The sequence below is a fragment of the Spea bombifrons genome, chromosome 2 (assembly GCF_027358695.1).
Source record: "Spea bombifrons isolate aSpeBom1 chromosome 2, aSpeBom1.2.pri, whole genome shotgun sequence".
NCBI lineage: Eukaryota > Metazoa > Chordata > Amphibia > Anura > Pelobatidae > Spea > Spea bombifrons.
In genome coordinates, this window is record NC_071088.1 from 131,994,070 (window position 1) to 132,116,857 (window position 122,788).

General features: G+C 41.7%; 4 protein-coding genes and 1 long non-coding RNA gene across 5 annotated transcripts; 1 reads left to right on the forward strand and 4 right to left on the reverse strand.

The window, feature by feature from the left end:
- Window positions 1-21,086: 21,086 nt before the first annotated feature.
- On the reverse strand, window positions 21,087-21,468 carry LOC128475391 (uncharacterized). The gene is made up of 2 exons (XR_008346496.1): window positions 21,370-21,468; window positions 21,087-21,257 (listed from the first exon to the last, which is right to left on the reverse strand). It is a non-coding gene; the product is annotated as an uncharacterized LOC128475391 (long non-coding RNA).
- Window positions 21,469-21,706: 238 nt separating this feature from the next.
- Window positions 21,707-25,716, reverse strand: LOC128473869 (zona pellucida sperm-binding protein 4-like). The gene is made up of 10 exons (XM_053456092.1): window positions 25,587-25,716; window positions 25,007-25,128; window positions 24,799-24,898; window positions 23,885-24,040; window positions 23,600-23,787; window positions 23,155-23,252; window positions 22,732-22,859; window positions 22,260-22,449; window positions 22,017-22,164; window positions 21,707-21,880 (listed from the first exon to the last, which is right to left on the reverse strand). The coding sequence occupies exons 1-10, from the start codon at window positions 25,714-25,716 to the stop codon at window positions 21,707-21,709; spliced, it is 1,434 nt and encodes a 477-aa protein (XP_053312067.1).
- A 685-nt stretch (window positions 25,717-26,401) lies between these two features.
- On the reverse strand, window positions 26,402-36,051 carry LOC128473870 (zona pellucida sperm-binding protein 4-like). The gene is made up of 13 exons (XM_053456094.1): window positions 35,886-36,051; window positions 32,895-33,016; window positions 31,708-31,801; window positions 31,382-31,528; window positions 30,607-30,794; window positions 30,037-30,134; window positions 29,672-29,799; window positions 29,309-29,498; window positions 28,930-29,077; window positions 28,781-28,856; window positions 28,382-28,486; window positions 28,163-28,290; window positions 26,402-26,497 (listed from the first exon to the last, which is right to left on the reverse strand). Exons 1-13 carry the CDS (start codon window positions 36,049-36,051, stop codon window positions 26,402-26,404), a joined length of 1,686 nt encoding a protein of 561 aa, XP_053312069.1.
- Window positions 36,052-38,086: 2,035 nt separating this feature from the next.
- Window positions 38,087-40,718, reverse strand: ANKRD49 (ankyrin repeat domain 49). Its single transcript, XM_053457890.1, has 3 exons — window positions 40,580-40,718; window positions 39,158-39,478; window positions 38,087-39,043 (listed from the first exon to the last, which is right to left on the reverse strand). The coding sequence occupies exons 2-3, from the start codon at window positions 39,476-39,478 to the stop codon at window positions 38,582-38,584; spliced, it is 783 nt and encodes a 260-aa protein (XP_053313865.1). The 5' UTR covers window positions 40,580-40,718; the 3' UTR covers window positions 38,087-38,581.
- Window positions 40,719-42,954: 2,236 nt separating this feature from the next.
- Window positions 42,955-100,205, forward strand: MRE11 (MRE11 homolog, double strand break repair nuclease). The gene is made up of 20 exons (XM_053456095.1): window positions 42,955-43,033; window positions 43,974-44,106; window positions 52,446-52,606; window positions 53,480-53,567; window positions 54,097-54,238; window positions 58,379-58,493; window positions 59,260-59,445; window positions 64,180-64,351; window positions 64,934-65,014; window positions 70,149-70,275; window positions 70,406-70,512; window positions 71,731-71,904; window positions 72,330-72,392; window positions 74,914-75,124; window positions 76,932-77,006; window positions 84,800-84,882; window positions 85,471-85,538; window positions 92,209-92,303; window positions 96,879-97,014; window positions 100,091-100,205. The coding sequence occupies exons 1-20, from the start codon at window positions 43,011-43,013 to the stop codon at window positions 100,203-100,205; spliced, it is 2,355 nt and encodes a 784-aa protein (XP_053312070.1). The 5' UTR covers window positions 42,955-43,010.
- Window positions 100,206-122,788: the final 22,583 nt, after the last annotated feature.

The window sequence follows — 122,788 nt, forward strand, 5'->3', positions numbered from 1 at the left end:
CTGTTCCTAGCCAGAACTGTTGGATTGAAAGGTCTCGTGGGCATGTTCCTGTCCGTTTGCCAAATATCCTTTAACACCACAGCTGGCAGACATAAGACATAAAGAAAATACAAGAGATTTGTTTCATCTCCATTCAATCAGTCGGATGTCAATGTTCTGTTTTTCTCTAGTTTTTTTTTTTAAATTAAAGATTAAAAATTTAGAGGAGGACAAACAGAATCCATCCGCAAAACTTGGGACTCTTCCACAGGAGAGTCTTCTGAGTTCAACTGGCCTAGGGTAGCAGGGCCGGTGCAAAAAAAGGGGTAGATCACCATTTTAGGCAATCAGAACTCTGGTGAGCAGCTGCTCAATGATCCACTTATAGTTTAATCTCCACAACTGGCCCATTTACACAGCGGAGCAGCCATTATAATCTGGACCCATATTTACCAACATTTATGTCCTGGATCCTGGAACAAAGGGGGTGTGGCCTAAAGAGGGCGGGGCCACACACCCTGCGTGACCCTGCAGCGCTGAGCTCTAGGCTACTCAGTACAGATACTGGGTCGTTTTGGGCTCATTTACAAGACATACACAGTTCAAACACAATTCTGCCTGCGCACGGTGTAACGCGCCGTACATACGCGGTGTTTTTATGCTGGGACAGACTGTACAGGACCCAAAAAACTGTTAATGTCTAGGGAAACTTGGGACTGTTGGCAGCTATTGTTGCACCTGGTGCTGCATATACTTTTGACCATTGAACCGGGATATCTGTCATCGATAGAATGGAAGCAACTGTGGAGTTGGGGGGGGGGGTGCATCTACCTAAAACTTGCGCTTCTTTTTTCAGCCCCTTTTTGTACGTTGGATAAAAGCCAGGTATGCTAAGCACGAGGCTTTACCTAGATTGTCGTATCATTTATTTTATTGTAATATATGCAAATCCAAGCCATGGCAGTCGGTAATCCGCTGCACACAATGGTTATATAACACACAGAGCGTCACACTGGCTCATCTCTCAGTCGTGAACTGTGTGCTTAATTATCATGTAACGTAACTGCAGCTAAGTGTCACTTTGGTTTGTGTGTCACGATGATCACCCACAGCTGACAGCAATAATACCTTTTAAAATCATTATAGCGAACTTGTCAGGCAGATACAATAGGTGCAGACTTCAAAGCGGATACCTATCCATCTGTATACCGTTCTATTGGAACTACCCCCTCCCTTCTTTATGAAGGGGGTCTCAGGTAGAAGGGGGTACTGTTACCATGAGTGAGACTAAGTAGCAGCGGAACAAGGTGGAAAACTGATTTCACCCCCTGGGCCTTGCATGCACCTCCCCATAACACTCACTCACTGTAACACACACACTCTCTCTTACACTAATGTATCCTGACTCCATCACACCCAGCTCCATCAATCAAACCTCACTCTATCACATATCATATCCGGAGCGTGCAGCCTCATTAACGTTGCCTTGCGTGACCCTGTCTGATCTATTCTGTTTTCTGAAGTTTGGCTGGAATAGCTAGTAATCACTTTTTTGTCTAGATCAAACCACTATCCTTTCTCCAATGCAACTTTTTAATAGGGTCCTGTGTTCTCTCAAAGTGTCCCCACCCAGGGCACTTATACGCCTTGACATCTCTGGACAGTCTGCCCTTTGACCCTGTAGGAAAGACACCCCAGACTGTCAGAGCATAGAAATCTAAAAGCTCGTAAAATTCTAACGGAATCAGATATTTGTAGGTCGTATGTGGACGGCACATGCATTTCTTCTCAATGTACCGGCAAACTGACTCCACAGCACCACAAGCTGGCCAGAAATGGAACTGCAACAGCAGCAAGCTTCATTTCACAGGCACTCGACTAAAAACAACATAAAACCAATATCTCTGCATGAACACGTTAACATAGTTTTACCTTATGGTATAAAAGACGTTTTGGTTATATCTTTACAGTGCTATGGAATTTGATGGCGCTATATAAAACAATAAATGATAATAATAATAAATAATAATCTTTGTACCATTACACCAAGCTACACCACTACCATGTAATGAAAATTGAAAAGAATAGAAAAGGCAATAAAAAAGAAATTGGGTCCTGGATATTTATTTTAGATTACACTAAATGGACAAAAGTATTGGGACACCTGGCCGTTACACCAACAGGAACTTGTATGACATCGCATTTTAAATATGAAGTTGGTCCCCCTTTTCAGCTACAAATACTTCCACTCAGGGGCGTACCTAGAGTATTTGGCACCCGGGGCGGATCCTGTAAGTGGCACCCCCCCCCAATGTAAAGACATCTACAAAATTATGTTGGCAAGAATATTTATTGCACCAATTTGTAAACTGTATGTCAACTGTATACAACAAGAAATCTGAAAAAATAAATTAATAACTTATAAGTAAAATAAATATGTTTAAATAACATTTACTGAACATATAATAGTGCTTTCTTTAATAACCCTAACAAATGAGTGACAAACATTACAAATTAAGTACTGGCTAAGCAGCTAAAGACACTATAAACTAAAAAAAATTCTGATATTATAATCAGGAGTCACCATAACATTGTTCTCTTTTTATTTAAGCATTTGCATATATAGTGGTGTCGACTCATGATTATATATACCATATGAACCAGACACTGACTGTGGTATAGCATGACACCTATCACTATATACTGAGCCAGGCAGTGACGGTGGTACAGCATAATGCCTATCACTCTATACTGAGACAGACATTGACGGTGGTGCAGCTTAAGTAATTTCATTATATATTGAGGCAAACATTACAGTGAAACAGCATAACTCCTATCACTATACACTGAGCCAGATACTACAGTGGAACAGCATAACACCTATCACTATAACTGAGCCAGATATTGATGGTGGTACAGCATAACCGCTATCTTTATATACTGAGCTAGACACTTATAGTAGTACAACATAACTATCATTATACACTGAGGCAGACATTGACAGTTGTGCAGCACAACTGCTATCATTAGATACTGAAACACGCGCTGACAGTAGTACAACATAACTGTTTCCATTATATACTGAGGCACGCGCTGACGGTGGTACAACATAACTGTTAATATATACTGAGGCCCACATTGCCGGTGATACAGGATAACACCTATCACTTTATACTGAGCACACATTGACGGTGGGGCAGCGTAATCCATATCACTATACATTGAGCCTGACATTTACAATAATGCAGCATAACCCATATCACTATATACAAAGCCATTGATGTGGTGTAGGCCTACCACTTCAGTGTCTGGCTTAGTATATAGTGGTAGGGGTTATGCTGCATTATTGTAAATGTCTAGATCGATGTATAGTGATAGGGATTATGTTGTACTGCCCTCAACTGCAGATCAGGGGAAGACTGTGAGAGTCAGTACAGCCTTCCCTTCTTCTGACTGCACCGTGACATTGGGAGGTCCTCTCCCCGTAATCATCCCCAAAGTCCATTTGTCCCCTACGTCACTAAACCACAACTCTCTTTTAATTACTCCCGTAGTTCAGGTATAGATCAAATAAACAACACATGGAAACAGCACGTGCAACTGAATAAGACATAAATATCCTGTATTTACAGGTATACATAAATAAGGTATGGAAACATAGCATTGCAGGTATAAATCAACAGAACACACAAACCCAGCATTGCAGGTATAGATCAACTGGAAATCACTCAGCACTGAAGGTATAGATCAAATAAACAACACATGGAAACAGCACCCCAGGTATTGATCAACTGAATAAGACATACAAATCCTGTAATTGCTGGTAAACATAAATAATGTATAGAAACATAGCATAGCAGATATAGACCAACACATTAACACACAAACCCAGCTTTTCAGGTATTGATCAATTGGAATTCACATAAAAACTCAGTATTAAAGTTATAGATAAAACACCCTAAATTACAGGCATAGATCACAGATTGCACACCCCAAAGCCAGCGTCCACATTGCCCACATAGAACCTGACCAGCACCCTGCGGTGGGGGTGCAAGGCCTCTGTCTCCCAGCTCTGCCACTGTACGGAACAGTATAGAGTGATGGGAGTTATGATGTACTTTAGAGCATAATTATAATGAAAAAGACATTGGAAACGGTACAGCATAACACCCATCACTCTCACACATTTACCAATCAACACTTACCAATCCACAGATTCCACACATACCAATCCACAGATTCCACACATACCAATCCAGATTCCACACATACCACACATACCAATCCAGATTCCACACATACCAATCCACAGATTCCACACATATACCAATCCACACATATACCAATCCACACATATACCAATCCACAGATTCCACACATACCATACCACAGATTCCACACATACCAATCCACAGATTCCACACATACTAATCCACACATATACCAATCCACACATATACCAATCCACAGATTCCACACATATACCAATCCACAGATTCCACACATATACCAATCCACAGATTCCACACATATACCAATCCACACATACCAATCCACACATTCCACACATACCAATCCACTCTCACTGTCACTCAGTCTTAATGAATGATTTCCTACCTTCTTTTCTACTTCTTTTCTTCTTACAGCAGTCTTTTCTTTTTACAGCAGTCTTCCTCTTCGCTCCTCTTCTACTGTCTTCTTCCGGGTCAGAGGGCACTGTGGGCGCGGCTTCAGTGCCGCCGGGGTTTGTTGTCAGATCCCGGCGGCACTGAAGCCGCGCCCACAGCGCCCTCTGCACAGCAGCAGTTGCCGCGCGGATCGCAAGGGAGCAGAATCGGAGGTCTTTAACAGACCTCCGGCTCCCTTGAGTGATTTTAAGCCGGTTCAGGGGAACCGGCTTAAAATCACTCAAGGGAGCAGAATCGGAGGTCTGTTAAAGACCTCCGATACCGCTCTCTTGCGAGCCTGCTCCTCCAGCGGCGGACATTACTGTCCGTCTCTGGAGGGGTGCCGGGTGCCGGCAAGTTGGCACCCCCCTGATGAGCGGCACCCGGTGCGGACCGCCCCCCCCGCCCCCCGCTAGGTACGCTACTGCTTCCACTTTTCTGGGAAGGCTTTCGGCAAGATTTTGGAGTGTTTCTGCCCGTTAATCCAGTAGAGCGTTTTTGAGGTCAGGCACTGATGTTGGACGAGATGCCCGGCTCACAATCTCTGTTTCATTTAATCCCAAAGCTGTTGGGTCCGGGCTCTGTGCTGCAGGTTAAGTTCTTCCACATCAAACTCATTCCACAACGTCTTTATGGCCTTTGCTTTGAGCGCTGGGTGCAGTCATGCTGGAATAGAAAAGGGTCTTCCCCAAACTGTTCCTGCAAAGTTGGAAGCAGAGCATTGTCCAAAATGTCTTGGTGCTGAAGCATTAAGATTCCCCTTCACTGGAAGTAAAGGGTCTAAACACTGAAAAAGAGCCCCAGACCATTATCCCTCCACCGAACAGTTGGCACAATGCAGTCAGGCAGGTAACTTTCTGGGATCCGCCAAACCCAGACTCGCCCATCAGACCGCCAAACAGAGAAGCGTCACTCCTCAGAACACGTTTCCACCGCTCCAGAGTGGCGGCGTTCTTTACACCACTAGATCCGCAGTTTGCATGCAGCTGCTCGGCCATAAAAACCCATTCCTTGAAGCTCTCGCCGCGCAGTTTTTCTGCTGGTATTAATGCCAGTGGAAGTTTGGCTGTCTTCTGAAATCAGCAGACAGGGCCAGCCCAAGACATAATGCCACCTGGGGCGAAGTTTAAAATGCCGCCCCCCCCATTATCTACCCTTCCTCTGCCGCCCCCCCCATTATCTACCCGTCCTCTCCCTCCCTATTATATACCCATACTCTCCCTCCCTATTACCTACCCTATCCACTCCCCCTTTGTACTTACCTTTCAGCAGTCCTGCGGTGAGTCTCCCTGCACGGTCTCAGTGTCGGCTTGTTATGCTGAGCGCCGGAAATTACGTCGTCTTCCGGCGCTCAACATTACAAGCCGGCACCGAGACCGAGCTAGAGGGCTCGCAGAGGAGGTAAGGGTAAGCGAAAACCACTCGGCGCCCCTCTCTCTCTTCCGATTTAAAAAAAAAAAAAAAGGACTTGGGGAGGCAAAGTGCCGCCCCTTCAAAAGTGCCGCCGCGAGCAATTGCCCCACTCTGCTCCATGGTAGGGCCGGCCCTGTCAGCAGAGCGTTGGTGCTTGTGACTTTACGTGGTCTTCCGCTTCCTGGCTGAGTTGCTGTTGCTCCTAAACACCTCCACTGTCCAATATACCAATTACAGTTGGCCGTGGAATATCTAGCAGGGATGAAATTCCACGAACTGGCTTATTGCAAAGGTGGCATCCTATCACAGTACCACGCTTCAATTCACCGAGCTCTTCAGAATGACCCATTTTTTCACAAATGTTTGTAAATGCAGACTGCATGGCCAGGCGCTTGATTTTATACACCTGTGGTAATGGGTCTGATTGAAACACCTGAATTCAATAATGAAGGTGTGTCCCAATACTTTTGTCCCTATAGTGTATTTATGATGCATAATTTCCATGTACCCGCTTCAGTCTCCAGATGTGTAGGAATTAGCTGCAGTACCATACATGCTTTATAAATCAATGCCAGCACCCAGATATCATACCTTTCCAGTTCGTGTATCGTGTGAAGAAATTAAGTGAATGTTGTTTCATGTGAGATTTTTAAATGAAGCCCATTGGCTGTAAAGCTGTTGGGTATGGAATTCATGTCGGAGACTTTGAACGTTTTGCAGGGTAAATTGGATATTGTATGCATGTTAATGTAAATAAGATGAAGAAATCCATTTCTCAGATATAGCAAAGCGAATGGCTGCCGAGATGCCTTGTTATTGTGCAATCATGTTCAATTTTTTATTTTATTCCAGAACCCAACAGTGCTGCAAAGTCTGCTCAATTTCATTGAATGGAGCTCTCGCAATTCAGTTTTGAGTCAATTTGTTGAAAATAGAAAAAGGTTGCCGGTGGCAAGAAAAAAAAAAAAAAATTGAAATGGAACTTGGAACTTTCATTTTTTCAAAGTTTCTCTATAAATGCAGAAGTTGCAGATTGGAACGGGAACTTACGGGGTTATTACTCTAGAAAGCGTGCACAAGTGTAAGCTTATGTCTCGGTTACACGCAGCAAAATCAGGGACCCTCGTCCCCGTTCAGATCTATAACATTTCACTGTATTTGGCTACCACTAGACTGACTTGAGGCATGTAGTTACTGTGGTAAGTGGCCCACAATGCTCAAAGGTGCCGTTCAACCTATGGTTCCTTTTAAAATATCGCCAGATAAGCGCTGCATCGTGTAGCGCTGCCGTTTTACTTTTCTCCTCAATGCTCCCTGTCACTTAAAAACTGCATTAAAGTGTTTATTGAGATACAGGTGATGCTTAGAAACAGAGACCTGCCATTCTTCCAAAGCCACATCACAGCAGTCTGACCTTCTCTTTAGACTAGAAGACCTTCAAACAAAGGTCCCATATGTAAAATGTCCAGGCAGCCGGAGCAGTGCAGAGGGAACATGTTTAAGGGGACACTACGGCCATCATATGCACTTTAATGCAAAATCCCCCCAAATGCATTTGCTGCTTTGCACCCCCTCAACTAAATGTTGTGCAGGAGATGGATGTGTGAAGTTCTCCCTATTATTTAAATGGGAACACTTTCCTGCCACTGATTGGCTGCTTAAAACTTAACAACTTTAAAAAATAAATAAAAATAAGGTAACATTTTATATATTTTAAAAAAACTCACTGGGGTAGGGAGGTATCGCATATGTGCAAGAAGTAGAAGCAAAAACATCAATAAAGTATATCTTTCCTGAAATTAGACGTTTTACTATAACTTTTAACTATTCAGAAAGGCCTGATGTGTGGGGATCAATCAACAATTTGACACACGGTACATACTCCAACAATTTGACACACGGTACATACTCCAACAATTTGACACACGATACATACACCAACAATTTGACACACGCTGTACTTATCTTACTGACCAACAATTGGACACAATGGGGGCTGTGTATAAACGATGACCATTTGAAAAGTGGTCTTATCACATAGCAACCAGCTAAATACCCCTGCTGATTGAACCATTCTATCAGTTGCTATAGTGAGAAAACCACTTTTCCGACTCGAGGGTCTGTGAGAGAGACACACACCGTAAAACAAGAAACACTCCCTGCTCACGCTGCAGACAGGAAGTGCACGGTGCCGAAGCGACCACACGAGGCAGCGGGGAGCTTGCTCTATTCTCCTCTAACGTTTAACCCATGCTGGCTCTTTAGGCAGAATGGGGGCAATGTCTGTTTTAAACAGTCATACTTTGGCCCTGGTATTTATTATACAAAGTATATATATATATATATATTTTATCACAGGGTTTGGAGCCATGCCACAGTGGGGGATACACTTTACCAGTTCTTATATATACTGCATATATTATGAAGTACTGCATGGGAACTGGAGAAGAAATTCTATAGCTTCTCACACTTTATATGCAGCCAAAACACAAAATTAGAACTTTTTTTTTATCTCCTAGCCATACTGGAGGAGAGCTTGTGCTACGAAATATTATTATTAAATACCATATACCGTATTGGCTCGGATATAGGCCGCCCCCGTATATAGGCCGCACCCTAAAAGTTTGGTGCTTTTTTAAAGAAAAAGTTTTTTTCTTTAAAAAAGCACCAAAAAAACATGCTGCCACTGTGTCCTCCCTGCCCGAGATATGCTGCCACTGTCCTCCCTCCCCGAGATATGCTGCCACTGTCCTCCCTCCCCGAGATATGCTACCACTGTCCTCCCTCCCCGATATACGCTACCACTGTCCTCCCTCCCCGATATACGCTACCACTGTCCTCCCTCCCCGAGATATGCTACCACTGTCCTCCCTCCCCGATATACGCTACCACTGTCCTCCCTCCCCGAGATATGCTACCACTGTCCTCCCTCCCCGATATACGCTACCACTGTCCTCCCTCCCCGAGATATGCTACCACTGTCCTCCCTCCCCGATATACGCTACCACTGTCCTCCCTCCCCGAGATATGCTACCACTGTCCTCCTCTGCCCCCCCCCCGACTTACCGGAGCAGACTCCCGGGTGTCTTGCGGGGCCGGCGGGGGACATCTACGCAATACGCGTATGCAACTTCCGGTCCCGGCACATCCAGTGCCGGCACCGGAAGTTGTATTGCGTAAATGTTCCCCGCTGGCCCCGCAAGACGCCCGGGAGTCTGCTCCGGTAAGTACGGGGGGGCAGAGGTAAAACGCATCGTGCGGACGATCCGCACAATGCGCTTAGATAACCTCCCGTGCCGGCAACCCCCCCGTGGGAAGTGCTGGCAGGGGAGGCTGTCTGAGCGTATCGGGGAGTAGGATGCAGGTCCCCTGCACCGCTGCGGGGGATCTGTATCCTAACCCCGCTGCCTGCCCGGCGCCCGGGACTGCATGTCCCGGGCGTCGGGCGCTAGACCCCGAATATAGGCCGCACCCCCACTTTAAAGACTTAAAGTGGGGGAAAAAAGTGCGGCCTATATTCGAGCCAATACGGTATTACATTTTTATAAAAAAAATATTTTGCATGACGGTGAAAAACACATAAAACGACAGTGAAGTCATTGCTTTTACCTGGTAAAGGTGTTACTTGGATCTCATCTTTCTGTAAGAACTGCTCTTCCTCTGTAATCTGCTGGATCCTTTTGGGGGTTCCTACATAGAAGATGTGCTTTCCTGTTTAAGAGAAGACATACCGGTACTTGAACAAAACAGCCGGGGATGAAAATAAGCTTTTCCCTGTTTCTTGGAAAATTGTTCTAGTTTTATATTTAAGAGGTTATAAAACACAGACATTGTAACATAAGGGCTGGATTTATATCCCCGAGGCAACTAATGCAAAAACAAAATGTGGAGCCCCCCCTCCTCCATTAAAAAATAAATGGGGAGGAGGAAGAAAGAAAGAAGCACTGATTATGGCCAATTTCAAAGGTGGCTCAGGTCTTATCTTCATAATCAGCTATGGAATGTTATGGCTGATTGGACCACTCCTGGTCTGGTGATAATGACCGCTTTTATTTTTTTTTAGTTATTTAGGGTTGTCATGGCAAACGGCTGTATGACTCCTTATGGTTTACAAACAATGGAGCATATGCTAATTTTTTAAAACTTTTACACATAGATGCCTAACCATCAAGGCCAGGCCAGATATGGCCATTACGAGCTGGACAAGATGGCCAAGAAGTCCACCTTGTTGGGAATGTTTTGTGTACCAAATGCATTTTTCAATCAGCAGGAACATTAGTTGCTATGGCGATTGCCCCATTTTGTCCCACTAGAATTGGCCTTTCCATATAACTCCCAATTACTTCTAATTAGTGAAACCAGGGGTTTTTAGGAGCACATATTTCGCTGCTCTAACCAATGGTCACCATGAATCACGAACCTGCCCTCCAGGTATTAAAACAGAAAAAGGTGTAGGAGCAAATGTGATGTCACTAAAATAATTTATAAAGCTTTAAGTGCGGGATTACAATTTTCTACACTTCATCCTATTAGGGTTAGCAAAATCAATTACCACCAAACACTCCATAATATCATACGTTTTAATTGTAATGATGTTTTTCTTAACAGGAAAATTTAGAGCAATTTGTCTTTCTGCTCTTCGCTTGTAACCGTAATGCTCGGCCCAGAAACAAATTGTTCCAGAAAAGGTTTTGAATGGAAGGGAATTAAAATGCTTTCTCGGCCACTGGAAAAATATTAGTTTAATTATAACACAAACTGCAACTAGGGAAATAATGTAGACAACTAGACGTGCGTGCGATGGACAGCGGAACGAGGCCGCGGGGCGAGACAAAGGAGGGCATCGGAATTAAAAAAAAGAAATAAAAGTAAAAGTGTTTATTTAATTACACTGTGAATGGTTGTGTGTACAGCGTTATAAACAGGCATTCCAAATGCGGAATTAAATATATTAATCTATGTGTAATTAACAACGGCAACTAGAAGGTCTACCAAATACGCCTACATGGTAACAAAATAATATAACTGTCTGCAAAACATTACAATGGCTGAAAAGAATCCCCCGTCATTTAATGGTAGGATGAGAATCTGGCTCTGATTAATGCGATGTTCCTGGGTTATTTTGTCATTATGGTCTTAAATTAATAAAACCTTTTTTTTTTGTTCCTTCAAGCATTTAAATGATGTGCTGGACCTGTCGCTGAGAAATGTGGCATTCTCCCTGCTTAATACACAATCGGATAGACTGAGATAAATATAGTCGAGATAATCGCCCTTGATGGGCACTCACACCGTGGTGACAACCTTTGAAGGGTTCTAATTAAAGGGCATCAGTGTCTATACCTGCAACAGAGCTAGAAAATCAAGTGTCAGACCCAGAGCCGGCCTTAAGTGTTCTGGCGCCCTGTGCGGACTACTCCTTTGGCACCCCCCTCTCACTAGCCCCCCTCTGCCCCTTCTCACTACCCCCCCATGCCCCTTCTCACTATAAAACAATGTTTTAATTTAAGGCCGGCCCTGGTCAGACCTTTACACCGGGCATCAGTGACAACCTCAAATCTTATATATATATTATTTCAGAAAATCAGCCTTACCTGGTTACAGAATGCCATTTTTTTTCTCAGAACTTGAATCAGTGACACGTTTTTATAATGGGTAAAAGGAACAATTATCAGGGAGCCGCCATCCCCTTGTAGACCGACAACAAGTCTAGAAATCCCAATATACTCTGCATTGCACAAAACGGAGAATGCCCTTGTTTCAAATGTTGGCAGATACAGTGACCATAGATAGACTCCAAATATATGGGTGCAATCATTTTACGATGCTTCTACCATAGGTTTATAAATGGAAAGCGAAATTGGCAGTGAGGGATCTGTATTTCTTTATTTATAGGTAATGTTTAAGAATACTGTCTCTTTAACCCCTTAAGGACAATGGGCGGCCCATTGAAAACAATGCATTTTGAGCCCGTACATGTACCGGCTTTGTCATTAAGGGGTTTAAATAGTGCTTTATTCAGTAAGTGAAAAATATGGTTTGTAATGTTTTTATAAAAACTAAAAAAAGTTGAAAAATCGGGTCAAAGTAGATCACTTACTTTGGGGCACGCTTCCAGCCGGAGAGGTAAATCCATCATCATCCCACCTGTTTTCCATCACTTCTTCATCTGAAGCCAGTCTCCACAGAGCCACATTGCACCCTCGCTCATTAGTCCGGGGCTGTCTCTTCATCCGACTACCAGACGTCTCCAAATTTCTGCTTAAAAGGAAAAACAATCCAAGAATATTTTTTTTTTCTATTTAAGGTTTTGCTGAAATTTGTTTTTAAAAAAACAACTACAATAACAGATTGCAACAAAAGGGATTTATATAGATGGGATAGATCACAATGATTTGCAATACGATAAATAAATCACATACCATAAATTATAAATGAAAACAAAATGGTATAATCAGTTTGGAATATACACGAGCAGATGTTGCTCTGGGGCTTTTTTTTGTGTATGATGATCATGTGACTTCTGTTACCCTTGGAGACCAACACTAAGTCAAGGATGTAGCAAGGCAGCCATTTTGAAGTTACATAATATTTGTTCCCCTAAGGAATAATTTATTTTCTTATTACAGTTTGGGATCTTAGGGGACTTCCAACGCCACATCTCCTTTTAGTTGATCTACCAGACAATGAAAAACACCATTCAATCAGGTTATTTCAAATGAACAGTGGGCCAGGAAATAAGAATTCTTTTAACAAATAAATCTATGGGATCCCATTGTACAGCGCTACGGAATTTGATGGCGCTATATAAAACAATAAATAATAATAATCAGCAGCATCATTTATAAAATACAAAGATGCTAACAAGAATTCCAAAAGGTCAATAGTAGAAAATGTCGGAGCGCTAGGGATCAGGAGATGTCCTATAAACTTTTGGCTCACTGGTATCGCCCCCCCGCCGTCATTTCTATGTATCGGGCAGATGTTCCTAACACGTGCTGGAGATGTGGGGCCACCCCGGGCTCCCTGCTCCACTTGTGGTGGCACTGCCCTTCCATCGCCTCTTATTGGAAAGCTATTCATTCCCAATTGCACCATTTTACTGATGAGATCCTCCCCTTCACCCCGGAATTCTTCCTACTCCATCACACATCCCACTCCATTAAGTGGTTTCGAAAGTCGGTGCTCCGTCATCTCCTGGTGGCGGCCAAAGCTCTGATCCCCCTACATTGGGGTGACCCGGCCCCCCCCACTCTTAGGGAGTGGATCCTTAGAGTTGAACAGATTCGTGTGCTGGACGAATTATGCCTCTCGGCTGACAAGGGAACTGACCGGTACTTATCTACGTGGTTCTATTGGCTTTCCTATGTGCAGGGCCCTCTTGTCCGCCCGCTGCTTGATTGAATTTCCTTTTGAATTTTTTTTTTTTTTTTTTTTTTTTCTTCTCTTCTTCTCTTTCTTTCCTTCTAACCCTCATTTGCTCTCCTCCCTCCCGTCCTCCTGAGTCGCCCCTCCTTCCCCCTTCTGCCCTTACCTCCTTTCCACAGCCTGTGTCTCCTGTGCCCTGATGAGCTCCTCACCTCAGGTTCTGCATGGTCGGGCCGGGCCCTTGTCGGGCTGTGCTCCCGTCACACAATTTTTTTGTACGACGTTGCTATATTATTATCTGTTATTTGTCCTCCCCCCCCTCTTTCCGAATCTGAAAATACTATTGAAGTCTGATTTACCCTACAAACGCAACATATACCTTGGATGAATCAGGCTGTGGACTTTTATTTAGTTTTACATCACATACAACTCACTTTCAATCATAATTTGGAATTTTATACATGATACATATCTAAACAGGATGCTCCGGCGCTTGGCACAAGCCCCAGACCACATCTTGACCACCACATCATCTCGCTGACCGCCCTCTAAGCCATCTGGCATACCTCAAATATCAGTTCGCGCCAACCGCCTCAAATGGTTCTAAAGATAAAAGGAAAAGAAACAAACTAAAAGGAAACATTTGAGGCCCCTTCCCACAAAGCCACGGCCTGTTTCACCATACATTGTATGTTAACATTAAAAATATTGCAACCATTCTCCGTATTTCTGTCTATCGGACATATGCCTGGTCCCGTGGTTCGTTTCTATATAACGTGTGTCATTACATGGGTTGCTCTCTTTCGTCGTTGCTCCCTTTATTGTTACCATTGCCTTTTGTTTCTTCTTTGCGCAATGATGTTTTGGGAGTTGCTGATGTACTTCACTGCACTGTTCCTTGATTCCCATCCCTCCCTTTTTTCCTTTCTGTATCCCTCCCCAAAACGTTTGGAAAAACAATAAAATTTGATTTACCCTAATAGTAGAAAATGAGAAATGTATAGCCGATAGCAACCATTTTTTGTTTGTCTTGTTGTCCTAAAATAAGGATGGAAAGTGTTGGCCCATTGAAGTCTGGAATTGGTAACTTGGTTAGTGAAGATCAGGAGAAGGCAGAATTTTACAGATAAGATTTTAAATATTTTACAAATAATATCATGCCAAATAAAGTTAAAATAGATAAAGTCCCAGGACCAGATGGTAGCCAGACAATTCCATTTGATCTCCAAGGATCTTCTCTTGTTTGGTTCGGCATTAAGCAAAAGTGGTATCAATATTCAAAAAGGGATCAACATTTCAACCTGTGAGACCTGTGAGTCTGACATCCGTGCTTGGGAACTAATTGGAAAGCCCCATATGCAACAAACTGCGATGCACTGTGTGTTCTGACCCCTTTCTATCAGAATCAGTATTACCCTTTTCAGCAAGTTGAGCTACAGTAGCTCGTCTGTTGGGTTTGACCATATGGGACAGCCTTCGCCCCCACGTGCATCAATGAGTCTTGGCCGCCCATGATGGTTTACCGCTTTTCCTTCATTGGAACCCTTTTGATAGGTACCGACCACTGCAGACTGCGAACACCCCCACAAGAGCTGCAGTTTTGGAGATGCTCTGACCCATTCGTCTCAGAGCATCTCCTTGTCAGATCCTTACATTGACCTATTTTTCCTGCTTCTAACACATCAACTTTGAGAGCGAAATCTTCACTTTCTGCTTAATATATCACACCCACAGGTGCCATGATAACAAGATGCGTTATTCACTTCATCTCTCGGTGGTCATAATGTTAATGCTGATCGGTGTATACATTAATAACTAATTGTCTTAATCAACTGAACCTGTCCCGCGGCTGCCAACAGTCCCATCCATTGCCTCAATTTATTGGGACTGCCGGCAGCTGTCCATGCTCAGTGCCCAGATGAAGTGGGGCTGGGCATGGAAATCAGAACTGGTTCATGGGCCAGTACTCCAGGTTTAATCTCTAGGTGGGGGCTGAATGATGTTTGGTTTCACACTTAGAACCCACTCCTATGAGGAGCAGGTGAGCAAATTCTCCTGGGGCCGCAGTTCTAGAAATGTATGCACAATTGGCTATAAAAAGTGCTCAAGTATGAAGTTCTAAACGTGGGGCAATCACTATTGAAACCAACAGACTGTTATGATTTATAAAACAATTTGCCCCCAACTATAGCCAGGTCCAGACTGCCCATCTTGCCCTCCGGGCAAAAATAAAAGCTGCAGTGGCAGATCGGGTGCAGCAGTGTGAGGCCACCTGCTGGGTATGCCTGGCTGCACCATATGTGAGGTTTCGCCCAGAGACTCAGGATGAAAAGCCTTTTCTTAGGTCCTCTAGGTCATGGGGCAACATTTAGGCATGTCCCACCCCCACACAAAGTTAAAGATCCTCACCCGCAATCATCACCAGACCCTCCCACAGCATCACCCTGAAAAGGGAGGGATCCAGGTAGCCTGAGCCTTGATCCCAGGTATGGACATTACGTATGTTTAGGTGGCCATTTATCAAATTGTCCCAATCATAGGCCATACTTTTGCGCACTATAATTGAGTTTAGATAATTCCAATGTCCCCCTACCTTATCCACAGGCAGCTCCGCTTTTTTCCCTTGTTTCTTCTTGTTCTTTCTTCCGTCTTCCACTTGTCCCCATGTGTTCAGTCTTCGATCCAGGAGCACTTCCGTGAAAGGGCAGAGCGCCAGAGCGCACCCACAATCGGGGGAACGGGTGCGCTAGGAAGCTGCACACTTTTGCAGAGGTGCACCGGGAGTGACGACTGAACACGAGACAAGCAGAAGACAGCGGATAAGGTAGGGAGACATTAAGAGAGAGAGCGTGAGAGAGCGAATGAGCTTTGAGAGAGTATGAGTGAGCGAGAGCGAGAAAATACTGTTTTAGCTTTCCAGTAATGTTTTTTATTACATTTTATTTAAATTAATATCAATCTTTAGGGGCGCGACCTATATTCCAGACAATACGGCACATCGTCTTCTGTGACCAGGATACATTCGGCAAACACATAAACGTCTTCGGGTTTAATGGGCAAAATAACAATAATTGCCGCTGGGGATACATCAAAAGAGAAATTCTGCCGCAAAGTTTAAAAATGGCGTTATCGCTATAGCAATCAATAGTCAATTCACATAAAAGACGACTAGTTTTAAAAGCAGAGAGTCTCTGCTAACGCTCATAAAACGGATTTATTTTATTAATAACGTGCAGTTTGTTCATCTAGTTTGAAAAATCCCATCTATGCTGGAGTCAGTAGGAATTTTTTAAAAAAATAGATGCGATGCTGAGTAAATTGAACCAGGACCGAGACACACTCTGGAAATAGCCACAGAATTGCGCCGAGACAGTGGTCATCACTCTTTGTGGGAAGTGAAGTTACACGAGACTTGTTCTCCTTTTGTACATGGTCCAGTTCGAGCTTTCCAATCCATTTCTGTTTTTTGCGGATGTAAAATGCTAAGCAACTCTTTCTCGGTAGCAATTTCTGGCAATTGGACTTCTGTTTTTCAGCGAGTGCTAAATTAAAAAGACAAGACCTCCCAGAAATAGCAGACTCCAGCAGAACGTGATACTTATTAACAGGTATATCAGTCTACCTAGGTTTTTTGTCGTATTGCAGTTGACACAAACAGCATCTTTTCTTTTTTTAAGTCTTGAAAGGTGACGGGAGCACAATTTGAAATATAGGAGGAATGCTTGAAAATTGGTGGAAGAGAGTAAAGGAGTGTAGTGTGGCTACTTTCTCACTCTTTCATCACCTTGGTGCTTTAGATATTTGCCTAGTCTGCCTTGTGTGGGATCAGACCCTAGAAAGGTTAAAAGAATGGAGGAGGAAAAAAGGATGAAGGAACGGAAGACGGGGGAGAAAGTGAATGAATGAGTAATGTGGATAATTCAATTGGCTGCATTAATCATGAACAAATATCGGGATTATGCATAAAAAGCAGTGGTACTAAGTTTAACAAAATAGCCGTATAACAGTAGCAACCAATTACATTTTCATGTTGCACCAGAGTATTTTTGTTTTATGAATGAGGGACAGCATTGGATCATTCATATAAATGGCCAGAACTAGACCTATGAGCATCAGCATTCACATAACTGCATTCACACTAAAGAGTGAATGAGAAAGGGCAGCTGCTCTTCAATGGTTAGTGCCAGCCAGGCAAGCCCCCTGCCAACGACCAATAGAGTCACTCTTATGGACTTTAAATCCTGGCGCCAAAGCGGGGTTTTTCGCTTAGAGATTCCCTGCCCTGATGAAGCCAAGGTGCATCCCGGTGAAACGAGTGTTGGGTTATTTTCTCACACTATTAGCTATTAGCTATTTCTCCCTTGTGGATTTCTGTACTAACCCCTGCTATACTACAGGAGACTTAAGATAGTCTAGAATACCGGCAGAGGACGAAGAGAAAAACAAATACGAAGAACGTATACAAATATTTGCCCGAAACGAACAAGTAGAATTCCTAGAAGACTTTACTCGCGCCCAAGCCTAGCGCTGACCACCTCTATCAAAACCAAAATACTTAACACGGACTACCCAAAAACTTGTTGCTTGCTCAATCTTATACAAATTCCCATAAGTATCTAGAAACTGTTAAAAACCCTAAACATGTATATAGTGTGAAACAAAGCACAGTTTATATAAAGCTCAAAGAAAAATCACATAACAGACAAGACGATGGCATTTAAAATAAAAACCTCTACAAAAGTAAAATAAATCATCCAGTTTAAGAAAAAGTAAAATCACGATCTGAATATCTAGACATAAAACCATTTCCAAGAAGTAATAAGCTTACGTAGCATACACATAAAATGGGATCATTTAGAGGTATGTCAGAGATTTAGTGTCATTTATCTTGAATTCTTCTTCTTACAGAGTTTTGCAGCATCCAGAAAAACAAAATTGCATTTGTGATCTTTTTTTCCATTGGAACGCCGCATTCTTCACTGCTTCCTGCCAGTTCTCACAGAAATTTTCTGACTTAAATTTCACCCATCGATCGAGGGGGGGGGGACGCAATACTTACAAAAAAAAAAAAAAAGATTCTAGCCTACCCAGCAGGGATGGTTCAGGACAACGACAGAACTATTTCAAGCCCTCCTGCCTCCAGTTTCATTTAAAACCAGGTGTGCCACCAGAAGACCACACCGGCAGCGTGCGCCTAGATGTCATGTCACTGTACAGACGCACACCATCACTGCACCGTGCAGCAGTGTCTGATCCCCACACAAGGCTAGCCTGAGCAGGAATAAGAGGACAAGCGAGTCAGTACTGTAGCAGGTAGAAGCTACTACAGCATCAACCGTGACCATCACTGTGCATTATGGTTGCCAAACCCCAATACTGAATATATGCTTATCCTCAATATAAGTTGTAGTTTTATGATTTTTTCTTTATTTTTTTGTCAGCACTAAACTTTTTTTTTAATTTATTTATTTATATACAGATGCTTTTAATTCAGTTGTAAAGTGTTGAAGTTCCTTCAGCACTGACAAGTTTATAATGGGGGGGGGAAGAAAGAAAGAAAAAAAAAAAAGGAAAAAGCTGCCGTTAAACGTTTGACCCAGACAAGAACGTCAGCTATACATTTGATAGATTTATGCTCCAGATAGTAGGAGAGTTAATCAAGCTTCACCTGGATTTATGAAAACTGCAACAAGTAGGCTGAATTATACATTACTGAAAATTAACTACTGCCGCTACAAAACAAACAAACAAAAAAACCCGACTAGCATCTTTCCAAAAACCCAGTGATAACTCAACCCCTCCATACGCAGCGCAAGAAGGAAAAACCTCCCCGAAAGTAGATGGGCAGCTTTTTATTGCTGACAGATTTCCTGCAATCGTATCATCAAATCACTTTTTAAAGTTGGTTCTGTCCTAAATTCAAATAAATGGTTACGGCTGAAACATGGGGCCGGAGCTGGATTGGATTAGATTGTAAGGCCGATAAGGCATCTTACGGGCAGGGTTCTTATCTCCCGACTTGTCTATTAGTGTATATTGGTTATGTATGCGTTAACTGCCCCGTTGTACAGCGCGGCGGAATTTGTTGGCACATAAAGATAATGGATACACAGCCTTGTGTTAAGGAAAAGCTTGCTGCCATCTGGTGGCAACCTTAACAAGTGCGCATCAGGTGACAAGAAAAAACTAGAATACCTGCAATGCTAAACAATAAAGTTAGCATTGCAGGTATTCTATGTACGCCAGCACCGGCTCTAACAGGATGCCGTCAACCAAGGGGGACAAGGCCATGGAAGTGGTCCACAATAAGCTTGTCAGTACCTGCATCAGGCATTTACCCAATGGGTGTCTAGACCACCACCATATGAAGGTTTATGCAACTGCATAGAACAAGGAGTGGAGTTTTGTTATTCCTCTAAATTTCAGCTACATGAACAGTGCTGCTTTTGTATCAACACTACATGGTGTGTATAGGGTGACCGCACGTCCCAGATCTCCCGGGACAGTTCCACAATTGGACTAAGTCCCGGGCAGCCTCAGTCCGGGACAATACATTATCCCAGAATCAAAACGCTGTCTTTTGATGGAGGAGAGATGACGTTTTCAGCAACCGCTCGGCGCCCCTCGACTCCAAGGGCTGGCATGTCATGCCGAGTACTGGCATTTGATGTCATACTCCGGCGCTCAGCAGTAAAGCAGTGCAAACCGTGGCAGAGCAGGGAGACAGAGGCCACGCATACCCACTACAAAAAAGGGGGGGGTGCCAGGGGTAGATAGTGAGAAAGATGGTAGTAAGAATATTGAAATAAATTAGAGCGAGAATGAGTGAAAGAATTGTCTGAATGTGGGAGAGAATTAATGAATTTGTAAGAAAATGCATTAGTGAATGTGTAAATAAAAGTGTAAGTTAGTGAGCAACCGTAAGAGTGTGCATCGGATGTATAATTGATTTGTGGAAAGGCAAAGATAGCACAAGCAGGGTGTTTGAGCTGGGGTGGGGGACCAATATGGCAAATCCTGTGTGTGTGATCTGGGTGCTGGTCAGGTTCCATGTGGGCAGTGTAGATGCCAGGGCTGGCTTTGGGGTGTGTAACCTGTGATCTATGCCTGTGATTTGGGGGGGGGGTATCTATACCTGTAATGTTCTTATGTGAATGCCAGTTAATCTATACTTGCAAAGCTGGGTTTGTGTGTAAATCTGTTATGCTACCATACATTATGTATACCTGCAGGTGTTTTTAGGTCTTATTCAGTTGATCAATACCTGCAATGCCATTGCCATGTGTTTTGATCTATACCCTCAGTGCTGAGTTTACATGCAATTTCCAGTTGATCTATACCTGCAATGCTGGGCTTGTGTGTTCTGTTGGTTTATACCTACAGTGCTATGTAGCTGTAGATTATTGTATACCTGCAGATACAGGATTTGTATGTCTGATTCTATGCACACAGCGTGTCCCTGAATGGCAGAAATACAATGGTCACCCTAATCCTACATTACATATACCCCAAGAAAGCCGGCAAGTTGCATGCATCATACCAGGTCCACCTACCTATAGATAACCAGATACTTTAAGCAACAACCTCAGGGACAATTGGCTCCTTACCCCAGAGTTTTGCATAATGAAGCATTCACATACATGGCCAAGAATTTGACAATTACTTGTTTACATTTTATTGTTTACATATTTACAGGAGTCACATCATGCGATCTTCGTGCAATGAATCGCCACAAGCCAACAACACCCGCAGCCACACAGATTACACTCAGGGCAGCAGCAAAGCCAACCCACTCAATCTTCTCAGTCAAGGCAGACGATTGTCTGGACTCTGAAGGGGAAAGGACACCAAAACACACATTTATGTAAAATTAGACACATCCTATACCATTAAAAGTCATTAAATTTCTGTAGGCTAGTAGACACCATACACTGAAATGTACCTCTTAAAAGGTGTTCTCCATTTTCCATTGAAATCTGGAAGTCAATAGGTCCATGTGATGACACCAGCCTCATGTTCTGTATAGGATGTGTCTCAGATCTTTTCCCTAGTAAAAGTCACAAAAAAATTTAGATGTTGACGACAAAACCCAATAAAGTGAGTCATAACTACAGTGTTAATTCCATCACATTTCTAGATTGTATGCATGGCCTTATTCAGGACCCCACGCAAATGTTATCTACGCATAAAATGTTTCACATGCAACAAGGGATAACCCATTATATCCTGTAGTTTATGATCACATTTATCCCCAGATTCTGGTACAGCGATGCCACAGACTAAACAAGTTGAAAGTCTATGTTCCATGAAAACATTTTTTTGTGCTGTTCAACCCACTCAGCTACCCCTAAATCCAGAGCCACGACATTATACTTACGCCTGGTTGGACAGTAAGCAAGGCACCGCTCTGTAGGAGATGGCACACAGACCGAAGCGCTGCAGTGTAAGTGCACCTGAGTGAGAAGACCACACCATAGATTAGTGAAGACCAATGTGCCAGGGACATACAGTGTCCATCATAACACCTGCATGGATTTTTTCCTATAGATTTTAAATATAAGAAGCCGACATCTCTATCAAGCCACTAACCTGACCATGCAAAGGCTGTTGTGATGTGGTATCCTCAAATGTGAACGTGCGGACAATGAATCTTTTGTAGTGAGAGGCAAAGTCTCTGTTGGCCAGATATTCAACCTCTACGTCTAATGTTTCATAGTTGTCGCCTCCAAATGGGCATCTAAAATTCACGTGGACATAACCATGAGGTTAGCCGAGCGGTGGCTCTATTAACGGCAGTTGTTATGGTCATCTTCATATTTAGCCATTACTCACCTTTCCAGCAGAAGTGGCCATTGAGTTTGCTGGTAAGGATCAGGTGTTGGGGTTGCCCAGCAATCCATAAGCACCAGTACAAGTTGAGGATCTACCCGCTGCAAGATACGGACCTCCACATACACAGGATCTCTCAAGAGCTTCACAACTGGGTATTCTCCATCAGTGTAGTACTGACTATATTTATTATCTAAGAGGAGCATTCAGATTTAAGAAGCAGCCACAAGACTATCCCAGTGTGCTGGTGTACCCGTAAACCACGTAGATAATCTATGCAGTTCTTACTGGTGTAAGCATACAAGTTGGGCACAGCAGTTACATTTAGAGCAGTTTATGGCTAGCAATTAAAGATTAGGCTTACAACAGCTGTCTGGATATTTGTGAATAACGAGACAGACAGTTTTTGTAGTTATTAGGAAGCCCTGTTAGTTGCCAAGGGGGGGGGCATTTTGATTGCCCATTTCCATCTCACCTTTGGCAAGTCTCATCTCCAGGTTTAATGGCCCATAACTGGTCAGACCCACATGTGGAGTCAGAGGCGACACCACAACATTTAGAGGGAGGAACGAGTCTGAAGACAGGGTGCAGCGGACAGTCAGCCTAATGGAGTGAAAAAAATAAAGTTTAGAAATTAACTTAGCAGTGTGACAGGTAACCACCACTACATCGAGCTGCCATGGTCGTTAAGGAGCCCACAGTGATAGTGCGCATCGGATGCTCATATTTACATTCTCAATGGCTTCATCCTTTCAGGAAGGATAGCTCTGATGCTAGCAGTAATGCAGAACAGGTTCTTATGGCCAGTTGGAATTCTACATACACGCCACCTCCAGGTTCGGTGTTAAAGCCATCAGATGTATGGCTAGTAGAAGTTTCATGTTAGACGACCACTTACCTGAGGGTACTATCCCTAGTAATAGAGGAGCCTTGCCAGGTTAGCACTCCTCTTTTTGATACCAGCTCATTTTCATATACCACCTGATTACCTACAGACTGAAAAAATCATTAAAAGTGAGGTTTAGTAGGTTACAATGGTCAAGCTTCCCACCCCAAGTAAACAGCATCAAGTGAATGGGTTGACCGACAATGGTGCGGTTAAGGCTGCGAGACCCTCTATAATTGCCACAGATCTATAAAACAGATAAAGTTCCATTTAGGATCCCCCCCCCACACGCTTATTCTCCAATAGGAACAATAGTTCAATGAGGTAATGAAGCATTGACCGGTTCAGGAGTTGAGGCCCATTTGCCATAATGTTAATGATAAACAGGATTTTTAGCTGCAACCAGGTCTCCATGGTAACCAGGAAGTTAAGAGGGCACTAGCAAGAAGTCACCCACCTTAAAGGTCGTCCCACAAGCAGAAAGCGGAAACTGGAAGAGAAGGAAGGCATTGTTGATGGTAACGGGGGTGCAGCTTCGATCAGAAGCCCTGGCTAGGGTTACCGACTCCAGATTGAGAGGTGGTAAGGTCACATACTTTGAGATGGCTACCGAGAAAATCCCATCACTGGTGCACTGTACAGTTACTGAAAGTCAAATACCATATGCATTATCTATGAGGGACTGAAAATACTGTATTTTTTGTTGAGATGCTGGATCTGAATTTATTAGCAAATCGCTTGCCTTTGTTTCCATAGTAACAGGTATTGATTCTATCGCTAGCATCATAACAGCATCCAAGGCTTTGGCAAAGATCACCGTTAACAGGTTCTTTGCCACAGAGAATCCGGTCCGATGGAATAACGGAAGTACATTGACTAGGGCTTGGAGCATCCATGGCTGGAAAATAAATCTTCATATTACAACAGAGTGGTAGATAAGCAAAACAGCCACCCAGTAGCAGAAGTAGCTCTCAATACAGCAAGGGAATTCAAACATGTATGGGATAAACACAAGAATACTAAATTTAAGACAAGAAACAGGAATAAATGAGATCCGAGTCATGACACCAGGAAAAATCCATCAGACTAGATAGGCTGAATGGGTCTGATCTGCCATTATGTTCCGAGTTTGTACTACAAGAGCTCCTTCCAGGAGGACCATAAGCATTGCAATTGGCAAGGAGCCAGAATACACATTGTGTTCTAATTGGGGATCACAAGTTTCAGTTTGGGACATGTAGAAGAAATGGTACTTAACACACAGGGATTCATCCCTAGGCAAGTGTCACCTATGACCCCTTTGCATGCTTACAATTGCTTGCTAATCCTAGCAGAGAACCCCATGGAGACACCCTCTACCAGTTTAACACCATAGGCAGCTGCTTGAGTAGTCTCGATGTTTTGTAGCCATTTGAGACAGTTCGTTGAATGCCCCCTTTGCCAGTTTTTCCCCAAAGCCACCTAGTGCATGCTAGCAGATTGAGTTTCTACTTCATTGATGATCAAGCCAGGCAGGCCACAAAGTATGTGACCTAGCCAAGAGCCCTCTGTTGGACAAGCCCCATTACCATTTGGCTCCAAGTTGCATAATTAAGACCCTCAATTTAAGATTGAGTCACAATCTTTAGATATACATTAACAGAGCTGGGGTCATACCTGGCCTGATTGGGCAACTCAGCTCCTTCTGCTCAGGGACCTTCCATTCCCCATAGTCATCTTTATAAGATACCATCAGAACCATCACATACGAGTCATTCTGTGGAGACAAAGTAACAATGACGGCAAGCTCCGCTTTTCACACCCCTTGCATCATTGGAGGAAGAGGGTAGTAAAAACAAATACTGTAGTTGTGTTTGCTACTTACCCTATGGCTAACAAAACATCCATCATAAGTGGCAGCGATTACTATGGACCCATCAGCTTTCTCAGTCAGGTTTGAGCCACAGACTGCATCTTCATGCAATATTTCCACCTTCCCCTTCTTGTCTGAAAAGAGAAACCCAATAAAAAGGTTGAGCGTTACTCGCACGGGTACATCATATTAGATGACTGCCAGGTTGTCTAATAAAAGCATTAAAGCATTCTTGTAGACACACTAAGCTGAAAACATCATGTATTAGCCTCGAAAAAAGAAAACACCCCACATGAAAGCCATGCATTTTAAATTAAGTTATCTGTATTTAAAAAAGGTGATTTAGCCTAGGTATACCCGTTAAAGTAGTAATTATGACGACAACGATCACTTGAATACAACTCCAAGCTGTGTACCCAAGGTCCTTCTCACTCAGTTTCAAACTCCTACAAGCTCTAATACATGTATTTTCATGTTCCTTGGACATGTAAATATTACTAGAGCATCAGCCTGGCTATCCAAAGTTTCACAAAATGTAGACAAAACAGCTGCGGGTAGAAGCTGAAAAGGTTGCGCATGTGAAATAACTCACCTAGAACAGTCAATTTGGGAACCGCATCTCCCATTTGGCTCTTGAGGATAGTATACAGCATACCATCTTCTGCACAAAGCAACCCAACCTCTTCTGGAGTATCTCCATTCAAACTACCAGCCCAGACCATGATTAAAGCCCAAGCCAGCCATGACACATGGCCCCTTACCCCAACCATCCTCACTGACCAACCCTAATGCATGCACCCAGAACTGCTTGGGAAGTGTTTTATATGTTAAGGCTGATCTATAGAACACTTGCAATCAATTATTGGTTAATTATTAATTAAGTGCTTGTAATATGGACAAGGCTTAATTTCAGCTGATTTCCTAGCAGCTTTCCGAGAAATGGAAAGAATACTGATCATCGCGCACCTTGATCCTGCTGAATAATATGTAATCAAATAAAAGTTTCGATACATGATTAATATTATCGCGAAAGCCTGGTTCATTTTCAACCCAGGACGTTCAGAGCTAATCGCCGCTGGGTAATGCGAAGGTTAATTACATAGCTGGTCCGAGGAAGGAATCCGCATCTAGATTCATCTAATTGTAGTCGTATAAAAGAATCTTAAGAACCTGGAGTGTTGAGGACTGAGAATGCATTCAGATGTCCCAGACGATAAGATATATTCTATCATTCAGACTTCTTTTTCCTTGCTTTTTAATTTCTTGTCCTGTCGATGAGGAAACTAAAGCAACATGAAACCAATACAGCCTACAGAATCCTAAGAAAAGAAACCCACAAAGTATCCATTATCCCCTTTGTTGCGTTGGCTTCGACTTGGTCTTGTTGGATTATTAAAGAATAAATCGTCATTGCTTCCACGACGAGCTGGATCTGGCCTGGATCTTAGCCTGTACCCAAATCCAGATGGACGGAAACAGGCCAGGAATTCTGGGTAGCCCTATCTGAAAACAAGTAGTTCAATTCATTTTTAATTGACGTGTCTCCACTAAAGCTGGGAAAATCCAAAGAACTGCGGCCTTGGAGGACCGGGCAGCCCAAGTGTTTGGCTTAATACACCGGATTCCACCATATGTTCCTGCACACTTCAAGGGCAAAGGGCCTTTGTAGTTTTTCCTATCAATCTCAGTGATCGGCGCTACTGTGAAGACAGGGTCATAACCTCCATGGGGCAAGAAGGGCAATTGTCCCATGCACCACAAGGCAGCAAAGCACTCGAGCCACCCGCCAGCTGGTGTCAGTGTTGCCCCCAGATGCCAAGAGCTCTTGTTGAGGCGCTATGAGTGGAATCTTTAAACCCAAGCCCCCCTCTTGGTATAAAAAGTGTGACCAAGAATTTTGAGCTTTGCTGATGAATGTGGGCATAAGTTTGCGAGCTTCGTCATCCATCGCCATAAATCAGGGATCACAGGGTGCATCTTAAGCTGGGGTGTAGGGTCTACCCGGTGAAGAGAAGAAAGGGTAGCAGCAGAGATTGTTCTGGAGTCACTAAAGGCTTAGGACCCTTGATGTACACGAAGTAGGGTGTGATATGTTTTCATAACACTTTTATAACTGACAAAAGCATGGGGTCCACACCAAGCCAATGAAAGAAGCAGGTTTTATGATCAAATGATGTAAATGTGTAAACGATCAAAACTACATACATACACACACAGATATATATATATATACATACATACACACACACACACACACACTAGAAATCTACTGTAGGTATATTCCACAGGAACAGCATGATTATTCCTCATTAAATTCTTACCCTTTGAAAGTGGTTTGCAAAGTCTTTGGACATGTGGAGTAGGGGAGAAGATGCCCAAAGCATCGGTGCTCTTTAAACTATTCTGACATTAGCACCCACTCTCCAAGCTTGGCAAGCAGATAAGGGTTTGAAGCCTCATAGACCTCACCGTGAGGGGAATATCCCTTAATTGGACCAAATATCAAAAAATGGAGGTAACCATCCCTAAAGGAACATTTATTGGGTATATTTACTGAACTAGGGGTTTGCATGTGAAATGGAGCATTTCATTTTCAAGATATCGCTATGCCTTTTGAAATTTCCACACCTAGTGAGCGTCTCATCTAAAGAACTAAGCTGGTCCTCCATAAGGCAATTAATGTTACCTTATGCTGTGTAATTCAGGCATAACTAAGATTATATTGTAAATACTTACTCCATTATAAGATATTTCCCCATGAGTAAACAGTGGTAAACAATTTGTGCAAGCACAAAACTTTAGCATTGACCGGGGGAGAATTTGAGTAACGAGAACAGACGTGGAGACTGGAAATTTAGTTTACCCAATGATCTGTGTTTGTATCATATACCAGCTAGGAAAGAGATCCTGAAACGATCCACCACTTCCAGTAAAACACAGAACCCTCTGCCACACTTCAAGGTACCAAGGAAAACCTGTTCTTCAAAGGCTTTCCTTAAAGGAACACCAGGAAAGGTGAAAACCTACAAAATGTAGGTGTTATTGTATTATATTAAATATATAATGTTTACAGTAGGCAATAAAAACTACAGCCTGGACAATGGTAATAAGCAACACGGTGTCCATGATTGGGTTAAAGTCACGTTATCAAATTTATTTGTTTATTACAAGAACGCTCGTCTTTCGTAGCCTGTATCTCATGCCCAAAGCCAGCACCAGAAGCATAATGATAACGCCTCCAACAGCGAGCGTGGCGTTCTGCAGCCATTCTTCTGACTGATCTTCAGCTGCAACACCTACAGGAAGAACGGGAGAACCTTAGAAGGAACCGAAGCATCATGGATTCTACATCAAACTCTCGTTCGAAGACCTTTTGAAGAGCCTCACCTTGCTGGTTATGGCTGCCAGTTCCCTGTACGTCGTGAAAGAATATGGGGCCTTCCGACGTTACCAGCTCTGTGCCGGATCCATCCAAGTCAAATGATCTTTTACCTAGGAAACAAATACATAAATTAATTTTAAAGTATCCAATTTCTTCTAAAGTTTTGTTAGATGGTCTTTAACCCTAAACTTGGTTGTGCAATACTATGTGCCCCATTTCTAAAGTAATGTCCTCACGCCTTCACCAACGACGTTAATGGAACACCACTGGCCAAGCCATCAATAGCTATAACCATAGCCAATCTAGCTATGGCAGAAGAACTGGTAATGTTGGCCCAACCCAACAGAACTATTTAAGGGAAACTGGATCCAAGGTTTAATGGATTCTAAATGAGGGGAACTCACTTCTTCCAGAACACGTTGTAGTGCAGGTCTCAGGCGGACTGGGGACACACACAGAGCCGCTGCAGTGTACATACACCTGGAATGACATATTAAAATATTACAAGTAATGGAAGCCAGTTCTTTGGATGTTTCTGCACAAAGCTCTTTACCTGGTTTCCCAGTACATTCTGAGTGATGACATCAACAAAAGTGAACATTTTTAGGTTGAAATGTGAATAATGAGAGGTGTATCTTCTCTCGGGACTTCCAGTGACAGGCAGCAGTTCCGATCGGTAGTTGTCACCGGTGAAAGGACATCTGCAAATAAACAGGGAGATCACAAAACAAACAGTCATGATTTAGAGTTGAAGCCTAGTTTTTTGGGGGGAGGGGGGGGAATTCACACATGCTAGGACTTCTGGTATCTGGTGGGTAAATCTGGCTTTGACTTAATTACCATTAGAGTGTGCCAGGAGGTAGTTAATATTGCATTCCCACCTTCGGTAGAGCTGGATAAACACTACTTAAATCTATTTGTAAAATGCCTACCCATCAACAAGTATTGGCCACTGTACTTCGTGTAAGGGGTCAGAAGTTGGGGTGGCCCAGCATTGGTGTAGCAAGAGGACTACATCTGGGTCAATTATGTGCAAAATCCGGACCTCTATGAACACCGGATCCCGCAACACTTTCACAATCGGATAATCACTGGCCGTGTAATATTGTCTATACGTAGAGTCTGAAGGAGGGAAGAAAACAGAATTACAGCAGCAAACACACAAGTTCCAGATACAGAACGTTTCATTGACGTTCAGGCAGACACACGGTTTCTATGCACATAGATGTCACCCTTTTAGCATTTTAAATTTCTATAACTTTACCAGATTAAGTGATTTTCGTAGAAGTACTTACCCAAAGAGATTCTCATTTCCAACATAAGTGGACCTTGGCTGGAAGCTGGTGGTGGGGGTGGAAGCGTGGCCACCTCAGCCTTCAGTGGGAGGAAGCCACTAACGGTGAAGTAACAGCGCACAAGTATCCTGAGGACATATAGGGACAGTTAATGTCTAGCATTCACAGCCATGTCAACACACGGACTCCCAAAGCATCCCCCATAGTGGCTGGAATTGGGATAGAAACCAGCCGCAACTGGTCAGCACCGTTAACAGCCTAGCTAGGTGACATCATGGCGTAAAACAGCCATTAAGGTAGTATGGCCACCAGTAAATTCTAGCTTAGGCCAACAGTCTTCATGAATATCACCGATTGTCTTTTACCTCATCGTGCTATCCCTGGTGATGGAAGCTCCTTTAAACGACCTCACATCTTCTTCCGCAATCACCTGATTCTCATACACTGCTTTGTCTCCAAGTACCTAAGAGAAATTACAGAGAGAACCTTGAACGCCTGTGGGTCACACCAACCCTGAAGATAGATCACAAGTCTTCCATTCTAAATACTTTTAGTACGTTCAGCGGTATCAGCGTACACATAGAAATACAAGCGGGGAGTGCGGCTGCATATCGGGGTCAAGTCGCCGCATTCAATGAGTTCTCAGACACGCCAGTCGCTAAGCATGGTATACAATTCCAAAGTGGAAAAGGTTAGTCTGATGCAGCGTTTAAGCTGCAGGAAAGTAGGACACATTGTAAGTTACATTTTAATTGAGGCCGCTGCTGCTGTACAAGAAACCAATTCAGAAGAAGTTGCATGAAGCCCAATACAGGTACACAGACCAGAACTGGGCATAGCAGACCAACGCCCAGTTGCCACACGGCACAACCCATGTAACCTTTATTGCCGGTTGTTGGCATTAATACATATATTTTATATATATATAAAAATACCTGGAAATTTGTTCCACAGCTTGAGATCGGGAAGCTGAAAACCCGGAATACGTTATTCTGATTTACGGAATCGCACTCCGGCCCGGTTGTTTTAGCCAGACGAATAGAACTCACGAGGAGGGAAGGCACAGTTACGCCCTTTGATACCGCAATCGAGAACTGTCCGTCTTGCGTGCAGAACGCGGTTACTGCGGAGGGGACAGAATTTTACGAACACGAACCATCATACGGCTTCAGAGGGGGTACGAAGTCACGTTACGTTTTATTTATACAGGCTCACAATCCATACAGCGACCGGATAAGACGGGCGATATATCACTTGCATGAGGAAGATTCCATTTTAGTGACGTCACAAGAAATATAGACTTCCATTGTAGATTCAGCGGACCAAGTGGGATGGGGATTAAACCCAAACCGGTTTGGTTATACAGTTAAATTCAGGTGCCATCAAGCGACAAACTAAAAGCTGTGAGTTGCCAAGTCCTCCAGCCAGCCACATGGCAAACGTATTACCCGGGCATCTTGGCCTGTAGCCCCACTAGACAAGCATTGGCCAGTGGGATAAAACAGATAAGTCTTACGTAGCCCTTCGCCCAACGCCAAAATCCCCTATTTTTAGACCAAAAAGCTCCATAGTTTTAGCACAAGCTACAGGCAGTTTTTATAAGCGCTTTCAGTTCTGATAAGCGCCGTTTACCCAACAGTTCCCATTCCGGGTTCTTTAGCCAGAACGGCGTTTTAAAGGATATTATACGACCACCCCAGAGCATCTTACCTGCACTGCCGAAGTAGCACGGAGTAGACCGGTCACTGGGATCATAGCAGCATCCGAGACTCGGACACAGGCTTTGGGAAGTCGAACAAAGGAGTCTGTCAGCTCTTGGGATAGCAGCACATTGGTCAGGGCTGGGAGAATCATTGACTATGGAGGACAGAAAACATCATCATCATCATCATCATCATCATCAATGCCACAACTTCATACCTTTTACTTAGAAAAGGTCATTGTGTACAGCAAGCCACCGATTTAACCAGAAATAAAAACTTCATATTTTAAGAATACTTTATATTATGTAGCAATTGAGAATACAAGCAGTTTACCTGCACCATCCGAGCACCTGATCTCTCGTTGCAAAGTATTTTTCTTTCCATTAATTTTCCTAGGAATTCCGATAGTCACAACATAGTCCGCACCCTAACAGCGTGTATAACAAATGAAGATACAACTTAATTTGTACATTTATTTTGTGGAATTTGCCTTAAACCCGAATACAATGGCTTTTTGCCCCCCAATTACATGCTAGACTCTACAGGGCAACCGCACCAGCTACACTGGTTGGCAGGATACAAGAAATGACTTGTTGGAGAGAAGGGATGCAATAAATCTCTATGTATTTAAATGTTTCTAACAAAGTAAAAGGAGGGGAGTTTATTTCAAAGAAAACAAAATGTTTGAACTAGAGGAACAGAGGCTTAGATGTAATTTAAGGTAGACTTATTTAACCGAGAGGGTGGTAAATATATGGAAGAGACTCTGGGCAGAAGTGATAGGGGGTTAATAAAGCGAGGGAATATTAACATGCATGGGATCTATTTATTCTGAATATTATGGTTTGAGTCTTTATATCAGCAAGAATGGGCAGAGTAGATGGTTCTTATTTGCCATTAAATTATATGTTCCAATCCATACTCTACCCCCCCATGATTTGAAAGTGTAGTTTTAGTTTTGGCCACAAGGTGTCAGTAAAGAATCACCTTTTGCATACAGGTACAGCTTCCATTATCTACAACTTCTAATTGGACTGAGACCTTGTTGCGGCCCCTGAATTATTGGATTTTCTTTTATCCGAAGACAGCGATTATTCGAGTTTGAGGAATTTTAATAATCGCGTTACATTCAGAGCAAATTGGGAAAAAATGAGCCCCCCCCCACCGCTTCAGGTATTTTAGACCGCAGGATACATTCGTATCTATGGCATTTACCGTCAGCCACCCCCGACACAGAGGATACTATTTCATAAACTAATATGTAGGTGCCCTAAGCGTTAATTATCTAATTCCTTACTATAAATCCACAGTCCCTCTTAAAGCTCCATATTATGCTTGCACCTTGCAGGATCAGCAAATCTAAAGTTGGTTTAGTACTACATTTCATTTTTGTATCGTTACGACCAGTGACAGAACTGTAGGGTAGCAAGTCAGTGTTCAGATGAAAAGCCCACCACGAGTTACCTTCTCCCACCGCCCCTCACTTATTATGATTGAGAGCCGTGCAAGGAGCTGCTTACCCTGTGATTTACAAAACAACCATCGTATCCACTACCGACAACCAGCGAGCCATCTGGCTTCAGGGTAACCCACGTGTTGCAGCGAGGGTCGCTTCGAAGAACCTCCATTTTTCCTTCTTTATCTGGAGGGAGACGGAGCGAAACATTAAAATAGCAAATTAAAGCATTAGATAGAAAACTAAAAAAAACCCAAGAAAAAGCATGGTTTTATGAACATAAGTATTCCAACAGGACAAGATATTCAACAGGACCGGCACCTGACCCCCTTGCTACGTTTCAAGCAGCTATAGCAGGACATAGTCCTTTAGGAGACTCGCGTAGATCAGAAGTGATTGTAGCACCCACGAGACCTACGTTCTGGTAGGAGAACCCACTGAACCGCTACTTTGTGTTAATTAGCCCACAGGCACATTACCGTCATCCAATCCATGAAGGCCAGACACTTTAACGTGTGGGTTTTGGCTCACATGGTTATCTGCAGATCTGGGGGCCACCGCCGTAGGCTGAGACAGTTACATAGGCTGAAAAGACATGCGTCCATCAAGTTCAGCCTTTCCTAAATCTGTTAATTTGTTGCTGTTGATCCAAAAGAAGGCAAAAAACCCAAGTTCGGCTCTTTCCAATTTTGCACTAACCAGGGAAAAAAATTCCTTCTTGACCCCAAAATATAAATAGATTCCAGAACTTGGACACCACACCGAGACACTACTTTATGGCAATGCTAATGAAGTCAATCTCCCTGCAGACTTCAATCAGACTCCTGGTCCCTCTGGATGATTAAGACTATGGTTTAGGAACTATTATAAGAACATAACGTGCTTGTCGAGTATATTGGGCCAAAATGACACAGCTAGAACACGGACTGATGGCCGCTACGCAGCAGACACAGTGTTTTGTGAAGGCTTAATTCAGAGAATGATGTCTTCAAAAGGTATTTTAAGGGACACTAGTACTTACAGGACAAAAAACACCATAATCATTTCTCTCTATAGCGGGAGGTCACTCTTTGATGAGCGTTGACTCCATAAGACAGTAACAGCCTTGAAGACCAAAAGGTTTAACGCAAGCATCAAAGGAAGCTTTTATTTAATGCCTTAACGTTACATCAACTCGGCATTTAGTACGGACGCCGCGTCGCAGCATCTCATTTCCCTAATGGAGCGTTATAATAAATTGAAACGTCCCATAAGGGTTAATGGACAGGAGCTTCTAAATGGCCTGGGCTCTCGGTAACGGCCGAATCAAAGGACGCTTTATGAGACACGGGCTCCACAGAAGCGTTTATAATCTCCCATTTCCCTTACGCATTCTCCAGCCTGTACATACGCGAGAGTTTCCTATTTGAATCCCCACCACGCATTATGAAGGGCTGACCTCAGGCTCTGGTAGAAGGACCACCAAGCACTAACCCCATAATACATAGTAAGCATTAGGACACAACAACAGCTCATAGGGTTATCCATGAACTAAATAAGCAGGAGGACCTTTACAGGACTGACCCATCATATAGCGCATGGCGAGCTAAAAAAATTAACCCTACAATGGCTCGATGCAGCATTAAATTCATCAGGTTGAGGGGCGACACAAGCATCAAGAACATCTAGCATCGCAATCTGTGACGCCACTTAAAAGTTAAGCACTTACTTAAAGCCTTGACCTTAAAATCCCCTTTTACTTGCTTTGGAACAATAAATTGCAGATTTTCCCTTCCGCAAATCAGACTCAGATCACCCACGGGTTCTAAATCACGGAAGCCATCGACTGGCCACCACGCCACGGCCAGCATAGCCCAATGAACCCAGTACCGCAGATACCCCATGGTGCTACTGAGAAGGGGACCGGCTGCTCCCCGCGTTAATATATACCATCACCTGCCCTTCATTTCAACTGATTGCCTCAATTAACCCTTTAATTGCCCTGTGTGATTGAGTCAATCCCAAAGCCTATAGAATTTCTCTACCTATTTAGGATCTAGATCTTATCTGCTGAACAAAATTATTATTTATTTCTCTTAATTATTATTATTATTTATTATTATTTCTAGAGCCAGAAGTAAACCAGTTATAGTTTTTTTTTTTTAGGATTTCACTAATCAACTGATGAATTCACTTTGTAGCTCTTGAAAATGGAATAGAAATGATGAGGACTGGAAACATTTCGGAGGCTTATGATACCCACTCCTAGAACCGTTGGTTGCTATTATAGATTATTCTAGCTAATTGTGGTTTATAGAAGACGGCTCTATTAAAACTTTTGCTGATATCTAAATGTAGCATACTGTCCTATCGCTATCTAGACAGTTTTTTTAAATAAAAAAAAATAAAAAATTGTCCCGAAAGCTGTCATAATGCCAGTCAGTACCTTTACTTTTCTTAACATAGAAAGTGACGGCAGATAAGAACCAGTAGGCCCATCCAGTCTGCCCAACCTCTGAGTACTTTCCTGTAGTACCTGCCCTTATCCTATATCCAGCTTGGCCTTATGCCTATCCCATGCTTGCTTCACTGTATTAACATCTACCACTTCTGCTGGAAGGCTATTCCATGCATCCACCACCCTTTCAGTAAAGTAATATTTGCTGACGTTACTTTTAAACCTTTGCTCCTCTAGCTTAAGACTATGTCCTCTTGTTGTGGTTGTACTTCTCCTTTGAAATAAGCTTTATTCCTTTATACTGGGCTCCCTTTAAGTATTTAAATGTTTCTATCATACCCCCCATCTGTCACGTCTTTCTTCCAGGCTATAATTACATTAAGATCCTTTAACCTGTCCTGTGATTTTCCTGTTATTTTCTCTGTCTGTAAATAATATTTTTTAGATATCGCAGAGACCTTTTTTCTCTATAAAAAGTGTGCTCTCCGTTTTGAAGTTGGTTCTGCGTGTGTCTGCGTGAAAGTGGGGTTTTTTTCCCAGGAGAAATTGTCGCCCATTCTTTAGAATAAGAACATGGCCGGGAGTACAGGGCGACATCTTCTGGAAATTTGGCTTTACCGACGAGGCCCTTGGTGGCCCTTTCAGGGTGGTCCCCTCCTTCAAACGTCTCCTTCGGAAGATGCAGCCCTCCGGCAGGCCTTGTGCTGCGGGCGTAAGGAAGGGGTCCAATAAGCCTTTGCTGAGTGCGGCCTCCAAGATGAAGATTGGGGGATTCCATTTTCATTGTGGCCCTACGATGGCATTTTTAACCGTTTCCACCCTTTTTAATTTGTCCAATGACCTCTGGGCTTAACTCATACCCCCCCCCCCCACCACCACCAATTGTGTTATTCTTGCAATGTTTGGTTATTCAGAGTAATATGTTCCGGACATCCACCAAACATATAACCAGGTCATCTTCTGCTAATTCTACTCCATTATCCCTCGTTACGATGGCGTCAGAATCCTTCTGTCCTTGACACCAGATTCTGTAAAGCCGTCATTGCACATATCTAAGGACAAGGTACTCCTTTCATATACGATCCAAGAAGAAGATAGCGGCTCCCACGTACAACACAGAAAAAAACCTTTTTATTTCAATACTTTAGTAAAAAAATAGAATGAAGTGCTTAGCGGTGTAATAAGTATGAATTACCTGGAACGTGACAGTCCCTTTTTAGATATTATCCCATATACTGACTGGAAATGTCTTCGTGTGACGGGGCCGCTTTAATAATCTGATTCAGTTAGTATGAAGGTGTACAGGGTCGCAGTTAAATGATACATGTATCTGGGACATCTTGCCCCACTTTACAGCTAGCTGGAGGCTGATCATTAAGCCCGAGGGAAGTTCTAACAGAGAGTGTCAGCATCTGGCTGTTGTAGCTGTCATAAGATATGAATCGCGTTTCTTTTTAAGGATAAAAATAATTTATCCACAGTCCTATTTTCATGTAAAACACACATTGGAGTATTTGTCACGTGGACGCCGAACACATTTACTGCATTCAAATGTTCATGCGGCATACACGATTTCCGGGGAAGCTCAGGTCCTGATGGCTTCATTGGGAATACTGCACAGCATGCGCAGAGGTGTACTTAAGTATGCTTCCTGTTTTCTCTTCCTGGTTTCAGTGGAGGTACCTGAAGGGGGCGGGGGCTAAGAAGTCTAAACCAAACAATACATACACCACTTGCATGCATACCTGGGAACTTCTGGGCTCCGGCTACCCGGACCCTTCCCTTGTGGGACGCGGCCAGGACTGCACACTGACATTTGTGGGCGGTCCCGCTGACATCGGAGGCAGTCCCACTGATGGCAGCGGGAAACACCCCCATTTAAAAGAAAAGTGGGCGGGGAGCAGGGCGTGTCACGACCCCGCTCCCGCGACCCGGAGGATTCGGGTCTTGACCCGGAGAACCAGTGCTCCCCCAGCAATCTCCGGCTCAGAGAGTTCCCAGGAATGCTTGCATGCTGCCAAACACATTAAAACATAAAAAATTACAACTTTGAGGACTAGACTGTTCCTCTATGGAAGGCTCGGTGGCCCACACCATTGTCTCGCTTAACTGCTTTGGAGCAACCAAAATGGTAAATGGTTCATTGGATAAAAATGATCAGGAAAGACTGAGGCATCTCAATATGTACGGCTTGGAGGAAAGAAGAAAGAGGTGAGATGCGATAGAAAGATTTTAATACATACAGGGATTTGTCAACGGATGTTTTATTTCAGGAGGAAAAATGTTAGAACTAGAGGTCATCGTCTAAAACTAGAGGTTCATAGAGGTGTAGAGTAAAGAAGTGTCACTTTAATAAGAGGGTGGTAGATAAATAGAACAGCCTCCCAGCAGAAATGGTAGAGGCTAATAGAGTGAGGGGATTTAAACCTACATGGGACAGGCATAAAGTTATCCTGAATCTTGAAGACAAGATCACAAACTCATTAAGGTCCTTATCACGAGGAATAGGCAAATTAAATACGCCAAATGGCTCCAATCTGCCATCAAAGTCGGAACACACGTTTTAATCCATCTCAGTGGTATTAAGAATTGGTATGTGTGGAATCTGAAAATATGAACCCCTGCTCGCTCTTTAAAAATAAATTAAGGCAAAAGATGTAAAAACAGTTTTCAGCTTTTTTTTTTTTTTTTTATAGATGTTTTTTTTGTCACGAGGAAAGAAATGCCTTTAACTTGATTGATGAAAGAACATCCAGATACTGGGTACGGTTAAAAGACAGACAAAAAAAAATATGCGGCGGGATAACAAGCACAAATACTATTATCGTTTCACGCTTTTATTCCACGGCCCCACAATCAACGCCTAGATACACAAAGCACGTTACCATGGTTACAGAAGATCTAAACGTTTAAAACCTTCCAACAATGGGTAAAGACGATGGCGGTGGTTCGGCCCGGACCGAGAGATTATGCTAACATTGTAGCGTCTCACATTGTAAAGGCGCAACAGTGTGCATGAAACACTGACAGTATACTGTACAGCTACAAATGCTCTATGTATAATATCCAACAGCAAAGCGCAATAAGGTCGTGGTACTTTATTCTGATGGATTATTGGGTCGCCCCCCCCTAAAATATACAATTTTTAATATGCTATATATGCTTCACACCTGGTATTATGTGCAAGAACTTTACCAGCCTGCCGGCCAAGCGCACACAACAGGCAAGGAGACATATTTCGAGAGGCAAGTCTACCCCTATTCCACTCCGATAATTTAACAGCCATTCCGTAGCAGTTCACTCGGATAACGAGTCTATGTTTCTGCTGAAGGTCCTATCCAATAATGAGCAATCTCAAAGAGGTAGTGGTACACATCAGTCCGCCTGGCAATATCGTAAGCCGTTTCCCCTGCTTTATTCTTTAGGCTTGGTTTGACGTATCGATTCATCAACAGGAGTTCCAGAAGCTGTCGGCTATCTCGGTTTCCGGCGGCGAGATGCAGCGGCGTCAGTAACCCCTTGGTTTGCGCGTTGACGTCCGCGCCGTGCTGGAGTAAGAACGAAGCCACCGGGGTGTTGTTCCATTTGCACGCGCTGTGTAAAGGGGTCCAGTCGTCCAAGGTCACGGCGTGCACGTCGGCTCCTCGTCCAATCAGTTCTCGCACCATGCCGAGGTGTCCGTTGTACGACGCTCTGTGGAGTGGTGTGTAGTGGTCCTCGTCGGTGGCATTCACCAGTTCTGGAGCGCTGGACAGTATACTTTGAACTGTACTGAGCTGAAACAATAAAAAAAATGACATCACAAAAAAACCCCTTTATTTCTGAACCCATTTCAAGCCTATTTCCCATATCTCGTGACGATGATCTGAAGATAAAAGGGCTTTGCTTACTCGGTTGTTTTCCGCTGCGAAAAGTATCAGCTCTGCGGGTTTAGGTTCTAGGGCCTTCTCTTGCATCTGGTACCACTCCTCAGGCTTTTCATCATCATCTTCATCAGACTGTTCAGGCCAATGGCTCTGGGTCCCGGTAGGAATTAGGTGGCCATGAGTCTCCAGTAACTCCAGCTGGTTAAAGTCCTCCGGGAATTCCGTGAGTTTATCCTGCGAGTCGCGCTCGGCGTTCTCATCCTTCCCGGTGGGATCGTCCTCATCACCCCGCGCGCCGCTGACAGCATCGAGTGCTGTGTTTGCCTTCTCAGGAACGCTTGTCATCTTTAAAACCAGAAATATAATAATATGTGTAAGAAGCATTTATTCTTATTCTTTTTTATATTCTATTAATAATGTGCAATGTCACGGAAAGTCACAATTAAAAAAAAAGGATGAGGAAGGGCCCTTAAGTCACTTTATAGAAGGTCTTTCATCATCACATCTTTTAAGATTACTAAATTCGTTTTGGAAATATTCAGTTTCAATGAAAAAAATATCAACTTAACAGGGAATTAATTATTAATAATAATTATTATGATCATCCAGCAATAACGACACAGACTCAGGGAGCGGGAGGGTAAGAAAGCGGCTCCTATTGCATACGTACAAGGTGAGTCCCAACATAATTACTTGAGTTTGCGAATTTATAGCGGGGGGGGGGGTGTGTGTGTGTGTGTGTGTGTGTGTGTGTGTGTGTGTGTGTGTGTGTGTGTGTGTGTGTGTGTGTGTGTGTGTGTGTGTGTGTGTGTGTGTGTGTGTGTGTGTGTGTGTGTGTGTGTGTGTGTGTGTGTGTGTGTGTGTCCGTCCGTCCGTCCGTCCGTCCGTCCGTCCGTCCGTCCGTCCAACCCCATGGTAACCAATGGATGTTCCACACAGAGCAACTGGAAATAAGACAGCGGACAGTGACTCGTAGCCCCCCGGTAGCCTTCAATATTCAGTATATATATATATATCTAAGTGCTAAGAATGGGGGAAACCGGAAAAATCTACACCCACATCTAGACACGCAACAATCACACTGTACAGCGCCAAGGAATATGTTGGCGCTATACAAATCAATAAACTGCTCTGCACTACAACTCTCAAAATGCCTGTGTGCTAAGGATGATGGGAGCTGCAGTGACAGAGATGGCTTATTTCCGCTCACACCACAAAATCATTTAATAAGGCAGAAGGAAACATACATTTTTTTGCCCAGGAATGCCAAACCTCACCAAATAATCCCTCTTTTTGTTTTTAAACAATTGCTCAGTAAATAAGGTGAAAAAGAATCAGGCATTAAAGCTCTGTAGCGTTATATGAAGCGCCGGAGGTTCTGTATTACACACGCAGGAAGGTAACTCATGTGCCAAGGTGGGCATTATTACACAGACCCGTCCTCACCTCTCAGGCTGCCCTGTGTCGCCCAGGCAGATCATCGAAACTACAACGTCCGGCACGCTTTGCGGCGAGCGTCGCGCTTCCGCCGGGCTATGTCGTGACGTCACGGTAATAAGCCAAACTTCCTTCTCTTCTCACTAACGTGGAAAGATAGAAACTTTTTCTGCTGTCATTCACATCCATTTAACTAAGGTGACGGTTACTATAAAGCGTTTGCATCGGTATTGGATGTATAATGCGGGTAATATGCAAAGCATGCTGGGAGTTGTAGGCTGTACAGTGACCCGGTACCCTGCAGCTGCACGCATGGTGTACACGGCTCGTTGTGTGTCTCGGGTGTATGTCGGTGAAGTATTGCGTGCAGAAAGCACTGTAGCTGCTATCGGTGACTTTGCTGTTTCCGTTTTATAAAGAGGGTAGATTTCCTGGCGGGCTCCTGCTGTAGTGAAAGCATTTGCCTTTTCCCCCCGCATAGGTGTTGTGCCCCTGTCACGTGGGTTACTTACCGCTAGGCAGCTCCAGCGCTTCCCCCTTTGCATTCACAGAAAGCCCGCCTGATGATTTCCATGGAAACATTTTCTTGCCGCTGATTGGCTGCTTCAAGCAATCAGAGGCACAAATCACCAGACCCCACAGGAGGCTTTCTTCTGCAGTTCTGGAGCTGCAACTTCTCTCTAAGGTATTTTGTTTAATTAAATGTTTCAAAGAATGCATATTAAATACTCACAAAGTACTTTAATAAGCGTTCGTCTCCTGCCTGGGACATTAAACTGCCCCGTATGAATTAATGTCATTAAACATATTATAATGCAAATCATTCAATTAGAATATGTTCTCATATGGAAAACCAAGTATTTATCTTCAGGCCCCACACCCAGCGCTGTGTATAGTACCACAGACCCCCTTAATATGCGTTGCCAATATGGTGATCGGTGGGCATCAAGGGCAGAAAAATAAAAAGAGCAAAGAAGGGCCCTGCTTGATCGAGTTCATTCGAAGACAGAACAGACGTGTCCTGTACACGGTATACAGCAGAAGCACGGAACACGGGGGCTGGCGGAGGAACTAAGCGCATGCAGGCAGTAATCAAATCTGTACACCGAACCAGCAAAAAAAATCCATTTATAAAATAATAAAATATATATATAAAAAAACCAGTTTATAAAATAATAAATAAAAAATCAATTTATAAAATAAATAAATATATATAAAAAATACATTTAGCACATTGACATAAAACCTTGTAGAAAGACTGCTCCATATATATCCCCAGGTATCTATGCGTATGTGTATATATATATATCTATATATATATATATAATGGTTTTCAAATCAGGGCACGTTAACTAATTTATATGTTCGTTTTTTTGGGTTTTTTTACACTTGGATTAGCTGTGGATAATTTTTGTACCTATAAAACTGAATAAATGTTCTGGGTTTTTTTTCTTTTTTTAATAAATGTTTTTCTCTTCATAAAAATGATATATGTTAAAAATAAATAATATGCTGTCTTACATGGATGAATATGATTGCCAAAAAAAAGCCCTATTTGGCCTAAAGAATATATAATTTGTGTGGGCCAATCAGTGGCAGGAAAGTCCTCCCATTGAAATGAGTGGGAGCACTTTCTGTGCATGAACAGACCCCCTGCCTGCAGCGTTCCCTGGGCCAGCACTGGAACTGGCTGAGCATATTGCCTGCAGGGAAGAAATCTCTGCTTTCTCGCCCCCTCTATTATTATTTTTATTATAAGACCCTGCTGTAAGAGGCATTTTTATATTATCTGTGTATATAATTATTTTATTGCTTTGTAAATTCCCCTTTAAGAATATTTTCTATACGTCCATTGGATTGCTGCTCTCTTCCCAGATGTATTGGTAGTTTGATTAGTTGCAGCATATAATAATGTATAATATCATTTCATGCTTTTATTTCTGAAATACTTTAAAATGCCTTGCAGTGCCACTAAGAACCAGAAGTACCCTTATCATTGTGATCTGTAATGAAGATGTCAGCGTCGGTATATCCGTGCCGGGAGCTATAAGAGTATGCGCCGGCTGATATCATCAATTCTTTTCTGGTTACAATCTATTCTCGTTCCTATATGTTTCTCAAGTGCCATCGAGTGGGTCGAACCCCCGATGCCGTCAATGTATCTTCATTTCCCGCGAACGTAATTCTCTTCCTTTCTAGATAATAGAACAATAGCAAGCTGTCCACGATATTCTGGATTAGAATTATGAAGTCTACACAATGCCTTGAGTAATATGGATCTATTTTTTTCGGTCTCATGATTAATAAGCATGTATATGTTGTATGTATTAGACGTTTAACATGATCTCTACTTTGTTTGTATTTTAGCTTGTAGACGACTCCAATTCCCTGCTTCGTCCGGGCTATTTGTGCCCCGCTCCGAGAAGCTCACACCGCGGATATGAGTTCTTCCAGCACTTCCCTGTAAGTAACTAGTATGTTAAATAAAATATATTTATATATGAGAAATATATAAATACACTAAATCATATCTGTGAGGTGTGCTTTAATGTAGAAACCCCTCTGTCGTTTGCTTTGTGATATAGCATCAGTAGTTTATGGTTAAATGAAGGCTCTGTATCCAATGCAAGAGTACAATGATCTCTTAAAGGCAGATGTGATTATATTATCGTTTTATTTATTAATAAAATTACGTTTTACTGTCCTTTAAAGCAAATGTTTTGTTCTTATACAGGATAACATTTCTATTAAAGGGACACCCCAGGCATCGTATGCACTTTATTGCATATGATAGCTGCGTGGCCCCTTTAGGATTTCATGATCTGCAGATTCCCCCCATTTGCCCCACCCGCAGCTACTTTCCATCCAGGAGACGTGTGCAGCCACACACTCCCTGCGTGTGATATACTCGGCTCTGTGATCACTGCGGGTGGAAAGTGCTCTTATTGAGCACAATGGGAGAGATTTCCTGCCACCGGTTGGCTGCTTCAAACGGCCAATCAGTGTCAAGAATTGTCAGACCACACAGGACTTCTGTTTTGGACGAATGTACATTAAAGTACCCACGGAGGGTTAAGAGTTACTCCCGGGGTACTTTAACATCCATTCCTCAGGAGGGCTGTCGGGGACGCTAAGATTTAATAGGATTTGTTTCTGGTATGACCGGGTCACTTTTTTTGCCCTCCTGATGTCAGGATGAGGGAAGCATTTTTGTAATGAATGAATTAAACACTACAAAGAATTCAGATGTAACTAATAACGCGAAGCAGATCACACTCACTTTCACATTTCCGTTAAAATGTCCTGAGTGACCTTTAATAACTCAACCGCCGCGCTCGTCAATGTGCCCGACGCGCAGACAAGTGGTAATCCCATTCGGAATACTTTTCCGTCTCGTTTCCAGGGACGATGAGGACACGTTTAAGATCTTGGTGGCCACCGACATTCACCTGGGTTACATGGAGAAAGATGCGGTGCGGGGTAATGACAGCTTCGTGACTTTCGATGAAATATTGCGTCTGGCCGAAGATAATGAGGTAAGTGCCGGGTAATTTGGGCTAATAGCCTCTAACACGAAAAGAAAGCTACTACCTCGTGTATTGTCAGAGCTTATTGCTCACCCTTTTGAAGATACTGTAATTGCGATGAAAGAGCTCCGCGTCCCGGGTGATAAAGCATATGGCTGGGGATAGGCTTCCGGTACTCGAATCCCATTATGGAGGACGAGCAGGCATCGCATTGACTTGTGTTCTGTATTGTGGCATTGTGTTGATAATGGCTCCCTGCTCCTTATTTGTGATACTGAAGTTCTCGGCTATCTATGCCTACGGGTTTAAGGAATTATTGTAGCTCCACAGATTAAAAGTACAAGAGGGAATTATATGTCTGTTTAGATATTTGTTGTCTCATCGACCAAAGATCAGACAAAATCACAGCTTCTGTGTGTTTTCAGGTTTAATTCTTATACAAATACATACAGCACTAAATGATGGTAGGAACGGGACTTGAGTGCAGCTTCGTGAAACGATGGAGGAGAAAGAGTAGGCAGGGAGGAGGATGGAGATGGAGGTAGTCTTTATACCCTTTTACAATATTAATTATAGAGCTCATGTACCCGCTACAACATACAAATTCCAGAGAGACCCTCTAGTACAGACCTGGGCAAAGCACGGCCCGCGGGCCACATCCGGCCCGCTGAATAGCTCGGACCGGCCCGCAAAGAGTGTCCTGGTGACTCACCAATGAGTCCGGTGTCCCCCCCCGCCCCGGTCACTTACCTTAAACTCCTGTGTTGGAAGCGTTTGTCTCGGGTGCCGGCGCTTTACGCTGGGCGCCGGCATATGACGTCAGACGCCGGCGATCAGCAGTGAAGCGCCGGCACCCGAGACAAACGCCTCACGCTTCCAACACAGGAGTTTAAGGTAAGTGACCGGGGCGGGGGGGGAGATCCTGAGAAGGGGGGGTTAGGGAGTTAGAGGGGAGATACTGAGAAGGGGGGGTTAGGGAGTTAGAGGGGAGATACTGAGAAGGGGGGTTAGGGAGGGAGGTCTTACTGTGTGTGTGTGTCTTACTGTGTTTGTGTGTGTGTGTCTTACTGTGTCTGTGTGTGTATCTTACTGTGTCTGTGTGTGTCTCACTGTGTCTGTGTGTGTCTCACTGTGTCTGTGTGTCTTACTGTGTCTGTGTGTGTCTTACTGTGTCTGTGTGTGTCTCACTGTCTGTGTGTGTCTTACTGTGTCTGTGTGTGTCTTACTGTGTCTGTGTGTGTCTCACTGTGTCTGTGTGTGTCTCACTGTGTCTGTGTGTGTCTTACTGTGTCTGTGTGTGTCTTACTGTGTCTGTGTGTGTCTCACTGTGTCTGTGTGTGTCTCACTGTGTCTGTGTGTGTCTCACTGTGTCTGTGTGTGTCTTACTGTGTCTGTGTGTGTCTTACTGTGTCTGTGTGTGTCTTACTGTGTCTGTGTGTGTCTCACTGTGTCTGTGTGTGTCTTACTGTGTCTGTGTGTGTCTTACTGCGTGTGTCTTACTGTGTTCATAGCTTATTCAGTTATTGTAATAAATATTTTAGCCCATTTTTTAGCTCAAAATATTTTTTCCTTTTTTTTCTCCTCTAAAATCTAGGTGCGTCTTATCAGCAGGTGCGTCTTATAGAGCGAAAAATACGGTATGCACTCCGAAGCCTTGTTCATTTTGTTCACTTCTGTGCTGTGCTAATAGTTATTCAGGCCTTACTTATTCAAGCACCTCTACCAATGACGTAGGCTTGAATAACTTTATTAAACAGCACATAAGTTAACAAAATGGACAAGGCTTCGGAGTTTGTAGTTTGTAGAGGTCTGGCCCTCTAAAACCATTCCAATTTCTCATGTGGCCCCATGGGAAAATTAATTGCCCACCCCTGCTCTAGTAGATCACCACTGACCCGTCCTGATACCAATGGTTATTGTTCAGTATGGTATATAAGAATAAACAAGTTTGAGCGCCCCCTTATGACTGTCCGCACAAGAAAAACTCGTGGTCAATCCACCTATTACAGGGGTGTCCAACTTGCGGCCCCCCAGCTGCTGCAGGACTACATCTCCCATACTCCTCAGCCGGCCTCTTAGCTGAAATAACATTATGGGAGATGTAGTCCTGCAGCAGCAGGAGTGCCACAGGTTGGACACCCCTGTTCTATTATCTCAGGAGCGTCGTCTTCCTCCTAACGTTGAGACTACAACTCTTCACATCCCCAAAACAAAGCTTCACCACAGGGGGCTTCTCCATTGACCACCACAGCTCCTACAACAAGCAGAGACGTACCTCGCCCCAATAGCCCAAGCAGTCATTCTACAAGGACCACCTTTTCAAAAATACCTCTTGGGTGTAATTTGTGCTGAAAAATAAAGTCTATTTTCTTACGGAGGGATATCAGGAGGGACCTGACCTCTATGTCTGGGCTACACATAGCCGTGTGGCTCAACATATCTGCCCGACCAACGTGTTACTTGTCTTGGAAAGCCCGTGAGCCAAGTTGTTCAATGATGCCACCCAAGGGTCGCTCCTCACAGGGTGTTCAAATAATCGTGATAACATCCGAAACACTTCCGACCAGATGCTCTGAATGTAAGGCCATGTCTACCAAACATGAATAAAGGTACCTCTGTCGTTTCCTTATACAATCGTGTTATGTTATGTATTACTCGTTATGTCCTGTCTACCCTTTGTACAGCGCTGCGGAATCTGATGGCACTATATAAAAAAAATAAAATAAAACATCCAGTAATCAGGATCGGCTTGATTGCGCCTACCCGTTAAGTTACATCTCCCTATTTTTAAGAAGAGAAGGAAGAGAATTTCCAGACAGGACACTATTTAGGCGACATTGGCCTTGCTGTGTTTTTGTACCTGCAAAATCTGCTGAATTTAACACTTTTATTAATAAATGCAGCTTTAGAAACATTATTCCTGGTGCTGATGAACGCCAGAACCCACAAATATTTAGTAAAGCGGGTAACATTTTAGCGCAAACGTGACGCAAAAACAGTTGCCGATTGGCTGTTACCATAGAAACTGAAAAAGCTTTCATGTGGTAACAGATCTGCCACGTTCTTACTGGATAGTCATGTCTTCAGGAGCCGTATGTCCCACGCATGTTTAAACTCCCCATTCTCACTGCATTAGCCTCTACTTCTGCTGGGAGGCTGTTCCACTTATCTACCACCCTTTCAGTAAAGCTTCCTTACATCACATCTGAGCCTGAGACCTGTGGTTTTAGATTAGGACCTCTTGTTCTAACATTTCTCCTTTTCCTTCTTTCCTCCAATATATATATATATATCTCCTGCAAACCAGTAATTAATTGCAATTAATGTTTTATAATTAAGGATTTGAGCAGAACAAAAAAAGGAAAGGAATGTGTAAAGAGCGGAATAAGAATTAGGACTGGGGATCCGTTCTGTAACTATGGGAACGTTACTCTGTCATTTTTGCTGTTTGGGTAAAATATGTCTAATAAAAAATAACCGTCAGAAAACCTTGTTGCCGCCCAAGAGTACGATTTTTATGTATTTTCTTGCGATGCGGAGATAAAATCTCTCAAAAACTCGCTTCGCGTATACCATGGAATCGGCTGTCTTCCCTTTTCCTAGGGCAGCTATGTTATTCCTCCCCATTAAGCTATTTCTCTCCTGCGGTTAAGTTCTCTCCGCACTTTGGAGGAAGCTAATTGGTCCTCACGGCTTTTGAAAGGACGAGGAGTTAAAGAGCTGGGATGTGTTGTGTGTCCCGAAAAGTCACGTATCCAATATGTGCTTATTGAATATTCAAATCGATGATCTATTTTGCTATACGTTTTCAAGACGTGTACCTGGAACAAAAGCCTTAAAGAAATATTTTAACCCCTTCAATACAACAGCTTGCCCATAAACCCATTAGTGACAATGCATTGGTGGAGGTTAATTTAGGGGCAGTTATGGTTGATGGGGTGTTCAGGGTTAATTGAGGGTCAGTTATGGTTGATGGGATCTTTAGGGTTAAATTAGGGGCAGTTATGGTTGATGGGGTCCTTTAGGGTTAATTTTTAGGGGCAGTTATGGTTGATGGGGTCTTTAGGGTTAATTTAATGCTGAGGACTGAGAAGTACTGGGGGTCAACTAAGGGGAATCTAAATCCTGGAGGCAGTGAAGATTAACCCTGTATTTATTTATAAAAGTATTGTGTCAGTGGGATGTGAATGGGTCTGTGAATTTATGAGGGCACTATGGGATACCTGAGGGGTATAAGGCATATCAGGGGGTATAAGGCATATGTGGGGAGGGTGGAGGGGCATATCTGGGGATATGTGGCATATCTGGGAGGCAGTGTGGCAAGCCTGGGTTTAGATGTGGAGGGGGGGGCAGGTTAGGAAATAAAAACAAGACATGCATTTTTATCAAAGTTTTTTTATTCTGCTGTTTGTTTTTAACATCCTGTTTGTTTATAAAATTATTTTAAATAAATGAAACATTTACATTAATTTTGTTTATCCGATTAATTGTTTTATCAAAAAATTCAGCCAACTAATCGATTATGAAAATAATAATAGTTGCAGCCCTAGTTAAGATATAGATTTAGGGTTTCCAGCTTGTTTCATGGTTCATTTCATGCTCCTTGTTACTTTTGAGTATTTCTGCAGTACAAAATGATAAAGGTCTTCTCTGTGGCGGCCAGAGAACCGTCGCGGAAGGAAGATGAAATGTTGCTCTAATGAGATGAAGCGGCACGTCGTACGCGTGTCTCCGGCCGGCCCGTCATTCTTTCGTTTCCAAATCTCCTGGCGCACATGAATTATATTTGTGGCGTTTACTGACCTTTTCTCGTGTTCCGTTCCTTTCCATAATCCATGCCCTTTATGACAACGAACGATATGTCATGTGGAAGAAAACCGGCTTCGTGTACATTCACAGCGGCAAGCTCTGGAGACGTTTATCCGCAGCATCCGCGGTCGGTATTGTGGAGCTGAACACACGCTTGGAGTTGGAATCTCCTATTTTTCATATAGTGAATTAGTAGCCAATGTTTGGAAGAGAAGCTGGGGGCAGGTCTTCATATATGATTTCTGGATATTTGAATCTGCATTGCTTCACAGATTTATCTCCAGACATTACTTTGGCCAGCGGGACTGAAGCTTTATCTCTCATCTTTGTACGGGGATGATTTCATTATTTTGTTTCCTGGGAACACGCGGTTTGGGAATCGCAAACTTAAGCATCTTTCATGGTATTTTACCCAAGCGTGGAGTCCCTTTTGAGCCCTGCTCTATTATATTCCAGATCAACAGGTACTTTAGCCCTGTTCTATTACATTCTGGATCAGAGTTTCTCTTAGCCCTGTTCTATTATATTCTGGATCAGCATCTCTCTTAGCCCTGGTTAAATTAGGGGTGTCCAACGTGTAGGCCGGCTGGCACACAGAGATGCTATTGACGGTGTGGCAGAGCCTGGCGTGTGTGTGTGTCTGTGTCTGTCTGTGTCAGGGTGTCGTTGTGGCAGAGCCGGTCCTGGTGTGTATATGGCATGGTGTCGGTGTGGCAGAGCCTGTCCTGGTGTGTGTGTTTGGGTATCGGTGTGGCAGAGCCTGTGCTGGTGTAGCAGAGCCTGTCATGGTGTGTATTTGGTTGTCTGTTTCCTGGCGCACGTACTGTAGGAATAAATTGAATTATTTAATTTTTATTTATCCAGAGAAAAAAACACCCTCCTGAATTTGTCACTTTAGGACAAAACTTTCTAGGCCCAGAATCAGTGAGAGGAAAACTAAAGGTTTTGTGTTATTTACTCTATTTCAATCTGCATATTTTATTAAAAAGGATTAGTGGCAGTAAATTGTTTCTTCAGGCTTCCCGTGTATGATTTTTTTTTTTGTGTATTGATTACTCCCAACCCCATCACATAAGATTCTATCTTGTATTATCTGCCGAGCACTGATGTCATCTTTATCCAGTATACATTGATGCCGAGGAGTTAAGATTCTATTTTATTTATTTCTATAAAATGGCCACCAAAATCCTCAGCACCAGGCCCGTGATGCTCTTAATCCGGCCCTGATCAACTCGGTGTGTGTCAGCCATCTTAAATCCAGTTTATACCCACAGTGTGCTCCAGCCTTGTGCAGTTTTATTTGGCTAAACTTGTTTTAAATGGTTTGTGGACTGACTTTGTTTTACTGTTTTAAGTCATTCAGTATTGATAGAATGACATAAAAGTTACTCAAAAAACTGTCCACTGCTTTTTTCATTATCGCCAAATGAACCCTGTATTAATATGCATTTATAAGGCTAAAAGGCCATATTTTCTCTCAGTGAAAAATGAGCGTGGCCCACGCACACATACATTTCTGATGAAGTGGCCCACTGCAGAAACAACTTGGCCACCCCTGGGTTAAATGATTAGTCGATGCTAGAACCCGATAAATTCATAGTTTGTGAGATTTCTGTGTCATCGAGTTGCTGTCCCTCCTGTCTCCTTGCATCTCTGTGACTTCGCTCTGTGTGTTCTCCATCTTGTCCTTTCATGGTTACATAACTAAAAAATAATACTTTCTGTAAGTCTTCCGTATGTGTTTCCTTAATGCCAGGGCTGCTTAACTCTGTATGTAGCATTTAAAAAATAATGTTTAAAGCTGCTGTTCCACCTACTCTGCTTTTATTTTTATCTTTTTTACACATTTATAACACACCTTTTACAGAATTCCCACTCGTTTTTCACCCTTTCCTTCATTTTCCCCATATGCTCGAATTGCCTGATTTGTGAATACATTTCATACATAGTCGTGCTGTGCTTTCATATATCACAGCATTAGCTCTGTGGGAGCTCTGTAAAGGGAGGGGGAACTGCCAAAACCTTAATGAATAAGTCACTAGGAAGCCATCATTCCTAGAGGTTTGCTGCTCGCTCCACTTATGCTGATCTGTATGGCTGCATCTTTTTTTTTTTTTTTTTTTTTTTTTTTCCCAGACTGGTCCAAAGCTTTCTTTAAAACATGGATTTTGTATAAAAGAATGAATAAAGATTCTAGAATCGTGGAGTGGGGTGTGCAGCTCCCTGGTTAGTTTCCCCTTAGTCTGTTCTTAGATGGAACGACAAGAAGAATGTTCGAGGAATTAGAATTTACTCTAGAACATTACATGGCGGATAGCCTTCAACTGCCAGTGAACGTAAAGGGTTAAGCGATTTTGTTTCTGATTGATTGAATCTATATTGTTTCGAAGGTTTAATCGTTTTTCATTTTGCGTCTCTCCTGCACTAAAATCATTGTATATTCCAATCCACTCGGACTCACATCAGATCACGGCGGGTTTGCTTACCTCCTGGAGTCATAGAACAAAAGTATCAGCGTTACAAATGCGATGAAATCGACGTTAAATCGATAAATACTATTTGCACTTTATTTTCTTTCTATATTCTAGCGATTCATTATTCATTGATCTGTGACCGTTATCTTGCTTGTAATAAAGGAGTAACAATGGCATCAGCATTCTCTAATGACAATGGACCTCACTGGACAATCAATAAGCGATTGCTTTACCGATCATAATCTTTTCCGTCCTGTGATATTTCTCAGTACTAAGCAAGCAAAAAAGATCAGCGAACTAGAGATACAATAAATACAAGCTGATTTTCAGACATCAGAAGTGCCAAGGATTTGGAAGTTGATACAGTCAGCGATTTGTATCCGTTCCTTCTTACTGCTTTCTACAAACCAAGTCTTAAACCTGGCCAACTGCACCCATTGTAGAAAAAGCTGAGTTATAAAATAACCGAGTAGAACGCCAGATGTGCCAAGGGGTCGTCATCCTTTTACTGCAAATCCACTAATGATCTGGTATCTGGCTTCGCGTCTGTCTTTCAGATACCCGAGCAGCTGCCCGTACCCTGCGTATGTTTTTAGAGAATGGTTCCACATGTTGGTTATCGCTATTTCTGATTATTGTAAGCAAGCGACCCTCCATATTAACAAGTCTGGAAGGTGAAATGATTCCTGTAGTAGTGCCAGTGCCAGTTCAGGGTTCACCAGGAGACTTACCCCAAATACCTCCTTCCAAAAGGTGGAATCCATGGGTGCTGCCACCGCACGTGGTACGTGATCCTGAAGAATAGTATATAGAAATTTGGAGGGTCTCTACTATCTGTTTTAACTTGTGATGTAATGGGGATCTATGTGGAAGCCCCTAATTTCCCTCAAAAGGAAGTGCCGTGTCTGAAGGTGCTTGACCCACTCTGGGTTGACTCTTAACCAAGAGTCCTAGATACGCGCTTAATGGGCTTATATAGGAAGAAAATATTTTATTTATTTATTATCTCTGAATATGGAGTGATAAGACTAATTGTATTTAAATAATGTCAAATCCCTTTCGTAGGTGGATTTTTTGTTGTTGGGAGGAGATCTTTTTCATGACAACAAACCATCCAGAAGAACATTGCACACGTGTATCGAGTTGCTGAGGAAATACTGTATGGGGGACCGTCCTATCCAGTTTGAGATCCTGAGCGACCAGTCGGTTAATTTTGGATATAGCAAGTAAGTGCTGCTTTGTTTGGTGCAAAAAACATTCTAGAAATGAACCTGGAAGTGAAGGTTCTATCTAGCTGTGAACTGCATTGTGAAGGTACTTTTGTTTAATGTATATGTCAATGGCACCTATAGCATGTAAAGGGCAATAACGATATTGTTCTGATGCAGATGCTTATTTTTCTGTTACTGTAAAGTAGAACCCAGTTAAATGACATAAAGGCTGAAAAGATTAATATTTTACCTGCAGTCTCTGCTTTGGTTCTTGGCTCCGTTGGGCGGTTATGCGGCCGTCAAATCTACAACCTTTATGGATATTCTGCTAAGCCTGAGGTTATCTTACCTGGGGGATCTTATCCTAGCTCATTGAATTCCCCTCTCTCCTCCCCTTCTCTTCTCTCTCCTCCCCTTCTCTTCTCTCTCCTCCCCTTCTCTTCTCTCTCCTCCCCTTCTCTTCTCTTTCGTTCCCTTCTCTTCTCTCCTCTCCCCTCCCCTCTCCTCACTTCTCCCCGTTCTTCTCTCAGTTCTCCCCCCTCCCCTCTTTTCTCTCCCCTCTTACCTCTCCTCTCCCCTCTTACCTCTCCTATACATACATACATACGTAATGTCCTTTGTCTGCTGTTAGAGCATTTGTTGATTACTTTGTTGACTCATGGCTCTGCGTAAATATCTGCTGCTTCTTGGGCTAAATGAACCAGATACAAAAAAAACCAAAACTACAGGTTGAAGAATGCATTTGGGTAGCAGTGGGCTGCATTTACACCTCCAAACGCCGCCTGGTTCTGATTTTGTACATGAATGTGAAGTTCTTTTGTGTACGATGCTTTCTTAGGGTGTTATTTTCCTCCTTTCGTTATAGAGGGTATTTTGTTCTTTGTGCAGGTTTCCTTGGGTGAATTACCAGGATAATAATCTAAACGTTTGTATTCCAGTCTTCAGTGTGCATGGAAACCACGATGATCCAACTGGGGTAATTATGGCAAAATAAGATTATATAGAAGAGAACAATTATTGCATTAGTTCCGCGCTGACAAATTTATTGGGCGAAAATGAAAACTAATAACGATAAATAAAAAATTGTGAGAATTTTCTTTTAGACTAGCGCTAATGGAAAAAACACAGATTGTTCTGGCTGAATTAGCGATGTTAATATGGTGGGAATGGTATATGTATAGCTATTGCCTTACCAGCAACATAGCCACAGGCCAAAATACACCATTTTCAAACAAAATGTAACAAAAGAATGATTCCGACCGTCGTCATTGTGTGCACTTGGGCTAAGTGCCAAGCGCAGAAAACTAACAGCCCGAGGAAGGTATCCAGTAAAGAAACCGAGCCAAGTTTGCTATCAGCAAATATAGCAGTGAAGACAGATTTAGTTAACTTATTTAACATTTAATATAATTTTACGGTTGTATCCACTGTACAGCACTGTGGAATATGATGGCTCTTTATGAATCAATAAATAATAATAACTTTGGTTATTCTTGTCTCTTCAGGCCGATTCCCTCTGCGCTCTGGATCTATTAAGTAGTGCCGGACTCGTCAACCACTTCGGACGTTCCACCTCTGTAGAGAAAATAGACATTAGCCCCGTGTTGTTACAAAAAGGCCGGTCAAAGATTGCCATGTACGGGTTGGGTAAGTGTTTCGTGGAAACCCATGTGCCAGTTTAGCATCATATTTAAACTTTTTGTGGATGTCGACAGGACTTTTTTCATACCGTCAAAAAATGTATCTTTATATAGGTTATATGGTAAAATCTTTTGGATCATAAAAACAATGAGCGTCTTTGACTTTGTGACCAGTAGCAGCGTTTTGTTTCATCTCTACTGTTATATTGACTGCCAAAAATGTATACTGTGCTGGGTGAATTTCTTAAAAGCCTTATTATTAAAAGAATAAGAGGAACCATATATACTTTCCTCTCTCACTGACCTCTACGCAAAGAAGACTCTTTTTATGGAATTTAGTGCGTTCAAATTCATATTTAGTCATATTTGTAAGGTACGTGAGGTCCAGGGTTTATAGATTCCCAGATAAAATCCTCTTTTATCAACGGGGGATAAAACTATGCTTCAACAGATAAACAACAATCAATATGATAATCAAAAAACAAAGCAAAACCTCCCATATATGCCTTATACCCCCTGTATGCCACTCCACCCCCCCAGATATGCCTTATAACCCCCTATATGCCGTTCTGCCCCCCAGACTTACCCCCTGGCAGAAGTGTCGGGTAGCAGAGGATCTGGGTCCCCTGCAGCGCTGCAGAGAATCTGGATCTTAGTGTTACTATCCAATTTATATTTGAGGTTGGATTATAAAAACTGAAAAAACCCTCATCTTATATTCGAGTCAATTCAACTAATCGTTAATGAAATTGGTTGGCAACGATTATCATTAACGATTATTATCGATTTTCTCAATTTATTTGTTGCACCCTAAACTTTTTAATTGTCGGTAATTAAACCATATGCTGTTTTGTACAAGTCATGGGCACTGTTGTATGCATTGCATTTATTTGTTCCTGAAAGTGTTTTCTAAGGCAAAAGCATGCACGTCAGATGAACGAGATGACATTTACTGTAAATACTCGTGAATGGCTAAATAATAAGAAATTGCAAACAAGGTCTCAAAAGCTGGAAGCGTTGTTGGAAATGGCCTTCACACGCCATCTCCTTTTATTTTCCCAAATTATGTTGATTTATTGTACATTTACTTGGCTGCGCTTTTTGTTATTGTTGAGCATGTACACTTTGGTAAGGCGGCTCAGGATATGTTTACATATTTTTTAGTGTAACTACCACAGAATTTGTTATTCTAGGGGTTTTTTTTTTGTATTGTTGTAACTTTCAACAGACAATTAGTAAAAATTAAAGCGAGCCTGTCAGCGGATTTTAAAGGCCCTACTCTGCTGAATTTAACCCCTTTATGACAAAGCATGATGCGTTGTTTTTAATGGCTTTAAGGACAACCCATTGGGGTTAACATAATTAATAGAAATGTTGAATGCTCATCCCTTTGCAGAAATAATTATTTTGTTTCTGTAATTTCTGTCAGGAACACCTCATTACCATGTGACAAAAGCGGCTGATGATTGGCACATTTTCCCCCCAAAAAAACAAAACCAAATAATGATAAAAAAAAAAGAAAAAAGCAACCATAAACACATACATTTTTATAAACATTCTTTTTAAAAAGAATTGGGCCAGTGGTGGTTTGTAAACTCCCGTCTATTGTAGTCTACAAATGGCTGGCATGCCATCAGTATTTCATGGGATTTAACTATTTCAAGAAGTAACTACAAACCTATAAATGCAGTGAATTTTTCAAATCTGGAGACGTGTTTTTATTGAGAAAAGGCTAACCAGTGCGAAGGGATTTAAAAATAAATATATATATATATATATATATATATATATATATATATATATATATATATATATATATATATATATATATATATATATATATATATATATATATGATGGTTAGTGGCCTAATGGCTACATGACAAATGTTCCTAGTCAGATACTTTCCTGAAATATATACTTTGTGAGTTATGTTTTTTGTTTTTATTTGTTCCTGATCACTAACCATAACCTCAAAAACGGCATTAAAATCTGCGGCTAATAACTTCTTAAATATACAAAACTTTCCTTCAAAGCAAACAAAGCCACAAGCAACTAAAACAAAGAAAACCTAAACCTTGGTAGTTTTGCAGAAGAAACTGCCCGCAGTTTTTTCCTTTTTTAAGGCAGTGATTTTTCAGCCCATTCCAATAAAATAAGAGGCTTAAGCAGAACGTTATCCGTAATAACAACCCGTAATAACAACAAAAAAACAACGATCCTGACAGCAACTCTTTTAAAGCAAAATGCTAAACTGAAACACAAAAAGAGCAAGTTTTGTTTCCAAGAGAACCGATCAATGCGGCCGTTTTCAGCATTTTAACGGATTCACTGATAATGATCCACTCCGCCGTATCCAAGACGAGCGCGGAGGATTTTGGGGGAGAATGCTAGAAGAATACGATGAAAGGGACCCCAAGGCTCAAAAGCTGAAGATTGTACCTCTTTGGTATAACAACTTCAACGATCATTCCGAACGTGATAAAGCCGGGTGTAATCTGTAAAGCCTTGTATGTAAAACAGTTAATACTTTTCAGCAAAGTGGTCTTATTGCCATAGTAACCAACAAAATTGCCCAGTGTACAAGAATATGAATATGTAATTAGTTGCCATGGCTATATATCCCGATAAGCACCGTTTCTCGACGCTGTCCTTTGGGCATAAAAGAATTCTGCTAAACAGTAATGATTGGGCACCAGAGCCAATGATTTAAGATATATATATATATATATATATATATATATATATATATATAATATGTGTGTGTGTGTGTGTATTTATTTCATTGTGTCATATTATCTAGTAGTTACAGAGGCTTAAAATGTAATATTCTATTTCATGCTGCGGTGTTAAAACCTCCATGTAAAATTAATCCGTTCCGACACATGCATGGATTTTCCTTCTATAGCAACTCAAGCAAAAAACATGTGTTTATCAGAAATGGATTAAATATAGTAGAATAAATACATCCCCCGCTATGGAAAATAAAGCTAAGGTTAGTTTTTTTCTCTCTCTCGCTCGAATATTTAACATGTTGAGGCAACATATAGGCACGGCTCTCATAAAGAGGCATGCTAGAAAGGTTATAGAAAGAACTGAAGTGATGCTCCGGGTGGGATATTGAACAAAGAATGATATGAAGTACTTTCTGAGTACTTTAATGTGCTTTCTTCAAACCCGGGGGTAAAAAGGTACTTATCCTCGAGAGAAGATATTGCTTGCCCACTTTCATCATGGTCCCACCTTCTCCCCCGTGGCTCAGTGACAGGAAAACAACTGCTTCCTGTGACGCTCCATAAAGCAGGGCTGCTTCGACAGGTCCGCTCCTTAATAATAATCTGAGTTGTAATTTTCCCCCCCAAAACTTTTACAATATCCCTCTCAGTATAGGTGTGTTCACCCGACTCCCCAGCCATTCCTGCACTCTCTCCTCTCTTCTTTTATGCCGCTCACGTTTTCCCCTTTTATCTTCTCGCTCTCTACCTCACTTAATTTCTTCTTTCTTTCCTTTCCTGCTACTTTGTCCTTCCATTCATGATTTACCCTAATGATCACCACAGAGGAACCCACAGGTCTAATGGATGAAGAAAAGCAATTACATCGTTTTACAGTATCCTCGTTCATTCCTAAATTTACCTTGTTCTTGTGGAGAAGCTATATATATGTGTGTATATACGGCGCATATATATATATATATATATATATATATATATAATATATATACTGAAGCAGTATAACTACTCTGTTTCTTGTTGCTGTGCTCGCTCTTGCCATGGTGTATGATTTTTGACTTTAAAATTTCTTCAGCAACCTCACCTTGTTGGTGAGTTTTTCTGTTCCTCACTCAGTTTTATTCCTCCTACACAACTCCTTCCGTTTAGGTTGATGATCGTGTTTCAACCAGCATATTAAATCGAGATCCATTAGCGCCCGCCTGGTATAATTGGTTCATCGTACACCTAACTATATGCCTACAAAATCCCTAACTTTGTACACCCGGAAGAATTGATGCTGTTCTGAAGACAAAGGGTGGTCAAACCAAATATTGATTTGTTTTTAGATTTTTTTTTTATACTGTTCGCTTACTTTGCATTTTGTATAAATATTGTACATCAAAATAATTTTGCCTTTGCTTGCTTTTTTCCAGGATCGATACCAGACGAAAGGCTGTATCGAATGTTTGTGAACAAGCAGGTGACGATGCTGCGCCCTCGTGAGGATGAGTCGGATTGGTTTAACCTGTTTGTTATACATCAGAACAGGTAAAGATAGTCGATGTTACCGATTTATTTTACCCTATGAGCAAGTTTAGACTATGTGACAGAAGATCAGTTTGTCGGGAACACAGGGGACAAGAATTATCTTGTTCTCTGCAAAGCATGGAACCTGGCAACCATGAGTGGTATGGCTAGCTACCATGCCTAAGTGTCCTCTTGATGCTTAATATACTGTCAAACTGATCATTTCGGGTAATGGACATAAGGCGTTACGTATGAAAAGTGATTGTGGAGCGGAATGTTTCTGCCGTTTGAACCATGACATTAGTTCCAGTCGTCATAGGACCCCTTTTAAAACCCTCATTGTTCATCAGTAAAACAAGTTCAACATGGTTGGAAATTATTAAATGGCACTATTTATATTTCTGTAACCACAATGTTTTTCCCCTTATTGTCCTGGGCCGTGGCCATTGACGTCCGCGGGAATAGCGGCAGCCAATCTCACGTGTACTAGCTGGACGTTGATTTTCAACTAGCATGCATCTGATTGGCTCCTGCTCATCGCAGTGATTTCAGTTGGAGCGTTTCAGAGTATTCTTCCAGATTACAATTCCTGATTTCGGTAGAGGCAGTCGGGGGGGATTAGACACAAATATGAACTGGGTAGCATTTTAAATGATTAAAGAAGTGCTTTAATATGCACTCTTCAAAAAAATAAAAAATAAAAAGTAATCTGGGATATTGTGTTTGAAGCATATGATTGCTGATGAGACCAAAACGTGTTTTTTTTTTTTTTTGAATTTAAAAACAGGAGCAAGCACGGAGCCACAAATTACATCCCCGAACAGTTTTTGGATGAGTTTTTGGACCTGGTCATTTGGGGCCACGAGCATGAGTGCAAGATTGCCCCGAGTCGGAACGAACAACAACTGTTCTACGTGTCCCAGCCGGGGAGCTCAATAGCCACTTCGCTATCACCAGGAGAGGCCATAAAGAAGTACGTCCCCGCTTTAAATACGTCCTTGAAATGTTTTCCAATGTTATGAAGTGCCATAAATCTAGCATGTACCGTGTGTCATGTACTAATTTCCCTCCTTGTCCTCTGGTCTAAAGAATGGGTCTGAGAATATTTTAACGCGTAATCAGTGGTTAGAGCAAAGAGGCTTCTTGTGGCACCAACGCTCCTACTGCACATTAGCTGCCTTTCATCTTAATGAGACGTAGCGTTTAAACACCTAACAGCCTTCCCCATGCGATTAATTTATAGTCCGCAACAGGGTTCCTGCACACAGTAGCTCGTAATTAAAATGATACAGTTCAGGAGCCACTAGAAACATATATGATTAGAATGTTTTACTTATGTAAAGACCCAAACTTTCTCTTTGTAATAGATCCAGAATAGCCGTATGTCTATCCCACCCACATTTAAATCCCCTTACTGTGTCAACCTCTACCATTTCTGCTGGGAGACTGTTCAACTTAGCTACCACCCACTAAAATAAAGTAAAACCTCCTTCCGGTGCACCCGACCCTCTTGTTTTAGATGGGCTCCTTGTTCTAACATCTCTCCTTGTTCTAAATGAAGGCATCTTGGTAACATCGCAGTGTGAATTCAGTATGCACTTATATTATAAAAAGTATATACCTCCCCCTGGTAATAATCAGCCCACCAAAGTATAAGAGCGGTGGGCCGTACTTGTAACAGAGCTTCCTCTTGTATCTGTTTTGCATGTGTTTATATCTTCTTATAAGTATATATAAAGTAAAGAATGCACATTATTATTATTATTATTGTTATTATTATTATTATTACGCATTTAAGGGGCAACAGGATTTATGATTTAATTTATGGTCAAATTTAAAAGAGGCGTTAAGTGGAAACAGATGGCGGTCCCAGAGCTTTACTGGATGGCAGGGGTTAATTATAATGCTCAGCTGTGCATGGAGAGACGTTTAAAACAATCAGAAGAGGGCCCGCATAATGTCAGAATCTCCGTACGATTCAAGGAGCGCCGAGCAGAGGACCCTTAAGCATGTAACAGCTGCACGGAGCTCATTCAGGACCTTGGAGAGCAGAAAGATGCCAATTAGAGATGTGCTCTCATATCCGAACAAAGCAGCGGCTTCTCATCTGTACAGAAACGGAACCGTCTGTAACCACCGTGCATCATCTGGCATGAAGTAAACTCTATATCACATGGAAAAAAAAAACCCTAATTCATCTACCGAGATTCCGCTGAACCGGGCAGATACGCTCGATGAATTAATGTATCGAGGCTCGTGCTTTGAAGAAAAGCTCTTAAAGCCAGTGAACTTTCCATCTTCCCAAATGTATGACGTAAATATGGGTGACATGCTGCTGGTAGAAGTTCATATAGAACACCAGAGCCGTTACATTCATTCGCTTTTTGTAATAGCTTGTAGATCGCTAGATAGTCTGTGACTCCTACGGAGGGCAGATACGGAATCCAGCTCGCTCCTTCTGGAATGAGTAGTGTGTGCTTTAGGATTCGTAAACCAAACCCAGCTGTTAGGAGTGTTTGCTGCCGTATGAGATGTTAGTACCAAAACATTTTCATCTACTCGGCACGTATGTTGAGTCTTTCACATTAAAGATCTCCAGTGCTTTAAACTCCTCTTCAGCGTGTAACATGGCGATGCAAGGAATTCTGTTTTATTCAGTAAGGTTGTCCCTGACTTCACTGTTTATTATGAAGGGCAAGAAAGGCAAAGCCGGTCCTGCAAAATATATAATGTAATGGTTGAGGGAACTGAAAAAATAATCTCGCTGATTGAACTGTACATTACACGGGGCTAGCCAAGCTTTTCCTGCATCAGATGCTTGCTAGGATTGACCTTTATGTCTACGAGGTGGAAAGTAACCATTTTTTAGGGCTTTAAAGAAAAGTAGGGAGTCCAAAACCTTATCTTGCTTGGAATGGGTCGGTCCAAATCCGACTGGCCCTGTTCGAAGAATTTTAGACATGGCCCAAGCATTCCTCCAGCCCCCCTCATAGTCCTTAGTCTTTTGGGATAGGACCTTAACAAATCCTCAACCATGTTAGTGCCAAATTCCATGTCTTTCTATAATTCTTGGAGGTGTCCATGCAAGGTTTCTTGCGATTATTCGTTCATATCTCTTTCAGAACACACTGTTTGGATTTAGAGTCTTAGTGTCTCTTGGTTTCCTGGATGGTGTCTCTAAGGCTAAAGACCGGTAGAGAAAGGTTATTTTCCACCCTGTATATTGAAGGGAAGAAGCTGAAACCCAACTCTCCTGCAAACTTCCCTGTCAACTCGTCATTTAGTGAATAGACCCTAATCATGTTACTTTACCAAGCAGCTATTTTTTTTACTACAAATCTTCAATAATCTTCATTAAATCTATCGAAAATTACACAAGTATCTTTTTTTGCTTTTACACTTTTTTCCAATTATAGCATAATTACAATATAATAGACCCCAATTAAAGACACCTCGGCCATTACATGCAGCGTAACTATGGATTATGCGGCTCTCACCGTTCAATCTGCCCACTCCATTAGTGCTAATGCATTCCAAATGGCACTCCCCGCCATTTAATAATATGCCTAGTGTTTCACATTCATAGCCCCCCTTAGCCATTTGTGATACCTTTTAGTGGTCTGAATGAATCAAAGAACAATATGTAGAATAACACAAAGCCTCGGAGTGCTCTTCTTTGTATCTACGCAGGAGACATCTGAGGTCTTGAACGTTTTTTTTATTTTTTTGGATGGCTCCATGTTTTGTTATTAGGTTTAAACGAACTCTACAATGAAATGTGAGCCTAAAAGGGATCCTGCAGGGAACGTGCCCGGGAAGTAGGTTACTCTCATGATCGCAAACTGCAGAGCGATATATCTTTTGCATGAACCACACAGCAGCTCTCATACGATACCCTTTAATTCTATATACATTGTATCTGGCACCCATAGCAATTTTAATTTAGGGCAGGGGCCGAAAAATTTGGTTTGGATATAGAAGCCCAACAAAAAAATTAGGAGCCAGCCCAGCTTTTTTTTTTCTTCCTTGATTTATGTTTTTATTTTGAGGTATTCCCTACTGGTCTGCAGTTAAAGGATACTTATTGGGTCAATACAGTACCCCGGTTAACCCATTCGTGGCAAATGGTGCTTTAAATAGACAACACTATTTAACTCTCTATTACAGCCCTCAAAGCCTGCAATACACTCCTCCATCTTCCCCACAACAACTGACTTTTTGCCCGCCCTCCCTGCCTCTCTCCCACCCACCCCAGTGTTGTCCTAATATATAGACAGTTAATTAACAGATCTATTTAAACATGCCAGTAGAGGGCACCAACTCTTTGGATCCTTTTAGTACCCACTTCTCCCCATTAAACTATTCCAAATCCCATCTCTCTGCCATCACAGCTATCCCAGTACCTCTACACTAACCTTTATATGTGACACCTGCCTGTGTTTGCTCTGCTACTTCTGTCCCCCACATATTCTTCCCTATTCCTATCACTCTCAACCACCAAACTTAACCAACATGCTCAACCTAACCAATTTTATTCCTATCATCTCCAACCATAAACTCCCGCCAGTCTTTAACTGTTCCCTAACAAAGGCTCTCCTCCTCACTTATCACCTCTTCCTTTTCCCGTCTACAAGATTTCACTCGAGCTGCCCCATATCTCTGGAATCTACTCCCAAGGAACCTTCAGCATTCACCCTCCCTCCCAACATTCAACAAAAACCCCAAAACCCACTTCTTCAGAGAAGCGTTCCACCTTAGCTGCTAGAACTTCCTTGTCATTGAGACAACCAGCACACTATCTCTCACCCTTTCTCTGCGCCTTATACCCCCCACACTACCTCTCACCCGTCACTGATACCCCCCACACTACCTCTCACCCGTCACTGATACCCCCCACACTACCTCTCACCCATCACCGATATCCCCCGCACCACCTCTCACCCTTTCTCTGTGCCTTATTTTTGTCACCCCATTCCCTCAAGATTGTAAGCTTGCGAGCCGGGCTCTCTCCACCAAATGTATCGGTTTGTCTTAGTCAGTCAATTCTCATCTTGTCATATCCCTTGAATTTATGTATTGTATTAAGCGCTGCGTAAATTGTTGGCGCTATATAAATAAAAGATAATAATAATAATAATAATAATACACCATAAAGACTCTAGCTTGTAAGTTTAACTATTATTGCTCACCCCCATGGCCTCAGTCTGTGTCCTTGCTGACTCTTACTTTCCAAACTCTTTGTAGCTCCTCGCTCATCTCTAAATACACTCCCACGCAGTCCTTCAACGCATCCCTCCAGACTCCCCCATGGTAAAAAAGCTAAACTTGAACTTTTATAATGGGAGAGCGCAGCGCCACGCAATTGGAAGACCTCTGAGCTCTGTAAAACAATCGCATTATCTTCAAAGTCCTTGTAAAGCTCCCTTGGCTGGATTGCAGCTCCGATATTAAATACAATTCCGATATAAGACTGAGTCATTGATGTATTTTTATATTGGATGTATACCAACTTTTAACCGGTTGAGCTAAAGTGATTAGTGCTGAAATTACTTCACAAGCCCATCCTCGGACATCTTGTATCAGGCGATGAACACTTGTGGTCCGTATGCCACAGACGCCCTGTGACACCGCGTCCCTCTTCCATGTGTACGAGCGCTGTTACCTTCCCAGCAATAAAGAGACTAAGCCTCCGCGTTTTCTGTTCCAGGCATGTCGGTTTGTTGAGAATAAAAGGAAAGAAAATGAACATGCAAAAGATCCCACTGCAGACCGTCCGTCCGTTCTTCATCGAAGATATTGTCTTAGCCGACTTCGAGGACCTATTCAACCCGGATAACCCGAAAGCGACGCAAGACATCGAGAACTTCTGCATCGAAAAGGTAGCCATTTATCTAAGAAAACAACGAAATGCATAATTTCCATGAGCCCAGGAATTATGTCGTTTTTTTGTTGTTTCATATAGATGTAGTGCTGATGATCATTTTGGCTTTTGGTTAGATCTGTCCAGCCTGTTCTAAACGCACAATAATACTCCATGTTTTTTGTTTTTTCCCTCTCTGGGTTGACTGAAGTAGCAATGCTGTGTGTTCACTCACACTCCCAATGCTTTCTCCACCAGACACAGGGTGTAGCAGCGAACCCTAGAAAACTCACAAAGCTTAAGATGCTTCCAGCAACGTGATCCAGCGGCTCAAGAGAGAGCTACAAACACTAAAGATATAAATGCGCTGTCAGTTTAGCCTCCTTTTGCACTTAAATTGCCAAGCCAGCTCTTATATATGTGAATGCACACCCTCCACATATACGTCTGATAAAAAAAAGTTTGGAAACGCTGAATTTGCTCACCTTACATGTGTTTAAATGCACTGGAATATCTGGAAAGAATGAGGACTGAAACCGTTCTTTGATCTGACCCAAGAAGCAGAATGTGTTCCATGAGCGGTTTCTTTCATTCTTCCTAGGTTGAAGCCATGCTCGATGTTGCAGAAAGAGAACGTCTGGGAAATCCTCGCCAGCCGGATAAGCCTTTGATACGACTGCGGGTAAGACCAAGCAAGGGCCGCGGTAGTAGCTTGTAACAAAATAATTATTGGGTCGTCGTTACAAGCAGCCATTGTCCCTACTCTTTTATTTTTATTGATAAAATGGATAGAAATAGAATGTGTACTCAACCATTTGATTGTTTAATTTCCTTGGTTATTCACGTTTGAATGATACTTGACTTCGATACAAGCTTTGGACCTGTCACAACTGGCATTCTCTGTCTGGAGCCATGACAGACTAAATGGCTAACCTTCCAAAGGAAATAGAATTAAGATAAAATGAGGAATCAATGTGTTGCTCTCATTAAGGGAAATGCTTGGGGACCCTGAGGTGAGTAAAGTCCGTCCTTAGTAGGTTTCTACTGGCAAAAAATTGTAGTCAACCATAGATTTCCTCCTTCCTCTAAGATATGTGTGCTTCTATTAATACTACTCTAATAAACCATGTCTAGACATAAAGACTCGTGCACGTTCTGCTAAAACGATGCAGGTAGAATCCAGGTATGTTACCAATTACCCGGGCTGATAATAGGATTGTAGTGTGGTCGGTAATGTGTCTTCATGAGCGATTAAAGAAAATGTAGATAAAATGCCCTGGCTATGGCCTTGTTGGTGGTTGGTGCGGACTGGAGATCTGAACAGGCAAACCTTAAATAACTAACACAATCGTATACACTGACATTCAAAAGTTTGGGGTCACTTAGCTATTTTAATGGAAAACAAGGAACATTTTCAAAAGGGGTTTCTAACCATCAATTTGGCCTTTTAAACGTAAAGCTAGATTAGCGAACACCCTGTGCCATTGGGATGCAGGAGTGATGGGAGTGATAAAGGGCCCTCTGTACGCCTATGAAGAGATTCCATTCAAAATCCGCCACTTCCAGCCACAAGTCATTTACAACATTAACTCCGTGTCCCCTGGATTTCTCTTCCATGTCACGTTATTTCAATGGATGATATAATTAACCTTTTCATTCAAATAAAGGAAATTTCTAAGTGGGCCCCAAACTTTTAAACAGTAGACACTCTTGGTTGGCTCTTAATTATTATGGCAGTGTGTGAAACATAGTAGAAAATGCCGACGCAGAGGTTACAATAGAGTTACCTTATCCTTATTTATTCCGTTCCGACCGCGCTTTCCGTTTCCAAGTTTGATACGCAGTCTGCCCCCACTAATGAGTTTTGTGAAGATAGCCGTGTCTGTGTGTCTCACGGTCCTGGGCACAGACTTATATATTATTCATGGGCAAATTATTGACAAAGAACTAACCGTATAATAGTTCAGCGTCCTCTAGGAGTATCAATGTGGGTTACATAGAGCATGCTATATTATCACTTCCTAGACCAAAGGAACTTATTTCTATTAATGCAATTCATAATTTTGGATAGTGTACACACATTGCGAATATTCACATTGCTTTGAAACTGGAAATATTTTATTCTGCGATAGTTAATAAAACATGATCCCTAGATAAAGTATGTTACAGGACAAGTCGGTACGTTTTTCTAAAACTTTATGAACACAATACATGGAAAGAATACAAAAGGTTCTTGTTAGCAACCCCTAGTCCAGATTTGTATGAACATATGTATCAACCCTAAAAATAATTAAGTAAACCATTTGAAATTGCCAACATTTATGTATAAATTTGTTTAAACATATGTTTAAATCTGTTTTTAACAAATAATTAGTTATTATTGTATTGTTCCTATTCATATTGAATACATAATTCACAGTGTTGGGACAAGTATGTGAACCCCTAGGTTGTACTTCAACAAAAGCTAATTGGAGTCGGGAGTTAGCAAACCTAGACTCCAATCAATGAAACAGGATTGGAGGTCCGTTGAATAAAACTGGAAAGGGTTACAAAGTTTACATATTCATGAGTACAGTTAGACAAATGTGTTTATAAATGGAGAAGATTTAGTACTGTGGCTATTCTCCCTAGAAGTGAGCGCCCAACCAAGATGACTCCAAGGGCACAACGCAGAACGCACAGTGAGATAAAAACACAAAACCCTACAGTAACCTTAAAAGCCTTAAAGCCTTAAGGGAACATCTCATGAGATGAGATTACCATACGCAAAACCTTGAACAGGCATGGAGTCTGCAGCAGGACACCACGGAGGAAGACGCTCCTCTGAAAACCCCCAAAAACAGCTGCTGCGCGCCTGAAGTTAAAGATATGACATGAAAGATTATCAGTGTTAGTGTGTTTACTAGTTAAAAACAGATTGTTCATTTATTGTAACCTAGATAAGCTCCGAAGGGCTTACTTACTTTTTCTTGGTGCTGTACGCCCAAGCATACAGAGGAAAGGGGGGACTCGGGTATTCAGGTCCCAAAGAGGAACTGACCCTCCTGAAGGAGGACTCTTGGGAGGAATGGTATTGTCTCCCTTAACCATTTGTGTTTACTCCAAAGCTCTCCTAATTTCCAAAGGCTCTCCTTCCAATGCTTCTCTGTCATATCACTTCATCACGCAATGGAATATAGTTGCTATGGTAATAAACCCACATTTTAAACTTTTGCTCCTCTTATTTAAGGGGACACTTGAGCCATCATACGTGCTTTAAAGCATATGATAGCTACAAGGTCCTTTCAGATTTTTGTGTTATCCCCCTTTTAAAGAACCCCCCCTATGCATTTGCTTCAAGCAGCCAATCGGTGGCAAGAATCGTCAGACCATGGAGGAGGATGGGAGCTGCAGCTTCCAGCTCGTGTTGTATTTTTTTTTTAAAGGAAAAAATTAGACCCTGAGCTTGCTTATATCTCATGATCCAAATATATTACATCTTAAATGTCAGCTGGTTGCAGTAATGCTTAAAAATGTTTGCGATGCAAACCTTCGACAGCAAATTTATATTAAGGGTAATAAATTACTTTTCTGCTCAATAACTTTTTACTTTTTTTTTCCCCCATTGTGGATTTTTGGGCATTAAAGGTGTATATTTTCAGATGCGACAGAAGGCCGGTTCCTGGCAAAGGTTACATATTTTTTAAGGTTGTGTAGGACGCTTTTTTTTTTTTTTTTTTTTTTGGTGACATTACTCATATCTGTGGTTGTTAATGTAGTTGAACACGAAGAGAAATAAAATGTTCTTGAAAGGCTTTAGCCGTGGAGCTCCCCGCAGGTTTGCCGTCGGAAAGCCATTTGTTCCGTTATGCATCCTGGATCTACTTTAAAAATCAATGGGTTTGGCTTCAATAGGCTGTCAAACTCAACAGAAGAATGATTCATATAGCATCGGAAGTCTTGAAAGAACTCTATTAAGTTACTCTATTAAGCTGCTATCCTGCATATTGGACGCTCCTTTTGTCTAAGAATGGAACTGAACACAGATAGCGCTTTATTCTGCTTCTGAATCCTCTACCCCGTTACATAATGTATATTATTTACACAAATTCATTTATACTACTATTTTATGTTTTTTGTTTCTTATAATTATACTCTGAAGTTTGTTTATTAAAGGGCTAGTTGACAAGATATACTTCACTATACATGATGAGGAACCAGACCCAGCATCTACTGCCAGAAGAGCTTGGTTGGTCTTCCATGCTGTATAGTTAAAATCTATGTGATTTGGTTTTTATCACCTCACCCGTTGAATTATGCATAATACAGGGCCTTGCTGAAGAAACGTGCCAGTGTTGGCCTTTAATAATGAATAGCAAAGTGAAGGAGTTGAAACTTTAACTCTGCTGCCAGCACTGCCTTTAGTGTCCCAGCATGACTCTGAGACATGGATTTGGCTCTCTAACTGGGGACACTGGGGGGGGGGTAGGGTGTTTAATTTCTGGCTCTATTACCAGTGGCCATGTAAAGAGACCTTAAAAGTCTTCTTAGTCATTGGAACACTAAATCACAGCCCAAATATGTTATATACATGCGTTATACATGCCCTCCGTCTATAATAAAATCCTTGGTTTTGTCACATAGAGTCACAGATCTCGGCTTCCCGGACTTCTCCAAACTATAGGTAGTTTTAATACTTTAATGTGGTTATTCTAGTAGCCGGTGAACAATCATATTAAGTTACTTTTTGGAGTGCCTCGTCTTAGAGGCTCTCTCACCAAAAATCCCACAGCAATAATAATTCTTTTTTCTGAACACCAGCCTATTTATGATAAATCCCAGATTAGGCGTACGAGGCAGCGCTCCGTAATCTGTTTTGCGATTGATAAAGCTTCTGCCGCTGTGCGATAAAATAAAGCGCCCGAAAGGAAAGCAAGAACGTATTGTTGCTGACATTAAGCAAGACAATAGAACTTTGCAAGAATGTGTTCGGTTTCTCCCCTTCGCTGTACATTGTTCTCCAAAGACCGTTTCTAGGGCGTCCCTCGCCGTGTACGTACTTCTTGTTCTATGCAGACCGTTACGTTTTTACATTGTTTAGCAGTGTGTGGGTGACAAGGCGTGTTAGCTCAAAATGGAAATGAATTTGTTCCTTATTTGTGTTATATTTATTATCGCATACTATAATTCACAAATATGTACACTATATGGACAAAAGTATTGGGACACCGAACTATTACATCAACAGGGACATGACATCGCATTCTAAATACATTAAGATGAAGTTGGTCCCCTGCTCTTCTGGGAAGGTTTCCACAAGATTTTGTAGTTTCTGTGGGATTTTTTGCCCAATCATCCAGTAGAGCATTTGTGAGGTCCGGCACTGATGTTGGATGAGACGCCCGGCTCACAATCTCCATTCCAGTTCATCCCAAAGGTGTTCAATGGGGTTGAGGTCAGGGCTGTGTGCAGCCGGTCAAGTTCCTCCACAACAACCTCATCCCAACCAAGTCTTTATGGATCTTTGTGCGCTGCGGCACAGTCATGCTGCAATAGAAAAGGGCCTTCCCCAAACTGTTCCCACAAAGTTGGAAGCAGAGCATTGTCCAAAATGTCTCAGGATACTGAAGGGGACTGCATATCAAGCAAAACAATTGTGTGTTTCGTATCAAAATGATCCTTCTGTAGTTTGCAAAAATACTCCAATGAAAAAAAACACTGTACAAAAAGAGATGGTTTTATTCTTCCAATCATTCAAAATCATTGGGTAGCAAACCTTAATAAGATGCTAAGATTTTTATTTAAGTAACTTCCCCCTTAATGGTATTTTTTTCCAGGTTGATTACACCGGTGGCTTTGAACCTTTCAACACTCTTCGATTCAGCCAGAAGTTTGTTGACCGGGCTGCCAATCCTAAAGATATAATACATTTCTTCAGACATAAAGAACAAAAGGATAAAAAAGGTTAGTGTGGGTATGGGTCACGGGACATTGGGGGTTTTGTTTTGTGCCACAAAATCTGGGTTTTACGCTAATACAGTATTATATTTTTACGCTCGGGAATAAATATATACAAACCTGTGTTTGCTTTCAGATTCTGTGAATATTGATTTTGCGAAGTTTGATAGGAAACCCGTTTCAGAAAGCATGACCCTGAGGGTGGAAGACCTGGTGAAGCAGTACTTCCAGACTGCCGAGAAGGTACTTGTCATAAATGTCCCATCTGTCGTGGAAATGTCAGCGTCGCCCCATTAAAGATAAAATAGGATACACCTTTCGGCTAATGCTCCACGTTCTCCTGAGCGTTAACGCAGTGAGGTCCACTTGTCTTATCTGTTCTGCTTAGACATTATACATCGTATTAATTGTGCTCTCTAGCATCTTAACAACCCTCGCTATGTACTATTACATCTCAAGTGTAAGGTCAGCCGCGAGTCTTCCCGGTTGGCTGCTATCGTCAGAGTGGGAAATACTATTGTCATGATGAACTAAAGCTGACACTCCTAACTAATATGTCGTCGTATTATTTCTTCGCACTGTTTAATCACACCAAAACAGGGCAGAAACATTTCAGCTTCTAGCACCAAAGCCTATCTATGCCTGATTTTGTGTCAAGGGTAAGCCTTTCCCCAACAAATTGTGAATGAAACTAAAATGTTTCAGTGTTAAATTCGGCACAGCAGGTGGAACTGCACCTTTAATGTTGTGAACATTGATTATAAAAGACTAAATGCACACTGCATGGTAACGAAGGCATGAAGAACACTTTATCCATTAGCTCCAGCACACCGAGAAGATAATACCGCGTTCCATTTAGGTCTCTGCATCAATCTTATATATTTTATTGAATGTGAAAGTGGAGTGAAGAGCTGCTGTATCTGGGGGGGGGGTCTCTTCAACCTATTTCCCCGCTATTTTTCATTAATACCAAATGTTCAGTGTAGTCTGCGTCGGTCGCCTGCGATGCTTTATTTTGTCATCTCCGTTGAACGAAACGATGTTTCATGCAGCTGACAGGTCTCGTAGATCTCTTTTTAACATTGATAAATCTATTAGTAATTCCTTGTGCCAAGGCATAGAAACCAAGAAACTAGTTTATCTGTCACTTGCCAATTTTTATTCTTCTGTATAGTATTTAAACATCTAAATGCTTTATCTAATTAATATATATATATATATATATATATATATATATATATATATATATATATATATACGTACATACAGTACCATGTGGGAAAAATGCAGTAAAGCAAGGATGCTTTCCAAAATAGACATACAAATAGTTTATTTTTATAAGTTAACGAAAGTTAAAGTGAGAGAACAGAAGAAAAATCTAAATGAAATCCCTACTTACTGTAATTACTGTTTCTGGCTGTCGTGAACCTCCTGTGTGCCTTTCTTGTGTCCGTCCGGCAGAACGTCCAGCTCTCTCTTCTGACCGAGAGGGGTATGGGAGAGGCCGTCCAGGAGTTCGTGGATAAGGAGGAGAAGGATGCCATCGAAGAGCTGGTGAAGTTTCAGTTAGAGAAGACGCAGCGGTTTCTCAAAGAGCGGAACATCGATGCCGAGGAGGAGAAGATTGACGAAGAGGTGAGGCATTTATGCAGTATTTTATGAATTATTATCACTTATATTATTTATATTAAATATTGGGACGCCAGTAGATATTTTTGCTTAGGACACGCACAAGTCTGACCACAAAAAATGTCATTCATTTAGTTTTTTTTTTTGTTATTTTTACTGTTGTGATAGGATGACAAAGTCTAAGGCCAGATATGTAGCTATTCCCCCATAGGGAAAGCTCCTTCTGTACCATTATGTCATAATAATAATATACCATAATTTTAGGTGCTGTTCCGCATGGATAAAACATTAGTTACACGCAGTAGTATATTTTTATTCTTTTCTTTTAATCATGCAAAAAAAAAAACTACACAGAAGTTTATTTGTTTTCCATAATTCCCCTTCATTTATTGTGAAAACAGATGAGAATTTTTATTCTTTTTTTTTTTTAGGTTCGGAAATTTAGGGAAACAAGAAAAACCAATACTAACGAGGAGGACGAAGAGGTTCGAGAAGTAAGTTCTTTTTCTTATAGTTTATTTTTAAAGCTGGTTCACAGAGGCAGTACATAAAGATTTAAACAGAATTGTTACTACTTTGGAAAAGGCTAAAGTTTTTTTTTTTTAAATGTGTAGGCAGGTAAACTAGGTAGGATACTTCTCAACCAGTTGCCTGCAAGAGAATAGGGCACAAGTGATTTTGTACCGTGGCTTTTTCAGTGGGAAATGTTTCTTCGTGTAAAAGAACTTCTCAGGGAGTATTGTCCTTCGCTGTCAGTCCAGCCGGTCTGAGAAAGCAGCTTGTAATTTAAAAAGTACCCGCTGCTTTCTGAAAATTCTAAGTGCGTCTTAAAAGCAGCTGGCTTTTAAGATATAAAAATACCCTTAAATCAATAGAGGCTTGTCTACTATTATTATTGTGCAGCGCTGTAGCGTATGATATATAATTTAGAACTCATGTAATCATAATAATAGATATGCCAATAAACATAATTTGGACTTACAGTAACAAAAGGTGAATACGGCCCTGTTCAAGTCAGCTTACAATACAATATACAACAGGATTGTTATATACCATCTTTTATTATATATACCATACCATATATATGGTATGGTATATATATACCAGCTTACAATACAATATACAACATGATTGTTATATACCATCTTAATATATATATATATTTATATAAAATACAATGTAAAAGCATATATATATATATATATATATATATTTTTTTTTTTTTTTTTATTATTATTTATTTATTTTGCTTTACTGATTTACCACTAATGATGATTAGTGAATCCCACGTCTAATTACCCGTGTAACCATAACAGCACTGTGCGGTATGAAATAAAACATTAAGGGCACGCTAGAAAGTAAAGTGCTGAGATGTAAAGGGATTTAAGACTCGTGACTCACATTCGTAGCTACTTGGGATTTAAACTAATTGTGTTGGGGGCTTTCTGACTGCCTTTCTAGAATGGCTGACAAAGTCTTTGCTTCATCCTGAGGTCCTGCGGGTGTCGTAGTATAATATCGATTGCTCCTTGTGCCCCTTTGGATTGCTTTATTTAACATTGTTCAGTGCGGTCTTATTTATGTCTTTTGAAGATGTTTTTAATGATCCAACTCCCTGGAAGCACTTTAGGTATACAGAAACACATAGAAAACATTGTATTTGATGGCAGATAAGAACCGCTAGTGCTTCTACTCTTCATATATCATGCTTATATAGTATTATAATTATTGCTTCTTTGGCAACCTATATACTCTCTTGTTATAAGAAGTGGTGGTGCCTGCTGGTACAATAGAGAAGCCACCTACTGATTCAGTAAGTAGAGCAAAACACTCTTTGCAGTGAGGGCAGTAAAGGTATGGAATTAACTACCTATAGAAATGTCACTACCAAACACATCAAGTCATGTATTCATGAAATCTCATAGACTATAATTGCGTGAACATTAATCTTTGAACTTCTTGTATAGCTCTGTTGGAGTTACAGTACATGAAAAGAATAATCTCGAGACAAAGATCTGAGCGGGGAGCAATCACCAGGAAAACTTAGGGCAAATTCCTCATCATAAATAATATCTTTTTATTAACTCCTGATAAGAATGTAGCTAGAAATTGTATTGGCTCCATGGCATTAGGATATTTAACTTTATTCTTCTGCCTCGACTGTAACACAGTAGTATTGGCAGAGTTATCTCACCTGAGTTTTTTAACCCCTTGACGACAAAGCACGTACATATACGGGCTCAAAATGCATTGTTTTCAATGGGTTTAGGGACCGCCCATTGTCCTTAAGGGGTTAAACCTTGTTGCCATTCCCAATGGACTCTTCATAGACGGCCTATGCAACACGTTGGGCATGCAGTTGTTGTTTAGGTTGTATTTTTTTTCTTCATTCATCAATTATTCATCAACATAAGGGAAAAGTAAAATTCAGTTCAAGATGGCGAACGCGTCGGTGATGTCTCTGCAGCCCTCGCTGGGAGTTCTCCAAATGTTGCTGCTGCAGGAGTAATGTGGGCTATCGTTAAAAAATATTAGTCTAATGTCTGGGAAACCAGTAGCAGCTACTTAACCCCCCTGGTGAAATCCGCAAAAGAGGTAAAAACGCGTGAATCACTTTAGATTGAATGACATATTCTGAAACACACAAATTTTATGCGACAGGCGCCAAGCCCCAAGATGGCTGCTTGATGTAGGCTAATGTAGGTAATAAACTAATGGGAATGACATTGGCAAAATAGTCAGAGTTGGCAATTTTGTATGTTTTCTTTCCTAATTCCCTTGCCCCATTTACTGTCCATTAGCCTTCTTTTAGTTTGTAAGCAACATATTTTTTTCTTGCTATTCCTGGGAGTAATAACTGCATTTTGCAGAGAACCAAACATTTCCAAAAGTTTTTAAATCATCTTTTGTAGAAGTACTTTTGGGAATTCTATCAGTGGAGGTCTTTCGTGTTTGAAGAATCGAAAAACACACATGGACAAAATTAAATTATTTTTTTTTTTTGTTCATATCTAGGCTATAAGTCGAGCAAAGCAGAGGTCACAGACGGATTATGTTGACATGAGTGACGATGATGGCGAGAAAGGACGAAAGACCTCTGACCCAACCCTAGATGATTCGGATGGTGCTGACGTGCCGGTGCCGGTTCGGGGAAGGGGTAGAGGCAGGGCAAGAGGAGGCAGAGGACAGAACACAACCACTAGAGGAACTTCGAGACGAGGCAGAGGTTCGTTACAAAGTATATCATATATTCTTTAAGGTAGACCTATCACGAAATACTAGACATGTATACTAGACGTCGATAGACGGAAAAATGCCTATATATTACATTCGTCGTATTTTAATATGAGAATTTTGAAGATATTTGAAATAAAGTATTTCAGCTTGGAGGGGATGCGTGTCATTATGTGCTGGACATATGAGATGATCAGCCAATCAATATGATGCATGCTGGGATACTTCAATGGTAAGGAGCCTAGAAAGGAGTTTTGGCAATAATGAGCTTGAACAGGGAACGTCTGCAGACACTTTGATGGGATGTTCTGCCTCTTGGCAGCGTCTTCTCTGTGATAGTAGTCTGGGTCTTGTAGATGGGGATGTGCAAGAGGAACAAGGCCATTGTCCCTTCAAAATCTTGTCTGCCTGTGATAAAGTAGATGTCCCTTCAATGCCAGGCAAACAGCATCAGCTTTCGGTCAACATCACTGTCTAAGTCAGCATTGTCTTTGGACCAACAGCTCCACAGATCAGCACAATTGGGAGTATACTCGTACCCCTAGAGGAAGGTGTGTCAGCAGCTGGAAACCCCTTATTATATATCCCATTTCCTTCAAGACTGACGGAATTCTTATTTGTGATACCAACTAGGTGCACAAGCCTAGCATCCATGGCAGTGTAGTCTCAAACAACAATTCCAGCAGACATGACAATTCTCGGTCGTGTGGCAGCCACCCTAAATCTTGATGGTATATTGCACATCTAACCCTTTCTGAGGCGTTTTTGAGGACATTGGAACAAAGACCACCAGGAATTCTCCCAGTTGCTCCTATTGTTACCCCAGGTACCCCGGGTGTCTGTCATATCTTCATCCCAGAGGTGGACCAATGGGAGGCTGGCTTCATCAATTGATGCTAGGTGGACCCAGGCAAATAGCCCCTCATTCTGGAAGTCTTTCAGTAGGTCTGGAGGTGATGGGGCGTTCCAGATATAGACTTCATGATCTCCTGACAAAACCACAATCTGCCTTTCCATAGTCAAAGGACCCAAGACTTAGTCATATTTTGCGGGTGCTTGTGCCACAACCTGTTTTCTTTCTGTTTTCTGAGTTTCTTTCTTGCATACGTCCTTCCATCTGTGAAGCTGCTGCCTCAGATGTTACCAAAGTTCAAAAGGGTTCAGACCTTCAACAATACCCCAAAATGGCCAGACTGATTCTGTTTTGCAGACCTGGCGGACATGACACTGGAATTCCGCTGGTGGGCCTCCTGTTTCATCCAGATCTGAAAGGAATGTCTTCGATGGTGTGACTCCATCTGCTCTTCATATGAATTCCTTCATTCCTTCATTTTTCTTTCATTCAGTGTGTAAGGTTTAGTTGGGCAGACTATTGTTTGCCTCCCCAGGGACCGATTTTGGTAGCACTGTTCTCCAGTTGCCAGTCACTCCTGAGCCTTAATACCCATGATTTGAAAGAGGCAGTTTTACGTCCCACATGTCATGTGCTGATTACAGAAAACATGTTTTTTACTGATGCTTTTTCCTGATTTGTTTGTTCTTTGGCGTTTGTTAGCCAGGCATGCGAGGTTGTCCTGCTTCCACAGTTAAGTGAATTGCTGACTACAGACTTAAAAGAATAATATTTAACATAAATAAAAAAAAAAATCACTTGTTATCGCAAACATCATAAAACCTTCTTTATGGTGTAATTAAAACAGAGTTTTTTTAATAATATACCCAATCGAATGAAAGATTTTTGGGACTGGTCCCCACTCCCCAGGCTTACGTCACATATATGTCTATAACTTGTCTTCTAGGAAGTGCAAGCTCTGATGTACCTTCCAGTGGGAGAACATCCAAGGCACCTTCCAAAAACATGTCCATCTTTGATGGTAAGTACTGAATTCTTAGGTGTTAATAATAACATTGTGCTTTTCCTGGGATCTGAGAATAATTCACTTAATCCAATCAGTTGTTGGGAAAGTACTTTGCACTCGCCTCCTAAATCTTTGTTTATCAGCTATAGGAACTGTCTATCATTTGTTTTAACATAATTTAAGGTATTTCCAACATATTCATTGGAATGTGTTTTTGCTGACTTTTAGATACATCGTTTGTGTCAATTTTGTGAATTACATGAAATTTGGTGTACTGAGCAGTAAAGTGACTCTTTGAGTCAGTGTGTGTCTCTGTATATACCGGTGCGTCTCCCTTTTTTAGTTTTTGGTGCTGTCTCTTTCTCTCTCTTCTTCTGTATCAAGCGCTCATACTCTCGCTGTTTTCTAAATCCTTTTTTGTACTCCACTCTTTTTTAATTTTTCTCACCTCGTTTGTGTCATTCTTCATTTTTTTTCCTTTTTTTTTTCTTTCAAAATATTATCTTCCTATTTTTTCAGGGAATGCTTAACTGTCATGTGAAAGAAAAGCAGGTGCTGGTAGGCTGTCTTCACAGAGGGGTTTAGCAGCCCCCTCCGGTCCCACAGGAGCCTCGTTAATGGCGTCCAGGGAAGGCTTTAAATTGCTTGAGAGTCTCTTTTGGGTTAAAATGCAGAGCAGTTGCACGGATTCAGCTCCTTGGTAAACAATATAGCCATGATGGGGCTTGCCAAACTTGGGGGGGGGGGGCATTTTCACATAGGGGTGGGCTGAGTGATATATGGCCTTGGCAGTATTTATGCCTTAAATAGGTGTTTTCTGAATGGCATTTGCCGGCTGTGAACTGAATTCTTGCTTTGTTTTATGTGATTAAAGCCCCAGAAGAAAGAACAAACGACAGATAAGATTTGTTTACTTGCACTCCCTCGCCTCTTAATGAAAGTCGCGCCTTTCATGCGCATGTACACTCAGGTTCAGGTCCCATTGAAGTGAACGGAAACTAAGTTTGGGACCCTTTAAGAATTCCATGGGCGTCTCTTGGTGAATAACGTGCCGATCATCACACAGCTTTCCCCTTCACGGAACACGGTGTTCTGTGAATAAACTGTCAGGAGATTCCATTAGTTAATTAGGGCTACATTTTGTTCCCGACGAGTACACAGAGTCTTATTAATCGTTATTAATTTCCTAATGGCGAGCATCACTCTAGTTCAGGAGGAATAATGTTCTAATACATATTCTTTGTCTGACGAGAGTATGACACCCTGTCATTCCTAACAAGGTTATGTATTGTGCTCTTTTTTTATTTGGCTCCAAGCCTTTGGAATTATTCTAATTATTTATTAGCATTACCCTCAGCCGGTGACGTTATTTGCTGCAGTAAGGGACAAAAGCAGTCCCGACTTGTTTCACTTGATTATTGTAAGTATTCAATAATCAAACATTAATCAGGCCCTTGTGACTGCGTAAAATAAGAAGGTCCATGAAACAAAATGTTTCTCTTTGAGCATAAACCCCAGCACTGTATACAGTAATGTCAATCGGCATTTACAAAAATCTGGTTTTATCTCTTTTTGTTCCAATAAACTTCCTTTATCTGCAGGTCTGGAGGCGGCCATTGTTGTCAGTCATGTGATATTTCTGTTGACTTTCTCTGGCTAATCACCACACTGAGCTGATGCTTTATGCTCCTCCATAGACTTTCATTAGTCAGAAGGTTTACCGGGCTATTAAGACTGAGCCATTCTATTGTTTCCCACAGGCAGTATGATAAATGAGTCAGGCTGATATACAGCTGCCTAATAAAAACATTATATTATACAAAACCTAAAGCTGAAAAAAAGAAAACATATTTTTGAAAACTTGTTTTTAATCTGATAATAATAAAAAGAAATGAGGAGCTCCTCTTTCAGAAACAAACCTGTCTTTTTCCCCAACATTTATGTTTTACAGTTCAGCATGACTGTGTAAAAAAAGAGAAAAGTGTAAATTTTCAGTCTGTAACTCCCCTGCTTTGATTATATTATTCCTCCCCTTTGGTTCTGGCAGTTCTTGTAATGTCTCAGCGCAGGGAGAGAGGACTTAAGAACAGAGCATTATTAGTCTGGTTTTGCAATCGCTCTCTGCTTCCCTGAGATAAAAACCAAATATCTACAAAATAATTCCGCTGATAAAATGGAAATTTATTCGTAGCTTCAATAAGTGGATTTCTTGATGAAAAGAGATCTCTAGGTGACAGTTCTGGGTGCCATAGATAGAAAAATGTAGAACGCAGCGTGATCCAAAATATGGAAAAATCCAGGCTACAGGAACACGTTGTGTGTCGGTAATCTGCAGGGTTTGGGTGTTAAAATTGTGGAATGGATAAGGCGATGGTTGAGTGACAGGAGGCAGAGGGTTATAGTTCTTGTTACTAGTGGGGCGCCCCAGAGATCGGTATTGGGACCCGTACTTTTTAATGTTTTTACTAATGCTTTGATATGTCTTTTTGTAGATCATACAAAGATCTGCAACGGGGTAGGAACAAATCAAATGGCCAAATGATTGAAGTAAATGAGAGGAATGGCTGAGCGCGTGGCAGCTGCAGTTTAACGTGGATAAATGTAAATGAACGCAATTGTGATAAAAGAATCCAAAGGCGAAATATAGTATTGGGGACACTGTTCTGTTGGAAGAGAGGGACTCGGGTGTAATTTAAATTGGGTTTAAAGATAGGCAGACATTAGCAGCAGAAAGAGGTAGTTTTCTGAAGACCCCATCTCCAGAAGGACATTGCGGAGAGAGAGTGCAGAGGAGGGCTACTAAAAATAATGGTTTGTAGGATAAAAATGATCAACAATGGCATGTATAGATTGGAGAAGAGAAAGAGAACATGTGATAAACATACTAAACATACAGGGGGAACTTTATTTCACAGGAGGAGAAATGCTAGAGGAGGAGACAGAGGTTTAGATGTAATCAAAGGAAGTTACACTTTACTGAGAGGGCGGTAGAAAAATGAGCGGCCTCCCATTAGAAGCGATAGAGGCTAATACAGCGAGGGAATTTAAACATGCACGGGGTAGACATGATGGTCCTAAATTTAAGACAATACTATGTAATGATTCAGGTTTGCGTATGTTTCTATGGCTCAAATAGAAAGGAATAAGCCCAAACTTCCCTGTTCCTCACTATAAGAACGATTCCCTCCTTGATTACCGAACCCTAAAAGACCAGGGGTGTGCTTCAAAAAAGCAATGCCATTTACTAGAAATAGAAATATGGTTAAGGAATATAGAATGGTGTAATTTCGTAGGGCTGGCTATGTAAAGGTAGTCATTCATACACACGTGTGTCTGGTACCCATATCATTAAATGCACTCTGGTTCATCCAATGTGCCCCCAAAAAGATAAAATGGTGAAGGGGTGTAGCTTTGTCTGTGTATTTAGAGATTAGATATACTGCTCTGATATCGCGAAGAGTACAATCGGAAGATGGTTAAAGAGTTGATTCCAGACTGCTATCCGTTTTATATAAGTCCATCACGGTATATTTATGCGGTGAAGCCGTTTCGTTATTTACATGTAAATGTGTTGTCTTAAGTGATGAAGAGTTTGTCTCATTAACCCTAAATATATAATCGATCGGCTCCTCAGCCTCTCCTTAATAGAACCACGGCTCTCGCAGCCTTGTCCTGTGTCTGGCTCATACGTTGCTGTATAATTTTCTCGCAGATAGAGACTAGTGAAGAATAAGCTGTCGACAACCCCCTCATCAGTTTGCATCTGAGCTTCATATTGTTTTTGGCCGCAGGACATCCAGGCTTTTAAACTCGGGCACCTCGTGCGCCAGCCTGCTTCACCGACATGCCGTTCCTTTATCTTGCGTGTATGGATATCACCGGTTTGGTCATGGGGAAGGTAGTCCAAGGTATCGGAATACCATTTAGTGGACTCGCTTCCGTAGAGTAAGATGTAGACTCACATGAGCTTTCAAGATCTCAAAGGACCCTTTTTGAGATTTAAGTGGGTCGTAGGTCGGGTTTGAGGGGTTCTTATTGCAACAGGGACTGGATCTGCATAATCCAGTGAAATTACATCTTTTGCAGCTCACCAGCACCTTGTAATTTACAAAATATGACGTATGTCTGCCGCAGACGTTATTATTATTCCATTCACTTCCACCACCTCGGCCGCGTGACTGTCCCCTGAATGCATCACTTTTTTCCTTGCACAGCCTCTGTACATTTGATTATGTTAGAGTACTTCTTTAATTTGCGCTTTGTACCCATACAAAGCTGCAACAAACACTGCTCCTCCGGTCTGGGCTTTTTGTACATAAGCTTTCAGGCAGAGGAATAAAGGGACGTCTCCAAAACGCGAGGCTTTTGTTATTTTACAGGCGTATTTCGCAATATCTAAACAGCAACCTCATAAGTACCCTGTGATCTGATCCATACAGGACAGAACGCCGGTTACATTGTACCCATATCTTTTAACTTGATTATTGATGGATGGAAGACTTCTTCTTTTTGTTGTCAAGCTACGGCCAGTCTGAGTTTATCCAGAATAAATCAAAACGTTCTGTCAGTTTGAATAGATTTATAAAAACAGACTTCATTTCTAAACGTTTTGATTAATGCTGAATGCCACGTAGATGTGAGCTCCGTGGTCCGGTTCTTTTGCTCACGTGCCGATTGTCGGCACTTTCGGCAGTGGACAGGGGTCAGCATGGGCACCCTGACTGGTCCGCGGCTACACTGACCAGCCTTCCCCACCCATGACCCTGTCGCCGGTTCACTGCTTTTGCTCCCTTGGATCGCTTCTGATAGATACTGACCACTGCAGACCGGGAAGACACCACAAGAGCTGCGCTTTTGGAGATGCTCTGAACCAGTTGTCCAGCCATCACATTTTGGCCATAGTCGCCCAGATACTTACACATTTTCCTGCGTCTAAGACATTTGAGGACGAAATGCCTAATGCCTAATACATCCCACCGTCTGACAGGTGCCACAATAACAATATTATCCGTGTTACTCCAGTCAGTGCTCATAATGTAATGCCTAATCGGCTAAAGTATACAAGTAATTATATCATTCCATTGGTTGCCATGGTTATAAGGACACTGTTAAAACTTTGCACCGGCTTCACTTTTTGTACCCCCGCCGTCACAATCGCAGGCACGTTGTGTAGATTTGCCGTGTTGATGAGTACATCTCTGCGCCAGAACAGTTTTATCAGATAATGCTTTGTTGACGTATTTAGTGATCACCAATATTTTATATTAATGGGAACAAAAAAGGAATAACGTGGCGGAAATGAAAGGTTCCGAGTACAACAGAATGATGCATTTCCTCCCTGCTGCAATATCCTTCTGCAGATCCCGTTTCTGATATCATTGTCTTTGGCTCTGTTTTTCAGTAAATCATTTTGTAGGATTTACTGAAATATTTGGGTTTAATACGGTCTGCTGTGTTTTAACCAAGTCGAAACTAACCAAAGACAGCCCAATAAGCCTTCGTCGCTAATCCCTGCAGACGCTACTAAAAGATGCGCCTTTAATTCATTGTTTGACCTTTCATTGTACAGAATATTTCTTATTAGATGTGGGCTAATTTACAGAGTCCATTATATACGCTTAAGAGATGATCTATTTACTTCTTCCGGAGACTCCAGTTATTGCCATCATATATATTTATATTATATATATATATATATATATATATATATATATATATATATATATATATATCACAATAAAGGAATCTAATGGCATTGCATTAGTAGAATGTTTAAAAGCTGCAGTCTCTACAACTGGATCAGTTCTGTTACTTCTTTCTTTAGAAACATACAATAAAAGTAATTGTTTTGGAGAACATTGTGTACTCTGAGACATTTGCCTCATGTATCTACCTAAGTTGACCTAGAAGACTTTCTATATATAATATAATATAACATGTACAAAAAATAACACACTCCCTGGTCTTATATAAACATTTTGAAGATCAACAATCCTCAATATTTGGTTTGACCCCACCATTTTGCCCTGATGACTGCTTTGACCTGTCTGGCATTGACTCTCCAAGCTTGGGCAGAGTTTTACAATCCACATTATTCCATGATTTCTTTGGAGCATCCCAGAGAGTGTCTAGTGACGTCACTGTGTGCTTCTTTCCCCTTTTTTTCAGATGTTCCCAAAAATGTTCAATTTGGTGTCCAGTGGTTGGTGTGGGAAAGCCTCATCTGGTGCCACTTTAATGTGCGTTTAGTATTGTTGTCCTGCCGATAAATGAATCTTCCAACTTTAAGAAGAAAGAATGGCATGTCTCCGCAGAGTGCTTCTCTTTGGTGAAAGTGTAGATGATCTTGTGCAAGTTACCATCTCTAGAATAGGCAAAGCATTCTCACACCTCGATACTTTGTGCACCGTATTTATTTTACACACTGTGGTGGAAGCCTCTGCTGCTAAACATTTAGACGTCCGTAATGATGTTGGCTTAACATATTGGTTTTTTGATGTTGGGGGTCACTTTAGGTGAAAACAGTTTGGTTTTAGAAGATCTCTCCAGTGTATCTATCGCTCACCTCTACTAACTTGTCTTCAAAGGGCTTCACTTAGCTCCTCTGACGTGATTACAAAAAAAGGTATTTCAACTGATGTCCTTCAACGTCCCTGCTGGAGCACTAATGGAAGCGTTAGGACCATACCAATAGAATTAATATCAGGTGTTAATGCAGCTCACATGCTAGCGTGGCACCCTTTGAATTATATATATAAGTGGCACAAGTTTTATTTATTTTTTATAGCTAAATTTTACATAAACATTTAACAAAATGTTAAATAATGTGTTCCTGAGTAATAAGTATCACAGATTTGTGCTACTTTTAATAAATGGTCAAATAAAACCAGTTGGTGACCTGTAGACCCCATTACGTTTGAGTGTGTAATATAACCATATTGCCGTCATTAAATTGTTTCCTCTGGAAAACCAGACATTAACATTTCACCTCTGGTCTACTCGCTATCCAAGTTGGCCCATCGTAAATAGTTTCCATCCGTCTTTCTGATAGTCTTCCTGTCAGCAGAAGCCAACATCGCTGGCTTCCCACCGACCGATCATATGTAATGGCACTCGCCGCAGTAGTTGCTGCAGCCGACGCCCACCCGAAGGTCGTCGGACGACAGGAGAGACTCGGCAGGGTCTGTCTAGACTTTGCTGGGTTCTTCGATTGCTACCTCTGGCTGGGATCATTGTTGATCATTAGCACCTAAAGTGTAGAAGAAATTTGAAGCAAAAAAAAAAAAATTATATATATATATTTATTTTAGTGTAGGTTTTTTTCATACTAGCACTCAAAGTAATTATTTTTTGTTTGTTTCTATGGTTTCAAACGAAAACTCAACGGATGTATAATTTGTGTGGGTACATCAAACGCGGAAAAAGGGGAATCTTAATGAAACCAACATATGGCAAAAAAAAAAGTACTGTACGTAGCGTACCGAAAAACCTACGGAAATATCAAGCCGATAGAAATTGATCAACGTAATTCTAGCTAAATGGGTTCTTGGTTGCCTTTGAGGTTTGCTTAGTTATTCTTAAATTAGTATTTTGTTTTCTACATAGAAACTGTAATTAGTTGAAATTGGTACCAAGTCATTCCGTAGAAATAGCAGGTAAAGGGAAAACACCATGGTGAGCGTTGTCATCAGTTTGCATCTTGTTTTTCCCCCTGGATAACAAAATCGATCTGAAGAGCATTCATCGTTGGTATGAAGATTGCATTATTCTGATTCTTACATTTTATATACATATGTTTCTTCTTCTAGCGTTTAAATCATCGTCATCATCATCATCAGCATCGTCAAGACAACCAACGGGAAGGAACGTCCCGGCCAAGAACTATTCCGAGGTAAGTTGCCAGCATCGGACTCTTAAAATAAGACTTTTTAGGATCATCTAGAAAACCAGGCAGATGTTTCACTTTTCCAGATCCTACATGATACAGTTTCATATACTGAATAAACGCGTGATGACATTTACCAATTAATATATATCAAAAGTGCGTCTTACTTCTACTTCTCGTCTATTTTATGGCTCTATACGCTAAATAAACCGGTGAAATTGTCTTTATACTTAAAGCAATTAATATGTACGCACTTGTATACCATTCATTTCCAGTTCCAGTAGACGTTAAGGTACCATCCCATGACACGTTCACATTTTTGTTCATCTCACCTAATCTACATCTTTTGTACAGTGGGACACATTTACAGAAATAGTGTTGAGAAATGAGCCACGCGAGTCTCCAAAGTACCAAATATTTCATTAAAGAATGAGAGAAAAGAGTAATTGTTTGAAACCTTGGAGACCACCACTGATGTTGTTGTCATCATCATTATCAACAAGGTCATATTAACCTAACATACTGTATTAACAATAAATAATATCTGACGATATTAAAGGTTTAAATATATATATATTTTTTTTCTTTCGCAAGGAAATTGTGGATGAGGATTCGGATATCGAGGAAGTCTCTTTTACTCCGTCATCTCATGCCGACAGAAAGTAAGTTTGTTTGCTATTCTTTGAAACCGTTACACCGGATCGACAATCCATAGCTAGTTTTAATGAATTAATTATTTACATTTTTATTTTTATTCTAAAAGCCGTGATGGGGACCGTTCCCTTTTAACTATTACTTCTTTGTACTAAAACCTTCAGTGGGGACCCAAGGGAATCGGTAGATCTGATGGATTTAAGTTACTGCCCCCCTTTGACTTCCCGTACCAAGAATCAAAGATGGAAGAGTCGAGACCTCTGAGACACCGAGAGCACGTGCAACTTTACATTTTCTCTAAAATAAGGCCATATCCACTTCTGTTACCAAAACAAGAATGAACTCGGACCGTTTCTTTCCATATACGTTTGGGAAATGAATATTTCATATAGGTTTTGAGAACGTGATGTAGCGCGAAGTGACAGGTGACAGTAATTATACGGTGGTTATTTGCAGTTGGACGCGTATACGAGGCTGTAGGAGCTACGATAGGGGATTTCACTCTTGTTCCTTGCGAGCATAATTATGTAATGGCTTCCGTGCAGTAATTACGTGCGATGCTTAATAGACGCGGCGATCCATATCCCGCTTTGAATACAGATGAGGCTGTGGATTCTTCGCTAGGGACTCCCTCCGTAAACGGCAAAGCTTTCTAAAACCCCTGGGCTCCGTCACCGAAATCGTTAGAAAGAGGGTAGGTTTGCAACTAGTAGTCAAGGCTTTTCAAGTAGCCCCGATCTTGCGGGAAAAGTGAAGGTTAAAAAAACGCCAAAAAAAAACAGTTTTTGGCCGTTAACACAATTCTCACCCGTTTACCGCCCCTGGAGATTTACATCTGTATTCCCGATAGTTTATATCCTTGGGATCTCTGGAATTGCCATTTGATCTGAGGACTGCAGTGGCAATTTGTCAAAAAGTTATAAAGTGTAGTGAGGAGGCAGCGATCTTATTACGTGGTCCCTGCTTGCACACCGGCATTATAAGTAGGACGGAGACCTGCAGGGATTATTCAGAGGCAAAGAAGTTGAACCCTGTGGCTCTGGGTCTGTCGGCGTGTGTTGTGAGATAGTAGCTATCGTCATTAATCCTTCTGCTTGGAAATATATATCCGTTCAGAGCGAGATACCGGAGCACGTCCCGCGCATGTATAATAATTTCTACTTTGCAGTGGCAGCTTTATTTCATGTAAATTAATTTAAAGGGTTAGAGGATCAGCCGTTTACGTATTTTACTGCAGGGATCAAATATAGATCTTTTTACACGGATGGTCCTTTAATGCCGGGTATTAATAATAGAAGCTATAAATCACAACCTTCCTAAACATGCCACCCCCCCAAAAAAAAAATACAACATGAAGGAAGGACATCCAAATCATTCAACCTAAGTTAGTGTATTCTTTATGCAGATCCGTGTATTAGAAGAATAAGCACAGCCTCGACATGTTTGGACGAGTAGAAGAGGTTGTGGTAGCTTTTAGTTGGACAAATGAGCTGAAGAGGCACATAAGCTTTAAGGGTCTCCTTTCTTCGCGTTACTCTCAAGGAGGCAAACGATTAAGGAGATTTAGTGAATAGAAAGGCAGCTGGTGTTGATTGGATGGACTGACGTAGAGCGCTAGCCCACAGGTATTAATCCGAGACGATGGAGCTCACCGTTACTGAACGGGAGAGCCTCCAGGCTGAGAAGATCAGAGCGTCGGAGTTATAGATGGCCGCATACACTGAGGCTCATAAAACTCCAGACTTTATTTAAGCTCTTTTTGTGTTTTTAGCTTTCAATTGAAAAAAAGAGTAGTGCAATATAAAATAATACTTCTTTTATCGGACTAACATTCCGTTTTAAGAACGCGCTTCCGAGAGCATCAACCCTCCCTTTATCACGTCAAAAGCAATACTCAAAGGCTTTCAACAAACAAACCAAACCGAACAAATAGAAATTAAGATTCCGTTCTCTAGATTTCTCTACGTGGCGCGTGGACTAGTAACGTTTCCCGCTGGCTCTCCAAGCTGTCACTTAAAGGAGTAAAAGTAATTGGCCGCGTGCCCATCAGACGTACGGATATTAAACATGAACCACATTAACTTTGTCGGGGTTGTTTTTATATGTAAGGACCTTCGGGTGACTCTCACTCAGCTGAGACCCACTCTGGACGGACTTCAATTCTAACATTACTCTGATGGTGTGTGATGGTCTGTTCTACCTCATAAATAAATATTTGTTCCTGTAAGGCGGTGGAACTGGCACAAATAGTGTTTTAGGCGTGAAAGCCTTTAATGGACGTCGTATAATCCAACTAAGCTGTCTTGCCTTTTAACCCCTTAAGGACACAGATACTTCTATACCTTAAGGACGCAATCCTTTTCTGCCCTTTAGCTTCGTTTCCACAGTTTCCCTCGTTCTCATTTATTAATCCACTTAAACTATATATTGTTTTCTTTCCTAGGAACGTGTGTATTTCGTTATTACTGAGAAACCCCCCCCCCCAAAAAACTCAAACTACGTGAATCATTTACTTGAGTATAGAGTCTGAAACCAATTCATATCCTTGGGATTTCCAACAAGGAATCCTCTGGGGATCTTTGAGGGCTCCTCAGATCTCTCTTGCAACTAAAGGGTATTAGTGACATCACTTTGCCTATTAAATATGTATTTATAGTTTTAGTCATTTTTATTTTGTTTTTCTAAGATTTTTTTTGCCTTTTAAGACGTGCGATTAGATCCTTTATCCTTTTGGGGTTAAATCTTACGATTTTCTTCGATTATCCTATTTACAGTAAATATACACTAGCATGAAAATTGCCCCCCACTTCCATTTCATTTATTAGATTTCTTTTTTTTAATATTTTCTTATATGAAAGATTAGTCTTTGATGAGGCAGCTGTGTCCTCTCAGGATTCCGTGGGCAGTCTGCAGGCGAGACCCTCGGTGGCTGCCGTTCGGAGAGTCTACACTTTGATGTGTCCGTGACTCCAAATTACAGCAAATGAAGTAGTGAGCTGATTCTTTTTGTTCCGGCCCCGGCTTCTATGTTCTTATGAGACTGAGAAGTGGTGTTAACAGAAGAGGGCTTGATGTGTTATATGTATTTTTTTTTTTGTGCAGAAAAAAAAAAAACACTTTGAAGTTCCAGCTGCGATTATTTTCCAGTTTCGCAAGAAACTGGGGGGGAATTACATGCGAGAGCGTACGAGTGTTTCTGTTCCAATGAATAGTTCCTTGTACAGGGTAATATAAGCTGCTTTTCTGCTAAAATTAGAGTGCCTATTGTTAATTTTTAGTTATTTTAATGCGTAGTACACCTAACATGGTCATCATGTTCCTCATAAAGCTCTCTGGAACGTTGGTTTCCTTGATAGTAGTCTAAAAAAAAAAAAAAAAGTCACTTTCAATCTCGAAATAGTTAATCTGAAATCTATGGGAAGTTGCCCATCGGTGACCTTTTAACCTTGTACACGTATGAACACATGTACACATATGAAACCCTTTCAGTGGAAGTAGCGTGATCTTCTTCAATGCGGTTTGTTTCCGATCTAGCAGCAACAGCAATAAAGTGAGGCTACTCAAAACAACCAGAAGCTGGGATAGGCGAAGTGTCCGAACAGCAACGGCTGCGTCCATGGCAAGATTGATGAAGGTCCATAAAACGTCATTAAATTGTCCACCACAGACCCCAGTAAATGTCCACCGTGGGTAATGTTGCCTATCCCTGACCAGGATTGAGTAGTCTCTACCATCCTGCCTACACAGACCAGACTCCTAATGCTCTCTCTGCTCTTAGCTTTATTTCAAAACAAATGGCTATAGGAATATCTCATGAGACTTTATAAGACCTTCTATCATTCCCGCAACGCTGGTCAGTTTCTTGGTCCTATATGCCACACTAAATATTATATGGGTAATATCACATGTTCCTTAAATACGTGTTCTATGGGAGGTTTCCTATATTTAGTTTCCAGTTCTTTGTTGATGAACTAAATAGTAAGGGGATTGGTTGTCTGTATTGGTTTCTTTTGATCGACTTCTGCTAGAGGATCTGTCTCTTCTTAAGGAAAGGAACAGTCCGTATGGTTAGTATACACCCGAACGATTTGCTGTCAAGCACAAACATAGACCAGGGTTCACAGCTATGCCTCTAGGCTCCTCCAGATTAATTGGAAGCTTCACAGCAGAACACTTCAAATGTAATTGGCCTTTATCACTGTTTTATCACATTAACCAACCTTTGCAAAACCTCAAAACAATGGGGGAAAAAAACCAAGGTATCTGCAATTTCTCCAACTCATTAATGGGATATTTTGTATCGCTGCAGGCTTTGGATTTTTGTTTCTGCGCCTGAGATAATCATTGATTTCCCAGCTTTAGTGTTTAATCGTATTATGGATGTCATTGTTTTATAACGCAATTTAGCATCCGAGTAAAGACATCCCGTGAAGCTTCCCGAAACCTTTTGATCAGATAAGATTGTGAAACGCCAGACACCGGCGGGCTGGGTTTTTAACTTTTTCAGAGTAAATCCACTTGAGCCGCAGTGAATTTTTGAACTTTAAAGTTTTATCGGCAAGAACATCGAAGTTAATTTTGTAAAGTCTGGATGAGCATTTAGTGGCGTCTTATGTTGCTGCAGTTTGTTGGTGCACCGGGCTAATGCCCGTTAGGCCGTTGGCCAATAGTGCCGCCGCTGGATATGTGGCTGCGCGTGTCCAGCCTGTACCGGTTCTGGCATATGACCGCTCTGCCATTCGTTTTAGACTAAGTAATATGAGAAAAAAGTTTAAATACCTGTTACTTTTCTTTAAAAAAAAATCAAAGCTGATTTCGGATTGTCTTGATCAGAAGATAATTAGTATTTTAACCATTTTCATGCAACCCTTATAAAGAGGGAGTCGACAGGTGCTAGTCCACAACCCCATGCGCGGGGTACCGTGCGATATACTACGTGGAAGGAATCTTAATAGATTGTAAGCTCTTTTCACCTGTTGTCTGTAAGCCAATTTGTTATGTCACATACTACTTGTTATGTCCTGCCTAGCCACTGTACAGCGCTACGGAATTTAATGGCGCTATATAAAACAATAAATAATAAATGTAGGTTTGCAAGAGGCAGAGCGTTCTTCTGACTGGTGCGTCCAGAACAATTGTTGAAGCTGGATTGTAGTATGGCCGTCCAAAATTTGGTGGGGAGTGTGTTGTTTCCACTGCCAGGCAGCTTCCTTTCAGTTCTTTTTTTTTTTTCTCCCAACAAAGATAAATATAATGTTCCCCCCCAGTCCCCCACCCCGGAAATTGCATCTAATGACAGATTGGCACACCATATCCGTAAAGCCAGCAATATTCATCGCATCCGCCCAGCACTTTCCATGGAGAACTAGCTGCGGAGTAACAGATAGTAGAGTCTTGATCATAACGGTAATTCACATTATACTCTGCAGTATTTACTCCAACAGAAAATAGCTGTCGATATTTAAAAAAGCTCAGAAAAGGAGAATTCAGAAGAGTTGGTATAAAAAAAAAAGTGCTGCTCACGTAAGCATTTAACAGCCACATTTGAAAGGTTATATTTTTTAACTTATTTAAGTAAATTGCGTAATAGAGATGGTAAAATAGATTTTTATTTTCTAAATACGATTTTACCAAAATAAAAAACTTTTTCACAATAATTTGGAGCGTTCTTTAAAATAAATTATCTCCTGTAACGAAAGTTCCGGATACAGTTTGTAGTTGGTTATTAGAGGGAATTGGTAAGGGGGTCTGAATATTTTTGCCAGACGCTGCATATGTTTGCTTATTTTACTTAAGGAACCCGATTTCGATGGGCAATCTTATTCAGCCATAAATCTAGCTCGGTATAACATTCATTGAATTGAAATGACATCATACCGTTGGTTTGAGTATTCAATGTACTTGCCATCATTCCAAACAGATTGGCATTCAGAAAACGTGGTGGATTTATTTTGGTGGATTTCCTCCAGAAACATATATTTTGTCCACCTGCATTAGCTAAGCCGGTCAATGGGATGTGTTGGCTCGTCAATCGCAGAGGAGTTAAGTGTTGTGACTCTTTGAAATCACCTGATATGCATTATTCAAGCCCTTCTTACAGGAAAATCTCACTAGGATTTGTCCTTTCATAAATGTTAAATGTTCGAGTCTTCTGCCAACTCCAGGGTCAGTAATTTCACAAGCGACCTGAGACCAGAATACAACTTAAAATGAATTAAGCACATAAAATCACAAACATGCTGTCCAGTATGTATATATATATATATATGTGTGTGTGTATATATATATATATATAGATATAGATATAGATATATATATAGATATATATATATATATATATATATAATATAAATATTTTTTTCATTCATATATGTATATATTTTAAAGTATTATTAAAGATGGAAATTTTGTAGGATTTCTTATGTTAAATATATAGCGGATCTCAAATGATTAGTTATTCCGTATTATTTATTTTTAATATGTAATTTAACGGTTCTCCGCGATTTAGCGGTTTTATTCTGTATCGCTGCCTGTCTGTGTCTTTAAAGCATTATATTTTTATTTATTTCCTTTTTTGTGTTTTGTATATGACTTCTAAAAATTCGTTGTTTTTTTTAAGATGTAAGAGTGTCTGTTTCTTGGCGATTTAACGCGCGTTATTTTCTTTTTCTTATGCAGACCTTCCAACACCTCGTCTTTATACAGCAGGAAAGGCTCTCAAAGCCAAGGGGCTTTAGGACCCTTCTTTGACGATGATGAGGAGGTCAGTCATAGTATGATTTATTTCATTCCAATGGGGTGTATATGTTTTTGAAAATGTCTTCCTTTTTCATACATGATACATATAATAATGAAATTCTTCAGCAGCAATCTATTTTTTACCAATCAAACCTGTGTGTCTGTATGAAGCCCGATTAATCTTCCCCTTGCTGCATTTTTCACATGATCCCATCTATTTATTGCTTTTAAATTAAAAAAAAAAATTAAAAAAAATATTTTAAAACAAGGATGATAATGGTTATACTACATCTGTAATCAATTTAAATGTATTAAAGAAGTGGAGCCTACTGTCTCGCTAGGATTTTAAGCTTATAAGACCAGGGCCCCTCTCTTCCTTCAGTAGCAGTATGTGTTAGCGTGTGTTACGTCATTTATTTTCACAGCCTCCTATATTAACAGCGCTACGGTATCTGCTGGTGCTATATTAATAAATGTCATTATTATTTTACGGGAATAGCGTAGCCAAGTACCCCAGCACTCGATTCTTTTACTGCTACGTCTGCATGGAATGAACGTCTTTCCTTTATATTGTGTCACCCCTTTAAATATTTAAATGTCTCTCTTCTCTCCTCCAAGCCGTACATCCTGAGATCCGTTATTATTATTTTCTGATTATTTTTTATCCCGCAGTTTTTAACCTCCGAAGGTTTGTTTGGTAGGATCCGTTCTTAATAAAAAAAAAAAACACTTGAGTTACACTAATAGTTTATTTTGCCTCCACAGTCTACCATTTCTTCCCGAATTACTCTTAAAACCTCATATGGCTTCATGGTGGGGGCTCTCGGTGTTATACGATGGCTTTCTATTTAAAGTTTTAATTGAAAAAATGATCTGATCACATGTAATAGTTTGTGTCTCATTAATTGGAAATAATTAGGAACAAATGCATCAAACCCTTCATTAACAATTTATAGGATCGACGATCATCAGAAATATTATACACCAAATAAATGATTCAAAAAAATATAATGTAAATGAACAAAAATCTTACTTGATTAGTAAATATAAATCACAGCAAAAATATCTGATCATTTGATACTTTTATTACAGGATAAAAATCTTTAAACATAAAATCCTGCACAATTCATGGTTACTAGACTTTTAGGGGTTTTATTATTATTATTGATACAAGACAATTTTAGTTCCTTTTCTGTAAAACAGATTTTTATTGCATTCAATCCCTTTTAGAGCTGACATTCATGCATATCCTCCTTCCCACCTGTCTCTTCACCTTACTGCACCTCCCCAGATCTTAAGAAAAACCTATTATAATCTTGTAAATGTAATGCTCGCCTCACACGTCGCATGACCATGCGCAGGATTCCTCTCTCTCATGCCAATTACAATGTCTCAGCAACACAATCACAATCTGCCATTGTTTCGAAAAAAATATAAACTTTAATTTATTGACCTATTTTCTAATTCATATATTCACAGTTCTAACACAGATATATATTTGTTTTATGTTCACATTTTCTAAAAAGAATGCATTTACAATAAGTTACTCAATTGATTTTGGTTGTTGCGCAATGAAGAAGCGAAGGAAACATGCCTTGGAAATAAAGTATGAGGATATAGGCTATAAAAATAAGTGTTGTGCCGTAAATTCATAGCTATTTTAGTGCGGTTTCTATATTCTAGGTGCGGATATTGGCATTTTGTCATTTTGTTATTCATATAGTTGGATACGATCCACCTTAATCTCTTGATTCTTATGCGTAACTTCACTTTATTTCATTTTGTTTATCAAGACAGAAGCCAAGGGTATTTCTTCCCGTTCCTTATTAAACCGTGCATTTCATTTTTTAGTATTTTTTTTTTTATGCTGCAAAAACTTGATAGAAATCTGGAGGTCGTTCTGTCCCCAGTTGCTGGAGCTCATTCCTAGCTAACAAAACAAACACACAAGCAGTGTCATAGAATTGCATAATGCCTTATTATACCTCCTAAGAGTGCCCATTATCAGGCACTGTCCCACCTTTACGGGCAGCAGGGGAGCATGAACCACTTTGTGTTGGGAATTCTTTCCCGTGGCAACTTTTGGCAGGTGTTGCAGAACAGACCTCCACTGCAGCTCCCCAGGGGCGTACCTAGAGTATTTGACACCTGGGGCAAATCCTGTATGTGGCAGACCCCCCACTGCATAGCTTCTATCGAGATATATATATATATATATATATATATATAGACTGGCACAGACGGTGGTACAGCATAACTGTTATTATATACTGAGCAGACATTGACGGCAGTACAGGATAACTGTTATCATTATATACTGAGGCAAACATTGACGGTGGTACAACGTAATCCCTATCACTATACATTGAGCCAGACATTGACAATAATGCAGCACAACCCCTATCACAATATGCTAAGCCAAACATTAATGTATTGTAGGCCTACCAAAATGAAAATTCTGTACGGAAACCGAAAATTCAGCATTTACTTGGCTGAAACTGATAATGACCCCCCCACACCTTTAAAAAACAAACAAACAAAAAATACTTTTATTAAAAGTAAGTAACGTACCAGAGTTGGGCAAAAAATCTAAATAACAATATTTTATATATATATATATATATATATATATATATATATAGATATAATTATTAACAGCAATCACAATCCTATCATGCCCAGGTATACCCAGATTCCAGCATGTACTGGCTGACTTGGCACTTGATAGGAGTGTGATTGCTGTTAGCAATCATATAATTATATACATATATTAATATTGTTATTGAATTTTTCTGTCCAATTTTGGTGTTACTTTTAGTAAAATAAATTAATTAAAAAAAATCAATAACAATATTATATATATATATAATTGCTAACAGCAATCACACTCCTATCATGCCCAGGTAGCCAGTATGATAGGAATGTGATTACAGCTATGCCATGCTACCCCCCAACACACACAAGTACACATCCATGCTATCACACTTTCTTTCACAAACATTCATTCACTCATTCATATACTCATATTCATGTAATGTCTGGCATAGTAAATAGTGATGGGAGTTATGATGTACTTTAGTGCATAACTCCCATAATTATATAATGAACAAGACATTGGCAATGGTACAGGCTACAGCATAACACCCATCACAATAGCCTGTACAGAAAAACAGCGCAGAAAAGGTTTATCCGCTAAACTATTGAAACTTGATCAACCCAGTTTGATCTTTAATATAACTATTTTTTAAAAAAAAGTTATCACCAATACAACATAGCAGAGTATGTCAGCACCCTAACGGTATCAAGAAAAACAATGAAGAATGTGATTTAAATTGGTCTGTTTATGATGTGTGTCTCCCACTTTACCCTGCAGCGTGGAGGTTCATGCTGGGGCAGGCTTGGCTTTTCTGTTAAAACTGTTGGATTTCTGCCTACTACTAATTTATCTGATTTAGTACCCAACTAAAGCCCTTTAGTGAACATTTGCCTAAATGGTCATATAGTCTGTGTTCTAGTAAAACATATCAAAGCCTGTAATTCTCCCAGTGTGATTTCTGTATTCTGGATAGGGACCTGTTACTATAGAAATGCTCTGTAAAATGGGCTACACGTAGCTCTTTATCATAATATGATAATCTGATCTCTCTAATGGGCGATATGGAATAATGAGAGAACATAGTGTAGACGTTGTTTTATTAAAATGTGAGGAGCTTTGAAATGCGTTAATCTGTAAGGGTATGCATTTAGCGGCAACCATAAAGAACGCGTGTCATGGAACCTTGAACGCTCATAGAACGTGTTTCTATTTACATTTGCCAGAGAGGCATACCGTTATTTTTTCATTATTTCGGGCATCATGCAATTGCTACTGATTTATTATTATTATTATTATTTTTGAACTTTCTATCTAGCGGAGCTTGTTTGTGGTCCTGCATTCCATTGGACCTGGAAGATTTTATTGGGATATTTTCCGCTATGGTGGTGGACTTGGGTTAGCCCTAGTCTTTACGAGCTCTGCTGGGCAAAGTTATAACCTGATTGTCAAATGGCAGGATTGGTGAGCGGTCACATTTTGTACGCAACTTGCATCTATCCTGGCCCTTGTCAGAAATCTGGGGCCAGTTTTTTTTCTCCTGTCTTTGGTGAAAGAAACGGGTGTACGTTGTCCCACGTCAACTGCATGCCAATTGAGCTGTTTACAAAGAACGCTTATTGTTCTTTTATAGAACCAAGCATACACAGCTGCTGAGCTAATGGGCATTTATATGAAAAACCCTGTTGGTTAACAGTAGACTAATTATTTTCAATTGGATTTCATGTAAATATAATGATTAGCAATCACTGTGAACAAGTTTTAATAGCTTCAGTGAGAATAATTATGCAAACAATGTCCTTGTTTTGTCACTACTTTGATAAAAATGTACTGTTTAACCGGAGCGGATAAATATGACGTTCAAACTTTTACTGGATTCCTTTTCCCATTGTCTGTTAATAACTGGCAAGATTTTGCCCTCACTCTGCCAGCTAGTGGACTTCCCCTTCTGCCTTGACCCGTATGGACCTACAAACCCGGCCGTACTGAATCCATAATGAAACTTTTTGTGCTGTAGGTACGATGGGCTTGGTATTTTTTAGGGGTCCTCTTATATTCAGTTCCTTGGGGAAGATGAGAGCATCTCTGGTGCTTTTGCTTGAACATAACATGACCTCACCAAAAGCACCAGAGATGCTCTCGTCTTCCCAAAGGTACTACAATGTCTTATGGCCCATGAAAGCCTTACATACATGAGAGATATCATGTAGCATGAGTTTTATACTGGGTAGGCTGAGATATGTTGTTGTTATTGTGTTTTTTTAACACTCTATTTATTAGTAGAACTTTTAATTTGGTGACAGATCTACTTTAATCCTCCAATAAACAATGGAAATGGATCAAATATATTAGATGTCATAAACCTCCGATTATATACATGATTATAACCCAGTCGTCATTCACATGAGAGCTGACCATGTTTAAAATAAATAAATAAAATAAAAATACCTTCCCCTAACTCCTAAGACCACTTAGCTCAAATACTTAGTTTTGTTGAAAACACAGATCTGTATCGTTCCGGAAGCTCCTGCTGCTAGTGACGTCGGCTGGCTGTAGACAATTAACCAAGTCGAAAGCATTCTGGAGGTGAACCTTTTTACCTGCCGTCCCCCGAGCCACTTCAATCCACTACAAGAAGAAGAAAAAACGATTCCTTTTATCTCAAAGTCCTTTGTAATCTTTTTGTTTTGAAGGATTGCGTGTTTTACTATTCTTGCAGCGGGATCTTATTATTTGTATGACCGTTACACTTTCCTGCTTCTGGAATGTGACATGATAAACAACAGAGGATACTCATAGATGCGTTTCAATTTAGGTTATTGATACAGTGTTGGAACGGCGCTCAGCGGGCTCTCCGAAGGCACCACAGTTTATCTTTCGTTTGGCTTTGGGAGGACTGATTTCTTAATAAAGTGTTTTTTTCTCTAACTCCGCTCCCTATATTAAACTGATAAAGATCTAGCGGTTTTTGACTGGCCCGATATATTTGTGACCTCACACAAAGCCGCGGAGATTTAATTAGTCTGTGTTCGCTCTGAAATATGACCTGCAGCGACCTGTCGCTTCGAAATAAACAGTTTTGTTTTTTTACCACCCTAGAGAATTGTAATTCCCAATTTCCAGCCATTTCATTCTTTTGTTTGTATTCTCTTGAAAAATAGGCAAAGATTAGAATAACATTTTCTTGTATTTTTATGCACTTCACTTTAATGTGGAATGTGGTGATAAATTAACTGTTTATTTAAAAATAATGGTACGACTCTGCCATTGGGTGAGTTACTTAATTGATTTTATTTATTAAGGGTTTATTGTTCATTAAGGGTTTATTGTTCCCTAAAGCCTGGAGCTTTTTGGCCATTTTAATTTGCAATTTATGTATCGTGTTGTAAGGCTTTCATTTTAGACGTAAAGTCAGAAGAACAATGCGTCGGATGGCTTGATACAGTGGTACACGTGTGTAAAAATTGCCCATTATTTCCCCATGTACACCACATGAAATAATAAAAACAAACTATTTATATGAATAGCCACATATGATATGTATGTAGTTGCATGAACCTGTAGATCGTGCTTCCAGCCAACATAGGTGACGGTGCTCAACATATTACAAGTAAGCATGCATAAGATAGGCTTTTAATGCCCTAAATATACTACAGGAAGAGAATCCCGGAGAACAAAATACATATTTCTGTAAGAATGCCTTTTGTTCATGATCTGCCTAGTACAATATATTTGTGTGTTTATTTTATTTATTTAGGAGGGAGAGGGTTTTTTAGTTGCGCGTGCCAATGTCCGATTCCTTGCGTGATGGCAGGGATCCATTTTTTTTTTCGTGCTGATTACAATATAGATCAGTTTCAACATGCAGACACTTTGAGGCTTTTTCTTAATTACGGACGGCATGGACTGCTTTCCGGGCCATTGTTTTCGTGACAGCATTGCACGTCGCGAAGGTCAGAAGAGATTGATAAGGTGGAGAGCCAGGGGGCATCGCCACGTTATTATCTTCGTACGATAAGAATGATGTAATGAATACAAGGCCCGGGAGGTACGGCCAGGTCTCCTTTTTGTTATAGTTATATTTTTCTGACAAATATGACAAGTCAAGCTGTCTAAAGAAAACTATGAATAGCATATAGCTGTACACGTGCAAAAAAAAAGTATAGAACGTTTTTTTTTTTACCATTTATTTCATTATATGGCAAACCAATTAATAAGAGGAATAACTAAATATTTCTCTGAAACGATCCTGCCTCCTTTGTAAATGTATCCGATCTATTTGGTTGCCGTTAAAATATTTTTATCACTAACTGATGGATTATTTAATGGAATAAAGAACACGGGGCAGGCGCCAGCTTCATATTGATTCTTTCCAGTCGGTCCAGCAGCCCAGGACTTTATCTTATACATTTCCCAGGGCCCTCTCTTTTTTTTTTTTTTGCAACTCACCTAAAACTACTGCTCTAGGTAACTCGATACATCAATGCTTTGGACTACAGTAATTAAAGTGCACCCTTAATAATAAAACAGATGATTAATAATTTATTTTGCTGTCTGGATTAGCTGCGTACAATTTATAATGGCTAAAACTGAATTTATTTATACCTTATTAAGGTAAACGCTTTAAAAAAAAAAGTCCTGAAGTACACAAAATGAGTAAATTAATGAGAAAAATGAGCAAGAAATAAAACGGTGAATTTACTGAAAACACCCTCATCCTCGAGTATAAAGAAAGCCCATATACTTACATTTTCAGCCATAACGCAACCTGGTTGGCTCCCCGACCTCCATCCTTCGGTTATATTAAATAGAAAGATTTGTCATACCGTTCCTGTATGCAGACCCGCAGTACCTACAATATAATAATCATACCAAAAAAAACTAATATTTTTGTCGATTCTGTGTATTTATAGTAATTGTGGCGTTGCAGACACCACCGTTTTTGCAGCGAGACAATTTGCATAAGCTTCCAATGCCTACATGCTGATTAAACGCGGTGGATGAATGTTTAACTTTGACGCGTTTGAATGGTGAGAAGGGATTACGTGGTTGTTGGAGTGACTGCAATAATAAATCAGTGGCCTTTTTTGACAGACCTACTTGAGCTCTTGTTTTCTAGGGAAAGCTGTGGTTACTTCAGGTATTCGCATACAAAAACAGAATGCTTTTCTAACCTGGGAAAAATGGAACTTTGTATCAATAACGTACTTTTTTTTTTTTCTGGTGTAGGATGAATTCGACCCTTTCAAGAACAGCGGCCCTTCCAGGAGGAATCGACGATAGAGTTCCTTGGTCGCTGACAATGGTCATGCCCGCAATGTCAAGGCTTGGGTTGGGGGTTTAACGGTAATGGTGACTCTCTGTTCTGGCCGCTGTGAAGTCCACTCACGGATCCCAATAATGATGGGTAAATATAATGAAGTTCCGATAGGCTTTAATTTTTTAAGGGTTTTGGCAACCTACTAAGTCTAATACACACCCCGTAACACTGATGATGTGTCGGCAGAAAATGTACCGGTAATGCATGATCCGGACCAGTCCCGGACACTGGCTGCCACATTAATAATAATATTACACAAGAAACTTTTTAGGATACCAGGAGAATCCTTTGAGTACTTGTAACATTAAAATACATTTACATTTAACCCTCCGAAAGGTTTAAAATGAAAGGCAGTATGTCCGATGTTGACGGTCAGTTTTTTTTTCTTGTTTGGGCTGTATGTGTCCACGTCTCAGAGCAATCATCCGTCTTGTGTCATCTTCCTTAATGTTCTGTTCCGTGTGGGTCTCTCTCATGTGACCTGCTGCTTCCTTTGGCTTTATAGCCTGCAGGTGGCAAGATAATGGTATCTCTATTTCTGCGATGTCTTCCCACTAAGTCATCTTCATTCTGCCGCTTGCACTCAGCCACCAAGAAGGAAAAACACCAATGCTTCCTTAAATATTAATACGTACTTTCGCTAAGGGTGCATTCTTCATTGTTCAGAATAGTATTTCTCGTTTAGTATATCACCAATATATTTTGCCGAGAGCACTCCTGTCTGTATACAAGAGCATACTGAGAATGTTGTGAATTCACGCACATTTCATCCTATATATGCCTGTAAGTGTAGGAATTAGGACATCTCCACGCCTATTTGTATGGTACAATTCAAGGCTGTCCTAATAATATTCAGCAGCCAGATTTGGCTTCCCATAGTTTTTAAATATTAACCTTTTTTTAAAATGTCTTGCACAAGATTTTAGAATCTAGATCTCCTCTAGAATGGAGCTATGAGAGTTTTTTTTTTGCCCTTGAGCTTCCACCAGTAGGGTTGGCTTCCAATTCTTTTCCACTTTTGGTCCTAAAAATATGTCAAATGCCACATTCCATCGCTAGAATATTGCAAATATCACAAAGATAATAAAAAGCACATCCATTCTAAACCTCTGTGGACCGTGAAAGAAAGAAAGAGAGCTTGGAATTCTATCTAAACAATTATAAAAAAAAAATAAAGAAGATGCTACGCCTTCAGCAGGCATCCATAATATCCAAATCTAGTCTATAATGAAATGTTTTATGTTTTTTCTCTGTTAATTACATGTAATATATTTGTTAACGTCCAGAGCTTTTTCAGTAACTCTATCACAAAAGACGATTGGAAGATAATAAATCTATCTCTGTCCTACCGTTCCTTAACCATTCTAAAACATTTCAACCATTTGCAACCTCTTTAGCAATATTGTTTAATGTATTCTCAGAGAAGTTAGGTGTTTTCAGCCCTATCGTAATACATTGTCCTCATTGTATGGGGTCTTATGAATGTTCAAAAATGTTTATTTCAAGAATTGAAGATGTGAGATGCTTGTTTACTTCAACTAATGTTTGATACCCTTCCAAAAAATGAATATGTTGGTTAAATCTATTTTTGCAATAAAGTTTTTTTTTTTTTTTTCCCCCCTACATTTGGTTTTCTGTAAGTCAATGTTTTACGAGACATCCATGCACAGCTAGAAAGACATGGCTGACTCGCATAGGAACATTGTGGGAGAATGGGGGATGTCAATATTCGGTTTAGAGGGCTCGAAAAAGGAAATAATTTACCGATTACACAAAATGTGTTTTTATTTTTGTTTTGTTTTTCAAGTTAAGAAGTTATGATCTGGTTCACAAAACTGGACAACATAAAAAAAAATTAAATTTAAGAAAAATATTTCTATTTCTTCAACAGCGTTAGAATCCTGAGCCAAATATATTCTGAGGGCAGTAAATGTCTATTTTGCATTACTGCACAAAAACAAACATCATCATTATGCCAAAGTAAATAGAGGTCTGTGCTGTGAATCAGAATTATGGGGCAATTTCAAGCTACGACAGATCTAGCGATTAGAGTTTGTTGCCATTTGCAACTTTTCATGTGCTGGAAACATTTTTGTAAAAAAGAGGCGTATAATTAGGGATTAATCTAGCCTTGGTGCAGTATTAATCTAAATTTTATTAAAGACAGGAGGCGAGTATTTTGCATTAAACCTTCTTTACTGTTAACCTCCAGCAGCAAAACAGTTAACAGAGAACAATAAAACAACCAATAGGAACACAGGAAACAGTCTATAAAAGTCTGCAGCTCAAGAAACTCCTCCTCTTTCTTTGCGAAGCTGAAAACGACAGCCACAACATCCCATCAGGAACAGAGTAGAAAACAGGAACACCATGGCACCAACACCTCACACCACCGGAGGATGACCTGGAAGACAGAGAACGTGACAGTACCATGCAACAGACCAGCAAATCATGACAACACATAGTCACAAAGCAACAATAGACAAAACCCCCGATAACCCCCCAAACATGCCACCATAGGAAGACAAAGAAGGGAGGGACAGAACAACGAGAAAGGGGGGGAAAATACTCGCCTCCTGTCTTTAATAAAATTTAGATTAATACTGCACCAAGGCTAGATTAATCCCTAATTTTATAGCAAGACAGGAGGCTTCGTATTTTGCAATTTTAACGCAGCTAAAGCAACGCCAAAGCCGCGTGAGTCGGGGTCCGGAAATAAAAGGTCCGGAAAGTTGATTCCCTGGACCAATCCGCCGCCGACAACAGGTCTGAAAGGGAACAGCCGGCCGACAAAGCCGCGGAGGCGGCCGCGCCACGAACCGAGCCAAAAGAAGAAGCCAACGGATCCACCTGGAAAGGGTAGGGACCGAGACCGGACGAAAGGGACGTACGTAAGAGATGAAGAGCGGACCCGAGAGGGACGACCGAAACGTAGCCGACCTGGTGAGGTAAGAATGGACACACCGGGCCACACAAAGGAGTGGCCGCTCAGGAAAGTAAGGGTAAGACACCGAGGAAGAGTTGGACTTCGTCCTACGAGACACGGAGACCGAGACACCCTCGGGAGTAAACGAAAAAGAGGACACATCAAAAGCCCGAATATCGGACACCCGGCGAAAGGAAACGAGACACAGGAGAAGAGCCGTCTTGGCGGAAAGCTGACGGAAAGACAGGCCATCGTTATCCGGCCAAGTTTCCAAAAAATTGAGAACCCGGGAGACATCCCAGAAGGACCGATAACGAGCCTGCGGGGGTCTAGAGAGCCTAACACCACGAAGGAGACGACAGACCGCCGGATCCTTACCGACACCCAAACCCTGTACCGGAACGTGAGCAGCCGAAATGGCCGAACGAAACAAATTAATGGTGCGGTAGGACCTGCCCAAGGAAAAAAGATGGGCCAAAAAATTAAGGACCGCCGTCACAGGTGCAGTAAGGGGATCAAGGTGTCGAACCAGACACCAGCGACTCCAGGCGTTCCAAGAGCAGGTTTCTAGCTGACTCCGATAAGCCCGGCACATGCCAGGATCCCCGGAAACCAACCAAGCCACCAGCGTCAGACGATCCTGGAGGATAAGAGGATGAGGGTTCCCCTCCGGATCCTGAAGCAGATCCCAGGTCGAGGGAAGGATCAGAGGATCTGCGCACGACAGTTCCAGAAGCAACAGGAACCACGGCTGAGTCCTCCATAGGGGTGCTATCAAAAGGATAGAGACACCCTGACGACTGACTGCATGCAGAGTCCGGAGGATCATGTTGAATGGGGGAAAGGCATATGCTCCCTGGAGAGGCCAAGACTGCAGGAAGGCATCCACCGCCGAGGACAGCGGATCTGGGAGCCAGCTGAAGAACGCCTCTGTCTGGCGATTCGACCGGGATGCGAAAAGGTCCAGATGGAGAGGACCCCGACAAAGGTGGAGAGAGTGGAACACGCTCGGTAGAAGGCGCCAATCGCTCACGTCCCTCCAATGTCGGGAAAACCAATCCGCTACAAGATTTTCCTTGCCAGGAAGGTACTCCGCCCGTATGGACAGATGATTGTCCAGGCAGAACTGGTAAAGATCCTTGGTGAGCTCTGTGAGGAGCCGGCATCTGGAGCCCCCCAGCCTGTTGATGTAGCGGACGGCGGAGACGTTGTCCATGCGCAGCACCAAGGAACAATGCGTGACTCCCTTCATGAAGCTGCGAACCGCGAACGAGCCAGCGATGAGCTCCAGGCAATTGATATGGAGATCGCGCTCCTCCGTGGTCCAAGGACCCCCGGTAGCAGTATCCCCGCAAACTGCTCCCCAACCAGACAGGCTGGCGTCGGAGTCCAAGACAAAATCTGGACTTGACCCGAAAATGGCACGGCCGTTCCACGCGTCCATGTGGACCAACCACCAGTGGAGTTCTAACCGGGCCTCGTCCGACAGGGAGATCATCGTGTCGTAGGAGGCCGACTGGCGAAGGTGCCTCGTCTTCAGGCGCTGAAGAGCCCGATAGTGGAGGGGGGCCGGGAATATGGCCTGAATGGATGCGGACAGCAGGCCAATAACCCTGGCGAGGTTCCTGAGCGAGACCAAGCCACCGCGCAGGAGCCTGCGGATCTCCTTCTTGATCACCAAGACCTTGTCGCGGGGAAGTCTGAGGACGGACGCCACCGAATCCACCGAGAACCCGAGGAACTGAACGATCTGTGTTGGGACTAAAACCGATTTGGCCTCGTTGATGACAAACCCCAAATCCTGAAGCAGGTGGACCGCCAGGTAAGTATCGCGACGCAGGGACTCTATATCCTGGGCCATGAGGAGGATATCGTCCAAATAAATTATGGAACGAATACCGCGGGCTCGAAGGAACTCCATGACCGGGTTCAACAGCTTGGTGAAGCACCACGGAGCGGAGCTGAGGCCGAAAGGGAGGCAGGTGAACTGCCAAAGGCGGCCGCGCCAGCGAAACCGCAGAAACCTCCGATCGTCCTGATGGACAGGGACGGTGAGGTAGGCGTCCTTGAGGTCGAGGCGAGAGAACCAATCGTTCTCCCTGAGAAGGTCGCGGAGGAGATGTATGCCCTCCATTTTGAAGTGACGGTACACTACGTGCCTGTTGAGGGCCCGGAGGTTGATGACCGGGCGGAACTCCCCTGATTTCTTGCGCACCAAGAAAATGTTGCTGATAAAGCCGGCAGGGGAATCTGCCATTTCGATGGCACCCTTCTCTAGGAGAGAGGAGAGCTCGGAGTGCACTAGGGACGCGGCGTCGCGAGACAGCCTGGGGAGAGGAGGGAGAGAAGCTTGCCGAGGGACAGAGAGAAACTCGAGATGGAAACCCATGACAGTCTGAAGGACCCAAGGATCGGACGTGAGGCGAGACCAAACATGGAAAAAACGGGCGAGCCGACCCCCGACAGGAATGTGAGGAAGAATAGGAAACAGTCTTACCTGATGCCGATCTTCCCCTGGAGGACGAAAAACCTCTGCCCTTGGAACCACCTCTGGAGAACGGAAGCCGGTAGTGGGAGCGGTAGGCGGTGGAGGCGTCCGGAAACCGGGGTCTTGAGCCAAACGAGGCCGTTCTGCTGGCGGCACGACCCCTCTGCCGGCCAGCTCTGGAGGAAAAACGACTCCCTGACTGGAATACACGCCTCATGTTGGTCTGGGCCTTGGTGAGGGAGGTGAACAAGTTCACGTGTTGGCTCAAATCTTTAATAAATTTCTCGCCAAAGAGTAGACCTTTAGCTTCAGCGCCCAGCTCCTTAGGGGCCAACTCGGCCAACTTGGCGTCCAGTTTAAATAACGCCGCCTTGCGTCGCTCAGAGGAGATGGCACAATTGGCGTTGCCCAGAAGACATAAGGCTCGCTGAGTCCAGTCGCGAACCAACTGGGGGTCCAGAGGAGTGCCATCAGTGATGGCTTCGTCAGCCATTTGGAAGACTTGCGTCAAAGGGCCCGAGACGTCCAAAAGTTTATCTTGGGCAGAGCGCAAACCCAGCTCAATGCCCTTACGAGGGTCTTTACCATTCTTGGTAAGGAAAGTCACGAAAGTCTGGTCGAACTCGGGAGTATTAAGGACTTTATCCTTGACCGTAGGACGAGGACACTCAGAGCGGAGTCGTTGACGTACTTCCTTGTCTAGAGGACGGCGGATCCAGAACCGCAAGAACTCGGCAATGTGCGCCGAAGGAGTCCACTCTGAAGAGCGTGGGTGGCGAAGGGCTCTGGGGTCAAACAACGGAGTGCCGAGGTCATCCGTAACCTCAAACGGTTGGTCAGGAGCGCTGGACGGGTTGAGCGGAATTTTGGGAGGATCTGGAGCGAAGTCTCGTTCCCGGGCAGGGGAGGCCAGTCCAGAAGAACCAGCGCAGTACTCATCCAAAACCTCATAGTCAGCGAGGTCCTCCGTTGGAGAGATCATGGGAAGGGCCGAACTGCGGGCCTTTTTTAGAGGGGTCTTTCCCTTAGCTGACGTTGAAGGTAGTTCGCTCCAGGTACGCTTCTGGGAAGCAGCAGTGCCCGCGGGGGAAGACGAACCACCCGCATCTGACTCCTCAACCCCAGTAGGGGAAACGCTAGGGGGCGCCGGGCGCGCAGATTGGAGCTCCTCGAGGGTGGCAGGTAGTGATGCAGCCAGTGCGGAGCGAAGCCAGGCCTGTACGGCCGCCGGGAGTTGGTTTTGCAAATCTTCGGCCATGGTACTCCAAGTGTGTCTGATGGGAACACAAAACAAGGAGTGAGTAGGGCAAAATCCAGGCACAGGCCAAATAACCGGGGTTCACCCGAACAGTAAAATGCAGCAAGGTAGGTGCCGTATCCCCAACAACGTGCCCAGAGGAGTGGGGTTCACCACGCCTGATAACTGCAGGGGGGCTACCCGAGCAGAGGTAAAAAGGGGTCACCCAGTGAGCCAAAATCCAGTAAGGGGGTCACCCCAGAGAACAGGCCTGAAAGGGGTTCATCCACAGATTCTTAAAGGTAAGGCCATAACAGTAATGGGCAGTGGGGGTTCACCCATGGGGAGGTCAGCAGGGGGTTACCCTGAAGTCAGATTCCATCCAGATGGTGTAGTACATGCAATGTTCTATTTGTCTTGTAAATGCCCTGGCGAATGTAAACCAATAAGGGTCTTCAAAACACCTAAAACGTAAAAAACCCTGAAAGAAAAACAAGCAAAGCGGCCAAGAAAGGCCCCAAAAGCTACAAACGGCCGAGCGCCGCGTGGTGAAGGCCGCCAGAGAGAAAGGCCGGGGCTACCACCACGCCGCGGACGACCCACAGCGAAAAACTAGCCGAGCGGTGAAAATATATGGGCCGCAACGCAGCCGCAACACGTGGGCGAGGGCCCGACCGTCGCGCGGGAAACGGGCCGAAGAAGACGCCGAGGGAGACCGCCGAACGGAAAGCAGCCGCGGCAGGAAAACAGCAGGTCGCCGCACATCAATGCGGCAAGCCGCCGCGCATCAACGCGGCGAACCGCCGCGCCTCAGAGCGACAAGCCGCCGCGCGGCAACGCGTGGAAGCCGCCGCGCGGCAACATGGGAAGCCGCCGCGCGGCAACATGGGAAGCCGCCGCGCACCTACACGCGGCAGGCGGGGGAACTACAAACACGCGGCCAAGCCGCCGCGTAAGGAAGAAAAAATAATAAAAGAGAAACGCCGAATGGCGGTCGAGGAAAAACCTAAAGAGCGGGAAACCACAAGGCCTGACAGACAAGCCGAACTGAGGTAAGAGAAACAAGAGAGGGCACCAAGATGCCCGCAGGGAAGGGAAAAAAAGCAGCAAATGGGAAATACAGAGAAAACCCAGCTGCACAGGTACCCAAAATAATATACAGATAATGTAAAGTAAATAAAATATAATATATAACAGTGCTCAGACACTAAGAAATATAATGGAATGTTCTCACCTGGAGGTTAAGCAGCAAAGAAAGAGGAGGAGTTTCTTGAGCTGCAGACTTTTATAGACTGTTTCCTGTGTTCCTATTGGTTGTTTTATTGTTCTCTGTTAACTGTTTTGCTGCTGGAGGTTAACAGTAAAGAAGGTTTAATGCAAAATACGAAGCCTCCTGTCTTGCTATAAAATTAGTTCACGTAAAGGCAGAATAGAATACTCCATAAGCCGCTACTATGTTACAATGTATAGAAAGTATAAAACAAAAACGGGGACTGAGATCGCAGAATATTGGCAGATAGCAATTAACCCCTTCGCGACCTTTGCCGGTTCAGGACCGTCATGACATGAAGGTCGCTAAATGACCTTTGACGGTCCTGAACCGTCATAAAATTAAATAAGCTTAGAAAGTGATCAACGATCACTTTCTTCGCTTAAACGGCGTTACTGTAATGCCTCGATGTCGAGGCATTCAGTAACGCCGAGATCGGCATCGAGGGCCATGTCTGGCCCCTCCCCGGAGCGTCAACAGCCGCCATACATTGTATGGCGGCGGACGCCCGTTTTAAAAGCGTTTAGGAGGCGATCGACGATCGCCTCCTAAACTTAAATGGTGTCGCTGGAATGCCTCGATCAGGAGGCATCCAGCGACACCAAACACTTACCTTTGGATGGGCTGTGACCGCTCCGGAGAGCGGTCACAGCCGCAGCTGCCGGTGATCTTCGCCATCAAGAAAGATGGCGGCGGCCCGGGAAAATAAACAATAAAGATGAGAGAGTTAGCTAGACGGTCTCCAGACCCTCTAGAGAACTCTGGCTCCACTTGCAGGTTGAATACAGGTACTGCATTCAACCATGCAAGTCAATGGAGCCCAGCTTTCTAATCACTATGTGATTAGTAAAATATTCAAAAAAAAAATAAAAAATGGAAAAAAAAAAAAAAAAAAAAAGTGCTAACATTTAAATGGAGAAAAAAAGCGCACTTCCCAAATGTGGCATTTTAAATCTCAAACAACCCGACAAACCCATGCATGTCGGGTATCACTGCACTCAGGAGATGTTCCTGAACACATATTGGGGGGTTGTTTGACAGTGGCATATACCAGAACCTGTATATCTATAACTAAAGTACAATTTGTGTTAAAAAAAAATAAAAAAAAAAATACTATTACAAAGTTTGACAAAGTGTAGTTCTATAATTGGTGCATGGAAAGGGTTAAAATAACAGCATTTGGAATACCCTGGGGTGTCTAGTTTTCAAAAATATATGGTTTGAATGGGTTAAATTGAATTAACCCGCTTCAAAGATATTCCAAAGAGGAGATGGAGGCAGAATGACCAAATGACCACCTGGATTACGCATGCCCCAAAAGTAGCCTTTTACCAGCCAAACAATCTGACAAACCCATGCATGTGGGGTATCGCTGTACTCAGGAGATGTTCCTGAACACATATTGGGGTTTTTTTGACAGTGACATATACCATAACCTGTATATCTATAACTAAAGTACAATTTGTGTGAAAAAAAAATAATAAAAAAATACTATTACAAAGTTTGACAAAGTGTAGTTCTATAATTGGTGCATGGAAAGGGTTAAAATAACAGCATTTGGAATACCCTGGGGTGTCTAGTTTTCAAAAATATATGGTTTGAATGGGTTAAATTGAATTAACCCGCTTCAAAGATATTCCAAAGAGGAGATGGAGGCAGAATGACCAAATGACCACCTGGATTACGCATGCCCCAAAAGTAGCCTTTTACCAGCCAAACAATCTGACAAACCCATGCATGTGGGGTATCGCTGTACTCAGGAGATGTTCCTGAACACATATTGGGGGGTTGTTTTACAGTGACATATATCAGGACCTGTATATCTATAACTAAAGTACAATTTGTGTGAAAAAAAAAATAAAAAAAATTACTATTACAAAGTTTGACAAAGTGTAGTTCTATAATTGGTGCATGGAAAGGGTTAAAATAACAGCATTTGGAATACCCTGGGGTGTCTAGTTTTCAAAAATATATGGTTTGAGGGGGTTAAATTGAGTTAACTGGCTTCAAAGATCTTCCAAAGAGGAGATGGAGGCAGACTGACCAGATTTGTTAAAAAAGATTTGGAAATCATAAAACGCTGCTTGTACTTATTGCCCTATAACTTACAAAAAACAGCAAAAAAACATAAAAACATTGGGTATTTCTAAACTCAGGACAAGTAGTAGAATCTATTTAGCTAGTTTTTTTACTTGCTTTTTTAGGTGAGTAAAAGATTTTTCAAATAAAAGTCATAAAATGTGTTTTTTTTCAATTTTTCACCATGTTTTTTTTATTTTTTTTTATAGTAAATAAGATGATACGATCAAAATAATAGTATCCGAAGAAAGCCCATCTTGTCCTGAAAAAAACAATATATAACTTATGTGGGTACACTAAATGGGTGAGGAAAAAATTACAGCTGAACACAAGCACCACAATAGTGTCAAAACAGCTGCGGTCCCACAGGGTACAAAACGAAAAATGAGCCCGGTCCTTAAGGGGTTAAAAGAATAACCCATCAAATGTTTAACATACCTTCATAGCAAATGATACAAGATCAACAGTGTTCATCATACAGCTGTAATATCTGCAAATGTCACGTTGCTTATTTACATTCGAGAGACCAAGCAGAAGTAAGGGGGGTCTAGAACTGAACTTTGAAGAAAAGATCAAGGTCTTCAAGGGTCAGGGCTGGCAAAATTGGATCGAGGGCAATACCGACTACGGTACGCAAGTAATCAGGAACACAATCCGGAATCACACAAGAGTGTTGAGAGAGCGTTATATAGTTTACATAGAGCACTGGCTAATAAATATTACACTTTTTAGGTTGTATTTTTTTTTCATGTACATTAGCTATAAATAGTTCTTATAGGTGAAATCTTATTTTTTTCTAAATGTTTTCTCACATTTTTTTAGAATTTTTTTCCCCTTATTAAATTATTTGCTCGATTATAAGACAAGGTTTTTTTCAGAGCAAACGCTATGAGAAATACCCCTAGTCTTCTAATCGAGGTCGTCTTCTAATCAGACCTCGGATAGGGCCAGGCTGCTTACCGGTGCGAGCAGCCTCTCTTGTACCGGCCAGGAGAACAGGAACCCAGAAGAGTCACATGCATGCTCCTAATTTAATATTCAGATTGGGGGGGGGGTCGTCACATCGAGCAAATACGGCCATCAAAAGCAAGCCATACTCGTCCTGTGAAAACAAAATGCGATATATAATTTGTGGGGATAAACTTAATGAGTTAATGGATGTTTAAGGAGCAGGGAGTGATAAAATAACAAAAATGCCGTGTAGAGCTGGTGAATGAGTGGAAACGGTCACTTTGGGGAATTCAGGGTTTCCACTCAGAAACAGGTGAGACGCGGAGAATGTAAAACCATATGGCTTTCTCTAACAGTGGAAAGTGTGTGACTCGGCCAGTTGTGTAATGCACTTTATCCAAGTGACCTTTGCTCAGTACAAGGGTCAGAAGTTTTGCTTTGGAGAGCACCACTGTTTATGCGGCGATGGGACTCCATTTTTTTCTGCATAAACTCCAGATACCCCTAAGAAAAATACAGAATCATGGTGGAGAATACCCAGATCACACTATGCAGCAAGACCCAGTGTTTGAGTGATTTATTAACTAAACTGGGATTTATGGGTACAGATAACACGTAACAGCACAAAGTTAGCTGCATTGCAAATGACACTTTGTTTCGGAAGCATCTCTCCGAGGTTGGCCGATTATTTTATATTTTTCTACAATGTACATTGATAACATTTGGCTTTTGGTTCATGTGATGACTTAAAATAAGAGATCACCAGAATGAGGAATCTGCACACACACCAAAGGAACTCAGGTGCTTAACTGTGCCAGGAAGGGCCAGCTCCCCAGTAGGTCAAAATAAATAAAGGTTCCAGGCACTCAAGGGTTCCAGCTCAGGCAGATTTATTGAAGGACGACAGCAACAAGGTTTCAACCTCAACTTGATAAAGACCTCATTGTGAGGTCGAAACCCTGGAGTGTCGAACCCTTGAGTGCCTGGAGCCTTTATTTATTTTAAAATAAGAGATGACTTTTCAGAGTCACAAAATATAAATTAATTTCTCCTTTATGTCCTCTCCAGGGTTCTGTGTTTCCAACCCAGTTCCGCATGTCCTCCTTCCTTCTTCATTTGTTTTCTCCTATAAAATTGACTTTGTGCATCTTATGTTTTGTCATGTGTATTTCAATCACCTCTCTCCTTGTGGAAAATGTTTCTATAAATTCCGTATCCTAATGCTTTCACGATTCAACAGATCCCCCCCCCCACACAACATCCTACATGTAATTTCTGTTATATGTTATCTTGCGGGATGAAACTCTTGTCTCTTGTCGATCTTTCTCTTTTTACATAGTTCTCACCGACTTGTGCAGTCGATGGCCCTTAAACCGTCGTCGGGTGACCGCTCATCATCATAATATATACGCACATTTGTCAATATCCTCTTTAGCGCTCTTCATCATCCTAACCCTTTAGCTCCCTGAGTCATAATAGAGCACCTTTTTATTTCTTGTCTTCCCTCTTCTTCCGATTTTATCTTGTCTACTCTTGCCAAAGAAATTTAACTGCCTTTTAGCCAATCCTCAATTTTTATCACATCCAAAAAAATGTATCACCACCCGTATCAACTAAGAATTTTTTTGGTTTTTTTTATACCCAAAAAAGGGTTTGTCTTATCCATATATACAATGGCTGGACCCGGGGGGTGGGGGGGGGGGATCCAGCCATTGTATATATACAATGGCTGGACCCGGGGGGTGGGGGGGGGGGATCCAGCCATTGTATATATGTAAGCTATTCAGTGATGATGAGGGGACAGACTGGGGTTGCAGAGGGTGCATGAGTAGTGTTTGTATGTGTGTCTGGGTATGTTAGTGTGAATGTATGTGTGCACGTGTGTTAGTCTGAGTTTCTGATTGTGTTAGTGTGAGTGTCTGGGTGTGTACTAGGCTAATCCACAGGTAACATTTTTAATGGAAATTTTGGTTTCTATCTGATCACCAATTTTTCTGATAATATGCATAATCTCATAATTGTTCTAATTAGAACATATGCAGCTGAAATTACAGCGGACCGATTCCAATTACAAAAATTCATTTCGTTCAAGCTGTTAGGACAGATGCTATTTTTATTTTTTGAGTTTTTCATAAAAAAACAATTTTACAAAAGATGCCGCGGAGAAGCGAACACAAAAACAAAAAGCTTCAAATAAATTAGGTGGCGTCTTTATGTGGTCATCAACAGCAAGACATTTATTTAATGAAAACAGTAACTCGTCGCCATAAGACAGATTGTTGATAAGCACTTAATTGCTGGCAGTCATTACAACGAAGCAGGTTACACAAGGGCCTCAGCTCAAAGTGACATTCGTAAACACATACGACATCCGAGGAAGGTTTCTAGTGATCTCAGACCAAGAAGTTAGAGATTGCTGTCAGCTTTGAACAACCTTTCTAGATAAACTTATATATTATGTCATCTCTAATTGGTAGAACTCAACAACACATGCGGGGAAACATTCAAAACAAAGTGGCCTGGAGTACAAAGATCAATTATTGTTTATTTAATCCACAGTTGATTTTCATCCTAACGTTGGAAAATGTCTTGTAGTGTAGTCTTCATACTATTACTACTTGTGTAGGTACAGATACATTTAGTAGTTTTGTTTTACTGTATGGTATGTTTTTCTTCTTTGCTGTTTCAATGTACAATATATATATGTACAATGTTCTATAAGGATTTAGGAAAGGTAGGCATTACAGACCTAGCTAAAACTTACTGTAGTCTTCACTGACCAAGGAGTTTGCAGTATGAAGAGGCATCATGATAATCATGTGTTATGGATGGACAGCTCAGCCCTCAACTCTCCTGTAAGTCCCACTATTTAGTGAATATATGCCTCTCCATCACATTGTCAAACTGGTAGGTGGAACTTGAGAGTGGGCATATGAGGGGAATTGGTCCAGATGGGCCAAAGTTAAACCAGGAGATCATATGGCTGTCGATCGGAACCAGAACCCAGATATCTAGGTCAGGAGCAACCAAGGTCAAACCAGGTGATCAGATGTCAAGCAGACTGATTCAGAATCCATAGACTAAATCAGCAGCCAGGCAGGGTCAGAACCAAACAAATAGGATACACCAAAGCAACAATCCGAGGAGCAGAATCAGGAGTGGGGCTAACGTAGGGCAGCAAGCTAGATCAGCAACTTGTAACAGGCTACAGAGCGTATACACAATGAGACACCTACTGAGTACACCTGGAGAGGTTTTATACCTGGGATGAACATGCTCCGCCCATGGGAAGCCTTTGTCCACCAATCACCTTAAACCACTACACTTGTACATTTGGCATCCAGGAGGTGACCAGGACCTCACTTTCTTCTTCTGCATATGCGTCCGGTGTGTAAACGCTCACCGCCATCTTACTGGTGTTTCTAGAGGAGGCCCATGGCATGAGATATGCTGATCTGGAACATGACAATAAGGACATATACTGTATACATGTTCCTGAGATTGCTTTAAGAAAGGAAAAACCAGAAACACATGCACGCTCATGATCATGATTAGATAAAACAATGATGGTCGGTTAATAATTAGGATAATCAGAACTATATGCTGCTCAGGCTTCTTATAAACTCATAGATATTAGATTAATAAATGATTCCTTCTGCTAAAAACAGGAAGAATAGGTTTGAATACTCATTAATCCCTGAAGGCATGCCCATATAAAGTTGTCATAATTGATCTTACCATACAGATGCGGAACAAAAAGTATGTTTTTGTGTGTTAAAGTGTCTTAGTGTGTGTAAGCATGTTGTAAGTATGTTAGTGTGTGTGCGGAAGTACCATATGTTAACTCACTGGTTCCGCCGCTGTTGCTGCAGACAGCCTATGATTCTTTCAAGATAGTAACTAGTCTCGTGTATACTTTTCAATAGCCGTGGAAGGTCATTTATCTTTGAAATAACTGGGGCAGATACAATTCAAGAGTTTAAAAAACAGAGTTTGATGATTTATATTGCCAATTATCTATATGTGTTTTAACCCCAGGAGGACCAGTACCTGTCTATACCTCTATAACAAGCTTCGTACTAGGGTATCAAATCAGCGTGGTTCAGTAGTGTTCTGATGAGAAATATGCAGTAATTCCAAGGAGTTCCATGACTGTCCCCTCACAGAAGACATAAATAAATTGCAATCTTTGGGTTTGGATGCCGGAAGAGTTAAATGGATAAGGAGTGATAGGAGGCAAAAGGTTGTAGTAAATGGTGTTTCTTCAGAGGAAGGACTTGTTGCTGGTGGGGTACCCCAGGGATCAGTATTGGGACCCATACTTTTTAATGTTTTTATTGGTGATGTTGCAGAGAGTCTTCGCGGTAAGATGTGTGCTTTTGAAGATGATATAAATGTTTGAAACAGGGTAGATATTCCGGGTGGAACAAGACAAATGGCAAATGATTGACCATGATGATGATGACCAAGTTAGAAGAATGCTCCAGAGTGTGGCAGCTGCAGTTTAACATTGATAAATATAAAATAACGCACTTGGGACGTAAAAATCTAAAGGCAGAATATAGCATTGGTGACACTGTTCTGTCAGTGACAACGGAAGAGAGTAATTTTTTCTGATCACTTAAAGGTAATGCAAACAATGCATCTCAAAAAGCATGCATGCTGCGGGATTGTATATGGAGAGGCATTAGTAGCAGGAAGAGGGCAGGACAGAAATTATCAGGAAAGGTTAAATGATCATAATATAGATAAATGGAAAGAGGGTAGTAGATAAGTGGAACACTCTCACAGCAGAGGCTAATACAGCGGAAAATTTCCACAGGCATGGAATAGACATGAAGCTTTCCTCACTATAGGTCCTGACCAAAGACTGATAGGGGTTTAAACCCCTTACATCAGAAAAATGGGCAGACTAGATGGGCCAAATGGTTCTTATCTGCCCTTAAATTCAATGCTTCTCTGCTACGCTGTTTAAGCCTTTGGGTGCCGGGGATCTGGTTACATTGTTCCCTGTGGCGGATTTTAAGTTTTTGCTATAGACATAATTATATACAGCTTATACCTGACCTTCTAATCATAGATTATATATATATATATATATATAGAGAGAGAGAGAGAGAGAGAGAGATGGAGTTTTCAGATAGATGTGGTTGTACAAGTAGGTGGCAGTATGTATTCATAACACAGTTCAGGCAAACATAATGTAAAAAGAAAATACACTTCCAGCAACATTACTGCACTTATTGTACACCAGCTCCCATTCCCTTTGTCATTCTGGCTGAAGGTGATGGGGGTTGTAATCCACAAAAGATCACCCCCCCAAAAACATATTATGTCCTGTGCTACATAGCAAGTGTATCTAATATAAAGCATCTGTTGCAATACTTAAAGTACAGAGAATTATTAGCATGTAAACATATTAGAAACAATGTGTTGTCTAGATTCAGCCCCAACGTGCCGTAACTAACAGAAACAAGGAAACAAAGCAACATCTTGAAAATTTGTCGCGTCTTCACTTTTTTTAACCTTGATGTTCCTCATGCATCTAGAAACCAATATATATAATCAAACATAAAATGAAAAAAAAACCAACAGAGTCTTCCAAGCACCTCGTCATTAAAACATAGGATGATAAGTTAACGTCCAGTCCCGTCAGGGCCCCGTCAGGTAAGTGTGGCGTCTTGTAATTTGAGAACTGGATGGAGTACCCGGAAGTCGGCTCAAAGGCACATTTCATCTGGCATTCTATGTCTCTGCCCAACCTTCAAATATACGCTTGCCAATATGAGGAAGTGGTTTGGCATGCATCCACGGCTGCTGCCAGAACGACCTGCACATTTTTACTTTTCGTTTCGGTAAATGTTCCCTCTCTATTGTTAAGACAGCAGTTTCGGGTGGTATGGCTTTTAATGGGCGGAACAGAAATACAAAACTGCTTCACCTCATCCCAGAAACCCTGTATTTTCTGTCATAGCCATAGGTAATGATGTAATGATTATGTGGTCATCGATATTCGGTCTGAATCGCTTTGTAGTTCTCCGGTCCAACAACCAAATCCTTCGGGTCAACGAGAGCGGGGTCTTGACACGCCCCCCCCATTTCCCTTTACATAGGGGTGAGTCAGCAGGAACACCCACTGACGACGGGAACACCCACTAATGTCGGCCGGAACACCCCCGATGTGAGACAGAGGAGAGCCTTGGCCGCGTCCCGCAAGGGTAGCCTCCAGGTAGCCAGAGCCTACAAGTTCCCTGGTATCCCTCTGAATATTGGAAAAGAAAAAATGCCGGTGCGCTAAGCTAGTCACAGGCTCAAATAATACAAATGTGTAATACGAGGCCTACCAAACAGGTGTAAGCATGCAGCAAGAAACAGTGTATTGGCTGTACAATGTATACAAAAAACAAAAACTGTCTGCGCTTCTTACCCTAATAAAGTTGGCAACAAATATATAAACGTAATATAAATGAGAGGTTTTGGTTATATGAATTGGCCAAAGCATAATTAAGCTCACCCGCCACGCCTCTGAATATTGTCTGGTGTTCCCATCTAACATTATCAAAAAAGAAAAAATACATTTATTTAAAAAATATGCCTTGTGCTTTTCTTTTTTATTTGCAATGTGTTTTAGCAGCGGGGCGTTTGATGTCATGATGCTCCATTCTTGCATGGTAGCAGGGATCAGGTTAATTTACCAGCATGCTGGCAGCTGATCTCTACATTTCTGTGGCATAGGAGGCATTCTGTGCCAATTCGTCCGGCTGCTCCAGGCATCAGGTCCAACAAGATGGTTTCTGCTACATCTTATATCCAGATACGGATAAACTTCCCACGCTGCGCTATAATCCGATGGCACAAAAACCACAGCTCGCTAGCTCGTTTATTTTCATTCTCCATGATAAAAAAGGTTTTAAATCGACGATAAACAATAACCTACTTAAATTGTATAGGGAAATATTTCACGTATGCGTGTGACCTTCATAAAAATCCCCAGAAATGCCAGCCAATGAATATAAAATGAGTGATTAAGTATCCCCTTTGTACAGCATGCTGGCAACAATGCAATGATACACATTTCCATGCATGTTGCGTTCCGCCTTTGCTTACAATATTGTTGTCTTTTGAAACCAGATCATGGATTTCTCTTATTGACCCTCTTATTAACATGCTTGCTCTGTCTTATTATTGAGGGAGGTCTGGCCTTGCAATAATATTTTTTTCTCTTAGAATGACACATCTACCCAGTAATCATATGTCTGTAGCTATGTATTTTAACATGAGAATGAGCAATTTAATATTTATTTGACTCACTCTTATTCTACATTGCCTCAAGGCTTACTTCTTCACAAAGACGCACGAACGCCAACAATAACTCCACTATATGTTATATAGATCTATCAAAACTGTAATAAAATAAAAAGGTCACGCGGACACGTGTCCTGCCCTGCGCTGTGAAGACACTTACAATTAAAAGAAGTTTGACAAACTTGAATTCCATTTTAGTTACGCCTCGGAAGATGGCGCTATGCGTGCGGGAAGCTGGCAATCGCCAATGTGTAGTTATAGCATGACTGGCATTTTTCTCAATCATAGTTTTTATTAAATATGAAAAAAATAGTTTACATGTGAATTAATATTGACCAGTAAAACTTTGTAAGGTATTAAAACCTAGTTTGAGAAATATTATGTTTGGGGTCTTGTATATATGTAGCTTCTATTATGTCATTAAATAGGAAGGTGTTTAGAGAAATGCCGTTGTGATAATGAGATACAATGACAGATGTTAATGTCAATTTTACGTTTTTTATTCTGCTGTTTGTTCATTATGCATTTAATATTAATTATTAGGAAGCCTTGGGAACCATGTTGATTTCAGATTTAATAATATATTTATATTATAACATGCGGACAATCATTACAGACATGAGCTGTTTCAGACAATTAACCCTTCTATTCAGGGCCGGCCCAAGACAAAATGCCGCCTGGGGCGAAGTTTAAAATGGCGCCCCCCCATTATCTACCCTTCCTCTCCCTCCGTCCCTGCCGCCCTCCCATTATCTACCCTTACTCTCCCTCCCCCCTCCCTATTATCTACCCTTACTCCCCCCCCCCTGTACTTACCTTTCAGCAGTCCTGCAGCGAAGCTCCCTGTTCGGTCTCGGTTCCGGCTTGTAATGCTGAGCACCGGAATTGACATCATCTTCCGGCGCTCAGCATTACAAGCCGGCACCGAGACCGAACAGGGAGACTCGCCGCAGAGGAGAGAGGGGCGCCAAGCGGGTACTGACAACTTGGTAAGCGAAAACCACTCGGTGCCCCCTCTATTACCAGGCATGAGCAGATTCAGAGAATTAACCCCTCTATTATCAGACATTACACACACGGTCACACAAACAGACAAACACAGTCACATACACACAGTCATGCAGGGGCCTAACCATAGAAACTATGCAGTTTTAAAGTGTGTGTGTGGAGGGATGCCACATACAGTATATGCCACAGGTGCCAAATACTCTAGGTACGCCCCTGCGTCATGTGGCAGTCACGCCCAATGGCCATGTCTCAGCTCTTAGTCCCACATCTTAAAAGGGGTGGGATGAAGAGCTGAGGCACGGCCATTGGGCGGTGCAGTGCGTGCACGCCGGCTGCTTTAATTTCATTAGGCGCCGGTGGAGTGACTGCCACACGACGGCCGGTTTCAATTTCGCTCGCAGTCGCTTTGGTGGCGCAATGGCCCAGTTGACTAGACTTGCCCCCAGGCCTTAGGCTGCCAGCCCTCCCCTGCAGTCATACATACATATCTGGTGCTGACTGCAGCTTACACTAAGCTTGCTGTGAAGGAGGGAGAGGCTCCTGGACTCTCAGCTAATCAGCAGAGTTGAGAAGTCTCTCCTGATTGGCTGAGACCTCCTTCACTCAAAATTCTCATTCAGGGACAATTTATTGTCCCAGATTGAGGCTGCCCGGCACCCGGGATTTATAGTCACATTGTGGGACTGTCCTGGGTTATCAGGCTCCCTGCTTCATCACTACTCCATGTGCCAGTTGAGGAGATCAGAGATCTAACTTGTAACTGGCCCAGTTACTATGATGTCTGCACCAGCCAACACAGCCTCCTTACCCCAGCGAATGGTGGGGTACGGCATCAGAACTGACAACTTGAGGGGACAGCAGCCGTAGAGGTAAGAGCTGGTTGCCGCCGGAGTGCTGTCCAGGGTCAGGCCTAGGGCAATTTGCAGCCATATATGCCACTAGATGACACTTATTATGACTGCTCAATCAAATCCTCAAAACGAAGCCATGCAGTAAAATAATAATACCGCCATCACATCAATTGAGCAGCCCTGGTCCACCAGTGTGTTTTTATTTAATGGAAAATGGCCTACTAATATATATATATATTAAAACCAAAGTTTTCTGGGTGTTTTAAGACGCAGTTTCTAAAACACATTCATCCTGTGGTGACTCATTTTCAGTCAGGCCATTTAAACTTCTATAGCAAAAAAACACTCAATAATCTTCAAAAAGCTCTTTGCCGTTATGCGGCGAAAGCCATCAATCCTACTTAAACCATTCCAGCTTTAGCCGTGTCTCATTGAGTGAACAGCAGCCGGCCCTCGCAGACACCGAGGCGCGATAGGAAACGGGAAAATATTCACGAGCTAAAGTTAACTTTGCAGATAAGCCTATGATCCAAGCATGATCTAATGTAATGACTACAATTAACAGATTACATCTTGCCACAGAGAGAGGAGCTAACGTAAATAGCGCACGGGAATATACAGAGTAACCAAATCCTTTTTTTTAGGTGTTTTAACCAGTTTTACTATTTTTAGGACATAATATTATGTGTGGCCCAACTTGTGACTACTTGTTTATTATGTATCGTGTTAGTCAGTGTGTATATTATATACAAAGTACACACTAACACTACAGTAAGTAAATGTACATACACACACACATACACCGCTGCTAAATGTAACCTCCTCCTATAAATTAACATACTTATACACACATAGTAAAATACTTACACACATTAACATGCTAACATGCTTAAACACACTAACACACATGAATATGCTTATACAAACAGAGCAACATGCTGACGTACTTACACACACTAACATACCCACACACAGTATCATACTTACACAGCCACAGTTACATACTTACACACACACATACGTACACATACATATTAACACACACATACAGTAGTATAGATAGACAGACTAACAGCCTTACTCTCTCTCACACATTACAGGCGACCATTGCTGTAACTTAGACATTTGGTTTACTTAACCCTTTAATGACAAAGCCCGTACATGTACGGGCTCAAAATGCATTATTTTCAATGGGTTTAGGGACCGCCCATTGTCCTTAAGGGGTTAATGAACCAAATTCGGGTCCAGTCTCATGAGCAGTTTCTAAATCCTGAATTAGTTGTTGTGCGGTTTCCAGATCATTTACAACGGGTGGCGAGCGTCTACCTATATTTGAAGCGCCGCACTGACTGCAGGGTTGTCTCGCATCAAGTTACATGTCTCTAAGATGACGCCAAGCACTGATTGTGAATGATTTTACTGACTCCCGTTCTCTTGCCGTCCCAGAATTGATAGATATCCCCAATTAGCTAATAAAGGATGTATTCCCTATTAAGCGGACTTGGTTCTTGCCCAGTGACAGTTCTTCAGCAGATGGTTTTGTTGTTAATATTTAAATGTGGACCTGCTTGCTGCGCTGAAACATTTTTCTTCAAAAACCTCTGTTTTTGGGTAAATCAAACAAAACAAACACAAGCCATCTTAATCTCAGATTTATTGCAGTTAGACAAAAATGAACTTAAGAACTGCTATTTCTGTGTTAGTGCATAATATTTGAAATGGGTAAGTAGATCAAAAAGTCGGGTGTTGTCCGGAAAGGAGTGTGATTTTAATCCCATTTCCATTCAGTCATGGCACATAAAAGGTTAACATTAATGGATCATAGCTACAAAAAAAATAGTAATATTGAGAGAGCGAGAGAGAGAGAGAATAGCTGCGTTGCTCCAGTAGTATAGACAAATGACAATTGTAGTACGAAATAATACCTTTTTTTCCTTATTTTACGGACAAGCTTTCAAGAGAATCAGCCTCTCTTTATCAAGTGAACAGCAATACAAAACATCTGAGTGAGACAGGGGCAGCAGTGCAGGGGTTAAGGAGAATTAAGTGTGAAAAGAATTTGGAGGGGTAAGGGGAGTGCGAGTGATAATGGCATTTTTTTTTTTTTTTTAAAAAAAGTAAAAATTCATACACATATCTTTAGACAAATAAACAAAATGAAACATGAAGTTCTGTCACTGTTTCTATGTTGAATCCAGTGATGTTGGTGCTGAAATGGTTAATCATCTTTATTTAATTTTTTATTTTTTTTTCTGGCTTGTGTGGTTTTTTTAAGTTCCCCTTCAGAACTTTTATTTTGAGGTTCTCAATGGAAGTGGTGACCCACCGGGGTGCAGTTTAATGTTAATGGACTGTCTATGTAGATTAACCCTTCAGGTCGTTAAAATACTTTGTTTTTCCAAACACCGTTTTCAATCACCAAATAGGCAATTGTTCTATTTTGAAACACACGCTAATTGTTATAACGGCGTGTATATCTATCTATCTATCTA

Bases quoted from the DNA above. Each gene is read 5' to 3' on its own strand.
- LOC128473869 (XM_053456092.1), bottom strand. From the start codon at position 25,716: ATGGTCTGGGCTGGTAGTTTGAATGGAGATACTCCAGAAGAGGTTGGG. The intron at 24,041-24,798 runs GTATGACCCCAG...TTTATTTTCCAG, and splicing joins GAGTTGCCCAATCAGGCCAG to CCATGGATGCTCCAAGCCCT. The intron at 22,450-22,731 runs GTGAGATGGAAA...TGCTCCTCTTAG, and splicing joins GGAGATGAGACTTGCCAAAG to ATAATAAATATAGTCAGTAC.
- LOC128473870 (XM_053456094.1), bottom strand. From the start codon at position 36,051: ATGAAAATGGAATCCCCCAATCTTCATCTTGGAGGCCGCACTCAGCAA. The intron at 28,857-28,929 runs GTAAAGAGCTTT...ATGTCATTCCAG, and splicing joins AGAATGTACTGGGAAACCAG to GTGTATGTACACTGCAGCGG. The intron at 28,291-28,381 runs GTGAGGCTCTTC...TTCTTCCTGTAG, and splicing joins TGGCAGCCATAACCAGCAAG to GTGTTGCAGCTGAAGATCAG.
- ANKRD49 (XM_053457890.1), bottom strand. From the start codon at position 39,478: ATGACAAGCGTTCCTGAGAAGGCAAACACAGCACTCGATGCTGTCAGC. The intron at 39,044-39,157 runs GTAAGCAAAGCC...TTATTGTTTCAG, and splicing joins TCGCAGCGGAAAACAACCGA to CTCAGTACAGTTCAAAGTAT.
- MRE11 (XM_053456095.1), top strand. From the start codon at position 43,011: ATGAGTTCTTCCAGCACTTCCCT. The intron at 64,352-64,933 runs GTAGCCATTTAT...CATTCTTCCTAG, and splicing joins AGAACTTCTGCATCGAAAAG to GTTGAAGCCATGCTCGATGT. The intron at 85,539-92,208 runs GTAAGTTTGTTT...TTTCTTATGCAG, and splicing joins TCATCTCATGCCGACAGAAA to ACCTTCCAACACCTCGTCTT.